Raw genomic sequence first — 144,179 nt, 5'->3', positions numbered from 1 at the left:
AGCTGCCCCAAGGTTAGAGCCATGCGCGCCCGCGTTGAGGCCAAAGTCAACTATGCCTAACCACACTGTAGTTGATTATGATCTCAGCGCGCGACACTGGCTCTTGGGGAGCCTCCATATACACATATGGCCTTCACACATATTCTATACAAAACAGCCATTTCAACAATTACACACAATAACACAACACACTAAACCACACATATTGCACACTTTAATACATAGATTATCCCCACATCCCTTCCTAATTAACTCATTAATCCACTGCTTACACCCTCTACATACTCACTTAGATTACACAACTCTAGGCTATCATCCGCCCTACTTGCGGAACTTCATTTTTAAATTTATATTAAATTTTTACTTTATTTTAATTATAATATATTTAAATAGTTTTTCATAATTTTAATGTCATACTTTCTTTTTCTTTTACTTTTGTATAACAAAAAATTTCATGTTTTATGTCTACTTTTAATTTTTTACTCAAATTTTCATATTTTTATTTAACCATGGTCACGACGCTGGTGGTTGAGTGGAAGGGATTGTATCCAATAGCATGACCGACCCTCAACCAACACAACAGCGGCTATACCTCCTAGTTTTTGGAGTTTAAATTATCAAGCTCTGTGTGCATGAGCTTTTTGCACTCCGTTCTATCATAATTACGGTGCGGTTGGTGGCGGTTGAGAGGAAGAAATTGTATCAAATAGCATGACTGATACTCAGCCGCCCCAACCGAACCTACAATCACTAGCATAAGATATTAATGTGTAAGTCAATTAATTGTAATATATTTAAATAGTTTTTCATAATTTTAATGTCATACTTTTTTCTTTTACTTTTGTATTACAACAATTTTATGTTTTATGTCTACTTTTAATTTTTTACTCAAATTTTCATATTTTTATTTAACCATGGTCACGACGCTGGTGGTTGAGTGGAAGGGATTGTATCCAATAGCATGACCGACCCTCAACCAACACAACAGCGGCTATACCTCCCAGTTTTTGGAGTTTAAATTATCAAGCTCTGTGTGCATGAGCTTTTTGCACTCCGTTCTATCATAATTACGGTGCGGTTGGTGGCGGTTGAGAGGAAGAAATTGTATCAAATAGCATGACTGATACTCAGCCGCCCCAACCGAACCTACAATCACTAGCATAAGATATTAATGTGTAAGTCAATTAATTGTAATATATTTAAATAGTTTTTCATAATTTTAATGTCATACTTTTTTCTTTTACTTTTGTATTACAACAATTTTATGTTTTATGTCTACTTTTAATTTTTTACTCAAATTTTCATATTTTTATTTAACCATGGTCACGACGCTGGTGGTTGAGTGGAAGGGATTGTATCCAATAGCATGACCGACCCTCAACCAACACAACAGCGGCTATACCTCCTAGTTTTTGGAGTTTAAATTATCAAGCTCTGTTTGCATGAGCTTTTTGCACTCCGTTCTATCATAATTACGGTGCGGTTGGTGGCGGTTGAGAGGAAGAAATTGTATCAAATAGCATGACTGATACTCAGCCGCCCCAACCGAACCTACAATCACTAGCATAAGATATTAATGTGTAAGTCAAATTAATTGTAAGTCTATCTAATTAGTAATATTTGTATTTTGTAACCTTTTTTTTTTTCTAATTTGTAAATTTATGAATAACTTATTAACAAAAATGTAATTGTCTCGACGCGGACTCTAAGCAGGTGGCTCAGCGAAGGTCAATCGTATCAAATAGCGAAGCCGACCCTCAGCCACCTCACCTACCTTTATACATTTTTTTTTTTACAATAAAGATTACAACTGAAAAAATTATTTAATAGCTTAGCTTCCTCGGCCCCGGGGCGAGAGTCGCCGGGGAGGTAGGCCCACTATTAATTAGCACAAAAAAAAAAAAAAAAAAAAAAAAAAAAAAAAAAAACCTAACCTTTTTTTTTTTTTTTTTTTATAATGGAGGTTGAAATGCACAGATGCAGGCCCGCGCGCGTATGCAGTCGCTAACGCGGGGACTGTGGGGATGGTTAACTCTTATCCCTCTGCTAGTCAGAGGGGAGAAACCCGACCCACTAAAAACTCCTCCAGAACCCTCCATATCGCCTGCAGTGCCAGCCTCATCCATTCTGAATGAATGACGTCTGGCACCACATTAAATTCCCCGGGGGTCGCACTAGGCATTCAACCCAGGGAATTTAGGCAAATATGTCTGCATACGGGCTCAGCGACGACGCAGCGGGACGCTGTTGGGCAGACGGCTTCCGCGTCTAGCCCCCGCGCCCCCGCCCCGCCGCCGCCGAGCACAACCCCTCCGGCCATCGCCACGCACCTCCCGCTGACGCTCGGCAGCCTCCTTCTGCAGCAGAACGCGCTCGCAGAAGAAAGCCACCGCACGCCATGCCTCTTGGCTACCTAGCATCGCTGCAACAACGCTCGGTAGCGAGAGGTCCGTCCCGATGACCGACACCAGGTCATGGCGTTGCCTCGACCAGGTGGCACATTCAGCCAGGGTGTGCTCCGCCGTGTCCTCTGGGGCGCCACAGTGGTGGCAGATAGGATAGATTTCCCGCCCTGCCACCCTGTGCAGAAACCGTCCAAAGCATCCATGCCCGGACAGAATCTGCGCCATCCGAAAGGACACAGCTCCACTCGGGCGATTCACCCATTCCCGTAAGCATGGGCGAATCGCCTCCACAGTGCGTACTCCCGCCCTCGGCGTGGCCAGATCATGGGCCCACCTATCAAGGATGACCTCCCTGGCCTGCCTCCTCGCCGGTCCGACCAGTTCGGCCCATCGGCCATCCGCCCTCGTCTCGCACTTGAGGCGATACAGGGACCCTAGGGCCACCGCCTCTAACTCCCAGGGAGGAGTCGCCGCCAACAGGCATGCCGCCTCGAACGAGACGGTCCGGTAGCAACGAGCCACCCGAACCGCCATCACTCGCTGCGGCCTCCTGAGAAGGGTGCGGTTCCTCGACCCCAACCGATCATCCCATATTGGGGCCCCATACAAGGCCATACTGCGTATAATTCCGCAGTAGAGCCTGCGCACACTCTGCTTTGGGCCCCCAATGTTCGGCAGGAGTTTTGCAAGCGCCCCCGCTGCCCCTACCAGCTTCCCCCCAAGAGCCTCAAAGTGGGCCTCAAAGTTCCAGCGCCCATCCAAGATGAGACCGAGATACTTCATCTTGGCCGCCACCGGTACCCTCACTCCTTCCACCATCAGGACCGCCCCAGGAGGTGGACCATTCCTAGGGCCATGGAACAATAGGGCGTCCGTCTTATCGAGAGACACCCTAAGGCCCAGGGCCCTTATCCGTCTCACAACAAGGGAGGTGCCGACCGTTGCGAGTCGAGCCACCTCTCCAAAACTGGCCCCACTGGCCACCACGAGGGTGTCGTCTGCATAGCAGAAGACGCGCAATCCCGGAAGAAGCGCGCCCCGCAACACCCAATCGTAGGCCATGTCCCACAAAAGCGGCCCAAGTACTGAGCCCTGAGGAACTCCACACCGCACAGGGTGGTAGGAGACCGTGCCCTCCATATTGGAGTACACGATCCGTCTTTCCATAAAATAGTCCCCCACTATTTGGCGCAGATACAGAGGGACCTCGAAAAAAGCAAGGGCCTCTCTGATCACACCAAAGGGAAGACTATTGAAAGCATTTGCAATATCTAACGATACTGCCAATGCTCTCCCTCCCCCGTCTACCACTCCAGCGGTGTGAGACCTCAGGTCCCGAAGTGCGTCGAGCGTCGACCTTCCCGCTCGGAAGCCGTACTGTGCCTCGTTTAGATCCGGCCCCTCAACAGAGAGGTGCCGGCACAATCGAGAGGCCACTACCCACTCCAGCGCCTTGCCCGCTTCATCCAGGAGGACAATAGGGCGGTAAGCCGCCGAACTGTCCACCGGGCGCCCCTCCTTGCGCACGAGACACAGTCGTCCCGTCTTCCATGCCACCGGAAACCGTCCACCACGCAGACACGCAGTGTACAGCTCCCGGACGGAGACCTCCATATGAGGGAGGACCACTGCCAGTACACGTGCATGTACACCATCCGGGCCAGGAGCTTTCTTGCGGGCTTTGAGACGGGCTAGAATGGTCTCCATCTCTATATCAGAGACTTCCGGAGCCATCTCACCCTCCCCGTCAGCCACTTCTACCATAGACGCCGTCATACTTGGAGGGACAGTGTCGGGAGGCAAAGGAAACAGGTCCGCCACCACCCGCTCCAGGAAAGTCGGCTCCAGACTCTCCACGAGAGGCATCCCCGCACCCTTCAGTCTCTTACGAGCCGACCGATAGGGACGCCCCCATGGATCATCATCAAGTCCCCGAAGCACCTCCCGATGGGCCCTTTCCTTCGCCTCACAAATAGCCTGTCGGAGAGCCCTCTTGCGATCATTATAGATCAAGCGAAGACCCTCCGTAACATCGGGACTATCTCCCCTCCTCCGGCGACTCCTGTAGCAGGCCCTTCTCGCCTCGCTACATTCGCCCCGAAGATTTCCAATATGCGACGTCCACCAGTAGACAGCTCTTCTCCCCTTCGGCGGTCTCCATTTGGGCATCGCCGCATTCGACACCCTTCGGAGACTTTGACTCAGTCTACCGACCCCTTCGTCTACATCCCCAGCACCAGCAGGCGCACACCACCCCTCCACAATGGCCACCTCCTCCGCAACCTGACGGTCAAGTCGCCGAATCGCCCAACGGGGGAAGCTGTTCTGGGAAGTCTGCCCCCGCACTGCCCACCTCATCGAGGTAGAGACCCACATCCGGATATATCGATGATCCGATAGGGTCTCCACTTCGTCCAGCACGCTCCACGCCGTCGTCGCACGGGCCGCTGCCGCAGAAGCTAGGGTCACGTCCACCCTTGAACTGCCCTGCGGACGGACACAGGTGGGCTCGGTTCCCTCATTTAGGAAAACGAGGCCCAGCTCCGCCGCCCACTCCTCCAAAACCGGACCCCTCCGACACGACACCCTATCACCCCAAGTGGAAGACCGCGCATTAAGGTCTCCCATGAGGATAAGGGGGCGCGGAAGAGCCCTCTGCACGGCCAGCCCCATGGCGTCCAGGAAGTCCTCGAAGTGGCTCAGACGCTCATTGGGCGAAAAATACGCTCCAACAAGCGTCCAGTCCCCCCAATCAGCCAGGACAAAACCGGAACCCCTCTCTCTTAGAGAGAGAGGAGGTCCATGAGGCCGAGCAATGACAGCCGCATCACCTCGAAGGTCCCCCACCCACGAATTCTGCCGCGACACGTAATAGGGCTCTGTGACAACGGCCGCCATCACACCCCACTCCGCCATCGACTGCAAGAACAAGTCCTGAGCCGCAGCGGAGCGCCTTAGGTTCCCCTGGAGGAGGCTAGTGAGGTTGTCAGACATTTTATTTGTTTGACACCTCCACACCAACCTCCATGGGAACGTTCTCCACCACGGTGCCGGACGCTTTAGGGGCATGCGGGGCCCTCCCTTGCCTTGGAGGGTTGCAGGCCCTTCCCGCCATCTTGTGGTTCGCTGCCTTCCCGGCCGCCGCACAGACCAAACAATGCAGCTCTTTCGAGCTGCATTCATTAGCCTTATGGCCCGCAACCCCACATCGGTGGCAAGCCTCCGCCAGGTCCACCGCTGAGTCGCATGTTGCGCGCACATGTCCCAGCTGTTGACACTTAAAGCACCTCAAAGGGCGGTGCTCCTGGATTTCCACTCGACAAGAACTCCACCCAATGAGGAGCCTCCCACTCTTGATCTTATTGGCGGAGGCAACCGGACATAGGAGGAACATCTCCCCCAAACCCCGGCCCCCATGCCTCATTATTTTCCCTGGTTTAATTGCCGCCACTGGGCACTCCCCCATGGCAGCCACCGCCTCCACAACATTCCCCTCGGTGATACTGTCATCAAGGTCCCGGATGCGGAGGTCCGCGCACTTGACGGGCCTCCCCACCGAGGCCTCTTCCGACAGAACCACCCTCAGTTTTTCAGCTAGGCGGTTAGCCTTCTCCTCCCTACCTTCTCCGGGCACCTCCAGCATCCGAGCTCCGGTAGCCGTTACTCGGATGCTTATACGCTCGATCCCCAAGTCAGGCAGACTGATGGCCTGCCTTGCCTTGGACAGAGCAGAAGCGTAGGTAACCCCCCGCTCCACCGCTCCCTGCAGCAGTGTTAAAACCACTGCAGCAGTTGTCGGCGGAGCAAGGGAAGACCGCACCCCAACAGGCTTCTCCATAGCCGCCGGCTGCCTTGCCGGGAGACCTACCCCACCCTTGGTAGGAAGAGCCGGTGCAGCTGGAAGACTGTCCGACTTCTTCTTGCCCTTACTCTTCTTCTTCTTCTTCTTGCCGGTCACTGTCGCCCAGCTGGGACCCGCTGGAGGCATCTCTGAAGAGACCCCTCCATTTCCCGGGACATTTTCTTCTGAGCTCTGGACCCCAACTCCTGCGGGACCACTGTGGGCTCTCTTGCCCTGTGGCCCCGGACAATTTGAGGCCACCTGGGCCTCACCCCCTAAGGAGCCCTTGGAGGCCCCATGGGGGCCTCGGTCTAATGCCATCAGCGGGGGGCGTAACACAGGCTCAGGGAGCAGCCTGTCCCCAATCCCCGCCAACTTCGCATCAAGCATGCCCCCCACAGCCCTCATCAACTCCCCCATCAGGCTCTCCTTGATCCCGTCTAAGAGACCCTCCATCATTTGACGGAGAGCATCCGGCGTGATGGGACTATCCACCGAGACGGGATCCCTGTTGTCCCCCTTTGATTGTGCAAATAGCGCAGTGCGCTCGTTGAACTCGCGTCTGAGGGCGGCAAGCTCCAGGCCCAGCTCCTTGACCTGGGCCCTCAGACGATTATTGTCTCTTTGTAGACGTCTGCCCTCTTCCCCCCCCAGACACCTATCAGCGAGATCCTCCACGATCTCTCCAATTTCCTTGGCCGCAACCTTCAGGTCGCGGACGTACGTCCCTTTTAGGTTTCCCGATTTCGCCGCAATCTCTAGGATTTTGCGGACTCGGGAAACCGACCTCTCCTTTATTTCAGGCACCCCCAGGAGGACCACATCGTCCTCGTAGTCCTCCCACGATGACGGGGGCCCGTCCGGGGCCCGACCTGTACTTGTCGAGGCCCCGTCTGGCTGGTGGCCTCCAGCACCACTATCTTCACCTCCATGAAGAGAGCGAGCCTCGAGAGCACGCAACTCTTCCTCCGCCTCCTTAAATCCTTCCTTATGGGCAGCCGCTTTCTTTGGCGGCTTACCTTTAGGAGGAGGAGACACATCCTCGTCCCCATCCCTAGTAGGGTTTTTAAAGAAGGACCGCTTCCTCCGCTCTTTTGAGCCAGCCCTGGACATTTCTTCTTCCTCGCTGTCCGAGGCCTGCGGCTTAACCCGCCTCTTTCGCATTTTGCGAGATATAAAAAAAGTACTCCCACAAAATATATAAATAAATAATAAATATATTTATGAACAGAGATAATACTATAGTACAGTCCTAATTCTAACTTAAATCTAAACTTAAATTAAATTATATACAAAAATTAAAACTAAGAACAATATTGTCTCTATCCACTTCGGAAAACTTGAAACGCCCGCTCGATAAATCGTATGACGTCAGACCGCCGCCAGACGACCGGCGCCACACAATGCCGCCCTTTGCACCTTGTCAATAACAAGATGGCGTCTTATTTTATGTAGCTAAAAAGATGCTAAGGTCAATAAGTCCTTCCACTTTCTCCCAATCTCAACTATGAGGTATTCAATCGAACCGCCTGATCACGGCGGAGACGATGGTAGTCCTCAATTTGTGATTAAACCTCCCGCCAAAATGTTGTGGTTAAAAAACCGCCTCCACTTTTTGAAAAATATTTCCGGCCAACTCTGTGAGCCGATTTTTAATTTAAAAGTACTCACATATGCAGGACAATCCACACAACACAAACACAATGAAAAATTAATATGTCGTCGCGACAAAAACAACATAAAAACACAAAAAACACCGGGTCAATTTCCCACACTTCTTTTCTATTATATATTAAAAAGTATTTAATATATAAATATCACATATATGTCAAAACACGCAGCACACTTGTGCGGTTGTTTTGATGCACCTCACAGTATTCTCCGACACCGGAAAGACCCTCAAAAGATTTTCAGGACGCGGAGCGCAAACAGTCACTGTTGTCGCTATGAAGGCTCAACGCGTACTAAAAAGAATGTTGAATTACTTGACCACTTGTAATTACCACTCTCGGCCTAGAACGTATTGCTACGTTCTAAACCTACACAGTTTCCTTTCCATAGTTGCCCACTGCATACTATAGAAATTCAACCGTGCCCACCATGTACGGTTTAAGCACTCGCCCGGTACCGTACAACCCTACCAAAGGCCGAGGATAAATTGAAAACTTATCCTCGAACCGGGAATCGAACCCAGTACCCCTCACCACAGCGGCCACATACAAAGACCGCTAGGCTATGAGGCCCTTTAAAAAGAATGTTGAATTACTTGACCACTTGTAATTACCACTCTCGGCCTAGAACGTATTGCTACGTTCTAAACCTACACAGTCTCCTTTCCATAGTTGCCCACTGCATACTATAGAAATTCAACCGTGCCCACCATGTACGGTTTAAGCACTCGCCCGGTACCGTACAACCCTACCAAAGGCCGAGGATAAATTGAAAACTTATCCTCGAACCGGGAATCGAACCCAGTACCCCTCACCACAGCGGCCACATACAAAGACCGCTAGGCTATGAGGCCCTTAAAAAGGAATGTTGAATTACTGACCACTGTAATTACCATCCTCGGCCTAGAACGTATTGCTACGTTCTAAACCTACACAGTCTCCTTTCCATAGTTGCCCACTGCATACTATAGAAATTCAACCGTGCCCACCATGTACGGTTTAAGCACTCGCCCGGTACCGTACAACCCTACCAAAGGCCGAGAATAAATTGAAAACTTATCCTCGAACCGGGAATCGAACCCAGTACCCCTCACCATAGCGGCCACATACAAAGACCGCTAGGCTATGAGGCCCTTAAAAAGAATGTTGAATTACTTGACCACTTGTAATTACCACTCTCGGCCTAGAACGTATTGCTACGTTCTAAACCTACACAGTTTCCTTTCCATAGTTGCCCACTGCATACTATAGAAATTCAACCGTGCCCACCATGTACGGTTTAAGCACTCGCCCGGTACCGTACAACCCTACCAAAGGCCGAGGATAAATTGAAAACTTATCCTCGAACCGGGAATCGAACCCAGTACCCCTCACCACAGCGGCCACATACAAAGACCGCTAGGCTATGAGGCCCTTAAAAGAATGTTGAATTACTAGACCACTTGTAATTACCACTCTCGGCCTAGAACGTATTGCTACGTTCTAAACCTACACAGTTTCCTTTCCATAGTTGCCCACTGCATACTATAGAAATTCAACCGTGCCCACCATGTACGGTTTAAGCACTCGCCCGGTACCGTACAACCCTACCAAAGGCCGAGGATAAATTGAAAACTTATCCTCGAACCGGGAATCGAACCCAGTACCCCTCACCACAGCGGCCACATACAAAGACCGCCAGGCTATGAGGCCCTTTTTTTAAAGAATGTTGAATTACTTGACCACTTGTAATTACCACTCTCGGCCTAGAACGTATTGCTACGTTCTAAACCTACACAGTTTCCTTTCCATAGTTGCCCACTGCATACTATAGAAATTCAACCGTGCCCACCATGTACGGTTTAAGCACTCGCCCGGTACCGTACAACCCTACCAAAGGCCGAGGATAAATTGAAAACTTATCCTCGAACCGGGAATCGAACCCAGTACCCCTCACCACAGCGGCCACATACAAAGACCGCTAGGCTATGAGGCCCTTTAAAAGGAATGTTGAATTACTGACCACTGTAATTACCATCCTCGGCCTAGAACGTATTGCTACGTTCTAAACCTACACAGTCTCCTTTCCATAGTTGCCCACTGCATACTATAGAAATTCAACCGTGCCCACCATGTACGGTTTAAGCACTCGCCCGGTACCGTACAACCCTACCAAAGGCCGAGGATAAATTGAAAACTTATCCTCGAACCGGGAATCGAACCCAGTACCCCTCACCACAGCAGCCACATACAAAGACCGCTAGGCTATGAGGCCCTTAACCTAACCTAACCTAACCTAACCTAACCTAACCTAACCTAACCTAACCTAACCTAACCTAACCTAACCTAACCTAACCTAACCTAACCTAACCTAACCTAACCGGGGTCATCCCCGTTTATACGCGAAGGAGACCGGATTGAGCGTGCCGTACCTGCTATAGAACAACCCCATCCTGCGGAAAGACCAGATATAAGCTTCGCCATCACAACTGACCCTGGCCAAATACAAAATGAAAACATAACGGCCATATACACAGACGGGAGCAAAACAGAGAAGGGAGTCGGAGCGGCTTGGACGAAATGGGAGGGAGGCAGAGAACGAAAATGGAAGAAGATAAAGATGGCCCCTTACTGCACCGTGTATCAAGCAGAGCTAGCGGCTCTCGTCGGTGCAGTTAGGGAGGCGACGGCAGCGGGTACTGACGTGAACATCTGCAGCGACTCGAGGTCCTCGCTCGAGGCCATCGCGGGCGGACGCTCTCGGAACCCCCGAGTAGTCGAGATCCGCAGCCACCTGGTGGAGAGCCGAAAAAAGGGCCAAAACATAAGACTCCACTGGGTGAAAGCGCACGTCGGCACGGAGGGGAACGAGAGGGCGGACGAACTCGCGAGGGCCGCTGCGGAGACCTCTAAGGTCAAAGCAGTCCACGTAGAGTACCCGCTGTCGTACATAAGGAGAGAAGTAAGACGGAAAACGATAGAAGAATGGGACAAACGATACAGAGAAGGGACTACGGGCGGAATAACAAAGATTTTTCTGAAAAATGTTGCGAGCGCTCATAAACAACTGAAAGAAGCGAGATTTAGCCCTGAAATGGCACAGATACTCACAGGCCACGGGCCTTTTGCCGAGTACCTGTGCCGCTTCAAATTAAAAGAAACACCAGAATGCGAGTGCGACAGCGGGGTGGAACAAACCATCCCGCATTTACTTATAGAGTGCCCCATTTTTGCCTCCTCCAGATGCGACCTGGAACAGATGACAGGCATGGTGGTCAGTCTTGAAGGACTGCCCGGCATGCTAGCCTGTTACAGATCGCAACTGGAGGAATTTTGCCTAAAAATAATAAAAAGAACCGCCAAATTTAATGGAAGTAAGGGAGGGGCGGGGACCGCGAGGCGGCCGGCGCCCACTTGCTAATGGGTATCATAAGGATACTCACGGATAAGTGAAAGCTGCCCGCCTCGCGGGCCACGTCTCAGGATAGATATGGAAAGAAAATTAGATAAGTTGGAATATTGTAAAGGAATATTTTTAAGAAAGTTGTAATTGAAATTATTTGTACAAAACCTAATAAAAATTAAAGCTGTGTTTTCAATTATTTAGAGGATGAATGTGAGAAAGGACGGATGGGTAGCTTAGACAACGCCCCCGGCGATAAAGTAGCCGGGGAAGGTAGGCCTATTAGGTGCATAAAAAAAAAAAAAAAAAAAAAAAAAAAAAAAAAAAAAAAAAAAAACCTAACCTAACCTAACCTAACCTAACCTAACCTAACCTAACCTAACCTAACCTAACCTAACCTAACCTAACCTAACCTAACCTAACCTAACCTAACCTAACCTAACCTAACCTAACCTAACCTAACCTAACCTAACCTTTTTTTTTTTTTTTTTTTTTTTTTTTTTTTTTACCTGGGGAAACCCGATTACGGGCGCCCGCGCCTGGGCAAGTTGTTTAGTGGCGCGGGGAGTGTGGGGGTCAAGGCCGTAAAATACGATGACCCCATACCCACTAAAACCACCAGGGCCCACTGTTCGCTATTAGACGAGGGCGGGTAACAGCTAGGCCTTTTCACCGCGCCCCGTCTAGCGACTGCCGCTTTCGCGACTCTCTGTTACTCTCTCGACACCACACTAGTAATAAGCCCTTTTTTTTTTGTTTTGTTTTTTTTTTTTTTAATTTTTTTTTTTTTTTTTTCCCTCTCCCTTTTTCTCCCTTATGTATTATTTTTTTTTTTTGTTAATATATATTTTTTTTTTTTTTTTTTTTTTTTTTTTAACATTCTCGGGCTCTCTCCGCTTCCTCCTTCAGCCGCATCACCACGCCACAGAATCTTGTTAGGACGGTCCACTTGTCAAGGTCGTCCACCGCCTTCTTAATAACTTCAGGCAAGCCCAGGTCCGTCCCGAAGGCCGCAACCAGGTGGCGCCTCTCCTCCGCCCACGCCGGACAAGCCGCTAGAGTGTGCGCGGCATCATCGTTATCCCCTTGGCAGTGGTGGCACGCAGGGGTCGGTTCCCGTCTGATGCGGTGGAGGTATTTGCCAAAACAGCCATGGCCTGTTATGACCTGCACCAGACGAAAGGATAACGGGCCGCGCTTCTTCTCCAGCCACTTGGTTAGGACGGGCAATATGGCACTTATTGTATATCCGCCCATCTCTGCCCTGTCTAAGTTGGTTCTCCAGTCTTGTATCACGCGCTGGCAGGCATCCAGGCGCCAGGAGCGTATGGTCTCTGTGTCCGGTTCTCTCCCTGCTTCACGCGTATCAGCCCTGCGCCAATAGACGTCTGCCAGAGCGGTAGCCTCGAGGTGCCAGGGCGCGGAACCTGCGATCAAACACACGGCATCGTATGACACCGTGCGGTACGCTCGCGCAACCTTAATCGTCATTAGTTTTTGATAACGCCTCAGAAGCTGCTTGTTCTTGCGGGACAGCTTATCAGCCCATATTGGGCACCCGTACATAGCTTGCGACTTGACGACGCCGGAGTAGAGTCGACGACACCCCTCGCTCGGCCCGCCTAGATTTGGCATAATCCGGCTAAGAGCCATTGCAGTGGCGGTGAGCTTCGGGGCAAGTGCGGCAAAATGTGCTCTAAACGTCCACCGGGAATCTAGTACTAGGCCCAGATATTTCAGGGATTTTCCTACCTCGATGGACACTCCCGCAACGACGATGTGCGCACCCGCTGGAGGCGCTCGCCCCGGGCCGTGAAAACAGATCGCTTCGGACTTCTGCAGCGCGACACGCAGCCCGAGGTGTCTTATCTGCGCTACGACTTGAGCTACCCCAGCAGTTACGCGACGGCTCGCCTCGACGTAGGAACTGCCAGATGCCACAACCAAGGTATCGTCGGCGTAACAAATGACCCTAACACCTATAGACAGAGATGTCTTAATGATGCAATTGTAGCCTATATTCCAAAGCAGGGGCCCCAGAACGGACCCTTGAGGTACACCACATGTGACTCGGTAGCTTCTCCAAGAATCCCTACCCGGGAACACAATTTTACGATCGCACAGGTACGATTCTACTAGCCTCTGGAGATATAACGGTATCCCATGATGTACTAAGCCTCGCAGAACAGCCTCGTGAGGAATGGTGTTGAAGGCGTTGGCGATGTCAAGGGACACCGCCAGTACAACTCCACCCTGCTCCGTGGTCTCCTCGCTGATTTCTCGCACCTCTGCGATTGCGTCCACAGTAGACCGCGACCGCCGGAAGCCAAACTGAGCACTGTGCAGATCTGGTCCGATGGTTTCTAGATGTCTATTTATTCTTTTAGCCATGATCCGCTCCAAGATTTTGCCACCCTCATCCAACAATACGATTGGGCGGTAAGCAGAAGGGTATGTTTCGATTTTTCCGGGCTTCTTTAGCAGCACTAATTTCCCAGTCTTCCAGGCGGAGGGAAACTCTCCCTTCTGCATGATTTGCGTCAACAAACTGCAGAACCTCCACGCCAATTCTTCGTCCTTAAGGGCGAGAGCCCACACCTTGCCATGAATGCCATCAGGGCCTGGAGCTGTGTTTTTTGCGGCGACCTTTGCCAATGCTGCTTCTAATTCTTCAGGCGTCACGCGTATTGACTCTTCGCTTGGAATCGAGTACGGATGCGCTGGGGTAGGTGTACGCCCATTCCCACGTGGAAACAGGGTGGATACCACCGAGTCAAGAAGCGAAGGTTGCATGGTGGACGTCAGTGGCGGCGCCCGGGGTCGCAATTTGCTCATTACAAGTCGAAAGGGGCGACCCCAGGGATCTTGTTGCAACGTGTTAAGAAACTCATTCCAAGCATTTTCTTTGGACCTTGCTATTGCTACCCTTAGATCCTTTTTTGCAGCTTGATAGTCTACGTATAGCCGTTCCTCTTCATCTTGACTGCGACGTGCTAGCGGTCGGCGCCTGTACCGCGTAAACATCCTCCGCGATCTCACACAGATTGATCGAAGACCAGCTAGTTCGTCAGACCACCAGTAAACTTTATCCCTCGGCCTCAAAATTCGTACGCGTCTCATTGACGCCTCTGATAGGTCTGCTAACGCTTTTGCATGCCACCGAACTTCACTTTCTATATCAGCATTAGTGCGGCTGGAACACCAGGACTTAACTATTGTCGCCTCTTCGAACACGACTCTATCCAACGACCTCAGCGACCATTTAGGGCCGATTTCAGACGGAATGAGACTCTGCTCAGCCGATCTAGCAGACGACAATGGAGGGATACGGAATTGGATGTATCTATGGTCCGACAGTGTTTCTACCTTTGTCATAACCTCCCAATCTTCAACGCGACGAGCAAGACAGGAACTCGCAAAAGTGACATCAACGATAGAGCCTCCCGCTCTGCGTACGCACGTGTGCTCGGAGCCTTTATTTAATACTGTCAAATTGTACATTGCGGCCCATCGTAACAAGGCCTGTCCTCGTCCACGGTCATCCAGCGTCCCCCACGCAGTCGACTTTGCGTTGAAGTCACCGGCGACAATTACCTCGTGGGGTCGGGCCCAATCTACCAGTGAGCCTATCTCGACTAAAAACCGCTCGAACTCGGCGAGTGTCTTGTTGGGTGAAAAGTAGGCGCTTATTACTACCAGATTCTCCGAGACTCGGACGGCGACACACCCGCGACCCTTTAGGTGCGGTCCCGCAAGTGCCATCTGGTCCCCGTCGAGTATAACGGCTGCGAGGCCTTCCGTATCCACAATCCAATTTGAAGCGGTCCTCAGCTCTGAGATATATGGTTCTGACACCATTGCAACATTAATGGACCACTGTGCCATGCTTTGTGTCAGAAGATCCTGGGCATTGGCACAGTGGTTGAGGTTACATTGGAGGAACCGTACCGTGCTAGGCATTTACGATTTTATCTGTAAGCATTGCTGCCCCGTCCGGTGGGGCGGACCCGGTCGGAACCATGTTGTGCCGCGGCGTCTCTCTTCTAGCAACTTTGGCGCTAGGGGCCGGACATTTAGCGCTCCCTAGCCGATGGTCTGCCTTTCGGCCCGCTTCCGTGCAAAGGACGCACACGGGTTTGCCCTCGCAAGTCGCGGCCCGGTGGCCTGGTTGTGCGCAGCGGTAGCAGAGATTGCTACGATCAGCGCCAAACGTGCACCGGCTGGCTACGTGCCCACTTTGAAGGCACCGGTAGCACCTAATTTCCTTGCGTTCCAGTAAGGTTACCCTTGCTGCGACCCAGCCTATGAGTAGTCGTCCCTCGGTGATTTTCTTGGCCGCAAGAATTGGACACCGAACCCAGGCTCCAAACAATCCAGTTCTGTCTGGCCGAACCTCACTCACTATTACTTGTTCGCGGTTGCAGCCCCCAATCTCCGCTATCGCCTTTTTGATATCGTCCGACGTTACAGAGTCATCGAGGCCGGCCACTCGTACCTCGGCACACTTCTCCGGCCTCGACACGCTCACCCCGCTAGCATAGATTTCTTTCAGTTTACTAGCAAGGGCATCGGCCTTGTCTCCACTGCGTGATCCGGGTAGCTCTAGTATCACCGCTCCCGTCGCCGCCCGCTTAAATTTGACGGCTTCTATGCCCAAATCACTTAGTTTAATTTTTTCCTTTGCCTCCCGTAATACAGAGGCGTAGGTCTGTTCTTTTTCGGTGATTGTAAGCACAACGGCCGTGGATTTCGGGGCTCTCAGCTTTGCTCGTGGCCGTTGAGTAGTCGTAGCCGCGGGCTTTACGATGGCAGCGGTTGGGGTATTCTTGGCCTGTTTACGCTTACTTTGCACTGTTATCCACTCTTGCTCGCAGTTTGCCTCTGGGTTGCTCTGGGTTGGTGGGATCTGCGCACTTACTGCATCGGGTGCATTGTTAGCATCAGGTGCCCGCAGCTTCTTTCCTTTCCTAGATTTTCTCTTCTCCCCTATGGAGTGTTCTTCTATGCTCTTTGTCGTAGAGTCCTCAATTGGAATCGGATCCGCGGCTAATGGTGGCCGAATTTTCGGTTCCGCATTTAATCGAGGCTCCAGGTTTGCGAGTCTCGCGCTAAGACATTCGCCCATTTGCCTCATTAAACGACCTTCCAGCTCGGCTAAGAGTTGTGGTAGCTGCGAAGATGGTGAAGAAGTCCGTAATGGCTCTTTATGCACCGGTTTCCTTGAGCACTCTTGTATCAGGGTTCTCAACTCAGCCATTTCTTTTTGAAGTGCTTCCACCTGTCCACGAAGTCTCTCATTTTCGTTCCGGAGCGCCCTCGTTTCCTCGCTGACTGTACGGTCAGCTAGCTCTTCGGCGTCTCTACGGATCGAGGTTACCGCCTGTTTTAGCGCTGAGACAAAAGTGCCCTTCAGGTTACTCGAGTGTCGGGCGACTTTTTCCACTGCAGCGAGACTGGCCTCAATCCTCACCTTTGGATCAGCGTGACGTTCGGTTTGCGCTGTGCTTCCAGTTTTTGTTGGGGGACTGGGGGTCGCCTCTAGTAGTTCTGCTTCAACCCTCTTCTCCCGTTCTACTCGTTGGAGTTTACTTAATGCAGCCCGCGACTTTCTCGTCGAGTGAGGGGTTCCAGCGTCGCTAGAGCTGCATTCTTCCTTCCTTCTTTTCCGACGAAAAAATCGCGCCGGTCGCCCTTGTACATGTGGTGAGTTGATGGAGGTAAAAAAAAAAAAAAAAAAAAAAAAAAAAAAACCTAACCTAACCTAACCTAACCTAACTTATTTAGTTTACTTATTTACCGGGATTTTTCATATTCCACCGCGTATAACAAGTTGAAAGTTTGTGTTCGTGCGATCTATCTACCGCTAAAATCCGTGTTTTGTGAGTCTACCTGTGCGTGTCCTCAAACCTACGGATCTGCTGCTGCTGCATCCACCAGCAACCTCTCGGCCAGCCGTCAATAAATAAGTCAGTAGTTGTAGTTATTTTTCATTTTTCATTGTTTAAATTTCGAATACTTCTTTGTTTTAACGTGTTTTGTCTCGCGCCAATTTTATTTCATTTCAGTTATTATCTAAAATCTTTCTAAATTTTACTTTATACATTTTACATAGGGTCTCTAGGGTATATAGGGTCGGGTCTCCTTTGCCACCCGTCTACCACCGAGTTTTCGACGAATTCGCGAAGCGCATTAAATTTTATTGAGCAATTTAAGTAAAATAGTTTTTGAAAATTTAACTAGGTGGCAACACTATATATGAAGATTGTTGTAACTAAGTGTTCTTGCTGTCATTCATCTTATTACCAAATAAAAGTTATATTTGTGCTAATTACTATCGTTTCTTTGATAAACGACCCATAATCCTTCAGATTATGGGCCCAGTAGATTCTGCAATTGAAAGTTTTAAGAAAAATAGCAAAGAAAAAGTTACAATCGTATTGTGAAGAAATTGACAAAATAACCTCAAAATGGATTCAATGCGGTCAATAAACTTAGAAAAATTTGATGGAAATAACTTTAGGCAATGGAAATTCCAGATAAAGTGTGCCCTAAAAGCAAAAGGGATTGATATTTCAGTGCCTAAACCGGCTGGAAATAATGTTGAATGGACAAAGAATGATGGCATGGCCATGTTTATTATAACATCTTCGATGGACTTCAAACAAATAACTTTAATAGAAAATTGTGAAACTGCTAAGGAAATAATGACAAAACTTGAATCAATATACGAACAGAAGAGTGAATTATGTAAAATGTTGATCCATGAAAAGTTTTACCAGTATAAAATGTCTACAAATGACAGTGTAGCTCAACACATTTCTAAAGTGGAATCATTGGCCAAGCAGTTAAAAAAAAGTGGTGAAAGTATTAGTGAAATGGCTGTGATAACAAAAATACTTGGAACACTGCCTCATAAGTATAGATCACTCCGTCAAGCGTAGATGTCTTTGGATCCAGAGCAACTGACTCTTGTCAATCTCACTGCTCGTTTGTTAGATGAAGAAGCTAGTTTACAGTGTGAAGAAGAACAAGAAACCGCTCTTCTTGTGGCTAAGAAAGGATGGAAAAATAGCCCACAACAAAGTGAGCTGAATAGAAATGCTAGTAATTCAAATCAAAATAAAAACAGTAAACACAGATTTGAATGTTATAATTGTGGGAAACGAGGACATTTTTCTCGAGAATGTCGTGCTCCAAAGAAATCCAAGTATAGAAAACCTCAACAGGAAGGTGCAGACTGTTAGTGTTTAATGTAGAAACCAAATTCCATGAAGCTGAAGACAATGTGTGGATTTTAGACAGTGGTGCCTCTGCACATGCGACCTATAGAAAGGAGTTCTTTGTAGAACTATTGGAATGTAACCAGAAATCATTGACATTAGGAAACAAACAATCAGTGGAAGTGGCTGGCATTGGCAAGGTGTTAATAAAGAGATGTGTTAATGGACAGTGGGAGAACAGTGAACTACATGATGTATTGTATGTTCCGAATTTGCGACGAAATCTGTTCTCAGAAGGTGTGATAATGCGTAAATCCTATATCATTATCAAGAAAGACTCTGGTGCATTCATTTACAAAGGCAATGACTTGGTAATGTGTGCAACAATAACAGAAAATAATTTATATGAATTGAAAATTAAAGCTGTGGTCTCAGATACCTGTAACTTAGTTCAAAGTGATCAAAATAACATTAAAATGTGGCATGAAAGACTGGGACATGTTAACCTAAAACAAATCAAGAGTATGAGTGCTGATAATGTGGTAGAAGGCTTGAAACTGAAACTGAATAACAGTGATAAAACTGATTTTGTTTGTGAAGCATGTGCATATGGAAAGCAGTGCAGATTTCCATTTCACAAATCTATACGAGGAGAACTACAGCCAGGTGACCTAGTATATAGTGATGTCTGTGGACCTATGAGTCATACATATCCAAGGTATGAGATACTTTATATTATTTAAGGATGCTGCTACAAGTTACAGGCATGTATATTTTGTCAAACATAAAAGTGATGAGATGGACATATTCATGAAATACAATGCTATGATCAAAAATAAGTACATGCATAGTGTCAGAATATTGCATACTGATAATGGAAGAGAGTATGTGAATAAAACCTTCAATGACTATCTCAGCAAAGAAGGTATAATTCATGAGTGTACTGCGCCATATACACCAGAACAAAATGGGCGTGCTGAAAGAGAGAACCGTACCATTGTGGAGAGTGCACATTCAATGTTGTACGCGAGGGATGTGTCACTGGAATTATGGGCTGAGGCTGTGAATTGTGCAGTATATTTTTTTTTTTTTTTTTTTTTTTTTTTTAAGAGCGCATCGTGCAATCAGTCTTCTGACTATGAGCAGATGAGTTGTAGGAAGACTGGCGGGTGGAGACATTCCTCAATAGGAATATCTACCATAATAATATTAGCTCAGACAATGTTGCCGAGCTCAAGGGTTCTTCGTCTTTTGAGACGGCTTATACACTCGGGTAGGGTGAGTTGAACAGCTAGGTGGTTAGGATGATTTTCCAGCCTAGTCTTGTACTTCTGGGCGTACAATTTTATTTCCGCTTTAACTGTAGGTATGCCCAGGTGTTCATGTACTTCAGCGTTTTTAATAAACCACGGCGAGTTGCTTATTTGTTTAAGGATGTAATTTTGTGTTCTTTGAATTTTAGTTTTGTTAGAGTCGCATGTTGCTCCCCACAATTGTATTCCGTAGGTCCACACGGGTTTTATAACAGAATTGTAAATAAGGAGTTTGTTGTCGATGGCCAATTTCGAGTTTCTACCCAATAACCAGTGCAGCCTCTTGTATTTCAAGTTTATTTCAAGCCGTTTTGCCTCGATATGCCTTTGCCATGTCAACCTACGGTCCAGGTGCAGTCCAAGATATTTGACTGTATCACTTTGAGGCAGCTCCCTACCTCCTAGGTTGACAGGCGGGCATGTCCTTCTTCCCAGAGCGAATGTCACCTGCACTGACTTGCCCGTGTTTACCCCGATTCTCCATTTATCGAACCAGTTGCTTATTTCATTTAGGCTTCGCTGGAGCTTTAACGTGGCTTCTTCCGGTTGTTTACTCGAAGCCAGGATTGCGGTATCGTCTGCATAGGTTGCAATATTGACGCCAGGGGTACATGGTAGATCTGAGGTATATATGGTGTACAGCACTGGACCAAGTACAGAGCCCTGAGGTACCCCTGCAAGTATATCATGAAAGCCTGATGTACAATCCATCTCTTTCACTTGGAATATTCTATCGGTGATATAAGACTCTAGGATTCCATAGTAACTATGAGGCAGAAGTGACTTGATCTTGCATAAGAGCCCCTTGTGCCATACCCGATCGAATGCCTGATGAACGTCCAGAAAAGCTGAGGAGCAGTACTCTTTTAGCTCGAGGCTATTGCTTATGAATTTACACACCCTGTGAGTTTGTTCTATGGTGCCATGTTGTGCTCTAAACCCGAATTGGTGATCTGGAGTTACAGAATTTTTATTCATAGCTTGCAAGAGTCGTCGTAGTAATACCTTTTCTAGTACTTTAGAGACAATCGGGAGAAGACTTATAGGTCGGTAAGATGAGACTTCATGTGGCGATTTCCCGGGCTTATGGACCATAATCACTTGAGAAACCTTCCATAGCGCTGGAAAGTATCCAACACTTATAATCCGGTTGAAAAGGGTTGTCAAGTAGGTTATAGCCTTACGAGGCAATTCGGAAAGAACCTTTTTGTCAATGAGGTCGAAACCTGGTGCCTTTCTATTCTCCATTTGTTGTATAGTTCTTTGTACCTCCCTTGGTGTTACAGTCTTCAAGGGCAAATCCAATTGGAAATCCTGATGGAGAATATCATCTATTTCTGCTTCATCCGACCCTGGAGTGGCTTCGTTTGGTACAAATACTTTAGCTAGATGGTCAGCAAAAGCATTTGCTTTTTCTAGTTTAGATCTAGCCCACTTGCTTCTATCTAGACGTATAGGTGGTTTAGGGTTTGTTGGTTGATTTAGATTTTTGCATGCCTTCCAGAGAGAGTAGTCGGTGTCTTTTGTAGCTGTTAACGACTTCAGGTTTTCCTCAATAGTAGCATCTAGATTATCTTTTATAGCCTGTTTAAGGTGTTTAGCGTAGATGTTTAGTGCTGTTTTGTCAGCGGGATGACGACTATTGTGCCACACTCTACGTAATCTTCTCTTCTCTAGGATCATGCCCTGAATTTCGTGGGGTACAGAGAGCTGTCTGGTGTTTTTCCGCCCCACTTCCTCAGAACTCCTCCAGCATGCATCCTGCACCACCCTCGTAAATGCCAAGACTGCCTCATCTATTTCCTCCTCATTCTTTAATGAAATCCGCAGAAGTAGGGCGTCCTCAACGAGTTCACGAAACATTTGCCAATTTGTTCTATTGTTATACAGTACTAGTTTCCGTTGGCACTCCAGGACGTTGGTACTAATAGTTAATATCACTGGGATGTGGGCTGAAGAACCATCGAGAAAGCCATCAATGTGATGAAAGAGTCGTGAGAGACCCTTCATTAGAAAGAAGTCCAGGACATCAGGCAATCTTCCAGGGTCGCTTGGCCAGTGGGTAGGCTCGGGGGTGGAGATTGTTGTTAAGTGGTTTTTATCAACGCATTTTTTAAGCTCTCTACCTCGCGTGGTAATCAATCTCGACCCCCAATGCAGATGCTTTGAATTCCAATCTCCACCTGCTATGAACCTTGGACCGAGACTGTTTATATATGTGGTGAAGTGTTTCTCAGTTATAGCGTGCTTTGGAGGACAATAAGCCGAGGAGATACAGAAATTCCCATTTTCATCCTGTATATTTATTGAGGTGGCTTGAATGAATTCAGATCGAAATTGTGGGAGTTCATAATGTTCTATGGATGATCTAATTATAATAGCAGTGCCTCCATGTGCAGTGCCATCGGGATGATTTGTTGAATACACGTTATAGTTTTGTATATGAATTTGGCTGTTCGATGTAAGGTGCGCCTCAGAAATAAGCAAGACATCCAGATTATGCATTTTTAGTAGGATTTCAGCTTCACTTTTCTTAGGCGATAGGCCATCTATGTTCCAGGTAGCAATTTTGAGTTTATTTATTTTTGTGATAAGTTGGTAACTAGGGTAGTCAAGAGCCCCAGAATGGTGCTCATTTGTTGAAGGATTGTATCAATTTTTTGTGATTGCTTTATAAATATTTCCTCAATTCTGTTATTCAGTGATTGATGATCCAGTACAGACTGTTGGTTTGTGCATCGATCTAAAGGATTACTTTTAGCCACTTCATTATACCTCTTAAGTGTATTACTTGTTGGTGGGTTCGAGGGTTGGTTTGTAGGTTGTGAGTTTGGGCTTATAACATTATTGGGAGAGCGTGACGTAGCAGCTTTTCTCGTGCTTACAGACAAACGCTGTGTTTTTCTGGCTAGGATTTCTTTATATACCTCGCAACCTTTATAATTCGCAGGGTGAGGGCCGAGACATAGAGCACATTTCGCAGGGGTACTGCGGTCCACTTTAGGACAATCTTTAGTTAAGTGTGATTCTGCACACTTGAGGCATCGACCTGGTCTCATACAGTAGTTTTTGGTGTGACCATACTGCTGGCATCTTTGACACTGAACTATAGTGGTCCTCTTTTTTGGGTCTTCTATAGTAACAATTTGGTGGAAAATATGTCTAATTTCCTTGGCTGCTTTATTATGCTGACTAGGCTGCAGGTTAACAAAGAAAGTTGAGGTAGGTTTTTTATCAGGCCCAAATCTGGCATTGATAATCTCTCCAACTACTATGTTTCCCGTTTTCTCAAATTCAGTTTTTATAACATCAAGTGGAGTAGTGTGGTGCAAGTTTCTTACTACTAGTCTGTAATTTCTATCTTCTTTTCGGTTGAATGTATGGCCAATGAGACCCTTCTCTCTTACAGCTGTAATAAGTTTTTTGTAAACATCTATATCTTCACTAATAATTCTAATTTGTGTTTTGTTTACTATCTTAAACTTGAATGTGGATCTTTCAGTTGCAGATTCAAGAAATTCCGTTAGTTTATTGACATCTTGGACTCCATATAATATGATTGGAGGCGGATTGCTGGGCTTCTTTCCTTTAGTTTGAATAGGATCTTCAACTAGAGGTAGTCCGTCGAACATATTCGAAGTAGCTACACTTTCGGGGGACTGATTTGAGAGTTTCCTTTTTTTATTCGGCTTTCTATTCACTGGAGCCGTTTGCCACTCAGGTAAGTTGGTATCGCACGCCACTTCTTGAGAGTTCTGTGGTGCCTTCTCCTCATTTCTGGTAGGCAGTAAATTCCCAACCGATACACTTCTCTGTCTTATAAACAGGCTTGGATGGAAGGCTTGTTGTACATATTTCTTACTTTGACCAGTTGCATTCACTGTCACGGGCGCCTGAGTACCCACCCTCGTGTTGTCTTCCAGCCCGGGTGGAAGGCACCGGGGGTTAGCCGGATCGCAAGACAGATCACATTCGCTTTCATTATACATTTGGTGTGGCAAAATTTTTGCCTCCCCAGAATACGAGGGATAGCCTGGGGATTGTTTTGAGATGTCGATTTTCGAAGATTTAGGTGGTGTTCTTTGCATGATGTTCCCACGAGTAGGGTCGAATAAACTGGTCGCTTCTAGGGTGACGCCCTTTTTCCCAGAAGAAGGCACATTACGACAACGTTTGCCAGGTTCGTTGAAGTTGGACGCTAGAGACTGAATTATCCCATCAGCCATATACACCCCATGTAGGGGCATACACATCCCTTGGCACGTTTCCCACCGTAGGATAGGGGTAATTTATTATAGAGGTTTTCTTCCTCGCGGCCCAGATGATGAAGTCCAGACTCCCGTTCCCGTAGGTTTACGGTTTGAGGTGACTCTTTCGAGACACACTTGATGCTTGATCGGTTTTGAGGCGCCGATGACTCGCCTTCGCCCGTCACAGTCAGCAGTACAGACCCCGAGGAGGATGTTTTGTGTGAAACCCGTTAACAGATCTGTACAGTACCCAGGGGAGGCGACGAGGACGCCCGTGAATCGGGCTTTCGGGTGCGCGCAATATAGCCAAGCTACACACTCGCAAGGCGTACGCTAGCAAACACAGCATTTTTTAAGCATGCATCCAGCATCGATGCACACCACCGTGTACTTGATACCCTTTCCCCCCCAAATGCAGTATATTTATTAAACCGGACTTCCTCCAGCCAAACTCCTAAGAAAACACCATTTGAATTATGGAACGGCATCAAACCTCATATAGGCCATGTGAAGGTGTTTGGAAGTATTGGATATGTCCATATTCCTAATCAGCTAAGAACTAAACTTGACAAAAAAAGTGAGAAAATGATACTAATTGGGTATGATAATAACAATTACAGGATGTTCAATCCAGAAACCAAAAAGATTAAAATATCAAGAAATTTAATTTTTGAAGAACATAATGTTCCAGAGATAAGGAAGAATATTACACAAATATACATTGACGATGAAGTGAAGACATTAGGACAACAAAATCAAATGCAAGAAACAAATGTAGAGGATACTCTTGTGGAAACTTCATCATCAGAGAATGAAGATAGCATGTTGAGTTGTAATAGTAATGACTCTACATATGAACCTTCTCAAGAATTAGATGATGATTTAATTCAAAGCAACATAAATTTGAGACCAAGGATTAATAGACGTTTTGAAGCAAACCTAATTGAACTGTCACTGCCACAAACGTATGCTGAAGCGATGAAAAGTCCACAAAGAAACGACTGGTTGAAAGCTATTGATGAAGAATTGCTTGCACATGAAGAGAATAATACTTGGACTCCAGTAGAGAGGTCTGGTCAACGTACGCTTACTACAAAGTGGGTTTTTGCTTTTGAAGGATGAAAATGATCAGGTAAAACGGTTTAAAGCTCGTTTATGTGCACGCGGATTTAATCAAATAAAAGATATTGACTATCAAGAAATATTCTCTCCAACAACGAGATATGACTCTATAAGAATTATCCTTTCTATTGCAGCTAAATATAATTTAGAAATTCAACAGTTTGATGTAAAGACTGCTTTTTTGAACGGGTATTTGGAAGCGAATATTTTTATAGAAGTACTAGAAGGAATTTCGTTTAAAAATGATTGTATCCTAAAACTTAATAAATCACTGTATGGACTTAAACAGGCGTCTCGTTGTTGGAATAGAAGATTCACTGAGTTTTTAATAAAATATGTTGTTGTGTGTTGTTGTGTTTATGTAGGTATTTTCAATGGGGTGAAAGTATTCATAATAATTTATGTTGATGATGCACTTGTAGTCTCTTCCAGTTCCTCAATGATTAAAAGAGTTATAGAATATTTGAAACAAACATTTAAAATAAAAGAATTAAAATTGAAATATTTTGTGGGAATGGAAATAGAGAGAGTAAATAATTGTATCTGTATTTATCAAAGAGATTACATTGAAAAATTAATAGAGAAGTTTTGTATGAGTGATTCAAATCCTGCCAGTACCCCTGCAGATGTAAATGTTGTTATTTCAAAGAAAATGGATGAAAATATTATTAATTTTCCATACAGAGAAGCTATAGGGTCCTTGTTCTTTTTGAGCTCTGTTTCAAGGCCTGACATTTCTTTTGCTGTAAATGTTTTGAGTAGATATGTAAACGATCCAAGTCAACAACATGTAAATGCCATTAAACGTGTTATTAGATACCTAATAAATACTAAAGGATTTATGTATATGTTATGGAGAAAGTAGTGATCTCACTGGCTATTCGGATTCAGATTTTGCAGGTGATGTAGATACGCGTAAGTCTACTACAGGTTATATTTTTAATATGAATGGGGGACCTATAACATGGTGTAGCCAGAAACAGAAGACTACTGCTCTCTCAACAACTGAAGCAGAATTTGTAGCTGCTTGTGAAGCTGCAAAAGAGATATTATGGTTACAGCAATTATTATTAGATTTAGGTGAAAATATTACATCTGTTCAATTGTATGTTGATAATCAGAGTGCAATTAAGTTTAATTAGCAATCCTGTTTATCATAAGAAAACCAAACACATAGATGTAAAATTTAATTTTATAAGGGAAAAGGTTGAGTTGGGTGTAATTAAACTAAATTATATTCCTAGTAACAGTCAATTAGCAGATATGTTAACTAAAGCGTTACCAACTCAAGCTTTTATCTATTTAAGAGATCACATTTTGTTTTTCTTTTCACAACTCTAATTTCAGTAGGAGTTTATTTTTTTTTATATTTGTACCTAGTTTAAATTTTAGTGGGAGTATTGAAATACTTCCAGAGCGTCGGTCGCCTTTTGTTCTTGCACGTGCGCTAGCAAGCGATTATTAGGGTCGGGCCTTATCTGTCTTCTGTCCGCTGCCGAGTTTTCGCCGAATTCGTGAAGCGCATTAAATTTCATTTTTTTTTTTCACTAGTTTTAAATACCTTAAAAAACTCAATTTCCTTAACAGGATTAAAACAATAAAAACAATAATAATATAAATACAGTTACAACTTTAAACTAAAATTCCATTTTTATAAATAATCCTCTCAGGTAATAGAACGCAAAACAATAAATACTTCCAGAGCGTCGGTCGCCTTTTTTTAACAGGATTTTAACAACAAAAATATTTTATAAAATAGTTACAATTACAAATTTAAGTTAGAAACTACATTTCAATATTAAATAAATAATCCTCTCGGGTAATAGAACCTAAAACAATAAATACTTCGCATTAAATTTCATTTTTTTTTTCACTAGTTTTAAATACCTTAAAAAACTCAATTTCCTTAACAGGATTAAAACAATAAAAACAAAAATAATATAAATACAATCGTAAAGTAAATTCCATCTGAATAGTCCTCCGTAATAAGCTAAATATGTTCCGCTCACCACCCAAAACCATGAGACAAACCCCCTCGCCTGCTGCGGTTAGCGCGCAGTCAGAAGCGCTTCTGCCGTCATTTGCCCGCTCTCCCACTAGGCTGGTCATCAGCGATCACTCAAACCCTATTGACGAAGCCTGCGAATGGCTTACCAAAGCCAAAGAGGCGCTCGGGGCCTCAAGAAACATAAAAACGGAAATAAAAAATAGCATTCACGCCTCCCTCGAAAATGCCACGCTTATTATCAAGACCAGGCTCACGCGTCTCCCATCCTGCCCAACACCAACACCTACTTTAATTGAGCAACCGCAAGGTCCTCCTAACAAAACGAGCCCGGTTTCTTTTGCGCCTCAACAGGACGAATTCCTGCACAAACTAAAAGAGCACACGGCACTTCTTGAACTAAATAACAAAAAAATGACCAAACTCATGGACAAAATTAACAATATTAACTCGGCCACTAAAACCACCAACGCCCCATCTGGGCTCAGTAAATCATATGCTAGCATCGCAGCTACCTCTAAAAAGGAGTCGGGGCCGTCCATAGTGGTCAGCGGAGAACCCAGCTCAACCCCCCAACAACTAGTCGATAAAGTCAGGAAATCGATTAATTTCCGAGAGGGCGGCTACGCACCGTTAAAAATATCTCCCCTGTCAAAGGGCAAATTAAAGATCACTTTTATTAATAACGAAAACCGGCAACACGCGCTCACGCATCTAAAAAAGACGGGCTCGCTCAATGCGGAAGAGGAGCGCCGTCTCGATCCCATGATACATATTAAAGGTATCAGCAAAAACACTCCCCCTGAGGACCTAATCAACATAATAAAAGACCAGAATCCATCTCTGAAAGAGGAAAAATTCGACGTTAAATTCAAAAGAAATAACAGGAACGAAAACCTGTACAACGCGGTTATAAACACTTCGCCGACAGCCTGGCGCAAGTTCCTGGAGCTCGAAAGGGTCGCTATCACTTACCAGAGGGTCCATTGTGAGAATTTCTCACCGTTTCTTCAGTGCAGAAACTGCCAAGGTTTTGGGCACACCAAAAACCGTTGTCCAGCCACCGTCCCCACCTGCGCTAAGTGCGCAAAGACACACTCAACGGGTGAATGTAGCAAGGCGGCCTCAGAGAAGCCTTGCTGCATTAACTGCACCGAACACAACCACCAGTTTAAGACCCAGACCGATGTCGGTCATCGCGCTGACGGCGAAAACTGCCCCAAAGTGAAGTCCATGCGTGCCCGCGTCGAGGCCAAAATCAATTACAATTAAACATGCACGCTCATCTTAATATCTTACAGGCGAACCTCGATAGGTCTCGCAATGCATTTCACGAACTCAAATTACACTTTGATAACAATCACACTGACATAGCAGTCATCTCCGAGCCATATCTAGGTAATAACACTCACTCACCGCACATACCAGGCCTACGCACATTCCAAACCAATCGGGGAGGAAATACGAAAGCCTGTATAGTTACACGTCCGCACATCAACGCTATGCTACTCACACAACACTCTACCGGCAACCTGGTAATCATCTCCATACCCACCCATACCTCCACACTATACGTGGCTTCTGTATACATAGAGCCAGAAATAGACAATAATGACACTCTCAACACACTAGAACACTTCATCACTCAACACCCTCACGCGTCTATCGTAGTCTGCGGTGACTTCAACGCATGGCATTCACTCTGGGGCGGAGGTCGCTACCCCCGTAGCAATAGACGGGGTCACGATCTGGTCGACCTCATGAGCTCCTCGGACTTGCACCTGTGCAATGTGGGAAATACACCCACCTTCGAAACAATCACACACGGCCGCCCTCGCTCTTCCATTATCGACCTAACCTTTAGCACCACACCGCTCATCAACAAAATAAGACACTGGGAAGTCAGCTCTCACCTATTCCCATCCACTCAACACAACGTAATCACATTCCAAATTAGTCTGCAAAATCCGCCAACCGCGACACCCAACGAGTAAAGTTTTTTTTAATGGTAATTAACCACTAAGATTAAGTAAGCAGCTTTATATAGAATATTTCTTTAATTGGAATTATTATTCAATAATATCATTAACAGTGATATACCTCTTTTTGGTTTCAACTAATAATTTTAAATAAGGAGTATTTTACTCTATCTTTTAAGTTGAAATTAAATGCATGGGAATTGCTTCTTATTTAAGAAAAATTAATTTATAATATTTTTTGAATGCAAATCAAATGTTTTTTTTTAAACGATTTTCCTAATATGTTCAATTTCAAAATCAAATAAATATATTTGTTATGTAAAAAGATGGGATAATTGGGAAAATTAAAGTAATTTCAACATCAAAAATTAAAAAAATTACAGTTATTAAAAAGAAAATGGAATTCGGGGCAAACAGTTTGGGTCAAATCCACATTCGAATGTCGAACATTTTTCTCGATCTAGGTTTGTTTTTTTTTATAAAATTGATGAAATTATTATATTATAATTTTTATTATTTATATTAAAAATTTTAAACTTATTGTTTGGAAGTCAATTCGAAGTAATTTATATAATACTAAATATATTATATAAATAAATTAATTACCTCATCAGTAAATAGAAATAAATAAAAATAATCATACTACATCTACAAAGTGTCAATATCATGCTGCCGCCTCAAATCCTAAATGGTATGAACTTGAAAAGTGCTTATTTGCTAGTCGAATAAAACATGTAAGAATAAAAATTGTTCCAATAATTACGTGTTATCCGTGGAATCCTGTTATAAAAAATGTTGATCCATATACTCTATCAGAAATAGAAAATGGAGCTTCGTAATATTCGTATATTTGAAGTAGAGAAAAAGAAAACCCTAAAGTAATAGTAATAATTAAACTTTGGTGAGTTTGAGAAAAATCGTCATGTTTTTTATGAAAATTTATTATTACAAAACTTCATAATGAATTTAAAATTTTACTTAACTTAATAAAGGATCAACTTTAATTTTTATTTCTTTTATTTCATTTAATAATTTTTTAGGACTTTTTCCTTATATTTTTATAAGAATTAGACATCTAACTATCTCCTTAACCTTATCTTTATCTTTATGATTAACATTTATATTATTTGGATGAATTAATACCTCAAAACATATATTTATTCATATAATCCCACAAGGAACACCTAGAATTTTAATACCATTTATAGTATTATAATATGAAACAATTAGAAATATTATTCGACCTGGAACTTTAGCGATTCGTTTAACAGCTAATATAATTGCTGGTCATTTATTATTAACTTTATTAAGAAGAACAGGAAATTCAATAAGAAATTATTTGTTCTATAAGAGGGGAAGCTCCATTTTGTAAATTAAAGTTTGATCAAGTTGCCAATTCTAAAAAAAGGAAAACCTTTATAAATGGGGTTTAAATCCATTACATAATATGTATATAATATTATTAGCCATATTAGAAGTTACTTATAATTGGTGATTCATTATAAGAATGTTCTGCTGGCGAAAGATTTCGGTATATTTCTTTAATTGTTGCAATTAAAGAAATATAAGATCCTAACGATGATACAATATTTCAAGATAAATAATTATCTGGGTAATCTGAGTATCGTCGAGGTATTCCGGCTAACAATAAGAAATGTTGAGGGAAAAAAGTTAAGTTAACACCAATAAATATTACAATAAATTGAATTTTTAAATAATAATTATTTAATCTTAATCCAGTAAAAAGTTGATATCAATGAATAAATCCTCCTACTAGCAAATACTGCCTTTTTTAACTTAAAATTTGATGATTTAGTATAGGGAGCAAGAGGCTCACATGATGTTACTTGATACCCATGAAAAGTCAATACCAGATTGTTCGTGAATGCGTTGCCGGCCTTTTTAAGAATTGGTATCTTTCCTTCTTTCTGTGTACGATTTATATCGAATTCCTACAATTTTCTGTTATTTTTACTCATATACATTATACGATCGATAGACCACGATTGTACAGAAAATGTACGATTTTTCTGTACCTAGCAAACTTTTAAATTTTTTGAATATTCAAGTAATGAACAATCCTGACACACACTGAAATACATCCTGAACTTCGTCGTCAGATTTTTTTTCGATAAAACGGAAGTTTGAAGCGTATAAAAAATGTTACAAAATACGACCGGAAAAATATGTAAATGTCTAATGAATACTTTTATTTTTTTATAAATTGAGACGAATTTTTTTTCACTTTAAAATTTCCCGGCAATATGATTTTTTTGTATAGGCAGCGGCACGTAAGTCTAGCGCTGGTCGATACGTGGGGGGGATTGCTGCGCATGTGTACTGTGTTGCGGGGGACGAAATGCGACTGGAGAGATTTTTTTTTCATCTAGCAGCCCTGCTTAGCTTAAACAACGTACAACTCATGAGAGACAGTTAAAAGTTTCGTAAAAGTTAAATAAATAAATTTATTATCTTTACAAATATTCGGCTGCTGGGCCGGATTTCGGCAAGTGATTGGCCGGTTGACGGTGGATGTTGGTTGGATAAATTTAATATTTTACTAAATATATTGTGTATTTTCGTAATGTGAATTGTAAATTATAATGTCATATTATTCTTATTGTTGAATAAGATAATGTTAGTGTTATACCTTTATTAGATTCTGACATTTATTTATGTAATAGAGGATTATTTAGTTTCTATGTTAATAAAGATCCAATTTTTATTTTTATTCCTGTTAGGTTACTTAAATTCCCATGAATTTCCCTTCAGAAACATGAAAGAGAAAATCAAGTCTGGTGAGTAAAGGGTTTTTTGTAACGTTTAATTGATATGATTATTCTGTTTTGTAATAAGGAAATATATGATTAATAATTAATTTTTGGTTTTCATTTTCCTCCGGTAATTACACACAGTTATTTTTACGAATTAGAAAACAACAAATGGTCTTGCATGTAAAAATTAATTAAATTAAATTGTAAATTCTGACGTCGAACCTCATTTAGTTCGTTGTGAAAGATAAAGATATTTTTATTAGTTTGTTTGTTAGTTTGTTGGTTTGTGCCTAGTATTATCTAATTAAGTCAGCCTAGCTCCTTTCAGATGCTCGAAAGTCTCCTAACTGTTCCTAGGCGTTCTATGCGTTTGGAAGCCCCAGCATGTATTCATGGGGCATGCACTATAATACTATATATTATTATAATAATAAAGTTCATAAATTAAAAAATTATCTGTATAATTACTTGGCTACTTGATGCACTCTAGTACTGCTCGGATGGACCCACGGAAAGGTCGCTAGTAGCCCTCATCCACGTGTTTTCGATACTGGTGTCAAGAACACGTATCAGCTCGTATAAGTTCGTCAACAACTAATTTGGGCACGGACCTTAAAAACAATTAGACGCGCGCGCATTTCTGTGTCATTTGTATTTTGTATTAAGGAGTATTTAATCTAGAATTTTAGAAGCGTTATTGATAGGATTCTGAAAGATTTCTCAATTATTTATTCACAATGTAAATGTGCGGCGGGTCGGCATGGTGGGCGGTAAAGTCGCGAAGTATCACCTAATCGGCTGATTGAACAGTACTGTACAGAACTGATCGGACCTTTTTGAACAGGGAATCTGTAACCAGCGGTCGTGGTCGATGAGTCGGTCCGTTTTGGCATTTCCGCTATCGGACCTAGGCTGGCATAATCGCAAAGTCGCGGCAAAAAGGAGAGGTGGGAAGTATCAGCCGGGGTGCATATCTGAGTATCGGTAAGAAAAAGAGCAAATCGTTAAAGTGGCAACGCCATCCACATTTTAGATATATTTTATTTAGGTATTTGGTAAAGTCCTCAGGTTTGGTTGCCTTCGGTAAACCCCAAGTTTTAAACCTATTACAAATTTTGTATCAGTAAAGATAATATATATATATATGTATATAATATTACTAATACGTATAGAACAGATATCAGAGAATATATAATTAATATTTGAAAACTCCTTCAAATCACTTTTTAAAATATAGTAATATAATCATAACAATCAAATATGCAGTAAATGACAAATGATGTTATGTGTTAACTCTCTTTCACTCCACCTTAAATATTTATCATCTTTAACTACAGGTAACCCTCACTTGCGGCCAGATTTCACTAGGCAATCTTTAAGATAATTAATAAAAAAAATAGCTTCAATTTGATATATGATTAATAAATGTACGTTATTAACGTAAAAATTTATCGTGATCCTATATCGTGATGATGTAGCCTGTTTACACCTGGCTGCGAAGAAAAGAGACCATAGGATCAACGGCACCCGTGATTTTTAAAATCTTTTTGTAAATTGCCGTCATGTAGACGATGTTTTATTTTAATAACAAGTGAACGAAATGCTTTCCCAGAAGTCAATTCAAAATAATGTCACTATAAATACTAGCAGCCAAATTTTTAAAGGCAACTTTTTAGATATACATTCTCCTAATTATAAATATACAAATTTTTTTTAGCAAATAACGGATCTCGTACTTATAGGCTCTCTTTGAGTCTCTTCTTTTCCATTTTATGGAATTTTAAACTTTCGTTATTTTAGTATTTGCCAAAGATTCATATAAAATTTATAAATTAAAATTAATCATTAAAATATACTCCTTTTAAAGAAAAGTTTAATACATTTACATATAAATAGATAGTGAAAAAAGTCTAATTTACATATGATAATTACGTTATTAACGTTGTTTTTAAGGTTTCACTCCTACCACGTGTGAATTACATACATGTTTTTTTTTTTTATTTTTGTTCCAATAACAAACCTTTTATTTGTATTTGAGCTCTAATTTTACATACATAAGAGTTATTTTCTATCATGCAAACGGGACTGCAAACTTGTTTGTTGGAGATTGGCTTCATTAGATCAAACATAATAATAGGGATGGCCAAACTCGATTCGAAACGAACATTATTAAATCGAATCATTATCGATTCTTTAAAAATCTTTTCTCAAAAGAACTTAGTCTTAAGTTATTTTTGATTTCAATTTCCAATAGGTAATTGAAATCAAAAAGAGTAAAAACTAATCCAATTTTTTCCTTGGAGAAACTGATTGTGGTCGGTAACGCAGAAGCCACGAATCGAATTGGAATCAGAAATAATATTGATTCACAAAAATATTATAAAGAATCGAAGTATTCTTAATTGATTCATCGAATAATCGATCCTATCGCCATCCCTATATAAGACTAATAAATACATTATAACTCACAGTGCGAGTTCGGCCAGTGAGAGGGACGCGCATCTATTTATAATTAGAGGATTAATTGTCTCAGGTATGCAATTATAAGATTTGTCACTTAGCACACGTTGTAAGATAATTTTGTAATATTTGCCTCTGCTCTATATTAAATTATAATAACAATATAAACGATTTGCCACTAAGAAAAATCTACTGTATACAGACGTAATGCTCTGTAGGGAAAATTTTCTCTAAAACTACTGAACTGATTTTGATTGTGTTTTTCGAATATTTTTTAATTGTAATGATACTCAATAGAGCGATGTTTCAAAACTCTAATGTTGCTAATAAAATGACATAAGACCAAACTTGGTTGTTGGTTCAGAGATAAATTGTATTCAGAAACTATAAATATATATCATTTGAAAGCTGACCTTGAATTATCTTATATATAAATGATATAGTATATGTTTTAATTTATTGTCTGAGATTTATGGAATTATATACGACATTTTAAACCTAATTATTATTTCTAAAATTGTCTTTCTCTCTCTTTTTATTAAAACAATCAAATATAATAAATTTTGTATTTTTAATGAATGTTGTATAATTACAACATTCATTAAAAATACAAAATTTTTAAACAGTTTGGTCCTCATGCGTATTAAAACTTTCCTCGCTCTAGGTAGCAAGTTAATTATGTGATATATTTCTCGTTTATAATATAACAGATGCATTTTGTTCATGATTTAGTTGTTTTATTGATACCTATTAATAAGCAGTGATCTGTCTTCTGTTTGACACGCTTCGATTTATGGTCAACTAGTGACCCGCCCCAGCTTCGCACGGGTGCAACGCTGATGAAAAGCAGGTTTTTATTATGTATGGTTATTTCCGTCGCTAGAAAGCTCCGATAATATACGCGTTCGATCGCTGCTAAATAAGCTGTAATGGGCTGTATAGATCTATATTAAATGAACAATGTATTCAAAGTATTTAATTGGTTAAGGATTAATGCTGTATTGGTTAAAATCGCTTCGAAAATGTGCCATTACTTGTCGTAAAAAGTAAATGACAAAAAAAAGTTAGTGTGGGTTATCCATAAGAGATAGACATATACCATCATGGATTTTTCTGTAGACCTTTTCAATGTGTACAATACTTAGTACATTATTTTGATAAAACTCGTAGGGTTCAGCCTGCGTTTGCAATATAAGCGGAAAAAGTGTAATTATTTACAACATCACATTAGAAACCTCAAAAATAACAGTACTTCTCCACTATTTAATGGATGTTATTATACGTATAAACCTTCCTCTTGAATCACTCTATCTATTAAAAAAACCGCATCAAAATCCGTTGCGTAGTTTCAAAGATTTAAGCATACAAAGGTACATAGGGACAGAGGATTATATTGGATACGCCATACTGCATAAATTACACCTATGGAAGTCTATGGAGGTAAGACGGTATACATCTGATTCTGATACCAGCGCAGGAGCTGGTGTTATGGCACATAAAATCCATTAATATTTAATGGGTTTAAACAAACAGTAATTTCAGTTTTATAGTATTGTTTATTAAGAATGTAGTTTTTTTCCAATTAGAACTCAAGATCTAAATGGAAAAATACTGATTAGTTCTAAATTATCGCGTAATTTATGCATATAGATCAAAGTACAGAAATAAAAAATAATTAATATTTGAGATTGAAAAATAGTTTGCGTTTGGTGTTCCACACATGTTTTTTGGCACAATTTTCTCAAATATTATTTTATTATTAGTATCTAGTAAATGTTTGCATAGTAAATTCGGGCGAGTTCATCGTACTAAATATTTTACGTTATTTTTGTATTAAATTTATGAAATGTACAGATGTGGTTATTTTATAAAATTCAGATATTTATTTGCGTAAGTAAAGTTCAATCAAACGAATGATGAATGATGAAATTGATAACTTGTGTCGCTATCTGCTTATTATCAATGTACATAAGCTTCGCGAGTCACCCCTAAGGTCGCGAGTTTGAGCCCCGGCTGGGCGCCAAAGTATTTATAAATAAGTGCGCGAAAGGCTATTTGATCGTATCAAACGTGTTATTGAGTAATGTTCAAAATTGTTTTGAGTACAATGACTTGTCAATTATTATCAAACATTTCATAATTAAAAACGTAAACGAATAATTTAATTTGCAACAGACAAATGTACTTATTTACAATATTCTTCAACGACATATTAATAATAATGATTAAAAATCGATAAATAATTTTTATTTAATTATTGTATACATCATCTTAAATAGAAATAAGTTGGTGTGGTGGAAACAAAAACTGGTCAGAGGTTTTCAGTCCACCAGGCTGTGGAACATATTTCAATAATTAACTTATATACATACTAAGGCCAGTGACATAATATTATATACAATATAACATTTTTACCATTAAACCATCAAAATTGCACGAACATCGTAATAAACCAATTGAAACATTATCAGTTATAAGATAGCCGATGCAAGAAACCTGTTCTAAACGAGAATTCTCATTCGAATACAGGATGTTCCAATATTGGAATATGAATTAAATGACGATGACGCCTGATTTTTGTTTTGTTTAATTTATAATTGTTTGATTTATGTAATATTTTTTTTTATTTAAATTAAATATTGTTTCTCGTTATATTAGTAAGAAGTGTAGCTGGTAGAAAGTTAATTAATTTTGGAATAATATAGTCTGTGGTTTTTTTCCCCATTTAAATTAATTTATTTGAGTAATAGAAATTTCGTTATCGTTTTTTTAATTTTCTACGTATTGAAAAGTGATAATGAGTTTTAATTATTTTAAGGTAATTTCCTATAAAGACCTCATTCCTGTAAGATCCTGTGACTGGATCGGATATGCATGAACTTTGTTTTCCCAGATTGTAGCTTTGTTCCTGCTTCTTGAATGTTATACCCAGCGGCTACTAGGCATGTAAATTGTAATATCTGGCGATACTTTATTATTATTATAAACTTACCAAAAAACAATCTTATACCCAGGCTTCTAGCCACATTGGACTTGTTTGATTTTCACAAAAACACACACACGCAATAATTAGTGAAGTTGGACAATTTAAGGCATTTTAAAATCGTTGTTTAGACAGGCGCATGCTAGTATTTTTTTTCATTAAATAAAGGTTACATTGGCTGACTTGCTGTTGGGTAAATTTTATAATGGGAAATTCAAATAAAAACTTTTGCAGGTCGTTCCGTTATCAATCATGGCAGAAGATTCAAAAGCGAAGGTGGAACGTAAGTACTTTCTTATTTTTTAATGGGGGTTGCAAATGGGCAGAAGGCGTGTTGCTAGAGGGCTCACCAGTGCGTTGCCAGCCAAGCATTTCCCCGTCTCCGATCTCCTATCCAAATATCATCGCTGAATTAAACATTGTTTATTATTAAATTCAAACCTTAAATTACATGATATTCAATTTAAAGACTAACAAATGCACTTGGAAAGTTGTTTGGATATATTTTCAGATCGACACCAACTGTAGTACGATTACAGATATTATCAGATCGCCTTTCGTCAGGTTCGCAGTGCGTCCAGTGAGAGGCAAAATAATTTCTACGTTTTTCTCATAAAGAATATTACAACATTCTCTTCCATAAGAAAATTTACAAACACAGTTTATTACAATAGTAAAAGAAGTATAACAGGAGGCAAGAATTTATTAAATAAAAATATAGCAATTCGATTTTTTTAACAGTTTAGTATCAATAAAAAATATAATGATTATATAATACAAAGAAACAATAATGAATAATTATAGATATGATTTAACAAATAACTCACAAACTTTACCATAGCTCACTCTTGGAACTTTTTTGTTCTATAAAAACAGAATAAAAATGTTCAGGGTTATTCCCATTAAATAAAATAGGTAGACAGTTTGATAGTATATTCCACCTTAAATCAAGCAACAAGGATAACATTTAGTATTGTCTTTTATTAACATAACTTTTACACATTTAAAGAAAAACACTTTTTAACGGATTATAGTTATGTATTTAATAATTTCGTAGTCACCGTGACCACGCACGCTGTAAACCACGCGAAACGTCGGTTTAAATTTAAAATTATGTACAAATAATTATAAGTTTAAATACAATAATACATAACTATAATCCGTTAAAAAGTGTTTTTCTTTAAAGGATAACATTACTGTTGTAAGTTTATTGTGTTTATCGACAACCATTATCTTGCACTGTCATGAAATTGTCTTGGGTGCGGTATCAGCTATCTACCTCTTAATTGCTTGACATTCTTATTTACTTACAATGTCCTCGTACTACTTTAGCCCTATGGAACTAAAACTTCCAAAACGAGGCCCTATAATACTATAGATATTGGATATTACGCGCGCATATAATACTATCGTGTGGTGAACAAAATATAATAAGGAAACAGATATGTCACATATCGGATCATCTTGCCTTTGCCATGAACAATGACAGAATCTTCAATTAATGTTGATTAAGTTTGCTCACGGTGCACAAAGAGCAAATCTTGCGGCAGACCGCGTAGGTATCCCACAAACTCTACTTAGAAACAAAAACAGTGCGGGCATACAAAGTACACATGTCAGAAGTAGTTTTACTTGGAAAATTCATTATTACTTAGGTAAAAGCCCAACAGATGAACATGTACCAGTATAATATGATCACTCCGTGTATTTGTATACCTATATTCACAATAAAATTTATTTATATAGTACCTAATGTTAATATAAATAAATAAAATATCTGCGTTAACTGCACAAGACGTTAAGCGACAGAATTTCCATCTAAAGTTCTAATATGTAACTACTTAGCGAATAAATCAACCAATAGCATGTATTTTTTCTCGATCTCCCATAATAATAATAATAATAATAGCCTTTATTTCCAAAAAACTTTACAATTTAGGGATGATAAAACGTCATTCAGTTAAGTTTTGGTTTGTCCACCATTGGACATAGGCCTCCTCCTTCCGGTTCCACTCGCGTCTGTCGCGGGCCAGGCGCGGCATATTCATTTATCATATCTCTTATTTTTTCAGTTATAATTTAGTTATTTCACTTTACCCCTGGTATTGTTGGTAACTTTTCGACACTGGTTTTAATTCGATGTATAATATTATTATATTGTTCTTGGATATTCTTAGATTTTTCAGTGTGTTGAACCGAAAAAAAAAATTTCTTAAGTGTTTCTTGTTCTAGTGGGTTCAGTTCAGTGTGTTCAGTGTAGTAAAGTGACTTTTAAAAGTGTCTTGTGCAAATCAAGTACTTTAATCTAACATCCTAAGCACTGTTTAAAATAAATCACAATATCATATGTGTTATATACGATTTATTTACGAGCTAAGTAATTAGTCGATTGGCACTTGCGACGAGTCGTCGGGAACATCGTGCACATTAAGGCTTCCGGATCGAATCCTGTCGCTTTCATAACTACAAAGCGAAGTTTACTTTTATTTTATTTTATTTTTTTACCACTAAACAACAATGGAAGACCAATTTCAAATGTTGTTTGAGAAAATGAGAATTGAAATGAAGGAACAGAATATAAAATTGGAAGAATCGTTAACTAATAAAATAATAAATAGAATTGATGAGAAATTAAAATCTGTCTTAGCAGAAAATGAAAACCTAAAATTAAAAGTCGCAACCTTAGAAAACGAAGTCGAACATTTAAGAAGAGAAAAAAAGGAAAACAATTTAGTCATTTTTAACTTGAAAGAGGAGGAATGTAGTAGTACCGAGTTATTGCAGAATGTCCAAAGGCAATGTCTGGCGGATTTAAATATAACACTCGAAAAAACAGAGGTAAACAAAATATACCGTATCGGAAAACCGACAAAACAGGAAGGAAAACCAAGGCCGATTTTAATATCCTTCGTTAATAGTTGGAAGAAACAGGAAATCTTAAAAAATAAGAGAAAGTTCAAGCAATTGTTTATTTCTGAAGACTTTTCCAAAGAAGTGTTAGAAAAAAGAAAATTATTGAAATTAAAATTAATAGAAGAACTAAAGAATGGTAAGATTGCATATTTAAAATACGACCAACTTATAGTCAAGGAAAATGTTTCTAACACAGACAAAAGGAAGAGAGAATTATCAGCTTCTCCACAAGCTGAACATATGGCTCAACCAAAAAAACAACAGGCACTTCATTCGTCTAAAACTAATCGAATAAGTGCTTTTGACATGATGAGGGCCAGATCGAACTCTCTTTCTAAACCTACTTCCTCTGATAAAAGATCATAGCAACCATGTGTTGGTACCCAGAAAACAAATAACATAATAAGAACAATCTCCCCCAATACGGCTGGTCCCCGTGGGGGCAGTAGACCACCACCCTCCACCGAAAAATAGAAAAACACTCTCGCCATATTCAAGGCACACGAATTTGTACAATGAATGTAAGGTCGCTCGCAGGCAACGGCCGTCAAGAGGAATTAGAACATGCTCTGCAAAACACAAAGTGGGATATTCTTGGCCTCTCTGATATTAGAAAAGAGGGAACACACATTATTGAATACGAAGACTACATCTTTTTATACACCGGAAAGAAAAGTGGAAGAAATGGTGTAGGATTTGTGGTTAAAAAGGAGTTGAAATCAAATATTGTAGATTTAGAGGTTCTATCAGACAGAGTAGCAAAACTTTAAATGTCCTTTAATGATTATAAGATTAACATAATTCAAGTCTATGCCCCCACAGCGAAGTCAAGCCAAGAAAACATAGATATTTTTATGATAGCTTAAATAATGTACTAGTAAATTCTCTGCCATACACATTTGTGCTTGGAGATTTTAACGCATAAATAGGCCGAGCCACTCCAGATGAAAAGTTGGTTATGGGTTTATGGGGAGACGGTAAGAGAAGCGAGCGAGGCAAACGACTTACTGACTTTTGTTTAGAAAAACAACTGTTTATTGTGAACTCTTATTTCAAGAAAAACACCAAAAATAAATGGACATGGTTATCACCAGATACTCGAATCGCTAATGAAATAGACTTTTTTATTATTAAAAGACCCTATCATCATACCGTCGAAAATATAGACATAATTAATACCACCCACCCAACAGACCACCGTATGGTTCGGGGAACCGTGAAAATTTCAGCAAAAGTAGAAAACAATTTAAAGGCAGACAATCAGGACTGAACCCACTAGAACAAGAAACACTTAAGAAATTTTTTTTTCGGTTCAACGATCTCCCATACTCTCTCTCAACCTTTCACTATAGCTCTAGTGCGACGTTCGCTCTATCTTACTCTCTCTCTCCTTCTCCTATCTTTCACTTGCTTGCCTCTCTACTCCCGCTCCATGGCTATTTGCTTCATGCTACGCTCACCCTTTCACACTCTCTCTCAAACGGCCTTAAACGCTCTATTTTTTAAAATTAACAGCACTGGGGACACTCTTTACACTGGCCGCAAGTATTTCTCGGGCAGATGTCGATGAGCACCGGAACAAACTTGTGTCTACTACGTGGAGTCTCTCACTGGGGCAGACTAAACCTAGTCCAATTTAACCCCAAAAAAACACAAGTTTGCGCGTTTTCCGCTTAAAAAGCACCCTATGTCGCTACTCCTCTTTTCGGAGGTTCTTTTGGAGGTTTTGGTGTTTGAAGGGAAGGGAACAAAACATTTTTTCGAGATTTGGAGGTTTTTGACTTATCGAGGTTTTACTTAACGAGGTTTCATTCAATTATCCTCCGATCCTCCGATCCTTGGCCTTTTTTTACGAATTGCATCTTCATTGAGTATTTATATTTGTAGGCTACAAAATTTACACCAATATAATGTATACAATAAATAAAATTTAATTCACATAACTGTATCGAAACGTTATCAAATTCTAAATTACAAATAAGAAAAGCAATCAAGTCCCTTGTTAATTTAATACTATTGAAGCAATAAATATATTACATAATGGTAATAGTTATCTAAAGGTCGGCTATCAACATACTTGTTTTACCACAAAAATACGCGAATGTAAATTTATGACATTGGCCAAACCTCCGTAGCCTTGTTTACTATCGCCATGTTCAAGGTCGGGAAACATCATAATACGGTATATCCTGCGTATAACGGATACATACTTCATAGATATTATACGTTATGACATATTATCTACCTCGGATGTCTTTAATGATAAATTAGCTTTATAAACTAATAACTAGTTATTTTATATTATTACTAGCGGATCCGACAGACGTTGTCCTGTCTACACGTCTTTAATTTCAAAATTTCAATTTTTAATAAGCCATTTTGATGAAAATTATTATTCAAATGTTATGACAATATCTAACGATCCAGCACATGATCACACACGATATAACACAATGATAACAAAACTTTTTTTAAATTTCGGGACAGACTAAAATTAAAATTCGAATATTATTTAAAATTTGACACTGCGATGGTAGCGCCGTCTGTCGGATCCAAAACATTCCAAAATCAACAGCAACTAATAAATTGAAAATTAATTAAAAAAACATTGTCCAGCGGACAAAATTGTGAATCTAAACCATTCCCAGATCCCCTTGAACACACTCAAAAAATTTCGTCTAAATCGGTCCAGTCGTTTAGGAGGAGTTCAGTCACATACACACGCAGACAAGAAATATATATATAGTTATTTTATATTATTATAATATAACTGGTTTACAGATTCGAGAAACCGATTTGCACTTTAACATTGAAAACACAAGTAAGGGTACAAAATTACAATTAATAAACACCTTTAGAGCAGTAGTGTTAAAATAATTTGTATGAAAATAATAATATTAAAATTTATTTCAACTTGTATTTGACATACAAGAGTCGTGCTCAGCGCTCTCAACTGTGACGCTAAGTTTGACTTCACGCCTACAAAATAACATCAATATCACGTCGATTCAATACTGAGAGTTTCTTTAGGCAATTATTGCAGCGCACGACGACTATGTACAACCCTTAAGTATTTCCGAACCAATTCGACTTAGGTTCATTGTGCGGGGGATCACTTAACATCAGGTGGGCGTTTCGCCCGGCTCCTCCTGTCATATTGCCTGCTCGTTTTTGCAATTTTTTCGAATACATAATTACTTTATATCATTCATTTACAGATAATCCAAAGATCCTATCTGGGCCTGTACTGATTAACTCACCCAATGCAGCCCTTTCAAAGAGTTTGCTGAGTCGTTATCAGAACATTGAGTTGTTTAGTAAAGATGATACTAGGCTCATTGCGACCTATGTGTGGATCGACGGGACTGGAGAACACATTCGGTGCAAGGACAGGACACTGAGCTTTTATCCTCGGGCTCCATCAGGTTAGTTTTGCTTGTGCAAGAGAGATGGGACTAGTGAGAATGTGCACTTTAACTATACACCCATTTTATTATAAAAATTTCTATCAGTCGATGTCTCTATAATCCTATGCGAGGAAGTTGCATGGATCTAGGTAACGCTGCGCCTTCTTAAATTCTCATGTCATTTCGAGTATCTGATAGTCTTCATTATAACATGTGATGTTTAAAAGCCAAAATAAAATAAATAAAAATCTACTGCCCGTCGTTCCCGTTGGTGAACATGATTAATTGTTCGCCAGCTCGTGTAGCCTTCTACGCTGTTCTGAATCAATACATGGATGTCGTGTTTCTGTACAAGAAAATACATTATAATATTTATAAATAATTTATTGCTAAAATGTCGATCCACTGCAGATCGATCTTTTAGCAAGCAATTCTAATAAATTTTTAACGACTTTTGCTTATCGCGTAACAGAATGTGTCGGGTTTACAATTAGCCTCAGATGAAAAATGACTCGGTGGACATTTTCAGCAACTCCACTCGAGACTTTTCTATTATTATTGCTTTCTGTTGCTTTGTAATTTCTGCCTAATTGCTATTTATGTATTTACATAGTATATTCGCGGATGCTTGGCGGACCAATGCGACTTCTACGACACAGAAAATCCTTATTGGGGGCTACTGATTGTAAGGAAATGGCATAGATCTGGTTAGCGCTGCGCCTTCTTAAGGATAATACTGAAATCAAAACATACTTTCATAAGTATTTGATTGTCTATATTTTGGCTTGTGATATTTGAGGACATAAATGAAAAAAAAAAGTATTATATCCCACTCACAGTTACTTCACATATTAGCATATTAAATTAATTTTTCACTGAAACCCTCCTAATTCGGTGTTTTTGAGTTAATCGCCGGATTCAAAATTTTACACTGTTTACTGAATACCGTTATTTCTGTATGATAAAATACACCGAGTGTGTAGATTATTGCGTGAATATTTTTTGTAATAGGAGGAAAAGGGCAGGAGGCTCACCTAATGATAAGTTATACCGCCGCGGCCGCCCATGGGCACTAGCCAGAAGGCACGCAAAGGCTCCTGCCCTTGACGTCCGATAATGAAACTCAGCTGCAGGTATTAGAACAACTCCTCTGAACACTCTCTTAATACTTTAACATTATTTTTTTTTAGATTACTCGGTAATCATTTGAATCAGCATATCATTTTCTGTACCCGAATTAATGCAATCGCGGAAGTGATTAATGACTATCCATTAATGAATTAGGCTCGTGTTTCGTGAGTATCATCAAATAAATTAGCCTCTAGAGGTGCGGCTTCACAAGTGATTTCATACATATGGTTTCATCTTTCATTACAGGACCATTGACTAGTTAACACTAGTATATAACTATCGTATGGGCTTCCTCGGCGTACGGACTATTCGAAACAAATATTTTTCTAGTACATCCTGAGCGTTTCAGATACGAGACATGAGAAATCCGGGATTCAAACGCGTCTATCAATTATTTATATCAAATCAAAATCAAAAATCATTTATTTATGTAGGTAAAACAATGCGCACTTATGAACGTCAAAGAAAAAATATACATTGAATGCTTCTATTTTTACGTTTACTGCCATTTCCAAATCAAGGGCGTAGAACGGAAGAGGAAAACTGGCATTAAACTCTCTCCTCTCCTATCGGCTTAGAGAGCAATTTCTGGTGGATATAATATTTATTAAACAACAAACTAAGATTGTAGCAACTATTAACATTTAAATCACAAACATACACAAAAAAACAACACTAAACAATACAACTAAATATAAGACTAACTCCTTCTTGCAGTATAGGAACTGACGTGAAGGAAACCTTTTGTCATTTCACTCTATGGACAATTAGTATGTAAATCTAATATAATGATTCAAATGTCCTGTTTTATTCTCTATTTTTCTTTTGCGCTTATTCTATCGCGCGATATGTTCAAGTATTTCTAATGTAGTTTCCCAAAACAAAAAAAGTCCACTTCTTGCTCACCTCATTGAATTTGACTTTGACATTGCGTCTTTATGCGTATTCTGTAATGTGTACTATGCAGAAAGTTTATGTTTTATGTTTGGATTGACCACCCCTGCATCATTTCATCACCGTAATAATTTAAATTTCAGCAGCAGCACCGTGAGCGGTCAAAGACTGACTGCTTCACGAGACACTTTCTTTTGCGAACTAGCGAATCGAAGAATCCACTCCCGGTGGAGCAATTCACTGCGAGATGCGACCTCCAATTGTTTAAAGAAAAAGGGCACCTCAAAGACCCCATTCAAATGGGTGTCCATAGGCTGCGATGACTACCCTTTTTGGGCGTCCCGTAGGATAGTTTGTCCCCCTATCCAATTAAAAAAAACTGTAAAACTACTGATATTTGCAAAGAGTTGTCGATAAAATTAAAGTGTTATATATAAATAAAAAATTTGACTGTTATATCTTCAGAATTACCAGTATGGAATTTCGATGGAAGCTCCACTGGACAAGCTGATAGAAAAAATGCAGATACTCACTTGGTGCCTCGAACCATTTACAAGGATCCCTTTAGGCGAGGACCGCACATTTTGGTCATGTGTGACACATATAAATACAATATGGCGCCTACAGGTAATTATTTGAATGTAAACCTTTTGATTATTATGTCACGAAGTGCCCATCCGGTTAGACGTACACGTATTTTTATACCAAATTTTATATTTTTTACCCTTATCAACGCCTATTTTTTAATATTGATATTAATAATAATTAAAAGCGCAAACCAAATGTTACCAATCATCGTACCTTTGCGACCAATAAATTGTAAAACGTCAGTTTAATAATTAATTAATATACATACACTTATAAAATGTAATATAATACTTTCGTTTCCGGTAATGTCCAAAAGGTCGACTACACTTATATTCTTTATAGGTAACAGAAGTGTCACCGAACTCAACTGGCGTCAGCATTATTTTATTCATACACATTACTTTACAATAATTTAAAAATGTAATATTATTAAACAGTAACAAATCATCGAGTAAACTGCCAAGCTGCCTATGATAAATGCACAACAGAGGAACCGTGGTTCGGGATTGAACAAGAGTACATTCTCCTGGACGCAGAACTGCGGCCCTTCGGTTGGCCTCCTGGCGACTGCCCTCCCCCTCAGGGGCCTTACTACTGCGGCGTCGGGGCCAACAAAGTCTTCGCAAGGGATCTCGTTCAAGCGCATTACTTGTAAATATTCAAAACATGGATTAACATTCGACACCTATTTTCACTTTATATATCCATTTAACACGTAAAACGTTGCTTAGGCAACTGCTATGCACGTCTAAAAGTTACCCGGCCTTAAATCCTCTATAAGTTTAAGCTTCCTGCATTTGTTTTATTGTTTAATGGCGAAACTGTCGTTAATTATTGGTGGTAATCTTTTTTAACTTTCTTATTTAAATAAAAACGCCACATGTAAGGTCCATTGCACAACCAGAACTTAAATCTAGAATTGAAAATCGCGAGCTTACGGTAAAAGTGTTATTTTTAAATAAAAGTGTAATATTCTATACCAGGATGCTGGGGTGTGTGATGCAGGACAGTCGTGAGAGTCATGATTGTCCTGGGTGGGGGAACTAGGCACGTGGTGCCTTGTCTGGGATAGAGGCTCTTCTAACCGTGTGTGGGCTTGTAATAAGCTATATAGAATGTGAAGCTACATAAACCTCTAGGTGTTGCCTTTATGCCGGTATCCCGCTCGCGGGTACCAACGCGGAAGCGATGCCTTCTCAATGGGAGTTCCAAGTGGGACCAGCGGTTGGTGTGAAAGCAGCGGACGACCTCTGGATGGCGCGTTTCATTCTTCATCGCTTGGCTGAAGAGTTCGGGATTATTGTGTCTTTTGATCCTAAACCTGTTGAGAACTGGAACGGATCCGGAGCGCACGTGAACTTTTCAACAAAGGCTATGCGAGCTAAAAACGGTATTGTGTAAGTATTTAAATGGGCAATGAGGGATCCTGGACAAAAGAAAATTGTTCGAGCTTATTGAGGTTCTCTTTAAACAGTCCTATTTTTTATATTGTTAAGTTGTGCAGTTACTGAAAATCTATTTTTCTTTTAATCGGAACGCTACCTATAAGTTTATTTTATCTCTCACAAGTCTCACAAGGACGTTTATTGGAGGTCAATGTATTATTTGATATTTGTATTTATTTAGTGGAATTCATAAATAAATAAAAGGTGTCTGTTTTGTTTATTAATAACGCTAATTTATATTGGAACTACTGACTGGTAATAAAATAGTGCACGAGATTACAACTATGCAACACTCTGCATCATGACAATAGAAGTACCGAAGGTCAATTAACACCAATTAGCAAGTACCTCTCGATATATGAGCAGTGTTGGCCTAATGGCTAGCGTGCGACTCTCATACCTGAGGTCGTAGGTTCGATCCCCGGCTGTGCACCAATAGCTTCATTCTATATGCGCATTTATCATTTGCTCGAACGGTGAAGGAAAACATCGTAAGGAAACCGACATGCAAAAAGTGACGACGTGTGTCAGCCACTGAAGGCTACTTGCTTATTAGATTTAAAATGATCATGAAACAGATTCAGAAATCTGAGGCCAAGACCTAAAGAGGTTGTAGCGCCACTGATTTTTTTTTATATCGTGTGTTTTGAGATACGAACAGTCGAGCAATGGGTTTTTTGCTTAGAAATCGGAGCCTGATTTGAGAAACGAGAAACTACAGTTTCTTCCAACTCAGTCTAGACCTTAGTCTGTTTGCTTGTTTTCCGTGTTTGAAGCATTTTTGATAAATTGGGTTCCTGTTTTATTGCTTTTTGTACAATTACAAAGCATTATCTCATTTATTTTTATAAAATGTGATATCATTTTCTTATTCAAAAACACTAAGAAAAAGTACTGAGCATGTGTTTTAGGTGCTGAAACGGATAAATGGCATTTCAGTTTATTGTAATGACTGAAATTACTTTGAACTTTGTCTGTTTAAGTATCAAATTAACGTAGTATAAGTGTTAATTCTCTGTGCCCAATAAAATTAAGTTGGTATAATTATAGATGTCTAGATTTAGTTTTCAGTTACGTGAAAATGTTAAACGACTTCTTGGTGCCAACTTCAAAATTTTCCTGGCTGAAACCAAAGAACATGTTTCCAACAGGACGGAGCAACGTCACACATGTCCAATACGTCTCTGCCCAATCCCTAGGAGAGGTGACAGAAATTACCCCCCACGCAGTCCTGATTTAACCTCTATGGATTTTTTCTTATAGGGTTAAAATAAATCTTAAGTCTACGACAATAATAAGCCGACCTCTCTGGCGCGTTAGTTCAGCTTAGCCAGGTTAAAAAGGCGAAAATTAAATTTCAGAGAAATCGAGAAGGCGATAGAAAAACTGTCTAAGGTGCACATGAAGCACATTCAAGTGTACGACCCTCGCGGAGGCAAAGACAACGAGCGCCGTCTCACTGGTCTGCATGAGACCGCCAGTATTAACAATTTTACTTCGGGTAAATTAATCAATAATTGGCCAATTGCTTATACATGTTGATGTTCTTTAAGTATCTGTAGCCCTGTCGCTTATCCCTTACCTATAAACGTACCTATCATTAAAAAGCGTTGTAAATAAATGAACGTGACAAAATACAGTTAACACTGGGTCGGGTCGCAAAACCGTTCCTTTGAACAATTCAAAAATAGGACCACGAATTTATACGTCTCAAAGTTATTGAGTTTAATGTAATATAAAACCGTTTCAATACAATTTAAACAGATAGAAAGGTATGCAAAAATAATTATGGACTTCACAAATCATAATAAATTACACAAAGGGGTAATACCGCGTTATATGGGGGACGAAAATCGCATTATAGGCGTTCCACGACGGAAGTCATACTTAGACCTGGCTGGTCTTGAACTTGGTTACGAAAGATTACCATAACTTTCGAACCAACCCTTAATACCTATTTCTGTAAATACAATAAAAATAAAGCCCGTTTATTTCCAATCTTATCAAATCTTAGATTTATTATATTTTTTTCTTGTGGGTCATTACCCACAAGAAAAAGAAAGAAAAAATCTAGAAGAAGCCATTGCTTCTTCTAGATTTTTCCAAATATCTCCAAGTTTTTTTCTTCCACGCCTCCCGCCAACGCTTCTATATCTTCTATCCACTTTTTTTAGGGCACCCTTCTCTCCTCCGACCTTTGTAACAATCCATATACATATTTTTTTATTTTTTTGTTTTTATCTGTAATTTTCACCTTTTATCTGTAAATATCTTGTTATAAGCTCCGCCCATTGCCACTTCTGTTTTAGGTTCTAATGCTATTTATAACTTCCTCAGGTGTTGCTAACAGGAGTTGTAGCATCAGGATACCCAGGAAGTGTGCTGAAGAATCGTGCGGCTACCTTGAAGACCGGCGACCCGCTTCCAATTGCGACCCTTACGCAGTCATAGATGCATTATTACGTACTTGTATTCTCAACGAGTCAGAGTAAAAAAAATCGACACTTGTCTAATTGCTATTTAAATACCAATTTAAAAGTATATGAGTAAAAAATACCTTGCTTTTGATCTGATTAAATGTCTTAAGTAACTCTTACTAAGCTACTCTAATGCCGAGATCTATAGAGCGCGCTTTGACTTAGCTCAAACTTTTTGTATTAGCTTAGTGTACACTTAGCATAAACTATGATTTGGTATTTATAGACATTTTAACGGTAAGATTAAGCTAAGCACAAGCTAAGACAGAAAATGACAAAATACAAAGTGATGTTTCATTTCACGGAATACCTTCTTTATTATTCTTTAAAAAAGTATAACAATAACAAATATTTAAACGTCTAAAACGGTACACATTTATTGATATCTATTTATTTTATTATTGCAATAACTAGAATTTTACAAGTTTACCTTTAGAAAAATTATTTAAAAGTTAAATGACATAATTACAGAGATGACAATAATTTTTTGTTATGTAGAATGGATCGCATTGTTATGACAACTTGTATTTACAATTAAAAATTTTCAATCGCTTTTTCACTTTTGCTGTTTCTGTTTGTGTGAGCTGTTACAAATGTTTAATTATACTTTAAAACAACGACTGGCTTTGACTTGGACCTGGACCTAGCTTTATCGAAAGTGACATAATGGAGAATATAGAGAGAGAGTTCTATCTTTAATAGAAAACATTGAAAGGGTAGGAACTGCAGCCGATATGAATCCCCGAATACCAAAAGTATATGTTCGGAACGAACACAACCAAAATGAAGCTAGGGCTACGGTCAAAATTGACAAATACCAGTAATATAAATATTGCTTATGCTGTACAGCATAATATATGTATAGAGAGATGGGATGCTTATGACGATGGCGATCTTGCTGATCAGACACCAGAAGTTGAAGAACACAAAAACAATGAAATATATCCTACCGGTCTAGCATTCCGGCAATCCGTGATTGCCCAATTAAACTACATTTTTGGTAATAAAGAAAATCAAACAAAACATATTGTATTTTAATCATTTATTTTCCGATTCTTTTTTTAACTGTAAAGCTTCTAATGATAATTTATTTTTTTGTTGAAGAATCTATTTCTAACTGATTTTTTAATTTTAAATGTTCCATTTCTATCTCATATTTTCTTTTGTTGTTGTCCAACTCTTGCCACAGCAATTTTTATTTAATGTCTTCAAATGAAGGTTTTTTTCTGCTTGCAGAATCACTTTAAGTGGTGACCTCAACACTGGTTTCCGTCAACCCAGCTTCTTCAGTCCAGTTGCGGCTTGTTCCCGGCTGATTTACATATTTAAATGTGGCATCTATAGTGGACGCTCTTGCCCTCTTTGGTCTCCAGCTTTCACTATTATTGTCATGATCAGTACCAGCTAAAAAAGTAAACAGTCTAATAAGTAAACATTTAGGAATGTCTTTTATTGGCTAAGATAACCATTAAATTTTTGCCGCGGGCTTATACCTAATTAGTGAATGAAGTGTATGAAGATCTTTGTATTTATCTTACAGCATATTGATATTTATAGATAGTGTAGATACTTACAGTATGTGACACGGTAGAGAAGATTAAATATCTAAGATATTAATATTTTTAGGCAAACGAAAATAACAGATTTGAAGCGAGAGTTGAAGTTAGTTTGAATTTTGTTGTCAACATATGTCACTGCTATGGGGCTGATACGACAAAATAAAAAGTCAAGTAAAAGATATGATGGCAAAGTAAATTTTGGGCCATTATTTTTGTTAGGCTTATAGTCAAAGTTTTTGGTAAGTCGTCGATTTCGTGGACTTGAGATAAAGCTAAGCCAACACTCCGAGAGATTCGTAGTTTGCTCTATAAATACCAAATATGACTTAACTCGATAGTTTAGTCTGAGCAAAGTGTAAGTGCGCTCTATAGATCTCGGCATAAGTGTGGCTTTAAATATGTTTTATATAGTGCATGTGGTTTTAAGTAGTAAGTAAATGTTTAAGAATACCGAGGCTTCTTAACACAAAAACAATACATGAAATCGAATTGTACTAGTAGAATATTATTAATTTCAAATATACCCAGTATTTGAAATGAATAAGATTCGACCTGCCAAAATGGCGTCGACGACTGACATATTATGTCAGATATAATGTCAATGGACTTGACAACACTATGGTAAACTTGTGTGCCATCAGCCATGGCCTCCTTCCTTTTAGTTGTAAGTTAATCTCTTAATTATTTTTTATCAATGTAACCAATAATCATAATAACCAATAAATAATTACAATTGAAAATAAAATCTTTATCATATACTTTACTATAATCTTTTACCGCCACGTGAGAGGGTTGATCCCTCTTTGTCCTCACAGACGTACGAAAATTAAACGACATTTTGGAGAATTAAAATCATTTATTCATTCAGGTAACACAATGTTCACTTATGAATGTCTAAAACGTTTTGAGTTCTAGTCTGAATGCTACAACAAATAAACAAATTAAACACAGTCTGAATTATATTTAACCTCAGTGGGAATCTTTATTTATTACTTAAAGAAAGGTAAAGACCAGACCCATACTGTACACAATTTGAAGAAGAAGACAGACAGATAAACACGCATAACATTTATTACAAACAAAACACACACACATAACCACACAAAATAACAATAATCAAAGAAAATAAATAAAAAGAGAAAGAAAATACACTATAAATACTTTAAAGATAAAATATTGATCGCTAGAATAATTTAGAGAATGAGTTGAGAATGTTTTAAATCTTTAAAATTTTCTTAAAAATTGAAACAACTTATAAACCTTCTAATGTTTTGTAATCCATGTGAATAGCTATTAAATCTACAATTAATCCGCAAGGTGGAAACTTGTGGAAGGGTCCCGTAGCGGATGCCTGATGTACTGAAATCTTCATGCTTGTGAGTTAGAAACAGGTCAAATCTCAATTTTTTTATAAAAAAATTAGAATTCCAATTTAAGGTATTATATTATTATAACCTCATAAATTTTTTATAAATGCTATCGTGTTTAATCGCCATCTAGCGGATAATGATGTCCCTATGTAGGGTGCTAGAGTGAAATATACACACAACATATATTATTTTTAATTATATTCAAAATTAACATTCGTATGAAACCCTAATATAAATGTTTAATATTATTTGTTTTATTTAATTATTTATTATGTTTATTATTTTTATATTTGATTTAATATATTTTATAGGTTGATAAATTTAAATATATTATAGATAAAAAAAAAGAAAATTTAAATATAATATTTTTTTAAACAACGACATCTATTAATAAAAGCCAAAAATACGTCTTATTTCTACAAAAAGCTGCTAGACATCATTTAAAAAGAAAGACATAGATGGCAACATTTTTTTTTCAAACTGTTGGAATGACTAATATTGTATTTTTAATAAATGTAGAAAATAACCCTTTTTTTCAAACTTATTTAACAACATTTAAATTTATTGCCGGCTAAAGAGCATTTTATGCGTATAAACAGTATATCCCATTGTAAAAATAATCACAGATGGCGACACAACCCTGCAATTAAATTGTAGTAACCTAAAATCTATCTAATTTTTGAAATAGAAATAGAAAAACATGTTTAGTTTGTTTATTGTGAGGGAGTGCTAGGGTGATAGCCATACATAAAGCACGGTTCCACCATTTTTAATAGAATTGGGAAATAATATTATGTTTATCCAGTAAATAGGGAATTAAACGGAAGGTCGTTGCGTTTGATTCCAGCGGAAACAAGTAGATTTTTTATATTACACCACTATGAGGAACCAGCTGCCCACTTCTTATTTTCGCTTATTTCCGAACCAATTCGACTTAGGGTCCTTCAAGAAAAGAGCGTACCAATTCTTTAAAGGTCGGCAACGCACTCCCGAGCCCTCTGGCATTGAGAGTGTCCATGCGCGGCGGTATCACTTAACATCATGTCATAACTTAACATCATCAGCCTCCTGCCCGTTTGCGTCTGTTCTATAAAAAATATAAAAAAATGAAGTAATCATATTGGGCAAATTAGCACCAATATTGCTTATTGCGTAAATTATTCAGTAATAGAAATCGGACTCGAAGACGAAGGCTTGTACTAGTTTTAGCCTATATATTTGACAGAGAAAGTATTTGTGTGTATTTTCGTCCATCGTCCGTACTTGGTAGGGCACAAAAAGAAATTTCCATCCGTGCCGATCCAGATGCCATATTCTGTAACGATAAAGATATCGGAGTTTTACCATCTACTACTTAGGTCTTCATTTGGTTTAAAAATAGATACCTATTCGCGTTTTGATAATAAAATTTTGTCAAATACATAATGAAGCATAGTCGATACTACTGTCGGTTTTGTATCACCGAAGAAGTACCCAAAAGTGAAGTTACGAATCAAGTAAATGAACTTTGTTTATCATATGCATTACTGGTATTGACGAGAGTATTGCGTTACCAAAGCCAACTGCGTATGAACAAAGCGACTTAATAAATTACCCATTCAAACCTAATTTTGAGGAGTTATAAGTAATATGAGATCACTCGTCATCCTGTTTGGGAGATCATATTTCGCTGCGGATCGTTTGTTGCCAGGCGGTTTTCATTTTATTAACTAGCTGATACCAGTGACTGCGGCCGGAATCACAATCAGCCCATGTTGTCCAGTGTCCACCAACTGTTACGCTCAAACCCAATAACGTATCCGAATCCATTTTTGACCATCTGAGATAGACTTTTTAATACTAATATTGATAAAAGTGTGCCAATAAACAATCGACGGAGTGTAATAGCTATCTCTCGATACAAGCTATCCATTGTAGGTCGGATCGGTGTATGTGGTTAGACCTTTGTACGAAAACGACACTTCAACTGTGCCTACGACTGTACAATCCTATCGTAAGATTTTAACTGAAAAAGGATTTTAAAATAATTAAAAGCTATTTAATATATTTATTGTTTTTGTACGGTTTCATTTACTTTATTTGGTTTATATTGATTTTCAAATATAGTTAGTTTAGTGTAAACAGCAAAGAGATTGCATTCTATCTATCTATCTGTTTTGTGTTTGAATATTTTCTAATGAATTATTCTAAACAAGCCGGCATGTTGACAGTAATGTTTAATATTGCAGTGTTGGTTCTGCGCCACCATTTTCCCAACAAAATTATATAATAACCCGTGTAATGGCAAAAATAGCTCACTATGCACATATATACATGAGAAACGGAATGCATAATGCACTAACACAGTAACCATTCTAGAACTATTTAAATGCGATTACAATGTTTTATAATAGCGCTCCTTTCCAGCTACAGAATGTATAGATCCCAGGTTGAGTCAAACATTATTAGGATAAAGATGCTGTTAATTCAATCAAGCTTGGCATCAAAAGAGAAATATATGTTTTTTAAATTTCAATGCACAGTCAAGCAAATTCCTCCCTCTTATTAGAAGTTTTTATAAGATTTCTGCTGCTTAAAAAGGCGCTTCAATTACGTTTTTTGTGAGGGCATCTTAAGGTTAAAGGGAAGCCAAAGCAACGTACAACCTCCAGATTATAATTGTTACCATCTACTTCAGTTAATTGGAACGTGAACTTTGTATGTCCGATTTTTCGGTTTTGACTATAAGTTACAATACTAAAGTATTAATATAAGTAGTATTATTTTAATTTTATTACATTACAGACTACTCCATGCATACAAATGTTTACATTTAAATCACATACAAAACAATGCATAGACAAAGAAAAAAACAAAACAACATTAAACAGAAAAATAAAATATTTAAACAAAGACTAAGTTTAAGACTAAGTCTTACAGAATAGGAACTGACGTGAAGCAGACCATTAGTTTACTATTAAACAATTAAGAACGTCTGTTAATCTATACAGTAATTATTTTCATACATTGTGTCGTGAGTGCTAATAATTAATAATAAATATGGAGCTGGCGAGCGTTTAAGTATGTTTTGCTAATTTGACGTTATGCGACAATATTTCCATCTAAAGTTCTAATATGTGACTACTAAACGAATACATCAACCAAAAGCGTGCATTTTATAATATATTTTTATGTGACTCTCTCTCGCTTTTCTTTGACAAAAACGCTGCGAATCGTCGTGACGCTCCGTAAAAAATTTACCCTCATTGCGCCTAAAGAAGTTTCACTTCAAAAATCTATAAGCCAGACCTTCAGGTCTCTGTATTTAATCATTAGATTTAAAAATGTATATGAAGCTCAAAGCTGTGATATGTGCCTAGAACCCCCTAAATACCAAAGAATATTCGAAGACATTTTACTAAAGTCAGTACTTTAACCATTACAGTTAATTGAAGTGATTGAGGAGGATGGCGAATGCCATTCGTAACCTGTTAACTTGCGATACTATATTCGCAGGTTTAAAATGTGAGTTCCGATACGAAATGCTACATCAAAAAGTAAAAAAAAAAACAATCCAAAACCTTCAAATGGTGCCTCCAGAATATCAGTGGGCTGGGTGTCTGCCTCATTTGTTTTTTTAATATAAACATGAGCCAAAGCAAAGACACTTTTTTTGAACACTTTCAAGGCGAACGATGGAAGCAGACTTTTCTGCGATTGTTCGCAACGTTTTTAAACGAACGCTGGATGTTGCCTCCTAACGCTACACACTCCCTAAGACCAAGGCACTGAAACTTCTAGATTTTTTTTAAATGGCTCCTGCGTCCTCCATACAATACCCATAGGATACAAAATATTTAGAGTCTATATGTTTTCTTACAGGCCAGTAATAAAATCTAAAAATAAAAACCTTATTCGAAACGAAAAATGAAATTTGAATCCGTTCGAACTCGCGTGTCATTCAGTTAAAAAACAACCGGGCATCGATACACATCATCTCCCTATCCGATTCTGTCTCCATCATGACTGAACAGCTGAAGAACGTGTCTGCTATGAACAAGCTGTACATCGGTAATCTGCCGATGGAGGCGGACGAGGCCGCGGTTCGGCAGCTGTTCGCCGAACACAATCTAACCGTTGCCGACATATCCGTAAAACGAGGAGGCTATGCTTTCGTGGACTTCCCTGACCAGTCGGCAGCTGATCGAGCTATTGACAAATTGCATGGTGAGTTAATTCTGTTAAAAGAATTGTTAACTTGTTGAGTTTCTTAGGTCGGTCATGGTCGGCAGGGGCCCTGCCGCAGGGCAGCAAGCTGTCTTCAGATACCTGTATCAGTTTCTGGTGCGTCTTTCTTTCTGCAGTGTAGTAAGAATTGCTTTTAAGGACGTTTTTCACTTGATCGATCCATCTGGTTGGTGAACGGATGTGCAATTCTTTGCCTTGTGTTGATGTGCCTGAATCTGAAATCTGAACCTCAAAATGACGTGTCGTTGACATATCACCTTAACTGTCTAGTTATTCAAGCAAAATACGATTTTTCACTCCAGTCAAAATATACGAAGATATAGGTATATAACCAACATTTAATGGCCAAACGCTTGTAAAGTAAATATATGGACAACATACTATTTTGTTTTATATATAATTCTAAAATGGTAATTGGCTCCAAAGATAGTTGTTTGATGGAAATTACGTGCCATTCTGAGCCCTGAGATCGAACCCCAGCAAACATATTTGCTTTCTAAAGATTTTTAGGTAATTAAGGCTGTTAGTTCGATTCCCTGCGAAACATTACTAATGTTTATTTTTTATAATAAATGTTGGTATTTCTATGAAGGCATTCCCATTAGGGAACTGTAAAGTAACTTTCCTCAGAGCAGCTTTGTGAAGTTTCATTTTATTATCAGGTGTCAAACACTTTTCTGCTCCGTTATATTCATGAAAGGGAGGACGTGGGATGAAGAAATATTCATATTCCTTTTAACATAGTATTATTATTTTTAAGAATGCCCTAACCCTTCGCTACCCCTTCCATAAGATGACCTGCTTAGTCATATAAAGAGAAAGCAATGAAAGTTGTCTGTTTAAAAGTATGTTTATGTGTATGTTCAACAGGTTACTCGTACTGCGGCCTTCCCCTCATCGTAGAACCATCTGTGGCTAACAAGAAGATGTAAGTTGCCTCACAAATGTTTATTATAGATTAAAACCAGTGGCGCTGCAATACTTAACCTTATTTCTGTGTCGTGATCATTTTGAAGAAGCTGGAATCTCGTTAAAGCCGAATAATTTCCCAGAAATTATTCTTCAAATTCTACATGCAACCGCACCGAAACGACTGATTTTGGCCTGCTGTGAAGCTGTCCCAATATTTCTGTTTATGGATCACGGGAAAACCGGGAGAATTCCTTCGGTGGAGGAGTCATCTCAATGCCAGAAGCGTTGCTGGCCTTTTAAGAACTGGTTCGCTGATTTCATGGTCCTAGGTCGAATTGGTTCAGAACTGAACGAAGCAAAAACTGCCTTAAGTAACGCTCTGTTATGGAATGACGGACGTAGAGATAATACGGGTAGAATTTCGTATTATGCCTCCCGTCCGATGATAAAAACTCAACTGTAGGTAGTAGTCCGAACAACTCATCTCAACACTCTCCATGGTAAACGAGGTAAAAGATTTGTTGAATACGGTGAAGTGGAAGGAGCTGGTACTGGGATCTCTCGTCCAACATGAGAACAGTACTCCATGTGGGTAGGCCCCAGTATTTACGCTTTGTTCCTTTGCAAGCAATAGCCCGAATTGAAGTATTGCCTTGCCCAAAACACAAGGTCTTTCAAACGACCACAAAACAACATCGTTTGATATGTCAATGGCCAGTATTCTGATACTGACTGTGGTTTCAAAGAGAAGTAGCGATACTAAAGTTAAACTGGACTAGATTTACCACGTAGCAGAGTTTCGACTTCCGACACAAGCTTGCTCCGGTACAGATCGGCAAGTACCTAGGGTAGAATTTCCCATCTGAACGACCGCCACGAAAGCTTCTAGATACTTCTGGAGCTGACTGTTGATATGACCTTTAGCTATCGCAGCTTTAGTCGAATTGAGTAAGAATAGGAGCAAATTTAAGAATTTTATAATTTCGGGATAGAATTTTTATATTTTTAATTTCATCCATAGGCCTCTATTATAACAATAAAGTGTAAGTCTATGTATAGTAAAATGGTTCAAAATAGATTTAAGCGGGTGGGTGGTTTAATTTGCATTACATTGCATTGCAGTGTCACGTGGGAAAACGCGTGGATTTTCATTCACGACCCACACCACCCACCCCCACCCTGGAGTATACCTATAATTGCGTGTACTAGGCTAGGGGCGTTTCCGTTGAATTTATCAATGACTAGGCTAAAGCTAATCGCAGTAGGTTTGTATGTGGCCTAGATGCAGTGCCTAAGGGGAAAATCGATTTGTTCCCGTAGAATAGGTTTATGGCTGTAAATTAGCAATTTTTATACCTCGGGATATATGTAACAACGGAAACTGGAACGAAAATCCTGAGTATATACTTTAACTATACATTTCACTGTGGGCAAGTATTATTGGCTTACACCGTAAAGGAAAACGTATGGAAAGCACCTGCGTTTGCAAGGCAGACAAAAGAATCGACCTATTAAGAAAAATTATCTCATCAGATATTTGACGCCGCGCTTTTAACCCTCACATTTCAGTCTAGACTTAGCGCGGTGTATTTTGATTCGATAATATAAATTGGAACGAATTAAATATAAAATAAAAATATTAATGATTTCTTTAGTTTTCAAGGGGTCGTTAATAATCGTTTTACAAATATTTTTTAACTAGAGCTTCGTAATAAGCTTAGACAATCCTGAATGTTATTGACAAAAATTCGCAGAAGGACGTGTCTATACCTGCGGCCGAATAGCCTATTGTCGAGAAACAATACCGCTCGCCGAATATTCCAGAAAATTTACGAAAACGTGTTATATTCGTAAATTTTATTTAAAGTACCACAATGTATTCATTATATAAAATAGAAACCTTTTTATTTGGTTGCTCAGGCACCACTGATATGAAGTATTCTTTTTTAGATCGTCCTTTTAGAGGCCTAGGCAATATTGCGATTACGAACTGTAAGGAACAAATACGATCAACGTTATTTAAGAACTATTTTGAGGAAAAAAAGCAACCTTGTAATATTCCGAATTATATATTTCTATTCATATAGAATGTTAACAAACAAAGTTGGAATGGTTTTTTTTTTAGTTTTACATCTATTCCACTTTCGAATCAAGTGATCCAAATATTATCATGTGGTACTTTCGCAGCCATTCGATGTCTTCAATAGAAAAGGAAAAATAAATTCTTTAATTTAACAATATTTCTTTATCGCAAAAGTTCCAACGATGACACTATAATGTAAGCTGTAGAAACTACAGTATAAAGAGTATATGTTTTGCACCTTAAGAAGACTGCTGAAATGCTGGGCCATTTTGTGTCAAGGATTGTTTACTTCAGTTATGCCCTCGTACGTGATAAATAAAGGAAAATTTCCAGAAACTGTATTTTGAAATGCGAGCTGTATTTTTTCCGTTACTTTATTGCGTTGTCTTTGGTTTTATTACTAAGCGTAGCTGCTGAGATTTTCATATTCACCTATTAATATATGTATTTACAAATTTTTTACACCTTTTTTTAACTTTTTCTTTTACGGAATTTTCTTGTTTAATACTTTTAATGCATTTTGGAGTTATTTTAAATATATATAAACAATAGTGCAAATGCCTCTGTTAACATGTTTTCAGTGTCAATGCGCCGAATCTTCAGAGCGTCAGTGCTACTCAGCTGAAGGAGACCAGCACCGACTCTTCAACGGTCGGTGGTACTGGAGGTGGTTGGAGGTAAGTCGTAAGCAGTAGACAATCTGCGCCAGTAATTCCTTCTAAAACCATACCGATTCCGACGTTTTTAAATGTATTTTGATCTTAGGTACAAAGATAGGTAAATATCTTTGGAAATAGGTGACTGTATCATCTTATGGGTACTAAGAAAATCGATCCTTTGGCTGTGACTCGTGTAGAGAACGTAGAAGGTTCATCACACAAATAAATTTAGGTAAAGTTATATATGGTTGAATACATACTTATCTAGAAAAAAAATAAAACATGCATTTCTAGACGAATATTTAGTAAGAATGAGCAGCATTGAGTACCTACTGAGCTGGTTGGTCTGATAGATGTCGTTCTAGAAAATTCTATCGATCTGTGGCACTCCCACAGTGCATAGACTATTTAAGTCTAGTGATGACGGGCAGTTATACGATTACTTTGATATCAAATTGATTTTGAAGTCTTACAACGTAAAAGCGAATAGCTCAAAGAATATAATTGCTCGGAAAAAGTATAACCGTCTTGTACCGTTGTGTGAAAAATATATGCAGTTGCGAACCAGTAAGTACATTTGAGTGAATTTGGAATATTTTGTACGTATACATACAGTTTTTGGAATAAATGCTTAGGCCTTTATGATGGTTTAAACTTGACTATTATTAGCCATATTCGTTTATTATACCAAAAGCCTGCAATGTCTTTAATGTTACTTAAATCTGCTGACTTACGATATTATGGGTAATCTCTTGGCGCTGAGAATTCTTGCTATTTTAGCCTATGTCCCGCGAATTACCAATCATACTTTACAAGTAAACAAAACTAGATGGCGGTTCATGTTTATGACGACGCAAAACTGTTCTATCAATAAATAGCCCTGGGCAACTCAAAAAAATTTATAAAAATGTAATCGGCATTCCGGCGTGGGTCGTCTTTTAATTAAATACTTTCGTAAAATAATTATTTAGGATAATTCATTGTAAATTTGTTTACGAAAACAAAAAGCTTATTTTAAAGAAGCTAAGTAGTTTTTAACGAACGCCCGAAGCGTATATATAATCTACTTAATCTTTTAAATCCCTTATCTAAGAAATAAATAAAACTTGTTCTCGTAAACAAATTTTTAATTATATTGATATTTAATATATATTATGTGCCTCGGAAAACATCAAGTCGGCGACATGTCCATTGTTGTTTGAGAGTAATGGCGTGACGAATCCTTAATACTTGAGAATACGCTATGAATCCCGTGGCTTAGGACCAACAAAGACCATTGAAGAGATTCGGGGAGTGCTGGCAGTACATTTGATGCTTTAGAAACGAATACATCCTAAGGACCTGTTACCATAGGAATCATGACCAAGGGGGGTCGGGGAGTAACATACCCATGACCTCGTTCTGAACACCCATGAACCAATAAGAGATCGAGAGTGGTTTGTATATGATGATATTGACCAAATCTAATTCCATGTGGTCTCTATTCCTGGTACATAAAAATTGGTACTGAGATACGCTCGCAGGTTGCTTTATTACGTAATAGCCCTATCCACGTTTACCCCTCGGCTTGATACCCTCTTCCCGCACGCACCCCCCCCCCCACATATTCCTCAAGATTACGTAATCTGACCCTAGGAAGGGTCTCTATCCCCACTCGGCCAAGTTTAATATTTCGATCGCATTATTACGTCTCATAACTGGAAAAAAAATGGTAGCAGTCAAACATCATACATACTTGATAGGCTTCTAGATTAATAAATGTGCGGCTTTAAAATTTAAGTAAAATTAAAGCTACCATCGGTAAGAAGTATTTCAATTAAAGGTCGATTAGTGATCGTCAGAGTGAATAATATAAGTGTGCATTATCACTCCATACAAAGTTATTCACCAAATATCCACATTTAAAAAAAAATGTCACACGTTCAAAATCCAAAGAGTCATCGTCCGAACTATGCTACTTTTCTAACTATCGTAACTGTTTATATTTCTACAATAACACATAATGTTTTCATTTACGTTCATAATACGAGTACATAGAGTCGAGACGTCGTTGAATGGACAAGTGTGACTGACAATGTAAACTAGAGTATACATTAATTTGTATTAATTATCGCATCTTTTCTCCAGTGGCATTTCGAAACAGCTGAACATACGAAACCAAGCAAACCAACCTTAAACGGCCGGCAACGCACTCGCGAGCCCTCTGGCATTGAGTGTCCATGGGCGGCTGTATCACTTAACATCAGGTGAGCCTCCTGCCCGTTAGCCCCGTTCTATAAAAAAAACCAGGCTAGAGCAAGCTAAGATGAGATGTCGTTTACATTAACATATTTAAGAATCGCGTTGATTGCCCAATGCTTTTAACCAAATTTAAATTTCGTAATTCGTATACCCTCTCGATACCCCAGGCATTCCATCGTCCCAAGGCCAAATGCCTTGTCCTTCTGACTTCACCTGTCAGAAGGACACGTTTTGACCAAAACTCTGATAACTAGATGTTGATACACACTTTCCATTTGTATAGATTTTGAATCGATGGAAAAAAATAGATTAATATGATGGATGAGAGTGATGGAAAAAAATAAAATAAATTTATATTTATTAAAAAAATTAGTTTGCCTATTTTATTTTTCAATTTAGAAAGTGTGCTGAGCCTTGGCAAGGTTTTGTAAATAAATATATATAATATTTTTGGCGAGTGGCATCTGCGGATTGCATCAACGTCAATTAGTGACAAAACAAACATTTGGTTTGGTGATTAAATTCCTAAGTAGAAATATAATCACTAAATATAGTACTACTATTTTATTCGTTTCTACACTTTTTATCCTTCCTCTAGCCTAAATTATCTTTGAATGTTCGGGCGAAACCTTTTTATAAATCTCCAAACTAGCGTCTAGAGTCTAGACTGACCCTATAGTTTCTAATTTGTAAGCGCAACTGTCAAATCTGTCCAAAGACCCTCGCGTGACCTTGTCTAACGGACGAGGCTTTGTTATCAATCGTGAAAAGGAATTAGGGATGAGCACGTGTGCCAGATAACCGATAGGTTTTATGCTCAGTGAAATTAGACGGTACAAAATTAAATCAGTTCACATTTTTCATATGGACATATGCGAATACAGAATATATTAAATATAAATAATTGTAACTTTTAATATATTAAAATATATATTAGCTCATACAGGTCACATAACTGATAGAATCTATTAAATATCTAAGTATTGCCCCCATACATGATCCCAGTATGGGATCTCTCCACGTATTTGTATATGTATTTTATTTGTATCTATATTCCATTGTTTACGCACTGTATACGTGCTAATGCTAATATAAATAGGTAAAAAATCTATGCGACAGAATTTCTATCTAAAGTTCTAATATTTATCGATTTAACGAATACATCAACCAATAGAGTGTATGTTTTCTCGATCTCCCTTTCTCACTCTCTCTCTTAGCGGTTTCAATCGCTCTCTCCCTCTTTCTTCAACAAGAACACTGAACATATTCGTGACGTTCCGTAAAAAAATTACCCTCATGCGCCGTTTCACTTCAAAAATCTAAAAGACAGCCTCCAGGTTTCTGCATTTAATCATTGGATATAAAAATGTATACGAAGCTTGAAGCTGTGATATATGCCTAGAACCCTCTGAATACCAAATAATTTTACTAAAGTCAGTACTTTAACAATTACAGTTAATTGAAGTGATTGAGGAGGATGGCGAATGCCATTCGTAACCTGTTAACCTGCGATACTATATTCGCAGGTTTAAAGTGTGAGTTCCGATACGAAATGCTACAACAAAAAGTAAAAAAATAGTATATTTCATTACAAGTGCGGAAAGCCTGTCATTGCAAAGAGTTTCGGCTAATGTCTACCCGAGCCGAGGCGCAACCGAAGGTGAGGGTTGACATTCGGAACAAGTTGCAATGACGGTACCGCACGTGTACTGAACAACTATTTTTAATACAGTTGCGAAAAAATTAAGCAATTTTATTAAACTATTTGCTTTTTTTCTCTTCTGTCTACGGAATAAATTCGTTGCACGTAGATATGTAGCGACTTTTACGTTTCCGGTAAAATGTTCTCCGAAGCATTTAGTGCACTTATACTGAGTTCGGGTGGTGTTAATTCAAATAAAATATCATGGGAACTACTCATTTTGTGCATCAAAGGATTCAACTCGCGAAGAACATTTTTTTGGAAAACGGCGCCAATCGTAAAAGAATATGAGCATAGATTTTTTTTTCTTTCCTTCACCTATTCTGGGTAGGCAAAGGGAACTACGCCCATACAGCCAAGTCTTCAGTAGAATATTTTTATTGATATGAAATGAAAAGAAACCAAACCTAACTCATTGAATCCAATCAGTAAATCTGATGTTGAAACAAATTAGTAGCTTCTTCTTAAAATATTTGCGTGAATGATAAAAACATCTGTGATTTTTTTTAGTAAAACCTTCGTGGTTGGTTTTTTCTTTTTAATAGACATTGTTTTGACAGTTGGGAATGAGAACGCACTAGTGCGGGAATGGTAAAGAAGAAGCACGAGTGTGTAATAGCCCACTTTCCAAACGCTATACGTCCCTGCAATATGCCACTTTTTGAGCAACTGTATTAAAAAAAACATTCCAAAACCTTCAAATGGTGCCTCCAGAATATCAGTGGGCTGGGTGTCTGCCTCGTTTGTTTTTTTAATATAAACATGAGCCATAGCAAAGACAAGCAAAGTGACATGGCACACTTTTTTTGTCGACACTTTAAAAGCGGTCGTCATAGAAAACCAGCTATGTATTATGGTAGGAGACTTTTCTGAAGTTGTTTGCGGTGTTTTAACACTAACGCTGTGCAGGTGCAACCATGAACAATTATATATTTCTTTAAAAAAAGCTTTAAAATTCATAATTTGAAAACTCAGAGCTTAGAGCCTGCCTTTAGTTTTTTTTATTTTGACAAGATTTATAAACATCAGTCTTTAAGATGAACACGAACGAATGATATATATAAAGTGTAGTAAATCATTTAGTTAGATTTTTATTTATTTGGCGCTTTACCAAGGAGCAGAGGCAGAACGAGTGAGCTGCTTCTTTGCTCACTCTCCTGTCCGACGTTGCCGGGTTCAAATGTGTTCGTTTGTAGGTTTTAGACATACGGGAGTTCTATCGATGGTATCGAATACACAACGTCCACTGCATTGAGCAACATGTTCTCTTGAATACATAAATTTCTGATCATCTCGTGGTATTTTTAACTATACAGAAAGTAAAGAAGCATATCATTTAAAGCAACAAAAAAACTCACTAAGATAAAAGGCCATAATATAAGAAAATACTAAATCAAATCAAATCAAAAATAATTTATTCATGTAGGTAACATAATATACACTTAAAGAATTAATATACATTAAATGCTTCTTATTTTACATTTACTGCCAGTTCTCAATTCAAGGGCGTAGAACGAAAGAAAGGAACTGGCAATAAACTCTCCGCCACTCTTTTTAATCGCCAAGTTTTTTCTATAACACAACGTTTGTAAGGAGCTGCAACCATTATACCATGATCCATATGACATCTCGAGTAATAAAGAATAATTTAAAAAAAACAAAGATTTGTCCTCTATCAGCAGGAGGCAGTGTGAAATAGGAGCACGCACTTACATACTCGTGTGAACAACACGCAAAGACGTAGTATAAACAACTAATATCACCGCATACACGAATTCAAGTACGAGCAGTCACAAGTAGCACCCGTTCACGAGTATGACCAGCCATCGGCCACCTCGCCATATTTTAGGGAGAGAGACAACCCGACGCATGGACGCCGCCACAAGCAATGACATTTGAGCACGACGATCCTTGCGTCCGTGCACATTGCACTTGGCTACACAAGAAAATAATAATAATACTAATTTTACTGGAATAATTTGATACCACATGAATCAGGGTTTTTTACATTTAAAAAAGTCGTAGATGTCGACGATCGCCCCATAGTCTGAAAATGCAGCCGAGATTCAGTCGCGTTACCTCTTTATGCAATTGCCTTGAAAAGAACTACTCGTTTTATGCAGCCTTGGGGTTGTTGCGAAAATTTTGTCTTTATTCTTTATTATTTTTTCACATTAAATTAGCGGTTAATGTGAATTTCATGTTTAACCGTCAAACCCTCTGCAGACGACGAATATTGTTTGTGCTTAGTTATGTTTTTTTTATAGAACAGGGGGCAAACGGGCAGGAGGCTCACCTGATGTTAAGTGATACCGCCGCCCATGGACACTCTTAATGCCAGAGGTCTCGCGAGTGCGTTGCCGGCCTTTTAAGAATTGGTACGCTCTTTTATTGAAGGACCCTAAGTTGAATTGGTTCGGTAATACTTCTATTAATTTAAATTTTTCTATCCACATATACCTATTCGACTTACCATGGATAGGTTGTATCGGCAGATAGCTATTACAAACCGTTAATTGGTTATTGGCACACTTTTATCAATACTTGGATTTAAATTTGAGACTAGATGGTCAACAATGGATTGAGATTGGTTATTTGGTTTCGGCGTAATTCCAAACGCCTTCCGTCGCGACTTGCAGGTGAAGAGCACAGAAGTATCCTCATTATCGATGAAAAAAAATTCACGATCAAAGAACACTACAATACAATAAACAAAAGCATATAGTAATAAGTGTATGCTCACAGTTCTAAAGAAGCTGCTCTAGTGGTCGTGGGGCGTGAAGCTTATCTAGGAGTTACAAAACTACATTTTTGTGAAAAAGAAGTCAAAACTTGTTTACTTTCTAAAAATATTCCTTATACCCTACTTTCCAACAAGATTCTGCACATGATCACAAGGCACAAACTACCCGTAACTAGCCTGGCTTGAAATCAACGTTCTTAACTTTATAAGAGCTGAATAGTAGCCTTCATCTAGCCCACACTTTCAAGCCTTTAAACTTCAAATAACGATCAGTGATAGGGGTCTTTGGAGGAAGCAGTGGCGAATATATCTATGTACCGATACCTGTAACAACATAAAACAAAAACTAAATTAGCATAACTTTATAATGACAAACTTTTAAAAATGTTGGCTACGCCCATAGTGTCTAAATAAAGTTAATAACTACTTATTTCACAAATTTTAGCTTAACTAGTAGCTAAAAATGTTTCAGGAAATTCAACAAAGCCCATCACGTCCCTCCTCCGTTCCCTGAGTTTAATCACAATCAAAAACTTTTATAATAATAAGGCGATGTCAAAAACTACGGACAAATTTCAATTATTTCTGTTATCTCTAAGTTCTCTAAAAAACTAACGCCTTCGTTAGAAAAGGCCTTCGACTGTTTCTTCACTCGTACATAATCGTCATTACCAATCGGTGTAAGACAACTTAATTTCCCATAAATTTATTTTGTGACGAACGCAAACCGAACACAGAGTGAAAATAGTGGAATTTATTAATAATTAAGATAAAATTAAGTATGTATGGTGTTCCGCAAGCAAGCATATAGAATACACCATTATTTTAAATACAAAAATTGATCTCTGCAAATATTTTCCTATGCAGAGGATGCAGGTGTTATTTTGACTGGTACTGGGCAGAAGCAAAACATTAACTGATATTAACCTGTTGTCTCTTAAAAATATAAAAGCAACTACATACTACATCGAATTTGAAATCGACCTCAACCACCCAATATGCAAGCATACTACATCTATAAAAAAATAAATAGAGCTTAATATCCCGTTCATCATCCACAATTTAAAAACGTTTTAAGTCAACATCCCTTACTAAGAGTTGGAGATGCTTCTCACTAGCAGCCACACACTCACTTGTTACGCAAAGTAATGCTTTGTTTTAAAAAGAATTTGTTTAAAAGCGTTCCCAAATCTTATACAACAATAAATAATTTATTGTACATATTCATTTACGCAGAACAGACCGAGTACGAACCGAGTCCTCCAACCTCCAATGTATGGTATGATACATATACTTTTAATGTTTTAGAAATATTACATAACTATACGAATACTCGAAAGGCATACTTGGCTATAAAGACACTTTTCTTTATAGGCAAGTATTGTATGTATTACGAAAAATTCGTGCAGTGCGTAAACACAGCTTTTGGTGGTTTCCCAAAGTTTTTTGCCAGGGACATCGTGAAAATGACATTGCGACATGTTTTTGTACGAAAGGCGTCATTTAAGCAAACGTGAGTTAAACAAATTGGTCCCTCCTGCGCAAATTAAAACAAAGATCTTTAGAAAATAACAAAAAGTCACGTTTTTATTGTCCAAGAGGCGAGGTTGGTTAGGCTTCAGGATTCAGATGAGCGTAACCGACAAAACCTAACAGCTATTTCCGTACTTTATAACTGAACTAATTAATAATTTCATTTTTTCCGTGACGCACAGTAGAAAACCCAAAGTAAGGTCACAAACTTTAAAGGGCATATTTGAAACAAAGCGCTTTGTATTCTGAGAAGTATTTTTATATTTCTAAGACGTAAAAGCTGAAATCTGAAATCTAAATTCCAAAATGTCGGAACGTAATTGAATTCATAAATAATAAAATAAATTTTCGTTACCTAGCTGATACAACAACTTATGTAGTACGTAGAAAGAAACACATAGTGATTATAGAGTGGTTGGTAGGGGTAGGTAGTTATCATGGGGATTAAGTTGCGGTGGGGTGAGGCCTAGACTAGTTGCTAGGGTAGCTATAGCGCCCCTTTGAATCTGTTTCTAGGTAACTACGCCCACCGGGCAGATGTACCAGATGGTTGCTATTCATTAAAAGGGTTTATATTTTTTTAAAATGGATTGCCTCTCATAGTTGGATTAGTTTTATATAGTTGCGATCTCTGTAAAATATTCGCGTAATATTTTACTGAGAGGCACATAATATATTTAACGCTATTATTACTTATAATCAGGAATGATATAAAAAGATAGCAAATCGAGTATATGTAATTTATATTTATTAGTTTTATACAAAGTGAGCCCATTTATAACAGCGTATAGTTTTGTGTCACTAGATCAGTCCATCTGGTTGGTTACGTGATCTTTGCCTTCTGTATTACCAACTACGATCAGTTTCTCATCGCCTGTGCTCATTGTATTGGGTTATTTATACTAACATTGTGTATGAAGTATTTAACACTTAAAAATTTTTTTTTATTTTATTTTTATTTTTAAAAAGGAATTTGTTACATGGAAAGACGAAACTTATGGCCATGTTTTTAAATTACGTCAACAATTCTTAGTTTTATTCGACACTTTACGACACCAAAATCGACCATATTGAAATGTAATCAATATTTGTAATATGTATGCTGAATGTATGCACAGGTATTTATCGACAAAGATGCGGCGTTGTTAGCAATTTATAATACGTAGGATTCCATAGAAGTGTTTTATATGTTAAGTGTTGGTTCTTCAATACTGTCAAGTTTATATTTTAGATGGGATTTTTGTATGCGTTTGCGGCGTAATAGTAAATAGCAAAAACAAATATTCTGTTAGTAAATAGGACTCCTCTATTCTTCTATTATTTAGTGTTAATTGATCTTGTCGCGAGCTAAAAGCGTTTCTTTATGAATGATCTTGGATTATCTCCGACGGCTGCCAATTCGATGTTTATACGCTCGCGTGCGTGATTTTTGGGCGACTTCCGCCCGCCCAGCATTAGTGTTTATTTTATGTATAAATTAAGGATAAGTGTGGTTTCATATAATATATTACTGCAGATATAACAACTATAATTTCTCTAAAGATATTCCTTAAATTTGTCCGTAAATGCATATGGTGTAAAAAAACGAATATATTATATGTATATACAGTAGTAACCAAAATGTTTTATAATGAAGTGCTAATGAATTTGGTCACCTTTGTGTGTGTTGCTGACCAGCTAGGGAATGGGCTCTCTTTTCTTAAAGGCCCCTAAGTCTTATTGGTGCGGCAATAACTCTTGTATACTTGATGCTGTACCAATATTGAAAGTAACCAATTTTTTAAAATAATTGAGCCATAGAAGGAAGACAAGAATAGGCAGCGAGAATAAGAGAATTATAAGCACAGATACTAAAATGTGAGGGCCAGAACCAAGAGCGGTTTGTAGGCCCCTGTTTTCAATTATGGAGTAGCAAATGGAAGACTGTGTGCCACTAGCTAAATGCCACATAATTAAATCATACCTTTTGGAAATGGGGCTATTTTTGGAAGGAGACTTAAAAATCAAAGAAAATAAAGATCTGTCTCACAAGATAATATACTTATTTCGAGGGGTGGTGGGGGGTGTTTGGGCGGACTATTGTCTTTTTTCTAAATAGAAAAACTTATCTCCCGGACTTAAGCCTGGGAAGTTCGGAAAAAAAATCCAGCTAGGTTTCACTGTTAAGACGTCCAGCCCGTCTTAACAGTGAAACCTAGCGTGATCGAATTAACTGAATTTCATCAAGTATTGTCACCAAATAGAGGGGGTGGAACTTTAGTCCCAAAAATAATTATTTTAATAATATTTCTTTATTCGCATTCGCGCGTGCGTCTCGTGCGTTTTTGGGTAGCTTTATTGCAGGTTTGTGTTAAAGAATAGTTAAAGATTTAAATTGAATATCCTATCATCCTATGTTTTGTCTTTGCTTACTAAAAAATACAAAGCACAAAAGATCGCATGCTTTAAAACATGAAACTAATCAATTGTGTCCATGACTCGGTCGCAGTTAATGTAGCCGTAGCTTCTACATAACATAATTCTATTAACATAAATAATATATTATCTTATTAAAGGATAAGTGATGTACGCTAAAATTAAATAATCGACGCAAGTTTTGTGATTACAAGTAAATGTTTAATCACCTACCAAACATTCTAGTGGATATACGAACTTGTCAACAAAAGTAAGCTGTTGCTTAGGATCTCCTAGACATAATTAGTCTCTCCTCCAGAGCTCGCCGAACAGCCCATGTGGAGCTCTAAAGGCCTTACTAGCCAACAGCAAGATTCCTAAAAGTAGATCTCTTCGACCGAATATTCCGCATGCCTTTTCATGCACATATTATCCCAGATTACCTAGAAAATCTTGCGACCTTTATAGCAAGGGGATTCGTAAAATATCTCCTTTGTGACCTGTCTGTTTTGCTATGTCACCTAAGCAATATTGTGAAAGTTGTGTACTAAGTACACTTGTACTAAGTACACAACTTGAATTGTATCTGAAATTGCCATTATATTGATTTCTGTGATTGCTGGTGTTTACTTCTATATATTTTATTTAGCATTCTTATTAAATTTTTGCTAGTTAATGTAATCCTGTCTGAACGAATACTCATTGTTATATTAATAGCAATTGGTATTTTATTAAAGTACTAAAGTTTATGGCTAGGTTTAATTTTCCTTAATACCAAAACCCTGTGTTAACTTAATCAATAACATTTATGCAAATGAAAAATTTACGTCTAATTTTTTATTGATCAATATTAGCTAGTTACAATCATTAACGTATGTTCAACGTACATAGATATACAATGATATCTAGCTCTTATCAATAATAAACTTCTTGTCTGTCCCAGATTGACAATCTCTAACCAATAGATCGAGGCGAGTTTTGAACATAACCGGCTGCTGATTGCTGCTGAAGTACATTTTGGAGACATCAGGAAATTTTTTGTGCGTCCCCAGCAAAATGTAGCGGCTATATGAGAATTGTGGAGTCGTAGTATGGCGGCAGTGAGGTGCGGGGGAGGCGTAGGCCACGTGCGGCGGTTGCCAAGCGACGCGGGCGGGGGCCGCGTTCCCACGCCTCTACCCTCCCCACCTCACCTCAGTACCGCTCGGCACTCGAGAGCCCGGAAAGTAGAACTCCGACCGACAGTCAGTCCTAGTGATCGCTCTCGGAAGGAGTGCTTGTGTCTTATCCATCTAGCCGCTCCCCGTACACGGTCGGCGCGCGCTTTTTGCGGTCATTAATCTACGAGTGACCCTAACCAGCAAACATGGATGGCGAGACGTCCCAAAGAGATTCTGGAGAAGTGTCCCCTACTTATGAGGACAGGTAAGTCCTAAATTCCGATCGCGTATCCTCACGAAACGGAAAAATTACGTCATAGGGACGCTATCGCAGTGCAAGCGTAACGTTATCGTATCGGTTTGCCTTTGAAATGGGCCTAGTATACCTTGACAGAATTTTAATAGTCGGTGTAAGAATATATAAATCCTAGATATTAGTTATGTTGCGGAAATATGCGTATAATAGTGTGTATAGGTGCACCGAGGCGTCTGTGGGTAAGAAACGTTTGTTGTATAAATTGTTGATGAGTCACGTAAATTTCTGTAATGTCTTGATCCTATTTCCCTGGCTTCGCTCGCATGTAAGTTCTGCGAGTTGTACTGGCAGTTCAATAAATTTTCTTTAATGTATCTTTTACGTCATAAAATGCACAATTTGATGGCTCTACGTTCTGAAGTCAAAATATAGGGGTGGTTGCATTGGTGAATTTTTTAATCCTTATCTACCATACTAAAGATGGCTCCCCGATGTGGTTTGCTTTTTTAAGTTCAGTTATATCTATTAAATATATGAAGAAACAAATAATTTAACATGGAACTTTATGTTCAATAACCCAAATGATGACATAACATTATAAAAATAAGTAAAGGTAATGAAAGAAGCTAAAATAGACTTTAGAAGCTAAAATAGAGTTTACTAACAGTAGTAGGTACCAAGCTAACATTAGTATTTTAGACGAACCGATAGTAATAGATACCTACATCCGTTCCATCACGTTCTTAGAATAAATACATGTGGTAAACCCTTGCAATGACTACCAATATTGATTTTTTAAATATATAACTACCTACTGCTTAGCTAATTTGATAACGATATTATGGTTTGTTTTTTTTCTACCATTTAGGCTTGGTTTGACGGCCATTGAATGTAAATGTAAATGAAATACCTACAATGCATCCCAATAACCAGACCCTACGAAGACAATCCATTTTTGGCGAGGGATAGAATGCAATCTCTTCGCTCTTATTTAATATTTGATAAACCAAATAAAGTAAATAAAATCGTACAAATAATATTAAAATATACTTATCTATGTTAAAACCATATCAAATAGCCTTTTAATAACTGGTGTAAGTTAAAATCTTAGGATAGGATATTGGCACAGTTGAACTGTCATTTTCATAAAAGTCTATCCGCATACACTGATCCAACCTACCATGGATAGCTTGTATCTTGTATCGACAGATGGCTACATATTACAATCCATTATTGGCACACTTTTCTCAATATTTGTATGAGATGTGTATCTTAGTTGGTCAAAAATGGATTGAGATAATTTATTCGGTTTGGACGTTAATGGCTGATAATATGTTGCGTCAACTGACAAATCGTTTTATCTTAAAAAGTATGTTTTCATACCATCGCCCTCGATTATCCAGAGCTTAGAAAAAAATAGTCTGGAAATAAGGCTATTTTCTGATTTGAGGTTACCTCGCAAGCAAAATTTCTAGATCTGAATGTAATTTTGTAACTAATAGCTGAGAGTTGGAAGTTGGCAGGATCTAGAATTACTTTGCTAGCACCCATTTGCAGTCTGCAAATATCATTCAATTTAAGGGTCGTTGGCGATGTTACTAGATAATTAAATTTGTCGGTTCATGTTGCATAGACCAGTAGTAGACGTTAAAGCGGGGTTAGCCGCAGCCGTGTGCTTTCTTCAGTACTGGATCTCACATATTTATACTTTTTTCACTATAGCAATTTTTATGGTCAAAAACTAAACTAAATCCAGTAGAAATTAACCCCGAAAATAGATAATAAGTTCTGTTGACTTGTATACGAGTACCTGAACCATGAGTTTTATGGAAATATGTTTGTGTTGAAAGGTATTTTAGGCTAGGTTTCAGACAAATTTTGTATACAATTTTAAATTGATAATAATATAGATGTATGTATGTCTGCGGTTCCACAACTAAAAAGTTTTTCAAGGCAGTTTTTTTCCACTGAAGTTTTTCCGAACCAATCCGACTTAGGGTCCTTCGAGAAAAGAGGGTACCAATTCTTAAAAGGCCGGCAACGCACTCGCGAACCCTCTGGCATTGAGACTGTCCACGGGCTTAACATCAGATGAGCCTCCTGCCCATTTGCCACCTGTTTTATAAAAAAAATGTTTAATGCTACACCCATGTTAAAGCTACACCCATGTTAAAGCTACACCCATGTTAAAGCTACAAGTGTTCATTAGTGACTGAGGAAGTAGTACTCTAGTAAACTGATTCGAAGTTGCTTTGTTTCGCCTTGATGGCTCGTGTTCACACTGTTTAGTCTAGAAATATCATTTTAACAATTTCCCATAATAATTAATTTCATACATGAAATCATGAATCTATGGAAACGATTCATTTATTAAAAAAAAATTGCCTTAGCATGTATCATACGTGGATATGGTATTTAGTTCCTATTGCTACATAAAGCGTGCTTTTATTGTAATGGAGACATCTAGTAACTGGCAATAGGGGAAAATATATTATGTTACATACTTATACAACATTTTACAAGGATAACAAAAATCGCCATTGTCAATTAAGTTATTAGTAGACAGTACTTACAATTTTTTTTCATAACCTACATAGTAATAACAAAAATTAATAAAAAAAATTACAAGAAATTTAAACAATTTGCTCCTCCCTATGGTTGGTGTACCTTAAACGCTGGCAGCATTTCCTCCTTCCTTATTCGTTGAGAGAGGAAAGAACCAGCTCTGGGACCACTACAATTGTCAAATTAATAAATCTATTATTTTAATATTGTTGTTATTTTAATATGTAGTAGCGTAAATGCACAGGCTCCTAGGCGGGACTTAAGGTGAGATACGGACAAAGGCCCTGGGTTTGAGAAAACAGAAATCCCGACTAGCTGGACGTGTATGTGTAATGAAAGGGGTGGTAGCCAGGTGTAAACGTTTACGGTATAGTAGTGTAGGAGCAAACGCGTGTCCATACAAGCCGGCCGTGTGCCTTTGTGCGAACTTTCTTCCGCGGCTTTCTCTTGAGATGTGCACCCTTTATTTGTGATTTATTGCAGAGGCTTTGTGCATCACCCTTTATGAAGCACGCGCTGCAGGTTAATATGTACGTGACTGCGTACTTGGTTTAATTTCCTATGCATTTAATGTGAGATCACATACATATTTGTTATGAATTTATACTTAGTTGGGCTTAGAATATACAATATACTTTGAATGTCCCCTCTATAAACAGTTTTAGTCCTGCAGTTTGTTCATGTTTGCAATAAATATATTAATTAAATCACAGTTATGACTGAAATCATAAGATGTTAAATTTCCTGAACAAACTGTTCTAGAATGGTCCGATTCCTTTTGAGAAGATTGGTGCGTGTAAATTGAATTTGCAACAATAGTTCAGCATAACTTGCGACCTATTTACATAAAGTTGGATAAGATGCTCACTTCTAAAAACACGTTGGCGTCATAGCTGTTCCATTTCCTGACAAACAAAGGAGTGGTTGCGCAAAATTGTAATATTGAACTTTGAGTGCGACTTAGAATCTCAATATTATTTATATCTACCGGGCATTGGTTTTTGATTGTTTTTTAAATAGGCAAATATCCTTCCATGCTCGTTTGGGACTTAAACGTGCTAGTAGATTGTTGCACATACATAGAAAACTGCATTGCTGCATGCTCACTATCACTGCTTCTGGTTTTCTTAGCTGAAAAGAAATAAGATTGATGATTTACAATCATGACTAGTAACCAATTTGAGATATCCCACAGTATGTTATATCCTTTTTTTATATTATGTAGGATTATTATTAACTTTACTGTACTGCAATAAAAATATAAAACAATTTAATTGTATTTAGAATTAGCGTTAAACAATTATATTATTATTATTTAATATAAGTCATTATTTACTTAGGCGTTAGTTTTATACTTATTTCTCTACTGTAAGTAACTGATGCTTCCATATACTTTTCAATGTTACAAGTTTAAGAACTAAATTGTTCATGTAGTTTAGTTTTGTCCATCGTAATGTTAGTTCACTGTTAGTCTAACTGGACTGGCAAACCCCCGTGCCACGCAGCATTGAGATGGGTTAATATTCCCACTACCATCTTTGATAAACATCAAATATGGCTGGGGGGGGACATGAAAAATGTATTGAGAGATGGAAGGGTCGAAAATGTCGGAAGGACTCACTGGGGTCCAAAGATAAGCATAAGTAAAAGCAACGCAGCTGTGTTTGTGATTGAACACGTGACTTTCAGTGCGCGCACGCATTGGAGTCAACGAACGCGGAGGAAATGATCGTCTAGACCGCGCCACTTGCCACAATTAGCCTGGAAGAATCGCGCCTGCGCCGTGTGCGTTAGCGAGCATTTTTACAAGCGGATTTTTAATAGAATGCATTTATACGCAAAATATGAATACTATTTCATATACATATAACAAATATATATATTTCACTGTGACATTGGCGAAAAAGCGCTAAATCTTATATAATCATACCTGAGCGATAGAATTCAAAAGGTAAATTTAAATGGAGCTATATCACAGGGATCGTCTGTTACTATGGGCGTACCGCAAGGCCCCATCCCTTCTTATGCCTCGTCTATATAAATGACCTACCATTTCTTGTAAAGGAGCTTCACGAGATAGTACTGTTTGCTGTTGACACTTTGCTTTTATTTAAAGTGAAACGACGAAATCCATCACTTGAGAATGTAAACAGTGCCATCTCCAGTGTGGTTCACTGGTTTAGTACTAATAATCTTAAGTTGAACGAAAAGAAGACAATGTATTAAATTAGAAGCTAAATGTAAAAAGTAGTCATTCTCAAATAATAATTAAAGACGAGGAAATAGACTTTGTTGATAATGCGGTGTGAACATGGTTTTCTGCCAGTAATTGCCAGTTCTTCTCTTCCGTTCTACGCCCTTTGATTTGAGAACTGGCAGTAAATGTAAAATTAGAATCATTTTATGTTTATTTTCTATTTCTGACGTTCATAAGTGTACATTATGTTACCTATATGAATAAATTATTTTTGACTTTGACTATATATATCTATATATATTGTCAAAGATGAAAAATCTATAAAATCTTTTTTGATATACTAAGTAGTCTTTTGAAGGAGCTTCAAATTTGTACCTCGATACGCGATTGTTGAACTTTTGGGTCATTTTTATGTCGGACTGATTGAATTTTTATGTAGGTCGCCAGCACCATGCACTGAAATGTTTGCGTGCTGCGATATTTGTAAAATCATTTGATAATTTCTTTCACTACGCATAGTTTACAGCTAGTGACCTAAGATTTATTAAGCCGACTTCAAAATACTAGTGGTTGTACAAAAGTCGACAAGGTGGGCACTTGGGTGGCCAATTTCTGATGAGTGCCGACTATTGAATCGAGCGAACATTGGTAACACGAGCCGGGTCGCATCACGAGTAAACCTATTATGATACACTAATAAATGTAATGTCGCCTTGACACTTACCTCTGTGTAGTGGATGGAATTTAACACGGCCTAGCATATTAATGCCAGAATTGACGCTACTTTTTCAAGTGTTATTGTCAGAAATTTGTATAACATATGGCTTTTTAAAGCGATTGGAGTTATAAATAATTTATAATATATGTAATCGGTAATGGAATCATTGATTGTATATGTAATACGAGTCACACGAAATGGGGCACTGACTAGTCGGGCCGCAGATGACCTAGCAATTAGCAGGCGGCAAAATTATCTTTTCCTGACTTATACTAATACTGTCCTGAGATGTGTATTTACGTTAATTAGGGAACTGGTACGACGTCTTCTTGCCTAGGGGAAAAAAATAAAATCAAAGTGACTGAAAAATAATAATAAAAAAAACAGAGTGGCGCAATAAAACGTACTTAATAAGTATAGGCTAAAAAAATAAATACTAAATACAGTTTAAATAAAATATAGAATAATTATGTAATTAAATGTAGTTATTTTTTTAAAAACATCATCTCGCCCCTCTCAAAGACTCGAAACGCGAACGCAGAATTGTGAAACTCTTAAAAGAAACTATTAAAATGAAAAACTAAAATTAGTTTATGAATGGAATGAAAACAAAAGAATATTTTCTTTTTAATAATTAATTACGAAAGTCGCGATCGAGCGGGGGGGATAGTATATGAGTAGGAAGTGTATGTAAGACATTATTTTGCAGTTATATTTGAATTTCCAAAGCTAATAAAGCGTAGCAGAAATGGAATTTAAAAATGTATTCTAGTCGCCAATAAAAAAATCTTTATTAAATGAACAAAATATTAAAAATAATATTAAGTTTTCTGATTCTTGAGACTGAATGATTGATTGATTGGTTGTATACGTATTGTCTAAAAGACACTACATACTTTTAAAAAATGTGGAATATTTTTTAATAGATGGCAACAGTAGTTGAAAATAAACGTTGCAAGTCGTTGAATGGATAAAGCAGCTTCTAAACAGCTGAAGCGTTTGTTTGCTTTTTGGTTGGACGCCCTAATCTCCGGAACTACTGGTTTGAGATTCTTTTGTATGGCCATTTATTGAGACTGTATAAAAATCTACCGAATTCGCGAGTAGTAAGGGTTGCCACGATTCACTGTTAATACTTCATATTACATATATATTTTATATACATATACTTTGAAAATTTAAATGTAAAATCAGGAAAAATCTCTTTAATGTGATTTTACTTAGCCTACCATCATCACTCAACTCATTTCGCTGTGCTACCCTAGGGACTGTTCTGTTTTCCGCATTAATAAGTTTTTAATAAACATATTAAAAAAACATGATCGTAGAGGGGTGAAGGGGTTGTATGTATATTTGTTCGCTGTAGTATAAAAATAAAAACAAAAATTTCGTCAAAGGTGTGGGACCATCTTAACATTTAGGGGGATGAAAGTAGATGTTGTCCTGAGAATCAGTATATACCTACGTTATAAAATTAATTTATTTTAATAATAATAAAAATTGTTTAAAGAGGCGGGCGAGCCCCTAGTTGCTATCAAGCCATGTTGCCCAGGCATAGAAAAGATCAATAGATAGAAATACGGGGATTATTAAGACGAAAGGAAAGTGCACGAGGTTCGTAACTTAGTTAACAAATTGTAATCTAAAATTAAATAAGGCAAATGTTCATGAACACAATTATGAATATTAGGTTAGATTAACGAATAATAAAATACATTCAAAAATTCAAAATGGCCGAATAAAAAATAGTCGCCATACAAGTGCAACTTTGACACGCGATCCAGCTGTAAATTGAATTGTATATTACACCTGTATATGAAATTAGTGTGGGTGGGGAAACATTGGAGCGCATTTAATAATTTTTCACAGAACGCCCACTTCTATCTATCCGAGCGATATGAAATGATGCGCAGTCTACAGAAAAGTAAATTTTACCTATTTGCAGAGAAAAACATTACTACGGTAGCATGATGTCCGAGAGAGATGAAAATCTTTTATACATTTTCTATATGGCAAATGTTGGTTTTCAAGTAGAATCTGTTTTTTTTTATAGTACCAAGCGGTAGCCCAAGCGGGGATTTCGGGATTTACTAAAGCGCGGCAGATTAATATACAGAGGGATACCTTGTACCCGGTTAAGTATCTCCACCAAACAAGAGGCCCATATATAAGGCCGCCCGTGAAGGATACAAGATCAGATTAGTAAAAAAAAATTGATCATCAGAAATTCTCGGTCGCGTCAGATTAAGGTAGTGTGAGTTAATTACATCCTAAAAAGTGTATATTCCACTAATCTGACAATTTGAGAGTGACGTAAAGAAAGGGGAGGGCAGCAAACTTGTAAAAAAATCGTCGTCTTGACATTCTCGAGCGTAGCTAATTTTTTTTTATTTTGAATGAAATAACTCAAGAATATTGAAAAATATATAATCTGAAGATTTCCGCAAGCCTGTGATAGGAATCTAAATCCAAATATTGTTATAAGTGTGCCAATAACCAATCAACGGATTGTTATTTGGCATCTGTCGATACAAGCTATCACATACACACATACAATACTTAGTAGATTATTTTGATAAAACTCGTAGGGTTCAGCCTGCGTTTGCAATGTAAGCGGAAAAAATGTAATTATTTACGACATCACATTAGAAACCTCAAAAATAACAGTACTTCTCCACTATTTAATGGATGTTGTTATACATATAAACCTTCCTCTTGAATCACTCTATCTATTATAAAACCGCATCAAAATCCGTTACGTAGTTTCAAAGATTTAAGCATACAAAGGGACATAGGGACAGAGAAAGCGACTTTGTTTTATACTATGTAGTGATTCCTTAGTGTCTCTTTATGATGAACTCATACGTAATGTGACTTCAACTTCATAAACCGCCATCTCGCGGGCCGCGCGCGACCTAGGGAAACACGACAGCTGGGATAGGTATTTGACACACATGCAATACGATAGTTTAAAGTATTTCTCAATACGATAGTTGCCATACAATTTGTATAATTAAGTTTTAGTTATTTGTTAACTTGGTTGTTGTAAAAAAAATGTTGTTTTTTGTTCAGCTCTATTATTACCTGGAACTTGATAAAAAGTTACATCACAAAGGGTCGTTCACTTACTCGTCCAGGTAACTTTATATTATAATAGCTGAACCTTGTTGGCAATCTATTGTAAGCTAACGTGTTTTAAGAATTGCTATGAAAATTTACAGCGCCTCTGGTGGTTACTCACAAAACTAGGAAATTTCATGCAGATATATTGATAACTCGGGAGCACACACTTTTAAACGCACCTGTTGTTACGTACAGCATACAATATATTAACATCCTTGTAGGTAGAGTACACTGAGTACGCACCGTTTGGTTTGCCTAATTGGATAAGGGGTGACTTCTCACATGAGCCTAGGATGGGGTGAAAGGTGATAGCACGTGTCTAGGTGCCCTAGAAACGGGTCGCGGGTGGGACACGCCCCTTGATTGGTCGAATGCAACCTGGCGCGCGCATTGCATCCATGCACTCCGCCCAAATCACCTCACCCCCGTGAGCTAAGCATCCGAGTTTAACGACGTCTTTAGACAGGATCAGGCTTCTAGATTTTTAGCTCAAGTCACGTAACGATTACAGTATCGTTATCAAGTTGATGGGGGGTGGTTGAATACGTGAATTAATTATTGTAATATTAGCTGTGATATTTAGTGTAGATTATATTCGTTGGGTGGTTCCCCGGTTTTGAATGGCTGAACGTTTGTTGAGGTGAGATATGTGTCAAAACGTAGCCTTTTAGATGTCTCATTAAAATTGGTGCATTTTGGTACATTGTGATGATGAATTAGCATGTGTAGAGTAGAGCCCTATCTCCCAGGTCGTTATATTATCTGCATCTAAGTGTACCCTACTTTCTATATTTTCTTTAGAGCCATTATTATGAAGTTTCACTGTATTTCAGCATTTAATTGTTGGGGATATTTAAAGATTGTATATAACTTATATGGATATAATTAAGCTTATTTTTAAAGCTAATAATGCTCTAACGGCCGCGCGTAACGTAATAACGCTAACATCACGTCCTTCACTTGCCCCACTGAACTGAAACATGTTTTCGATTATAAAGAAATAAATTTGGATAAGATCTAAGTTGCGTTTAATGGATTTGCTTGTTGCATGTGTGAGCACGTGGCAACGGATAAGATATTTTTACCGCTCGCATCCTTACAGCCTTGATAGCCGGTCCTATTCAGTTGGGCGAAGCAGCTCTGAAGCGCTTTTAATGGGGTTGTAACGGTGCTGTTATTATTACATCCGTAACGTCATTAGAATACTATTTGTAAAGCTCAATGCGCGGGAATCGAAAGGTTCACGCTTGTTTGCCCACCGCACAGCGATTTTTTTATTATTGTTATAAACAAAAAGCGAACCCCCGGACCCTCGTGCATTTATCACAGATGGATGTACTTTTTTTGGTAGTGACAAGTTTGAGGCCGTGTTAAATTTTTACAGTGAGCGATTGAATCATGAGAAAAATCAATAGCTTTCTAAAATAAGTGTACTTGCTGGGCCTGCCTAATTAGGGTTAAAATTGTATGGATACTTTAATGAGTGCATATCACAATTTATTCTTTTCACATACAATAATATGGTTAAATATTTTCAGAGGTACGACTATAATAACTATATTATTATCTTTATATATTTATATATCTGAAATTTATATATATATTTTTATATTATCTGAAAACACATTATACTTAACTTATGTTTAGATCTAGGCTTTTAACCAGACTGTTCTGGTTCAACAGTCATTTTTCTTTATAAAACATGTGCAACGTACAAAAAACATTATTGTAACGATTTCATTTGTAGACCCCAGGCTCGATATAAAACTGAAATTGCCAAAGTAAACTCACTAAAGACTCTAGTGAGTTTTTACTTTAGTCTTGGAATGTGGGAGTCCTCCGAACTTGCACTATTATAATAGTGTAGAACTCCTACTAAATATTAAATCATGGAGTTTTCATGCATTTCTTGGTCACGTTTGATTTAAATTAACGTGAGCTAATGAAAATCACGATGGGGAATGCTCAAAAACAAAATAGCATAGCATGAAGGGTGCTTAACAAAACACTAAAGAGCACTAAGAGGCAGTTTTGCGGGCTCGCTCGCCTGTATCATAATCCTAACGAAAGGTCAAGTTCAAGGTCGAAATACAACTTAATCTTAGTTACCTAATTTTGTGTACTAGGTCCTTGGATGTTAAGCTACTCTTGCCCTTGTCAGCTCAGGCTCCTAACTTTGGCGTATGTACCTATTTGTAAATGTGTTGTGTGTTTGGGTAGAAACTAGAAGTTATTCGTACCAAATTTGCTATTTTTTTATAACAACTTTGGTACGAAAAATCTAAGAATTTTTTTTTCTAACAAACAAAAAAATACATTTAATTTTTTTTACAACAAAACTATGGAATATAAAAGTTCCACTATATCACAAAATAATTAAAGATGCAACGAGTTAGGTTTGATTCTTAAGTTTATTATATATTTTGTTAACGTACGTAATATATATAATATACGTACGTATTGTTTTGTCTTAAAATTGCTTTTACATTTCATAATATTGAATGAAACAATGTTAGGAACACTACACTGCAGCATACCAGACGCAGCGCCCGCGACTCGAATCATTCATTCGCCAGCTTTCGCTCGGCGCGAACGGTGACCAGACCTAATTTAAAGACGGCCAACTGACACCCAGACTATAGCCACCAGCTAAACTAATAAAATATTGATGAGAATTTGGTTAGATCTACCGCTTAGACCCGCCACATACAAGGACCTTTGAAGGGCGCACGGAAAAGCTTTCGATCTAAGAGTACACGAGGTCGTTCTTGTTGGAAAACGGCGCGGGACACAAAGTGGGTGACGCCTGTACCGGACGAAGTAGGCGGCGTCGGGCGACCGCCCTCCACGGGCTCCGGACGATCACCGTGGAAGACGAGGGCGCGGGGCGCCGGCATACGGATTCAATATTATACTTTACGAAACTATGTAGGGATTGTATGTAGTGCCGAAGTTATCGATACAATTATAGGTATCAATAAGCAAAAGCAGTCTCCGTTGTCATATTCAGTATAGAACACGCTTGTGAAGTCAATTGAAATGAGGTTACCGTACCTGTACCGCCGTAGAGACAAAATATTTGGCAGTGACCACATAGACAATTGTATTATCTGAACATCGTCTTAATTATGTCTTAAGTCAATTTAGACTTCGTAAGTATTTCTATAGTATTTCTTAAACTAAAAGAACGTAACTGTTATAATAGAGCCAATTTTTGTTAGGAAAATTAGTTTCTCCAAATATCGATTAAGGTTATCGACACGGGCACGTCACTAAGGCGCGTTTGCGCTCCCCGCGGGCCCCTCGTCAGACACGCCCAACGTGCGCATTCTCGACTAAATGTACACGAAATTGATGAAAGGAGAATCGTCGCAAGTTGGGTTGGCTTCGCTCGACTCGATTACGACGTTACGCACGGCACGTCACTCAGTCGGTTACAGCTCTCGATAGCTAGCGAACCGTACGCGCGGCGCACACGTGCCCGTATCTAAACCACGCCGCTCTCGGTGCTTTTGCCCGCTTCACATTATTATGTAATACAAAAATAAACCACGACATTTAACGAGCACGTGTGCGCACCGGTCGTCGTACGTCCCCATCCAACAATCAAGCATTTCCGACTCTACATTAACACACCAATTTTCGTGTAAACCCACGTTTCGGACAAAGTGAACTGTTTATCCAGTATTCCTGTGTTTGTGGTTGTGAAATCAAATGAAATGTCTAACTCTGTGGAGCAACAGTTTGGCGAGCTCAGCCTTTCCCAGGACGAGCAGGATCAAATGTACGATCAAGATGATCAGCAAGACAGGTGCGTATTTAAGAAATTAAATATAGATTTACTCGTATTTAATAATTTCATACTCCGCAGTGTTGTTACAGTACCATTTTTCGTGTATAAAATAGACTATCACCAAAGACACCTACGCCACTCGAGTCTCGACGCCGCGCCGCGCCGTGACGCCGGCCACATTTATGATGGCGGCTAGGGTTGTCGTTAAAAAATCCATGTACCTACGCATTTAAAACTTGCTCTCATATTACGGAAATTTCGTAGAATAAGTTAACATATTATAGATAAATAATTCTGTTTCAAGACGGAATCATCAAAACGAGTCTGATGACGCTCAATCGATACTGAACGATACATGCAAATTAAATAAATTATTGACATATAATTCGTTCACTTTATATATAGGTAGTTTTCAAAAAAGTGGAAAATAAAGTTATTCTCTAACGATATTTCTATATATTAAAAACCAATATGGTAGATTTGAATTGTATGGCAACCCTAAAAGGTTCGATTGATGGCTCCCCGATCTTGGCGTCTATCTCGCTTTCCCGCGCTGCGTTTAGAAAAGGACAGAGTTCCATTATTTAAGACATCCGGCCCAAATCTTTGAAAAAATTTGCCGCCACCAAATTTACGAGAATGAACTGGTGTTTGGTAATGAAAGAATTCAGGATTTGAAAGCGAAAAGACCACATGGTCCCCAACAAATTAGTAAGGCTTAATCTTATACCCACGACGTAATTATTACGAAGCTGATTATGAAGTTGAGAACTTATTATGTGTATACATACCTACATAGCGGAGCGTTATTTATAGTTCAATAACCATTATCTCAAGTTATTTTTGTTATTTCGGTTTTAGTTAATTTGCTTTCAAACATTTTTATCCTCAACTTGGTTTATACAATATTCTTATAATGTTTTCCTGTTCATGAGTTTAGATGCGACTGACGCATTCTAACAATTACATTACTTATCTATATAACTAATAGTAAAACTAACTGTCACAAACATGTAAATACCGTTATCATCATCGTATAACAGACGATAATTTAATATTAATCGTTACGAGGAATTTTAAAATTATTTTAATAGCTTTTCTAATTTATTCACAATTCCAAGTACTTAATCATAACGATTTCTTAAATACTGTTATGCTATCTTCATGTACTACAGTTTAGGAAAAAGGTTTTTGGTTATACTCTGCGCACAATAACAAGCCAGTTTAAAAATCTCGACCGGCTAAACGGCATTCCGCATTATATAATAATGGGTAGGTAGGTAGCCTGCATTCTAAACTCCCTATCCCCTCGGATTCCCAGAATAGGGGAGGTTTTGTTACTCTTAATCCTTTCTTTGTCTGCCGAAAGAAGGTTTGTCATTCAAAGAACTTTTGTCTTAGCAGTTAAAGGTTGCTGTATGACGGGAATTCGAATTTGGCTTAAACTGCTAATGCTGGCCTCGAGTAGCTAGCCTGACGAAACGCGATCGAATAAACTTGTGGCATTATAGAATGGCGTCCGCCTATCATTCCATCTTACATTCAAAATCTTTCTTTTACTCTACATTACTAGAAGTTATATAAACGTAATTAAAAGGTCATATTTTATGCATACAGATACTAAATTATATTATTAAATATAGCCAGTTTTACTAGGGAATGGTTCAGGGCTGGTCTGCGTTTGGAGAGTGCTTGCGACGTCAAAATACAAGTCAGCGTCGTTGCAAAGTAGAGTTGCCTTTGCGTAAGCAAGAAAAGAAAACTGAATTTGCACATATTGTGCTTATGCAAGCTATTTACGTCCGTGACTAGTGAAGTCGCGGAGCTAGTCGGCCAAGTTCAATATCATACTAATCTCTGAATTGAAACCAAGTCAAGGTCATTAGATGACTCCCAAACACGAAAAATTTGTTGGTAGGTCATGCCTAAGTCATCGCCAGGTGATAACTTTGCCATACTGGGGATGATTTAAAAATTTTAAAAATTTTAGAAATTTTCTTGAAGGTGAAAAAATAAAAAAAATTACATTTTTGCATATTGCATTAAGTTTCGGATCGCGTATGAGGTTACAAATTTGTAAATGCATCAGAATAGGTATTTTCGAAGTTTGCAACCAATGTTCCGTACACTTAAATTGGGTTGCAAATTTAACACGTGATTTTTGCAGAACATTTGGATTTTTTTTCACGACCATACAGCAAAAATTAATTTAATTGCAATTTTAACAATGTTCCGGACTGCGAGCAAGGTTGCAAAATGAGATTTATTGTCGTCCCAATGTACCATTCACTTGACCGTAGTTTGAAAACTTTTGGAATTACATATAATGAATTAATTGTCATGACTGACTGGACTAATGTTTTTGCAAAGGTGAACATAATAACTACTAACCATATTTGTTGATATAAATAACAACATCGATAAGACCTAAGGGAAAATAAAATAGGTTACTTTAACCGGAAAAGTAACCTATTTTATTTTCCCCCTATCATTTTTTTTAATGAAAACCAAACAAACAAATTAATAAGGCTTTCTAAAGAGATTAAGAACGATTTTTTTAAAACGTATTAGTGCTCTTTTTATTTAAGAGGCAATGGAAAAATGCAAAATTCCGCCGAGGCCAGTGACATTTTCCACGTTGTGGAAAATTGAACGCATTATTGGGCTCGTTATTATTAGAATTTAGCTTGATCACGACCGCGTACACTTCCTTGCTTCAAGTAGCAAGGGGTTGGCTATTTTTATTTTGGTCTGGCGCACTCCGTTCATAATTCTTTATATTTCTTGCCAGAAAGAAATAATTGATAGATAATGTTTATTTATAATACTATCTGGGTAAATGTAGCGTCACATAGATTATACACAGAAACCCATATAGATTTTTTGTATAGTGACACCAGTTGAAGCATTTAAAACCAATACGCGTGTTTCATGATTTTAAATAGCTTCTTCAAAGATAATAGAGGCACAGTAGAATAAGATAACCTTCTTATCGTAAGTTGGCGTTTTTAATTATCTCTACAAGTAAGTACTTTGAACTGTTGGCAATGATTCATTACAAAAATAACTGTTATATTCAACGAAGGTACCTTCTAGAAAGGGGCAGCTAGATATCTAAATGCGGAGGTAACGAGATAGCAATAATGTAAACATTTAACTATAGGTAGATTGTTAACAGCTAGTACTATAAAGTACGTAAATCATGAAAAATTATACCTTCCTCAAAAAATAAATTATACCTCCTCCTTGTTTCTTTGTCGCCAAAAGACCGTTAGACGCGAGGAAGACTAGTTCTTATATACTTACAATAAACACTCAATAATTTGAATTTTTTTCGGTCCCTTGAACTCGATAAATTGAATAAAATCTATCTTAATGGTGCCCTCGGTACAATCCCGACTTCAAGATCCATCTCGTGACGATTTAAAACTATTTGAACTCTTATAATTGAAAATTATCTGGTTTTGGTCTCAAATTTTGTGTCGTGTTAAAGTCTAGACTGTAATATAAGTAAATCCGTTTTCATGTCCTACAGATTTTCTTCGACTTACATTGCAGATTCGATCAAGTCTTTCGGGTTAATATAATATGACACATAAACGTGGCTTTTTTTACCTCAACTGATGGATTATGTACCTATGTGTGTATATAGATGTGACTTGACTATACTTAATTAGGGCTATATAAGGTATTGGCAGAGGGCAACGCGTAAATAAATCCTAAGAAAGTTTAAAGTAAACAGTTCAATTAATATGTATAGATGATTGATTTGTTTATGGTAGTTGTTTTGTCAAATTATAGAATGTGTATGGTTGTGTTAATATTCATACCGGTAACATGTTTGTATAATATACATATTATATTACATAGATGTTGGAGCGCCGCGCACCTGTCGACAGGTGGAAACGTCGCACGTGCGCGGCTCGCCAGATTGCACAAATGCACACAGCTTTTTATACCCCTCATACTCTTAAAACGTTTTAAATCGATCGTTTTTATCACGAGATATATCGCGAGCCGATGTTACCTTTTTCCTGTCCAGCTTTCGACATGGAATTACCCAGTTAGTTGCGCTGCTTTTGAAACTTCGGCCAAGACATGCTGGAGTTGTATACGCTTGAAACTTCTCATTTTGTATATATAAAAAATTATTTATCTTAAAAATAGTTTTCTTTCAGCCAGCCATTCTTATGCAATATAAATCATATTTCCATTTCTTTCACTATTTCCACATCATTGCGTGATTTCAATGACATTAACGCTATGTATGACCTCTCTGGTGACTGATGAATAAAATTTTAAAGAATGAATAATTTAAAAGAATTGCCCGTAAGTCATTTGGCTACATACTAGAATCAATTTATTCTTATTATTAAACATGCTTTTCAAAAACAATTAAAGTTTAGTTCATGTTAAGATGCAGGTGTATTATTGCAGCTTTCTTTGCAAATTCCGACGCGTGCTATTTTACACTTCGGCTTTCAAATAGTAAAGGGTTTTCATCAGATTAGAAGTCGTTACAATCAATGTATACAAGACATAACAAAAAAAAAATTAAATATTTAATTAAAAATTCCATTTTTCACCATCTGAGATAGAGATCTTAATCCAAGTATTGATAAAAGTGTACCAATAACTAATCGACGGATTGATATAAGATAGGAGATAGATGGACTGTCACGGTCTGATCTCAGATTGTTTTCAATCTGACATGAAAAAACATGGCGTGAGTTATCCTTGCTTGCCAAATGTCGTTTGTCCATGAAATCATTTGCGTAATGTTAATACACTTGGTTAATACATGGTTAGGTACTAGAATACAATACAGATTACTTATTTTGTAACTTGGGGTTCACCACCCCTATTTCGAAGTGTCATTTATTACAAGTCAAATGGGTGCTAATTTACTTTCAAACGTAAAAATAACTCATTGGAAAATCTAGATTCTTAGTCGGTCTTTGTTGTGGCGTTTTTAACTGAGATTTAGTTTAATGGACTAATGGACCAATTAATGGTTTTGTGATTTTGACGAGCCAAACTTGTGTCATAAACATATTTTCCGTCACAACCTAGACAATGTAGTTAATTTATGCTATTATTTGACGCTTCAAACTAGTATTTTAATTGTGTGTTGCAAGTATGTAACAATAATGCGCTCGAGTACAACTTGCAGGAACCCTGCCTCGCGACCCGCGACCCGGTGACTATAACTCCCCTCCCCCCCCCCATCCCTCTCAACAGGACGCAATCGCACGCCCACGGGTCAGTGTTGCCATTTTACAAAATTTTCCCTTAATTATAAAAAGAGCGTTGGATGTATTTAGCAAAGAAAATAACTTGGTCTCTTTAAAATGGCTTCGCTAGATCGGCTTATAAATGAAATTTCAAGACGATGGTCCTTTGTTTAGAATGAGGTACCTAGGCAATTTATTTGATTAGTTAATAGCTTACTATATATTTTTTTATAAATTATTGCGAATAGCAATACGTATGGCTTAGATGTATGTATATATTTGTGACATAATATGTAAAAAAAATATTGGCTGAACTATAGAGCAAGGCTGATATTCATAATGTTTTTTAGACTTCTATCACGTAGTGTTAGGATTTTAGATAATATTATCTGGCTGCTTTTTCCGTATACTATCTGGAATTTAAAATTTAATATAGCGGTAACACTGCCGCCGGCTACAGGCGGTTCAAGCCCGACGGCCGACGCAGTCAACCGGAGTCACTTGTGGTGATACGCCGCTCTTCGGTCGTTGAAACCGTTTCAAAATTACATTAAGTTGCGTGTGTGATAAGTCCTGGCTTATAGTGTAACCAATTGCAATTGATAACATGGATAGAAGTAAATATCGCAGGTACGTCGTCCAATCGGTTTTTACTATTGTATTACCTTCGGACGTATAGCAAAGATATTTCTTGAATGCATTAGAAAAGTTTTGTTGTAGTTTATTGTTTCTTACACATAAGCACGTGGTTCGTAATTAAAATGGCGGCGCCGGCGCCGCAGTTTTCCACATTGAATTACTATGGATGTCGAGATCGACATGGGAAAGTTTTCAGTTTTTATGAAAAACTCGCTGATACGATTTCATTTTAAAGTGACAGAAAGTCGATATTATACATACTATATACAACAACAAACTCGGGTTGGGTTTACAATTCAATACCTTGAATTTTATTATACTGATTATGTACGAATCTAAGCGTCCAAAAAACGAATTATCTATTTCGGTTAGGTTAGTATATTAATATTTTATTTTAAATAACTGTCCAAAAAACGAATTATTATCTAGTTTGGTTAGGTTAGGTTTTGAATTGTAAACTTTAACCCTAACTAATAAAGTACAAACAGGAAAACAGAAAGTAAACCTAGAGCAGTGTGTAGAAAGCACACAAGCATTTCATGTGCATGAAATTACCTTATCTTCTTCAAAAGCCGCTAGATAATATAGCGACATACTCACGCAAGTGGCAGCACTGCGGCGACGGCGTGAATTTTTAAGCTTGGTGAGTCATTGCGCCAGCCGGCAACGGACAAGTCACTGATAAAATTTGTAACACTTATTGTGTGTGTATTCTGTATTTCACGTACTGGTGTTGGTTGAAAAACACACATAAGCTCGAATATACAAATGAGAAAAGCGTTCTACTTATTTCTTACTTTTCTTTATGCTAGCATAATGCGATTTAGCCTGGTAGTTTAAACTAGGCGTGGATTATTGCATTTCACTAACTTAAACGCAATATTATCCTGGTAGAGCACTGTCAAAGGAATAAATTGATTAAGCTAACGTTATATTAAATCATTATGGCGAAGGACAATATATATGAAGGATAGTGATAAGTTAAATAAACCGTTTACATTGGACGAATTGTATAACATGAAATATTATAGTGAATATATACCATGCAGGCCTGAGTCTCGTGAGGTGTCGTGGTGGTTGGCACCAATATAGTAAATGTGAAGGTGATTCGGACTAAATTCAAGCTCAGATTTATCCGACACTGACAAATTTTCTTACTGGTTCAGGGCGAGTATTACATTAATAGTGTTATTACATTAATATTCGTAGTAAATCTTTTAATTGAATAGTTAAATATAAATTGACTAAATGAAATCAATCAAATCTTTGTAAAATGACATGTGTGTTGTTTGTACTTACAACATTTTGACATAGTCGACGCTTAATTACAGATATAGTTAAGTATAATGATATTGCATTGCGAAAATTTAACAGCCACAAGTTGATTTTTGCGCTATTTTTCGAGTCGGGAACCGGTCGGATGGGGGCTCAGTAATTGTAACTTTCCAAACGAAAGCCAAAAAGTTCGAAAACTGGTCGCGGCTCGCGGCCGACAGCCAACCGCCATATTTGGTTTTATTTGTTTACTGAGACACGGCCTTAATGACTTGGGAAATGAAACTTTACTAAAAAAAATTTAGTTCTCGAAAACGAAACACGATCTCGAGCTACGAACCGGATAGCTGTTTTTGACCAAAACCTTGTTTTTACGCCGTACTGATATGAATTTTATTGTTAACAAAAAAATAAACAAGTATCTGCCATAAGCATTCTGGTTATCGCTAGAATTTAACGTTTAAAAAAACCTTTACTAACAAATCGCTCGATTTGTTAGTAAAGTTGCTCGAAGAATTAAAATTGGGAAGCTCCGATTAATTTCATGTCAACGACCTGGTTTGAAATAACACGTTTATAAAATCCTTATCGCTAAAATCATTGGGCAGTAAGTAGCATATTACCACTTTAAGTAAAAATTCTGAATTGTTGTAATTATTTCTTATGTCCCTTATTCTCATTCGCGCGCAATTAGTAGTACAGATTTAGTTAACAGGTATCACTATTCCACGTCATTAAATTTGCCACATTAGTCATCCCTACTCATCGGCAAAGACAGGGTGTAGGCTGAGAGAAAAAGGCGGCATAAAAACTCGGTAAAACGTAGGTACATGTTTAATATTATATAATGCATAGAGCAACTGGGTAAAGTGCATATTGGTGAATAGTTGGGGTGTAATGTTCCACCCTTCGCGAGGCCCTCTCGCAATTTACCTCGCTTGCATAGAGTATATGAAACCAGTTTATTTTGTATTCTAGTTATTTACCTGAGTATAGTCGGGCCACTATTAAATAAATGTAATTTATCATAATGTCTACACATTGCACAATATAATCGAGTTCTAAAAATACTATGTATTTTGATGCCGTACGTACATACTATCAGTAAATTTCATAGAATATATAGCTGAAATATATATATGTATGTGAAATTTACGATAGTTTTTGTTGCCGGCTTGCCGATCATTCTTGTCGTCGAAATGTATCGTTTGCGTGTCGCATATTGTAGATACTGGGTGCGGTGTCCGGCGAGCGATAATTGAATTAAGCGATGTATCATCTTGATAAACTTAACCGCATACGCTTTATAACTTATATCGTAGACTTTGTGAGCGAATGTAGGTAAACGAACTAAGTGGGGGTCATCACTACCTGGCGGGAGCGTAAATGCAAGCGGCCACTACGTTCGACTTGTGAATGGAGCGCGGGGTGCGGGAAGCGGCGGTCCGATGACGTCATGTCCGGCACCGCCATTTTGTGATTAGGGTCGCATATCGCTCACGACTGGCCGCTCGCCCCTCGACCGAAGTACAACACAATATGCCACAAGTATTGCGCTTTTCCGTCTGTTGTTTAACTAGGATAAAGTTAGCTACAATACGTACAATAGCGCCTAGCCTGGATTGACTTGAGGCCGTTCACCCTATACTGAGGCTATTTATTTTTTTTACTGTTTATTTTGTTTACTGTTACCAATGGGCCGTGTCGCTTGTCGCAGCCGATCCTCTAAAGTGCTGATCAGCGGGCTGCCACTGCACGTTCGCTTCGACAACATCGAGCCCCTTTTACTTCAATACGGCAACGTGCAGCATTGCGATAAGGCGAACGCGCGCGATGCCAACACCCAAGCGGTGTACATCACGTTCGAAACGCCTGAGCAGGCCCAGCAGTGAGTAAATGGCTTTTGAACCACTGCATGATATGTGTGTGCTTTCTTTTCGCAAGTTTTTTGGCGTGTTGCATGCTAGGATGTGGTTTAAATTCTTAATAATCAGACAACGTACATATCCATAATATTTATGGCGATGATTTAGTGCACTTTGATATTAAAGGTCATATAGAAAATGGTAAACGCCTTGGCTGCTATGTTTGTTGTCGGATATTAAGTAAATTCGTTCTTCCCAGAAAATAGTTTAAAAAAATCATTATTTCTTGTTAATTCTCGCTCACTATACTTTTCTTTTGTATCTCTTTCTATTAACTGTTTAGTGTTGTAAGATGAAAATCATGTTGATTGCACTGTTGTGTCGGAGTGTCACACTTAATCACACGGACAATCCGTGCTAACTGCAGCATTATTGCGTTGTAGTGGTGGTGGTGAAGCTAAAACTAAAAATAGCATGGTTTTTTAATTGTAGCATGCATGCAACTTTTACAGAAAATATCATACCACCTAATACTTCACTATTGAGAAGATTTTTATTATGGTCGTGGATTGCATAAGCCTAGACCGAGACCTAATTCTTTTTAATTTATTATATTATCTAAATAATTTGTAATACACCGAGAATAAAGAGTGCACCACAATGTATCCTTCTTACCTACTTATATTCAAATAATTGTTAACTTAAATTAGATGACAACTATGATAGTATCTACATTGGCATCTTTGATCTAATAATGTCTACAATGCTACACCCATCGTTAATTTGTAAATGTCTGGGTGGTGTTTTTCGTGGGTTGGGATGGAATGGTGCTTTGGTATTGGTATTTAATAACGTAGACTGTGGCGTTGTTTTACATGTGTAATGGTTGGGATTTAACAGGGCGATAAATTTGCTGAACGGGTTTGAGCTGGAAGGCAGCCGTATGAAGGTGGAACCGGCGGATGGTGGAGCACGTGGCGGCCGGCGTGGACGGCCGGGCGGTGGCCGTGGTGGCGGTGCCCCAGGTGCCGGGTCTAGGCCTACGGACTTTCCGCTGCGACTACTTGTCCAGAGCGACATGGTCGGTGCGATCATAGGTCGCCAGGGCAGCACCATTCGCCTAATCACCCAGCAGAGTCGTGCTAGAGTGGACGTGCATCGCAAGGATAATGTTGGCTCGTCGGAGAAGGCGATCACTATCTATGGTAACCCGGAGAATTGCACCAACGCTTGCAAGCGTATCCTGGAAGTGATGCAACAGGAGGCCAATAACACTAACAAGGGGTATGATTAGTTATTTAATTTAAAAACTTAGGTACTTCTAAAAACTAGGTCAAAGATAAGGTTTTACGTTTTGAAAGTGTCAAGTTTTGAAGTCTCATAATAAGCCGTCTCATAACCTTGCTTAACACAAATTAAACCCGATTCGAAAGATATTTCTACATTTTAATTTGACCTCTGAAGTATCAGAAAACGAAAATATGTCTATTTATTTATTTTCTACTACTCCGGACCTAATTGCTTACATCCGCTATTGAGTTTTCCTAAAGATAATTTCCTTGCAACGTTCCTTATTTCCAGAAGCAATTTCTAATAAAACTTACTTTTAGAAAATTAATTTATCAAGTTCGTCAAGTATATATATGACTTACTAATTTATAGAACTGATTTAGAAATTCTTATTTTCAGTGAGATTTGCTTGAAGATCCTCGCACACAACAATCTGATCGGCCGAATTATTGGTAAAGGTGGTAACACAATAAAACGCATCATGCAAGAGACTGACACAAAAATAACTGTCTCCTCTATCAATGACATCAACAGCTTTAACCTAGAACGCATCATCACGGTCAAGGGTTCCATCGAAAACATGGCGAAGGCCGAGTCACAAATATCTGCTAAGCTGCGGCAGAGTTACGAAAATGATTTGCAGGTGCGTATCTGTTCAAGTACAATACATTATGTTTACATTGTTTTATAATATATAAGTCATTATATATTAAATCTATAAATCCAAAAATACGTTTATTTTGGAACATGAGATAATCATGGTATCACTTACAATACAGCACTTGAACTTTGAAATCGTTTATTAATATTTCTTCCAAACACAAATATATCCTCTTAAAAGTATTTTGAAATAAGACTAAATCTATAACATACTGCTAATGTTTATGTTGTACGAACACATTTCTGCGTAAGCGCAACATAACATGTATTTTTAGACAGATTTCTCTGAAGTAGACTTGCTTCAGTTAAGGATTTAATTAGTTTGTTCAGCAAAGTTTACTATTTTAGAATATCCTTTTCTAGTGAATGTGTGTGTTCGGGCTGCTGCCGAACACTTTAATGACAACTAAATAAAAGATTGCTTTCACTTAAAAATTATTAATTAATATGAGAGAAAAAAAAATACTGATAAAGAAAAAAAATGAATGCTTATGCTACATAACAGTATCTTCGATTATCAAGAATGCCTTTCGCGCACTAACACTTTCACTTTCATTGTGAACAAGTGATTTTATTTATACTGTTATCCGACACCTCCTCCAGGCGACGACGAGCGCTGCGGACGCGCCCTGGAGTATTGTATGTCGTGGCTCGATAGCTCAGGCATTTCATCTATGTTGCTCTTCATGCTCTTTATTTGGGATTCTAAGCCTTGATAAAGTGCTGTTCAGTTTATCGATATCTGTATCGTCTTCTTTGAAGTAAGGCAATGTTATATTGATAATGTGGTTGATGTCTGGACATCTGGTGTAAGGATGTTCGGTGCCGTTTGTATAGTATTGAATTGTTGCCCGCTTGCCAGTAATGTGAAATCCTTGTCTTGGCACTTATCTTGCAGAGTTATTATTCCAGATTTCATTATATCGCGACTATGTACTGTATTGGCACATGATCCGCAAATTGTATGTATCGCAACATAAGTACAGTGCTTAGATGAAAATTGTTAGTTCGTTCGTTCAGTTGGCTTTGATAAACGTCAGTGATGGTGTCCAAGGGTATTTTGAATGCTTTTTTGATTCTGAATTAAGTTCATAGCCGACATTGCTGACATAATAAAATCCTCGACTTCCGACATGCTCTATATTTGCTTATTTAAAACGTTAGTTGCGATGCTGATCGAGAGAGTTACTACTAGAGACTACTTACGATGCTTCTGTTCTTTTTAGCAAGTTTAATTCTCTACTATAGAAATTTGGTATGCCATAGATTTACCATATGTTGTTGATTGTTTCTAATCAGTTCAATGTCCTCAAGAGTATTTATCTGCAAAATGCTGATCTAGCACACCAAACAATGTGTTCGCGAGGTAGTAGCCTACACCGTTGATAAGACCGCGACGCTGTCTGGAGTGCTCGGTAAAATGCTGTGTTAATAAAAGTTGATTGTTGAAGTGAAACTTCTTTAGAATCGTTGTGATTTCAAACCGGATGCAACGAAAAAGCGACAGTAAAAAGAGACAGAAACATTAATTCATATGATTTAACGTGGGAGAAAATGAGATAGATAAACTTCTTTCGAATCGTCGTGATTTCAAACCGGATGCAGCGGTAAAGAGAGACAGAAACATCAATTCATCATAATATGATTTAACGTGGGAGAAAATGAGATAGCAGGCATTATACAGCCTCTCTTTACTGCCGCTTTTTCATTTGATCGAATTTCAAACTTTCGATGTTTTAGTTCTTCCCAAATTAAAAATTTATATTAAACTTATAAATTAAAATTTATCATTAAAATATAATGTTTTAAAAGAACACACACATTTAGATAATGGAAAATGATTAATTTATATATGATTAATAATAAAAAAAATGTTTTTGACGGTTTCACTTTTACCATGTGTGAATTGCACATATGTTTTTTTTTGTATTGTAACTCTGAGTAGTCGTGATTAATTTGTAGTAAAATCATATGGCATTGTTGATTATGCTCTATGTTAGTACATAGTTTGTCCAAGTGATTTGATAATTGTTTGTATGCTTGTTCACCTTGCCAGTATTGGGCCATATGGTGGTACACAACTAAAGTCCATTTGTCTTTAATAAGTTGCATCTTTGTTATGGGGTCGAAGAAAGCATATCGTTATCCTGGTAAAAAGTTATATTGGTAATCAAGTACTCGAATTGTCTTTTTAGTTGCAACGGAATAGTAACTAAATTTTAAAAGCCTGCTAATATACGTAAATCTTATTTGTGTATATATTTTTCGGAGTATAATGATATTTATCTGACAATAGGATTAGCAACAAATATACATTTGGTATACTGTACCTATATGTTACTGCGTTGCTCTACATAAGAATTAATAGTAGTTATAAGATTCAGGAGTTTATTTGATATAAGGGACATAAATATTTTTATGCTTTTAAGTGCCATATGATTTACTGCTGATATTTTCAGGTGCTAGCTCCGCAAAGCATTATGTTCCCGGGACTGCACCCGATGGCCATGATGTCGACTCGCTACTGCGGCGCCCCACCACCCTTCCCACCGCCCATTTACGCGCCCCTCAGCGGCCAGGGCGGCGCTCAGCAGGGCGCTGGTGATTCGCAGGTAAACTCCGATACTATGGTGCCGAGGCATTCTTAATTGGAACCAGGAATTCCTCGACTTAATAGAGTAAACTGATTTGTGGAGTATTAGTTATGACTGACTGGTAATGACTACAAAATATTTAGCTTGAACTGAGTTGTTAAAGCAGTTGTCATAGTTGACAATAATAATTTGTTCCGCCCGGTTGTTAAATTTTCCATAGGGCCATGATTCATCGTTGGTACGTCGCATATAATAACATTACAACGAAACGATTAGCCGTTCGTGATGCATGTTGATAAAATGCGATTTTGATTTGGGTGGAGTGTTATCGTTTTTACGCGCACCGCTGCTATTTATAACTTTTTAAATATTTATTGGATACCGTAACGAGCCGAGGAAATATTTGCTTAGATAAATATCTGCTATTATTTAGTTATGGGCTCTAAATAAATAAATCGAAACAAATTTAATATCATTTCAAGTTATCGAAATGTTTTAACAGGAGACTACCTACCTGTACATACCCAATAACGCCGTGGGAGCGATTATCGGCACCAAGGGCTCGCACATCCGCAACATTATTCGCTTCAGCAACGCTTCGGTCAAAATTGCTCCGCTCGAGCAGGACAAGGGAGAAGGAAACGCCGGAGCCGGAGCCGCCGCTGCGGCCGCCGCTCAGCAAGAGAGGAAGGTGACCATCGTCGGCAGCCCCGAAGCTCAGTGGAAGGTGACTTGCAAAATTACTCTTGGTATCTTAGAATTGTATATTATCCGACCGCCAGAGAAAAATCTCCGCCGAGACGTTACTAAAGTCTGTATATTAAAATTACAGGCGCAGTATCTGATTTTTGAGAAGATGCGCGAGGAGGGCTTCATGTCTGGCTCTGACGATGTGCGGCTCACCGTCGAAATAGTCGTGGCTTCGTCCCAAGTCGGACGTATCATAGGAAAGGGTGGCCAAAATGTCCGCGAACTGCAACGCGTCACCGGGTCGGTGATCAAGCTTCCCGAACAAGCTCAGCCGGCGGCTGCGATCGCTCAGGACCATGAGACTACTGTCCACATCGTCGGGCCGTTCTACAGTGTGCAGGTATGTCATATATATGCTATGCGCAGATGGAATCCATCGGGTAGAATGTCTAAATGCGTTTTTGTTTGCAAATGAAAAGAAAAGATCGGACTATAGAGAATTTTTATTCATAGTTCTCGTAGTATTGTATTTTGCTTACGTGTAATGTGGTGGATGACGACTTGATGTCTGAGATGCTTTGCATCAGCTTTCGAAATTAGTAGGACAAAATAGCAAATATTTGGCTGCTATGTTCTCGGTTGCCTACCAATGAATAAATGTAATTTTATTTGGATGCTTATTATGTCGTATTATCGGTGACCTTCACGAAAACTATTATTATACTAGAATATAAGTTTGAAGTTATAACATTGCAACATACATTAGTGTTATAATAATACGTTTTTAATGAAGTAATGGCACTCGTGTCGAAAGTTTTAAATACAAAAAATATATATACCGGCACTTTTGACGTTGAGCTATCGGAGTGTATATTATATTGTATTATAAGTATTAAAAGGCAACAGTTATATACTATTTAAATCAAAATAGCAGCCAATATTTGGTATATTGTAATCTTTTATGGTCGGTTATTGATGTAACATTATATATAAAACACAAACACTACACACTAAAACATGTTTATTTATTACATTAGCTACACGTAATTAAAAATCGGGCTCGCGTTTAAGGTATTTGAATGAATGAATGTGAAAGTTCCAAGTTCGAAGCGAGAGGAGAGGTGGAAGATAAGTATTGACGGGTTTTGCTGGCACTGCGAAATTTTTTCGTAACGGCAACTCTGTCATAATAATTTTGTACGTTTTGTAGCGAACACCCGACCCCGGCTGAACAACGGTTTCTCCTCACTACACTCGAATATAGGTGAGTGCCTGTTCCATAATTTATTGACTCGGCGAATGTTTTACATGTCATTGGCGATTGACACGGACTTCGTACTTGGGACGTGAGTGGACGGATGTGTGCGAGCTTCAAATTTATACACTACACATAGTACGTCATACAAACGTATATATTATAGTATTTGTAACTCTTAGTTAGTGTAATGTAGTTTAAGGCTTGCGACTGGGCGAGTTGAAGAAAAGATTGTGTATTATGATTTACATATATATATTTATGTTTAAATAAGTAGATATGTTTATAGTTGAATTTTAAATGCTGTCTTTTCTTTAGATCGCAATGAAACGTTTGAAGAACTGACGTGTTGCTCGGCGTCTAGAAGTCGTATTAGTTGTAGGTGTCGGATGCTTATAAGTTTTGCCGGCTTTATTTATATAATTGCTATTTTCATGAACTTTGTGCATTGCAATGTTATAACTTAAAAAACTTTCTCGATATTCCCAAACATCTGAAGTCATTATTTATTGCCATTATCAGTCAACCGTAGCATTCGGGTAGATACTGTGGTAGTTAATAATATAGATTGTGTACTTGAGAATTAGCACCACATGCAAATTAGTGGTTCTTCATACACATAATATAAATTGCTCACAACAATGGTAAATAGGTATTTAAGTTGAGGTATTGAATACACAAAGTAATGTGAATAGCATAAGTTATAGGAGCTAGACTAGTGTCTGCTGAGCGATGTGTGATATGCGATGCGATGCGATGTTAGTAACCAAGTGTTATGTTGTGCAGTCTGCTCAGCGGCGCATCCGCGCCATGGTGGCTCAGGCGAGTGCGCCGGGTCGGCACCGCCGTGCTGCGCAGCCGCCGCCGCCGCCTCCCCAGCAGCAGTAGACCGGACACGTTACCCCCACCGCGCCGACACACCGCCCCCCCCCCCTAACCCCCCGATACCCACTCGCCCCTCCGATGCACTTGCCTCTTTGCGTTTCGCGTCCTCCCCCTCAGTGCCAGTAGAGCTAGCGTATTCCACCACAATATGATCGGCCTTATACGCTACTGTTACTTTAATATCGTAAAGCTATGTCCGCACCCGGCCCCGGCCGCCGCCGCGGACACACCTTTACACTAGCTGTCTATATATTTACATGATTGTCTGTTTATTGATACAAATGTTATAGCGATATTATAAAGATGGGAGAGTTTGTAAATAGCAAAGAGTCGTTGTTCAAACATAAAATTTGTAAGTTCCGCGAGTGATTTGTCAAATGTATTTTACACATATGTAGATATACACATATTTTTTTCATATATTCATGAAGTATATAATTGTTAGATTGTTTACCGTTATATATATATCCGACGGATGAAATGCAATAGTGGTCCACGTTAGGTTCTTATACAAGTGTTAAGTAGACGAATCGATTATACAGACGCGTATTATGTTTTGTTATTGAGATATAGATTAATATGTTACGGTGTGTGGGTCGTACTGACTTTCGCTTTACTGAGGCTTTCCTGAAACGATTGCAGGCGATTGATGAATACTGTTGACGTCTCTACGCGGACTGACGCGCCCCTCGCGCACCGAATGATACGTTCCAAGAGATTTGTACCTCACGGTGATTATTGGACGTCGAGGACTTGTGTACGATTAATTTATAAGTGACATTTGTTGATCGTTTTCTTTGTAATTTTGTTAGCTTTATAACGGTTTTTGTGTCGTCGCGTTTTCGGGGCCGAGCCGGTTCCGCCGTCGACCAACGTTGGAAACGCGCCGTCGGCCCGCCGCCGGCCGGCCCCTAGACTAGGTAGAGAACGCGTCGTCGCTTTTGATGCGAGTGTAGTATTTGTGTTATAATTGTGCCAAGGGAGATATATTGTGAGATTAAGAATTAAGTGAATGATATCAAAATTGGGAAGCTTAGATGATTATATTTATGAATGTGATAATAATATATGGAAGTTGTGAGACTATGTTTCGCGGTTTAGTTTCGATCTTGTCAACGTAAGTAAGTTAGTCTATGTTAGTTAGGTGGCAGCGAGCTCCCGGACACCGAACCGGCTATCCGTTTGAAGATTTGGCCGCACCGCTAAACCTACGCGACCTTGCCCCCGTGTTGTTTTACTTCCACATATTATTAAATAATCTCGCAATTGGCATAAATATCAACAATTACCGTTCCTCTGCTCCCGACTAGATATTCTATCAAATAAATGACTTGAATATTGTAGTAGTAGTAGGAGAGTGACGTACCAGATTCGATCGTTACCCGTCGTGCCAGCGCTGCCAAAGGCCGGCAGCGCTGAAGAGAAACCGGTGGCTTTCCGCCGCATACGGCGGCCTAACTCTGTAAATCCATCAATCAATGTAGCAGTATTGTTCAGAGTGTAAAAATTGTCCTAACGTACCTGGTACGTGGGCATCGGACTAACAATATAGACGGAAGAACGAATATACGTTGTACGAAGGGAGTGCTCGTGAGTCGATACCACGCGCGTATTCCCTTCTTTGGCATTGATTTCGCTGGCTTCGAGGAAACGTCGACGACCCTTCCGCGGAGCCGGCGATTTCCGGCATTGTTGTTTCTTAGACGACACATATTCGTTTTTCCCCGAGCAGTACAAAAAGCGTACTTAACCGATAGCCGAGTGAGCCGAGAGCGGGTCAGCGTGTCAGGCACTATATGAACACGCGTCGTCGACTCCTCCACACGAGTGCCCGAACATTTCCGCGGGCCATTTCCGGTTTTTCAGTTGACCACCGATTGCTTCTGGCGAGGTGTTATTATTTTTTAAGTGATTTGGTATTTTTTTTTGTCGATAGCGGCGACCGCGCCTACCGAGTATGTCGCTCATGTGTGTATTCGGTAGTGCGGCCTTTGTGTTTTGCCGTACGAGAGACAGAAGCGATAGGGACGGACAGTGTACATATAGGCGTGTTGTTATTCCTTCCAGGTAAAGCAGGAATCGTAATGTTAGCCTCATTATCATTATGTTCGTGTTTAGCAAGCTGAAATAGATTTTAGTTTATTGTATCGTTGTGAAGTAGTGTTTAAGTTGTGGCGCGCGTGGGCGGGCGGCCCGAGACTGAACTACACCCGCCGCCCTACCCGCGTCGCGCCTCCCCCATATCCCTATACTATGACCGTATGACATTTATCCCATCCAGACTACATTTTGTTTGACAGTAATCATACAATATGATCAATCAATATTTTTTGTAACACATTTTTAACACAAATGTTCAAAGTTAACAACATCCGACTAATTTTGAAATGAAACTGATTCGTTTACATATTTTGATTCAACCATATTAATTCCCATCAAATATATAAGTCGAATTGTATTCTTCTTTGGTTATGTGGTTATATTCATTAATGTATAACGTTTATATAGTGCGAATCCATTTACGTGTATGGTTGATTGATGGATCGTTTATTGATGTTTAAGAATGCTATGTACGGTGAAATGTTGGCCAAGGCGGGCCAACTCCGCGCTATCGTTGCTTCTCATCACGCTAAGGCCCAATACATTATGATTAGTTTTGAACGAAGCAGCCAAGCATACCTTTTACACATAGTTATGTACCAATTCAAGTTTTCTTTGTTATTTTTAGAGCCATTTTTGTAATTGGTATAAGTTCAGAAACTAATAACTACCTCACTTTACTAAATGAATGAAGATTTTTATGTATGAGCATTTTTTGGAACTTCTGAAATTTCAATAAGTTTAATTAATAAGAAATATGAATGCTATTTTCAAACAGTAATGGATATTGTCAAAATTAAGGTTTCTTAATGTAATAAAATATGAAAATATATTGTATTTTTATTTTAATTTAGCAACAATTTATGATAGGAATGCTTACGTTCACACACTTTGTTACTAAGTAACTAAAGCACGACTGAAGTTGCTTCAAGTTTAATCACCTAATTTGCCATATGCCTTATTAGCCCACATACGATAATTATGGCGCGCTGTTAGCTACGCGTCATTATGTATATCATTGTGGCTGTCAGTTCATTTATCTCGACCATCAGCGCCGACGATGCGCGTGTGGTCGGCGTGACACTAAAACCAGCCTAAGTAATATTTAATAGTCAAGTTCGAGTAGGTAGTCTGAATCCTAAGTCAAAAACTAGTTTAACTGGTAAAATGAATATCTTTACGAAGAAAAAATACCTTTTTGCCGAGTTGGAGCAATATTAAAAAATAACAATAAATTATTAATTTCAGATTATACAGAAATATTAATAATCCACGTATGGGGAACGGAAATCAAGATAGGGCTACCATATTATAGGGGGACTACTGTACTCGTATTAGAATAAGTGATTAAATGAATGTTCGACACAATGGACTATCTGGATGATAGAAGCAAAACGCGTTATTTTCTGGTAAGGGAATAGGATATCTTTTGCTGGTAGCTTGATGGATCCTGTAGGTCCCTTTGACATTCTCAAATCTAGTGTATGGTTCTGTTTTAGCAGTGAAAAGCGGTGCTATTTCGACCTTAAATTTAGAATTAGTCTTGTCCTTCATTTCGTTCATGATCTCGGATGCCACCTGTTCGACGACGGGGTCTCTACTCGTAGGTTTCTTTTGGTTGGTCAATTTTAATTTGACGGCTACAAAAAAAATAGAATTAAAACATTGATATACTGCTCCCAGACGCGAGACTATTTGAAATGAGTGCACAATTTAGAATGTTGCGCTCATTTTTTGAGGACGTTTTTTAGACGTTGAGTGTGCATCTTGGGTTTTTTGTATATCAATGATGAATTAAAAGCATATATTTGAGTTGCTTTTACCATTGCAGTAAATAATTAGCTCTTAAACGGTCGGGCTGTCCTAATATCAGACTGCTCTGTACTTCCAATAGCAACCACGAACATAATAATGAGGTACCGCGCGTTAGCTATGTTATGTAGAGACATCAGCGTTGCGGATATTGAGAGAACGACATCGTACTTGCATACAAAAACGTGCGTTTTACAAAGTGCGCAGGGGCCGTAGTCAAGATGCCTTATCTGTAGTGTATGTAGGAAAACGAATGTCATTTTCATACAAACTAAGTCACTGACTTTCTACATACACTACTGTTAAGGCATCTTGACTACGGCCTCTGTTCTGTGGTTCAATATATGTTCTACTTATCTAGCTGTTTCGATGACGTGGCGTGTACGTATAGGCCAGACCCAGGGGGTAATGACTGATACTCAAATAACAATAAGTAAGTTAAGATAAAAATATCATGTTTCATCAAACATGGTTTTGTTTTGTAAGACAATATGATTTACGGAAATTTAAGTTCTAGTAAATTTAGTGTTTTGATTTCAATTGAGTGCAGATACCGGGAAACTTCTTGAGCATTAAACAAGGGAGTAGGGGAAAGTTTGCGCATCGTATCTCAGAGCGGGGCACAAACGTCAACTGATTTAGCAATCACGCGATCGACACGTGTCACGTGTCCCAGTGAAACCTAAAAATCGCTTCTGCGCAGGCAACATTTACTCAAGATGTTTGCCGGTATTTGAACTATTGTTTTATAAGTAGTACGGGTCAATAATTAATAATACAATACGTAAAGTATTAAAGTGTTTTTATAAATCATTGGTAATCTATAAGTATATCGGTTCCTTAGTAATTGGTTTACGTTTACCAAGAGTATATTAAGATTTAAAGTTATAAAATATATGTTTTCACAACATTCTACATTTTCAATATATGTTTTGCGCGTTAAAAGGGTCGGTTTTTCAACTTAACGTATTGTACCTTAGGAATTTATGCTTAATGTAAATCATGTCATCCACTCATGTACCTCGTCAGATTTACCTTTATGGCCTTCTATTTTTGCTTTTATGGTCTGCTCATAATCTATAGAAGAACGTGTTGAGAGATGTGTAACTTCTGAGGCTGTCAAAATCGTGCTTTCTGCTAAAGGTGGTGGTGGTATGGATGTTGCTAAGTTTGATGTTGGCCTACCAATTGACGTTGGTTGAGCTTGAGATGTGGGTTCTTTGTGTTTTTCACCAGGATGCGGCCCAAACATGTCGTCGTATTCCAGCCGCCTGCTCTCTGAAAAGAATAACATACATTAGATACTTTAAACTAAGTATTCTTAACAAACATATATACAGTATTTACATTTTTCTTAAGCTACATAAGAAAAATAATTAAAAATTAATAAAAAGAAAATAAAAACAAACTTAAAAGCTTTGGTCCCTGTCGCTGTATAAGTTTAACGTTTGCGGCATCTCCTCGCTGTGTTGCGATACTTATTTGTTGAGCGAGACAAGCACCGGCTCTTAGGTCTCCAGTATTATTTACCAGACGACGACCTAAACCTTTAATCTAAATTAATCCAAAGGGAACAAAATCAAAGTTGGAGGAAAGACTCTTATATTTAGCCGAACCAGCAACATTCAATACTTAACCCTTTAAAATTTTATAAATTACGGACATGTTAATAAAATAGAGTCCTTACTAAGACGTAAACGTTTCCACGCATTATTTGCGGAGCCCGGGGTCAAATTGTTTAAGAGAAGTCGTCGGGAAGGGACTGCAAGACTTCCTCCGTCCAACGGGAATGCTGTAAGATGATACATATTTACTTATGCCTTAGAGTCCGACAAATGAGTGGACCAGTAACCATGATAGCACTTAGTGTAGCGACATCTACAATATACGCTATCAAAGCTTTTTGTCATGCCAAAAAAGTGCTGGCCGCTTCTCAAGACATGCCTCACTCAACGATAGCATACGCCGGTTCCTTGCAACCGTCAACGTGCCGACCGGAGTTGCAAGAGACGATGGCAAGAGACCGGACGGTATGAGTTTGATTCCATGGAAGATGGGCCGGGTGCTGGTATGCGATGCAACCTGTTCAGACAAACTGGCCCCTGCACATCAAGTGTTTCTGATCCTATATATCTAGACCATCACCACCCATCATTGGTACAGCACGTCTTTCCTCCAGTGCAGTGAATTTCGTGTATTCTGTGTCAATCGTATGGCGACTAAGCCGGGACATATAATGTAATTGAAAACATGCTGTATGTGATAAAAAGAATTATGACGATTAAAATTATTCAACTCGGAGTTGAGAGATGGAGTAGAAAATATTTGTAGACAAAAAGGTCATGTACTATGTAATACAAATGCTTGATGTACTTACAATGATCATTATTCGCAGGGTGTTTTGTAGTTGGGCAAGTCGGCTGTTCAGGTGTACTTACAGCCACTCCAGTTCTCAAAAAGGAATTTTGTTTGTTCATTCTTGCATATTCTGAATGTAAGGAAATTCCCAAAATTCGAAGGAGGTTGCAGAGTTTTCTCTTAATATTAAAAACAAGTCTTGACGTAAATATATAAAATTACGTACAATAAAGATAAATAGAAACGAACCTAGCTACGTAATTCTACCTACGTGATTCTCAAACTAATCCATAAATATATTTGCGATAGTTATTAAATTAAAATGCTTTATTTTTGAATGAATCTAGCGTTATTTTATGTGAAGTTTCGTACCTGATTTAAGAAGATCAACTAACACAAAAGCCTGTTGTAAAGCCTCCGATTCACTGGAAATGAATGTTGCAGGGGCCGCGCAGAAAACACACAATGTTATCACACAATACCATTTCATATTACTTTTACTGCAGATTTCTTATTGCGCATATAAATACGATTAAATTCGCGTTTTATAGTGATTTTAAGTTTAGCCTAAGCGGAATAAGTTTAAAAAACCTTCAGTATAGACGTGAGGGAACTTTTGCAATGTTGGGCAACTCATTAATTTACCCCATGTTGGCATAAGGTATAAGGCAGATTGCTTTTTTCACTGCAACCCTCCTCAGACATGGCTAATGATGTTCGGGATCTTTTTATATCCTATTTTAAACATGATTAATAATAATATTTAATGTAATTGCTAAAGCGTGCCGTGTGATTCGACAACCATACTTGATTCTGTGTTTGTAATGTTTGAAGTCTAAGCTCTAATTCGACAAATACGACTTTGTCTCCATAGTATAGTGTTAAGAATGTACCTCAATGAATACATTTTTATTTTATTTATTTATATTTTAAAAAACCGGCAAAGAACGGCAGATATATGTACGTATGTATGTATATAGTCTATGGGTGCCTTTATCACCTAACATCATTTGCCTCCTGCTATATGAATAATATATGGAGGAAGAAAGGGTAATATAAACATAACATAGGCTTATCAGAGTATATATGCGAAGATCTCATTTACTGATGATTTCGGAAGTTTTAGCCTCAGATTTTTCGTGATCGTTTTCTCTTAATTTTCTCTTCACCTGACACACAGCATCGATTTTTGGGTCTTAGGCATGCGTCGCGATGGCTTTCTTCACCGAACTCATCTCAGCTCATCACAGCAAGTGTTGGATGAGCACAGAGAAACTTATCATTACTTCTAAGTGATGCGAACGGTCTTCCAAAGTATAATCTCAAAAAGAAAACATATACATTACAGGAATCTCCAGTCCACGCGATTCTTCTTTCAGTTCCAAGCATAATCAAACAGCCTTCATTCCATCCATTCTCTGGCTGTCCCTAGACACTAAACTGCGAGATACTTTTAGGCAGTTACATTCTAATATGCACCTTATTTCAATTGTGTTGAGGTTCTATTTCAAGGGTCTCTTTTCGATAGATAACGGAAATACGCAAATATACGTCATTCTGTTCGTCAGGCTCACTCGACCACGAAGGCGACCACATTCTATATTCCATCCCTCATACAACGATGGGTTACCCGACACAATAGCTGCCTGAGGACAGGCACAGGTCCGATGAGCTTTACTTCATTCTAGACACTAATAGTAAGCCTTTGTGGGCATTTTAACCTAACCACTAGAATAGCAAGCCAATTTTTCACAAATCAATCATGTAGGTAGGTGGTGCCAGACGTCTAGTCTAATCATTCATATTTTTTAATAACTGATCCGTTTGTCAAAGAAAGTGCATAGTTAATAATTGATATAATACTAATTGCAATAATTATATACATGACGAAGGAAGAAATTAGTGAAAAAAAAACAAAACAAGTAATCAATAACTGAAATTCAAATTCCAAATAATTTTAATAAATTTTCGATTAGCAGCTCATCCCCCCCCCCCCCCCACAATGAAACTGCTCCCTTGTGGAGCGGGGGCACCACGTTGGGAACACTCGCGTAGAGAGAAAACTCTATTCATGCACAGCCGGCTTAAACGACCCAAAGGTTGATAATTGCGTATTTTAATTACAAATTCCGTCCTAGAGTCCCCGCTTATTTCTATAAAAACTTGTTTCTTAATCTCTCCCTTATTGTATGAGTATTAGAGCTTCTTTTCTGAATCTAATTGCTCCATTTTTACCAATTTATTCTCTTTCTGGCAAATTAAGTAGACGCTGTGATGAAAAAGGACGTTTAGATAAAATGGTGTATGGAAAACTGATCTACTTATTTTAAACAGTAGTTTATTTTTAATGTGTTACGTAAAATGTCAAATGGAGCCTAGCTGCCCACGACACGGAATCCTAGTCCCTCGGGGCTGTTTAATTAAAAAAAAAATAAAACCTGAGTTAAATGTTAACTTATTAGGCGTACCTTTCATGCGACTAAAGTCAACATAGAGTATAGACTGAAACTGTTCACTTGCATCGTTTGTATAATTTGGTTTCGGCATTCGCTATTTTGCTTAAGCCGTGTCAGTTGAAGTGTTTGCGTCTTACAACGCGATTGTGTTACTTGAAGGTGAGTGATTTAACATTACGATGCGAGATATAACAAAATTATTCGACATCTGTATATATTATATGGTAATATTTTTTAAATTAAATGTACTTAATGTGATATTACGTTATATACAAATCGTACGTTAACGGAAATTGGTAAATTATATTTAAAACACTTTCTAGTAATCAATTGCTGACAAATGAATTTTATATTTTCCGTTAATTATTTTTAAATGAGTAGGATATAAGCGAGTAAAGACTACATAATATATCGTTTACTTACTGTTGTTTCTTAATGATTTATGAAGGAAATTAATTTGACGGACTATCGTGTACGCCAAAGCCATGAAAATTCATCGAAATACACATACTATTGAAAATTCCTCAACATTGTACGCGACTAGCTTAGTAGCTTATGCGAATTTGTTATGGTATACGTATATATTTATATGTTAATCGTGAATATACACGAGACCCAATTTCTAGACTAATCTTATATACGTATTTGTGTGTTTTAAAAACACGTGTACTTACTGAGACATCATAAAACTTTACGATCTAGCCTTATTTATGACTAATAAGTAATTAAAGCCTAACCTAATATACGAATAAAGATGTTTGCCATATGAAAGTGAAATAACACTACTTAAAGTCTTTATTACGGGGAAGTCACTCTGTTTTAGTGTTCTTTTTATTTATCTATGTATTGCAGAAAATAAAATAAAATATATAAAAATCTTCATACTTGCTAGCGCTACAATTGTCTACGTTTTTTAAGTTTATTAGTGGATCAGCAATAGTGGTTTGATGGCTTTACCGTGTATCGTTTCGATTCAACCTCAAGGTCATGTTTTCGAATTCGGCATGCCCAGATTTTTATTATAAGTTCACAATTCATACTTCCTTGGCCAGAAATGTAAGCTATGTTAGATGAATTAAAATATACGGCTTTCCGAAATATCTTTTCTAATTATAAAAATTATAATATGTATCGGAAAATGTATTTTTACGTATCATTAAATGTATTATTTTTTAAACTACATATTTTACATATCTACTTTACACATGAAAACCACTTTTAATTATGAATTTATGTAAAGAATAATAAAGTCATTTTTCTTGATGAGTATTTTATTAAATGGACAATGCGAACAAATGAGTGTAATTTTCTACGTTTATTTCGTATCCTCTTATATTAAATCGGTAAAAAACGACCTCGGTCGCGGTAAATCAATGCAGTTTCGTGGGTTTCAAATGTCCTTCCTTCATATTGGTCTTTTGACTTTTCCACCTCTCAGTCACCTTATGAAAAGTATTATAGGATATCGAATGTGTACCCTACACAAGAATTTCCTTAGAACCTTATATACGACAGTACAACTACTTTCCATACCTTTACCTTACGAAATTCTTGATAATCGCTTATCAAATTTAAATTTAAAAAAAATCTAATTTCGTTTGATGACATACTTGCTGGGCGAGTATGAGACTGTATGAGTATTATCACCGCTGCCGGAAACATAACCTTTTTGCTGTTTATTCGATTCATGTCACCAAGCTCCCATTCCCCGCTTACCTACTCTTGCAGGTCTAGTTTTCCTTTTTGGGAAGCGTACGGGGGTATATACTGTGATTTAAAAATGTATTTAACTGAAATTATCTGTGTTCATGTGCACTTATTCTTTTTTATTATTGTCCTGTTCATTGTTTATATATATTTTGCTATGTTTTGTTTCATTCGTTCTAAATATAATATGTATTATATCTTTTTGCACTTCTTACATATGAAATAAAATTTTCGTCTCACAATGGTTGTCTGAAAGAGATCGCTCGAAAGCGATAAGGCCGCCAGTTGCCCTTCTTTTTATTTATATCAATTGTATTATATTTCTGTATATACAACGAAGTTATGGATAAAATACAAGAAATAATTGTATAATCGTTATGACGATATTTTATAAATTTCGCCATACATAAGCTGTTAATAAAAAATATGTAGAAGTTGAAAAAGAAAAAAAAATTCTTAAAGGCGGAAGTAAGGATATAAGCCGCTAAGTAAGGGTGAAATAGAGAAACGAGACTTATCTTATCCGGGATAATAACTTTGAAGACTAGTTGAGTATGTATATATACACTACGATGAAAATATTTAAATCAGCGATATTAAAAACATGTATTTTCTGGGTCACGGGTTTATTGTAACAATTGCAACACCTTTATGGTGATGTATTTAAATGGATTGATATCTTCATATGAAACGATTTTGATATTATTATCTTTCTATGATTGTGTGTAAAGCCTTCGTATTGAAATCATATCTTGTGAAACTACGAACAATTTAGCATTTCATATTATTAGCATAAAAATCAGAGCCGCTGGATTTTTTAGAAATGGGCCTCACATTTCTCTGTTACGTGATCCTGGTGATGAAATACCAGAGTCGTACGCTCCATCTAGACCAACTTTTCGTTTGTTATACATATTTGAATATGTTTGTTATACTGTTATACTAAACCAATCCACTTGGTTCTACTATAAATTATTTATTAAAAAACTCGAATGAAAAAACCTGTTCATTTTGGGGCCTCTTTTGTTGTTGTTTGTCTGAGAGCCCCAGACCTGTAAATCCGGCCCTGGGTATGCCTATAGTCAAGTAATTAAGCAACGGCAATTTTAATTAAAAATATGTATTTAACATAAATCAATACGATTCTGTTGTTCCGCAAATATACATCAGTCTTGACCCAACTCCGCCTATGGACTTGCCTGTCTTAAGTGAGGAACTGTTCGTGATTAGACAGAATAATCAGAATAAGAAAAAGAAAAAGAATCGCGTGACCATTCACCAACTAGATGGACCGATTATGTCCTATACTTCCCACACTCTACAACATAAAAGAGAGGCGCTGGGCAGGACATCGCGATGTTCATACATGTGCTACCTACCAAAGAGAAATACTACATTCAAGTACACAAGAATACGTTGCTTCCTGTTGTAATAATACGATATAAATAAGTCCATTATTTCCACCAGAACGAAGTACATATAAAAATATACATAAATGCATTAAAGATTGAATCCCACAACTATAATGGCACTTTGATTGCCAAATAATTATATAAATAGTTTACTTTTAAAACGTCTGAATATTACGTTAAAATTTTAGCATAAGTACAGCAAACCTGCAATCTACACTAATAAAGAGGAAAACTTTGTTTGTTTGATTGTAATGAATAGGCTCATAAACTACTGGACCGATTTTAAAAATTCTTTCACCATTCGAAAGCTACATTATCCACGAGTAATATAGTATAGGCTATATTTAATTTTGAACAAAAATAGAGTTCCGTAAGATATTAGGATTTTTCGGACACAAGGTGTAAAAATCAACCAAAAAAGTTTCTTTTTTTGCGTACCCAGCCTAAACTATTAAAGATAGAACCATAAAATGTTCTAAGTAATTGTAGATCTTATAAATATCTACAAAAAAGTCCACGACACACTATACCTATCTATGTCGAGTGAGGCACAATAACCATTAATTATATGTGCAAGCGAGAACATGGCGGCGAATCACGTGTTGGGTGCAAGAAATTGCAACCCTACAGTAAAGACTTCTAAGGTGATCTCAATGTAATGGAAGATGGTTGCTGTAGCAGCCAGTCACGGGGTCTCTTGGTAGAATGCTTACGCGACCCCAAGTTATCCCAACAGTGACGTGATTGGTAGGAGGGGTTTAGTAGGTAGGGCTTTTAGAGCGAGTTCCACACTCTGTGCGGAAATGCATTCCCCTCAATAAAAAAGGGGGTAGCATAGCAAAATGTTCCATGTTGGCATGTACTAAAAAGGTAGGCTAGGCATTAAGGAGAAACGAAGTTCGCGGAAGCTGCTAGTAAACAATATAGGAAGTAATGGGAATTTGAATATTGGCTAATTAACTTAACTTAAATAGCGTCAGTATATCAACTCACAGACGAGGAAACTGCCAGAATAGTAAATTTTAGTTACTTTCACAGCGTAATTTCGTATGGAATTCTTTTATGGGGCAAAGCAGCAGATATACAATCTATTTTTATCTTGCAAAAACGTGCTATTAGGTCAATCTATTGCTTGAAACCAGGCACTTCACTTAGAAACTTATTCAAGGAAATCAGTATTTTGACGGTACCGTCACAATATATCTACAACTGTATCGTTTTTGTGCGTAGTAATATTAGTTATCTTTTAAAGAACAGTGACATTCACAATAGGAATACAAGAAATAAGGGAAATCTTTTCCAGCCATCTTACAGATTGCAGAAAATAAATACTTCATTTATAGGCCTAAGTGTACGCTGCTATAACATGATTCCTAGTGAAATATTGGAACTGCCTCTCAACAGATTCAAAACACATATAAAAAAACCTTAATGTGTAAAGGTAACACATAACACAGTTAATGACCTAGAAGATAAACACGCTTGACAATAATTACAGTTATATTGTTATAATTTGCTTTGTTCTCTTGGATGGGTTGTGAATGTAATGTAATGGTGAATGTGGTAAATCACAGAATAGATTTTTAATTTATTTTTACTTATGTAACTTAAATGTCGTTGTGGTAACGGGAGGATAAAACTTGCTGAGTTTCTTGCCCGTTCTTCTCAGAAAAAGACCTCCTGGTAGTCTTGCGAACAGATGGTGTAGTTTTGCTCTTTCGCGAATTTTGTAAACGTTTTTAACATTCATAAGCAGGCCTTTAGTCGCATCTAAATTGAATAAATAAATTTTGATTTGATTGAATTACTTCACTTGGTGAAAACGCGTAATTAGTACTTTGACTTCATATGACAAAATGAATGAATTAATGAATGAGGTAGGTAAAATGATGATGAGCCATAAGGTAATTAAGAAACAAAATCATTTTGAATGTCTATTCGCTAATTACCATTTAAATAATTGAATACGGGTTTCACTTGTCGATATAGAATTAATTTAAGCAGCATTGTATAATGGAACGAAATACATATAAACCTCTAATTATCCCTTATGCTCGATGACAAAAGTTTGTTACGAAAATTTTGATTTTCACAATAACTTGCAAAATTATTCTAAAACGCAGGCCTTTAAAATATAAATTTATTATAAATCTAAAAAATTGTATCATCCATAATATTGAAAAAGTCTTTTAAAGCCACTGTGTGTTCGGACTAATACCTGCTGTTGAGTTTCATGATCGGACGCCAAGCAGAATACAAAATACATACTTACCATCCGTATCACCTCAAATCGCATCACATCCATCGATCCACAACTGGATGTTTCAGGCACTACGTGGACCTATTCCACTGAAGTATTCCCTAATAAATTCGACTTTAGGGTCGTTCAAGTAAAAAGCGTACCAATTCTTAAAAGGCAAAGAACTTGTCAGCCTTCTCGCATTGTGAGTGTACGTGGGCTTCACTTAACGTCAGGATATTTCTCCTTTCCTCCTACCGGTTTGCCTCCTATTACACAAAAAAGGCGTTTTTCTTCTTATTTGTGTGCAATGTATAATTTTAGATCGTGATTTTAGTCAATTTAACCTTGGGTATGTGTGGAGATTTTTTATTTATTTATTTACACTTCGTTGCTAGAAAGAAACACAAATAACACAATATATATAAATTACAAGGGATGCAACGGGCGGCCTTATCGCTAACAAGTGAGCTCTTCCAGGCAACCCTAGATTTTAGATTTCTAGAGATAATAGATTTTATTTGGTTACGTTGCCTTTTAATGTTTTGCCCCAAACCGATTCCCATAATATTTCCATCTCAACTTGCAAATGCGACTGCTAGAACGTTGAGTAGTCTAATGCATTATTTCGAGATCTATTAGACGATTAGGGCAAGGGATGACCATGAAATTGTTCAAGACATGATATGTTCGAGAGCCATTTTAACGATACTATTTTTATAGTTTCATAATCCGCCTGTCGCAGGTTTAAACCAGTTTGGAATCAGAAATTATCTTATCAATATTACCAAGGAATTATTTATTTAGGTTTATCAAGATATGGCTCGGGATAAACATTCGAGTGCATTCATGTTTTATTAGAACATAATTCTATGTCTGCTACTAAAACAATATTACACTCAATACCTTTGTATTGTTACATTATTACTAATTCGACTTAAGGGTCCTTTAAGAAAAGAGCGTGCTATTTCTTAAAAAGCCGGCATCGCACTTGCTAGCCCTCTGGCATTGAGTGTCCGTGGGCGGTATGCCCGGTATGTCAGGTGCATGGTTCTATAAAAAGAAACAGGACGTATGTCAGCTTTACTAAATGAAACCAACGCGCAACCATTGTTGTTTCGGCATGAACCTGAAATTCAGGTTAAGCCTGTAACCATTGGACGGTAGATTTGTATTTATCATCTGACTATACTATCTAGTAATACTTTTCGGGGTCTAAACTTTCCACAATGGTACGCGCTATTGAGTGACTCTTTAAATAGATTCATCATAGACCCAAAAGGAAGGTAAACAATCCTTTAGTTGCCCTATATCAGTCGTTAATTAATCGGGCATTAAATAAGCAGCACAATTATATTTTAATTAGTTGATTAATCATTAATAATTATCGATGTGAGTATGTTTCTTACATGTACTTAATAAATATTGTTTTAATTGAGAGTTTAATTGTTTCATAATTTAGATAGATTTCATTATCATTATAATATTGTATTAAAATTAAGCTTTGAAATCGTAATCAATAACAATAATTAAAATTAACGAATAACAGACGTATCTGGGAGAATGAATTATCTGTGCTACATACAGCTGGATTTTAAGGCAGTTTCTACTGCGCACCACCACTGTACGGAACCAGCTGTATGAAGTATTTCCGAACCAATACGACTAAAAATGCCGGCAACACACTCGCGATCCCTCTGGTATTGAGATTGTCCATGGGCGACGGTATCAGCTAACATCAGATGAGCCTCTTGCTCGTTTGCCCCCTGTGCATAAGCCTATGGGGTTATTCAGACGAATTTAGTTAATAAAATGTCGTCACAGTTACACTTTAATAGAATCCCACATAATGTAATAAAATCATACAATCGTCGTTTGTTTCTTCTGACTCGACCTCCGTTTGGAGAAGGTGAACGACTTGAATGTGTCTTGTATTCGTTCAGTTATCGTTTTTATATTACTGATTCTCGCTTCTTCTGGCTTGATATCTGTCTGTAAGCAATTCTTACATAAGTATAAAAGTTGTAATTAATACGTTGGGTTAGAAGGAAGAGCAGCGGGGGCTTCTCGGCATCTCATTTTTAATGTGCTTATATGAAGGTATATCGTTAGGAAATCGGCATGCCTTAAAATATATTATAATATTGAGTAGGCCAACTTCTCTATTAAAAAGAAACAAAATCACATGCAACCACAGACCCAGAGCTTAATAAAGATTATTAGAGAAGTAGGTGATCAGCCCCTGTGCCACACGCCGTCGACTTTTTAGTTCAAAGGCAAGCCTAAACCTAGTTTTCCTTCACCGTTCGAGCGAATGTTAAATGCGCACATAGAAAGAAAGTGCATTGGTCCACGGCCGGTAATAGAACCTACGACCTCAGTCATGAGAGTCGCATGCTGGAGCAACTAAGATAACACTGCTCATTTTTCCTTTTAATTATTAAATCTGTCTGGACTAAGACATTTAATATGATTTTGTTACAAAGGAGAATGAATGGTGTATATCAATTTATTGATCACCATGTTATTTATTAGAATTTATCACTTTTTATAGACTATCTATCAATCTATAACATAATATATATAGTAGCTATAGAGAGGATTGAGGAAAGAAACCCGCTTTAGGATTGTTAATGTGGGACATTGGTCTGGGTTTAAGAAGTGCCTTCTAAATTTCATCAGTACCTTGGATGTGTCTTCCTCTGTAACATCGATAGATCGGAGCTCCATACCGAAGTTCTTATCTTCAAAAATCTCGCTGCTTTCTTCTGAAGATGACGAGAACACCTTGTAAAATTTAATATTTGTCGTAAGGGAATTTTAACGTTACCTAACATCTCGTCTCGCAGAAGTATTAAAGCTAAAACTGCACGAGACTTACATTATATCAAGTAAAGAGCACTCTCCTTCACGAGCTAGTCTTCCTTCCTTAAATTCCTTTACAAAAATTTAACCAACTCCAAAACTGTTTTAAACAATTTAGTAATATACGCGGTGTCCTTATATGGCTATTATAGACTATTTTTAGTAAGTATTTTGTTCAGTTTTTTGACTACGAAAAAAGACCTACAGGAATAATAGACGTCCTCTTCAAAGTCGGGATTTCTGGTGGAGTGTTATTTTGTGGAATTAGAACTGGGTCTATGCAGAGTCGGTTGTCTTCGTTCGCGTTGAATATGAAGAATGAATCTGCGAGTGGAGGCAAACACCGTTGGATTATATGGCCAAGTGCCAACAGTGCACATGACATGGCAGCAAGGACCGCAATAACTGGTGCATAGCTGAGTCTCTCAATGGGAAGAGAACACGTAGATTTGCGTTCGTCGAACCTGTGAAATGCAACTTATAAGATGTCATAATTCGGAGTTTAGTTTAGTTTTGGACATATAACAGGTCGTTTACCTCACGATAGTATGGCCATACGAGCGTTGGTGCAGAGCCGGGGTCTAAATCCACGACCAGCATAGGCTATTTGAGAGTATGAAAATGAGTAAGAAGAACTCATTAGTAAGAAGACATTTAGTTATAAAGCTTTATTAATAGACATATAGACATAATAGAGACAAAAAGAATTTTCATCATATAATCCTCCAATTTCAGGCAAAAAACGGTCACAGATCATTCGAATCAACGACGGCGTAGCATGTTTTCTCATCACCTGGTCATTACCAGCCTCTTGTTTGGTCCATTTCTGACCGCAGGCTTGTCATCTTCCTCTAGTACGCCCTTTACCGTCCTCTGTAAATTCACTGGAAACCTTCACCAATGTGATTTAGTTGAATTTAGTTGGACACTGATTTTGATAGAAATATACGTGTAATTGTATAATAATAAGAAATCAAAATTGAATTGTTAAGGCAGGCATGGAACATCAAAGCCAAGCCTTGCCAGCCATCATGGTACCATCTTGCCTAGAGAAGTATTTTTGCGTCTTCTTGAAATTAAGAATGTTTGACTTTCTTCTTGTTTGGTGCATCTCGGCCCTCAATCTCGTGTAGCATGTCTTGTCCTTTCATTTCATTTTACCCTAGATTTTAGCCATTTTAATTATTTGAGGGAGGTGTTAGCGGTCATGGCGCCACGCGTAGCTCAGGTACTCAACTTGATAGAGTTTTACAGTTATAAAAATAAGTTTTTTTTATCTTGTCATGTGTGTTACGTAAATTATGATTCGATCATTCAATAAAAACATTCCACGCGTCCTTTCCACTGAGGCATTACGAAACGTCCAGTCGACCGCGTAAACACATAATGGTGCTGGCCCTGAGTTCTTCGTTCAATGATTGAATAATAGTGGTTGTTGGCATACCATTGGAACAAATGTAGTAAAACGATAAAAGCTATTTAAGTGAATATGGCGGGAGGTGGCTGTGTGTACATTGGCTGTAGGAAGAATCTTAAGGGTTGGAAGAGATTTATTATATTTGCGTAGGAAAACTGAATTACTGTGAACCTTTAATAAAGTTACTGCAAAGATTTCTTTACGGCGTTGCCACATTAATTCTATTATATTATGGTTAAATATAATTTATTGATAAAGTTCTTTAACGGGTCAGTATTTAGAGAAAATTGCTTTCAAACTAATATTGCAATATTTATTTAAAACAGCAGTAAAAGTCCAAACTTTTTAAATTTATTTCTATTTATCGATTGGTATTATAATAACTATGTAGATTATATTGTAATAACTTTATATTTATGTGTTGAATATAATTTCGTTACATTGCTTTCTGAGAGATGATCATCAAAAAAAAAATCTAAATGTTTTATTTGTTTAGCAATATGTACAATAGTATTCAGATTGAGACCTCCCTAGTAAGTCAGAGACATGTGACATGGAAGCTTCGCTCTTCTTTAAATTTACAAAGTTTCAACAAATTGTAATCAAAACAATTGTTAAAATAAAAAAAACGGGATACTATAAAAATAATAAATATATGAATATATTATGATGAATGTGTACTTGTGTAATTGTGTGGGAGATGAAAACGAAAAAAAAAAGAAATCTAAGCGATAGTGTGCATGAAAAGATGGATATATATAAATATGGAAAAATGTACCTAAAAGGATTTAACAATGCTTCTGTTTTGAATTAATTGAGGCATATAATAAACTAAACAATCGCTCAGATTGTTTAATTTATTACATGCAAAAATAGTCTTGCAAAGTGCGTAGCTATTATAATATTATGTTGGCCTTTTTTTTGGTGTGTCTGGACTATGTGGAGAAGTTGCGTGCCTCCTATGGACACAACTAAACAGAGAATGTAGAGCTGGCGTATCGTCGTTAATAGTTTGCAAGACTTGTACAACTCTTCAGTTGGGAAACTTTTTTTTTATCATTATTTTTATAACTGCTCTTTGAGCTCTTTCTAGTGCTAATAACTTTAGTTTTGGCAGAACCACCCCACACTGAGTTACATTAGGTGATAACAGATTGAACTAATGTTTTGCACACGATATATATTATGATGTTTGGTACCGCTACATGACGTAAATTGCAAAAAATCCAGCATAATCTACGAATCCTTTTTATAATTGAATATTAAAGCCATTGAATGGCAACCTTGCGAATGTGTCTATAAGAAATATCTATTAGGCTAAACTAATCTTAACTAATTGGCTAATGCTAATGTAAATATTATATTAATGTATGAACCCTGATCAATGCACAACAAAAAAAATTCATTTTCTCATACCCGAATGTAAAGAGTAATTTATAAAAACTTTTCCGGTAATTTTCTATTTAAGACTAGCGGTTTGTTTGATTTTTTTTTTATATTTTGGAGATAAGTACAATTTACTCAGATATAAGTAAACAGTAGGTGGTAGGTAGGTAAACGGTATCATTTAACATCAGATGAGCCTCCTGCCCGTTTGTGTTGCTTTATGAAAAAAAAACATAACATTGAATAATGAAAATCATCTAGTGCTAAGCAGACAACGCTTTGAATATAATTATAATTCGTCATCTATAATATTGAGCACATAACAGATCGTTGCACAAATTACAAGTATATAATTACGACGCGTGTAGTAATTAGGCCATTATTCGCGGCATCGTTGCTTTATTAAATATCGCATAATGAATTAATCATTCAAGTGTGTAATCGTGTTGAACTGAATTAATATCTAGACTTGGCTTCGTGGCTTAAACCCGTTAAAACCAATGGATTTTTCTTTTATTTTGTTGGCATATAGGGTGGACCCCTCCCATGCGTAGAAAAGCAATACATTTTCAACATACGGGAGTGATACTAAGCCTGGACTCTGAGTCCTTAAGCCCACCAACTGACGAAGTACAGGCACAAACGGCTGACATTATTTTATCAAATGAACAATATTGTATATATTGATCTGAGGCTGAGTCCTCAAAGGAATCCTAGGTTATTAAAATTATCATGAGATATGTGTTGGATAGTCCAGGTACATGTCGTCTATATCACCAAGAACCGAATGAAAACTAGCCCCATCAAATAAAACAATATCAAATTACCAGTCATCAACACCACAGTTTTTGATGCCGTCACAGACTACCCCGCTGGTGAAACAGAAGTGATCCTCTCCGACGGTGCAACTCGTCTCATTCTTTAACGTGCATCCTCTGCGTGGCTTCTTCCGTGCTGAGGTCACCGTTACTTGGTACAAGTGGGCCTGAATATATTTGTGGACTATTATCACAGAAAAAGAGAATATAGTGAGTGCCACGAGGAACACTTCACTCTTTACTACTGGAAGGATTATTCCATAATCTATTTTGTGATAGTATTTACTAAAAATTTATTTATTTAAATAAAATCTTTTTGAATAATTTTAATATTTATCGTTAATCACTACTGCAGTTTCGTTATTTTTTTTCCATACGCCAAAGAAGTACAACTTCTAACATCTCTACATGAGTACACACACTCTTTTTTATATTTTTTTGGGGCAATTTGGTTCTTATGGGGAGCCCTCCTTGTGGCGTGGGCCCTCCGTTGGGAAACACTGGTTGCACATATTGTGCTATATGTGAAATGAGTTAATTTGTTTCCAAAAATGTGGAACTAGAAATCAAATAAGTTTATTTTTCTTGACACCCCTAAGTGTACTTTGCCAGTATGTACTTACATTAAGATCTGCATTGATGCTGCTATTGCTGACAAACTTGAACCGCAGCCGCTCCTTGACATGAAACGTGAAGTAGTGGGTTGGAAGGCTTTCATAATTCATTACGTCACAGAACCTGATACACCGATGTTTCTTCATCAGTATGAAAGCATCTCGATTTATCTCGCAGTTTATATTGACAAGATTAGGATACCGGACTACTACCAATAGCTGTACTGCCGGCTCCACCACCACCTCCACGGTACATGCGTAGTCTATTTCAGTGAGGGTTCGGAGTACCTGAGAAGACATGGCTTTTGATATATATGTCGAAGGGAATTGAGAAATGATTGGCGGAAGAAAGTGGTCCTCAAGTCAAAATATGCGGATATAATAATAAGATTAAGATTGCCACACGGCGTCTAATATATATTAGGAGTAGGCAAAACGCTGATTTGTACGTGTGCATTTTTTCTCGATGCTGTACTTCCATAACATTTATTACTAACAAAACAACATACAGAAACAAACTAAATAATAATAATAAAATAACAAAAAAAATGGAAAGAAAAAAGGAATTATATATATGGGTACATTATAAGTGTTTAATGTGTGTGTATTGATATTGAAATGCTGGCCCTGGTTCATCATTATACTGTGAAGAAGATATGGATCTCTGATATAATGACAACATAAACATCACAGATTTTATTTTTATTAATTGATGTTGATTAAAAAACTTAACGAGATGAATATTTATTATATTAAGTATAAACACCTAATAAGGAACAATTATACTACATTAAAAACGATTAGTTGTATGATATTAACTGCATAACGGAAACATTTGGCGCATTCAAAACATAATACTTTGGCAACACGCAAGCAATTTCTCAACTTATATTAACGGCAAATCGGCACTTCGTAGAACTAACGTTCTTTCTATGAAAACCTAATTCGTATTTCTCTTTAATATTCGGTTGTGGGCTGATTTTAAACAAAATATTTTTAAGTGCCATTCTCATAAATACGCTTTTTTGCTAGTAAATTTATGTTTAACACAAAGCAAAATCGGAAGTGTATTATTATATGATTTTTGTAACATTTAAGTTTACCATATAATTGTCATGTATTTTAGAAAAGATAACTTGTATGTTACTGTAGATTTATTAAATATGATGAGCTGAGCTTTAATAAATAAATAAATAATGAAACAGCTACTTTCTAGTAGCTGTTTCGCTGACAATGGCAAAACGAATTTGTGCACTGTAAAATATGCCTTAACATGTATGCCAACACATAGGCATAAAGACGTCTCTAATTTAGGAAATTTGCATATATCAGTGTTACATTCTCTAAATTGGTTAAAACAAGCGTTGAATGCTTCATATTGTCCTATTATGTGTGTTACCACACCGCCACCACTTATTTTTCTTACAGCGTTACAGCACACAGCGTCCAGAAACAAAAACTAAGGTAACACACTAAAGTGGAAATGGGCGGGGCACACGGCAAGAGAAAAAACAGAGAAGTGGAGCAAAAAACTATTAAACTGCTGGCTAAGGTACAGCAAACGAAAAAGATGGAGACTACTTAGAAAGTGGAAAGACCAAAAAAAACCAGCTGGTGGTAGAGAGTGTGCAGAGAGGAATGGCGGGATTTGGAGGAGGCCTTTGTCAAAAAAGGGCACACACTAAAAGAGGATTAAAATGGAAATTCGTTAAAATGTGAATATATCTGGATAAAGGCTTATTATGATTGTCTTACCAAAGTAATTGTGTCTGACATCCCCATCCCAAAGGATATATCAAATCTGAGGTGTTCTGAGAAAACGCAAGCATCACTTATATCCTTCGGTCGATAAAGGAGTAACAGACCTGGAGCTTCCACGTAATATGTTGTAATGAGAAAAATATATAAGCAGTATGAATATAACATGATTCTAGATGGTCGTGGCCTCAAGACACAATTGTCTGGGCAAACCTGTTATACATATATATATATGTATATGTATAGCAAGCGACTAATGATTTTTATAATCACCTGCCTGGCCGTTTCTACTTTCATTTATTAATTTATATTCAAAACTGCGGATTTCTCATTGACCCGTATGGGATGTCATTTGTGTATTACACTAAAGAAAGAAGAAAGAAGTAGGTATACACTCCATATATCTATGGGAAAAGGGAGTGTAGGTTAGAATTAAAAGGCTCAAAGTTGTGTTGCCGGCCATAACCAGGCGTTATTAATATCACGTATTCACGAATTTGGGTAGCCAAATCTGTGTTTTGGAAACAGACTCAGTAACAAGACTTAGGGCTAAATGTATGTTAAAAAAGTAACACCGAGCGTTTCGTTAGGCATATCTCGAATATGGAAATTTTACACAACGTAATACAGATAGTGTATTCGTTGCGTAATGCGTGTAATTTTGTGTCAGCCGACATATGCTCAAAGTCTGCTTAGTCACAGAACATCCTCGCGTGTGTTTAAGTGCAATACAGTAACTTTAACACACGCTAGGCAATCGTAGACATTATAGTCAATTGTAATTAACACACTTAAGAATTGTAGAACTTTTTATTCAATATCTAAACGTACATCAAAAGTAATTTCACATCGTAAATACGAAGACTGACGCGAATACTTTAGATAGATCATAATAACACAGACTCAGAAACAACACAACGCTAAAATAGGTTTTGTTTATTCGTACTAAAGTGCATTTTACAATGGCTACGCAATACTGTAACAAAAGACAGAATATGAAATGAAATATAAATTTTAAAGCTTCGAGAGGTCTTGAAGTTCTTAGTCATTTTTATAGAACAGGGGGCAAACGCACTGTGATACCGCCGCCCGGCACTCTCAAAGCCCTTTAATAGTTGGTACAGTCTATTCTTACTTCAGCTGGCTCCACATTGTGGTGGTTCGCGCCAAAAACTGCATTAAATAGCGGACGGACGAAGGTCGAGGCGATAGAGTAGGAATTTCCTATTCTGGTAATGAAGAGTTTAACCAAATTCATTAATTTTAGTAATTTGCAAAATATTAGCGCAACAATTAATGAACAGAAAAAGGGGCTACAGCCCCTTTTTCTGTTACATTTTGACACAAGGGTAAATACAGGTAAATACATTTTGACACAAGGGGTATGTCAAAATACGTTATGACTTATGAAGACACATTGTGAATTTCCATGTGTATCATTTAACATAAGGCGAACCTCTTGCCCGATTGCCGAGTACTATAAATAGGGATTTCTTTGATCTTATTCCAATTTAATACAGCATTAGTTTTACTTAAGCCTTTGTCCTTCATTTGTCACTCAAAACGTGCGTACCATTTACTTATGTCAAATTGCAATTGTATACATTACATTATAATTATACGTAATTTACCTGTCTCTATTAGTTTGTGTCGCTTTGAAACGTTCTATCTAAAATACAACAGACTAATAAATAATATTAGTAGTCTACTCTTTTATCTCTGCCTTTCAATACATTTAAGAAATGTATTAAAGAAAAGCTGTGTAAAAAGGCTTACTATAAAGTTAGCGATTATCTAGTTGATAAAACGGCTAGTGCTGGGCAGGCTACTTCTAATTAATTTGTTATATTTGTTTGTTTTAAATATTGTAGTATTTAAAGAAAAACATTTCTTAACGGATCATAGTTATGTATTATTTTGTATTGTATTTAAACTTATAATTATTTAGACATAATTTTAAATTTAACCGACGTTTAGCGTGCTTCACAGCGTGCGTGGTCACGGTGACTGAAGACAAAGGTGTTAAATGTCACTAAGTATCACAGCTGTAGAAAAGGTTAGAATATAATATAATGTTGTATTATCTGTATTTATTTCCCCGGATTTGGTATCGACTAAAAGTGTTTTTCTTTAAATGTGTAAAAGTTATGTTAATAATGGGGCTTCTAAACGGGCCATGTTTTTCTGCAATTGATGGCTGCACTATTGGCAATTAATTGTCCGGCCATCACAAAAATGTTTTAATGCAGATGATGGCCGAGCAATCTATGGCCGGGCCATGTGTTGCAATATGTCAGCAATAGTATGGCCCATGATGCAGACTCCTAAACGGGCCACACATACCGGCAACAATGGCTGATGAAATCACACTTGTCGCAGCAGCTTATATTAATTTTAAAAGAACAGAAAAAGAAGAGATTAAGGATTCGACCTTATTTAAATAGGCGTGAAATTGTAGACAATTTGAGTCTAGCAGTAATAAGCCTTGATAATAAATTATTCAATAACTTGGCTAGAATTTCAAAAGGCGACTTTGACTTTCTCTTAAACAAAATTGGACCAAAAATAAAAAGAAATGATACAAACATGAGAACAGCAATACCTGTTTCATCGCCATCACGAGATTTGCGATAACTCTACGGTTTTTGGCAACAGGAGATTCATTTAAAAGTTTTATGTACCTGTTCCGAGTGTTAGATTTCAACTTTTATACAAGAGGTGTCTACAGCTATTATAGAAGGATTAAAATAATACATCAAGGTAAGTTAACATAGGTTTATTAAATATGTTACGCATAGGTAGTAACTATTATGTACTTTTTAAATTTAATAATAATAGGTATCTAGTAGCAGCATATTCGTTTTTATTTTCTAATAAAATATAAATCTAATAATTTGAGCCTTTTAGTACGTGGTTTTGGAGTAGTATCGACGGCTTCCAAAGTGTCGGTTGTTTCTGATTCTACGACTTCACGTGGGTCAGCACTGATGTCAGTATGTAGTTTCAGTCGCCTGTGAATGCATAAAATTTTTAGTATATCTTTAAGCCTTTCAGATGCCGTCAGGAGTAACAGAATGGAAACAAGTTGCAAAAGATTTCGAGGGAAGAAGTTCAATTTATCAATCGATATATAACATACGTAATACAGAGATATGTACATTTATAATGACTAAAATATTTTATTAAAGATACTTACGTTAGAAGTTTTCATTTTCACTATGTAATCCTATATTCGTGGTATTTTGAGTAAAGAGAAACGATATCGCATCTTAAGCAAACCACTTTCCTTCTTTTTCTCCTCATTATTTGCGTAAGTTCTTAGGCTACTGAATTTTTTGTAAGCCTCGTTACTTGTTATGCCAAACTTTTCAGCGATTTCATTCCATGCATCTTTTTTAGAATTTCTATCTTTTTATGAGCCGGTTTTTATATCCCACAACTCGGGGTGCAAATGTATTTCTTCAATAAAATCAGTAATTGTCTTGTTAGACCAGTAACCATTTTTACGTAGTTGTCAAAATCCAGCTGATCGCAAAACACAGAATATAGCAACAGGCACACTTCACTCATAGCAAACTTCATGTCGCGTAGAAAAGGATACACTATGCCATAACAAAGAGAGTGACTGAAACAACAATTGAACTGGCTGTGCAATATTGCAGTTGAATTCGATAGCCTAGCGATCGTTCGGCAACCCATCGGGGCCATATCGGCCATAAGTGGCTACACAAAACATGTTTGGCTATATGGCCGGGACATTACTGCAACATTGCATAGTGTGGCTGACATTGTTTGCAATGTTGCCGGGCCATGTGTTGCAGCCATCAATTGCAGCAAAAGATGGCCCGTTTAGAAGCGCCATAAAAGACAATACTATTGTTGTTTTGTTCGATGATTTGCTATTTTTTTAAAAGAGTACCGAGAGTTTTTTACGCCGGCTTTTTCTCTCGGTGAGTAGGAATGGTTCAAATTTAATGACGTGGAATAAGTGATACCTTGATGATCTTATATTCCAAAATAAACGTATTTTATTTTATTTTTGAAGTGAAACTTCTTTAGAATCGTTGTGATTTCAAACCGGATGCAACGAAAAAGCGACAGTAAAAAGAGACAGAAACATTAATTCATATGATTTAACGTGGGAGAAAATGAGATAGATAAACTTCTTTCGAATCGTCGTGATTTCAAACCGGATGCAGCGGTAAAGAGAGACAGAAACATCAATTCATCATATTATGATTTAACGTGGGAGAAAATGAGATAGCAGGCATTATACAGCCTCTCTTTACTGCCGCTTTTTCATTTGATCGAATTTCAAACTTTCGATGTTTTAGTTTTTCCCAAATTAAAAATTTATATTAAACTTATAAATTAAAATTTATCATTAAAATATACTGTTTTAAAAGAACACACACATTTAGATAATGGAAAATGATTAATTTATATATGATTAATAATAAAAAAATGTTTTTGAAGGTTTCACTTCTACCATGTGTGAATTGCACATATGTTTTTTTTATTTTATATAACGATAAAAAAGGAAAAAGATCAAGGGCATTATTCCAAAAGTGACTACAATCACACAGATTTTAAAGAGAGTCTAGTATTAGACCGAGCAGTATTAGCCTTGGAATTTGCTTGCAACACTCATACTTCCACATACCAGAGATCCGAAACCAGGCTGTGAGCCAATGCACATCTTTATTTACGTATTCAATACTCGCTTACGATAAAGGAAAATATCGAGAGGAAATCAGCTTTTCATATACTCATGAAGGCGACAACGTGTCAGGCACAGAATCACGCACAATTAGAAAATGCAAATGATCACGTTACAGTTGTGATTTTGTGAAAGCTTCTGGAGCCACTGGTTTTTAAAAGCTAAGTTTAAAGGGATAAACCAAACAAAAGTTGTAAACATGATTCACTTTAATGTTTTTTTTTGCTTTCCTGGGTTATTTTTGTACAATAAACTTAATTCTTCGTTAAGTATTTACAGTTGAAATAGAATAGTAAAATAGATTTTCTAAAGAGCATCGATTAGCAATCAGTAGACGTAGACTAGAGGTGGACTAATACTATACATTAAATTATTTCACACACGTTAAATTATCACACCCTTACAATGCTTTGGTTTAATTTTGTCTGTTACTTAAGTTTAGTCATAGTATGTAGTCATCTCATTGTATATCTTCTATCCGAAAAGGAAGGCTAGTCGCAGCTAGGCAAATTTTTTTTTATTATTATAAGTATATTACGTAAAATTGAGCGGTTAAGGAGTTGAAGCTAACAAATAAATTTCGTTTTAAATCACAATTATTAAACAAATATGCAGGTATTTATAATTATCTTAACCTATGGCAGTGTACCTTTAACGCTGGCAGTATTTCCTCCAGTGCAAATTGCAATCTGTCAGGTGCCAACTTAAATCTTTGATTAGCACCTGTGCACTTGAACCTCACGGCTCAATATCAGTCTCATCTTCTCCAAAGGGAACAAACTCGAAGTTGGAGGACAGGCTCTTATATTTGAGCCGTTTATTATTTTCCGCTTACACTGCGGCCGCCCCAGCTTTTTTGCTAGTCAATGAGAGGTGAAACGGAGCAAGGAAAAAAAATAAACAAGCAATCACATAATATAAAATATATAATAATAACTAAAACTAAATAGAAACATAATCCTCAATAAGAAAACTCAAATTTGAACTGACATATGACACTTGATATGTACATGGTATATTGCTTTAACGATAGTTATTGTGTCTGCTGATTAACATCGTTTGTATTTTCAGTGTTAAAATATTAACACACTGAAGACGTGTCTTGGCATTTGTCAATTTTCATTTAGCGTCTAAAAAAATTTGGATTTTAATAGAAAAGAAATAATTTCAAGGCGCGTTCTACGTGAACATGAATTCTCAAAAGTAATAGCATAACAGGAATATAACATAAAAAACATTAAATCATTAAAAGTCACCCAAACCTTGCTGGATTCTCAGCGCTTAAATGTTGACCTTGAGTACTTCTTGTTATTATATTCCGCCTACAGTGTTTAAGTCCGTGACATACTTTTGAACTGTAAATTTTCTTTAACTATTTATATCTGAATTAAATGAATGGGACATGAAAACATAGTATACTAACGGACCCGACAGACGTTGTCCTGTCTACACGTGAATTTGAAAATTTCAAACTTTTTTTAATAAGCTAAAACATTCTGGACCATTTTGATGAAAATTATTATTCAAATGTTATGACAATATCTAACGATCCAGCACATGGTCTACAATAACACAATGATAACAAAACTTTTTTTTAATTTGATCGCAGCGCTAACTGTCGGGACAGACTAAAATTAAAATTCGAATATTATTTAAAATTTGACACTGCGATGGTAGCGCCGTCTGTCGGATCCAATGTAAAACATTCCAAAATCAACAACTACTAATAAATTAAAAATTAATTAAAAAAAACATTGTCCAGCGGACAAAATTGTGAATCTAAACCATTCCCAGATCCCCTTGAACACACACAAAAAAATTCGTCAAAATCGGTCCAGTCGTTTGAGAGGAGTTCAGACACACACTCACAGAAGAATTATATATAAGAATCTAATCTCTGTATATTTGCTGTGAAGTTGTTAGTTATTTTTTTTATATATTATAGGCGTCCATAAAAGGCAGTCATCGCAGCCCAATTTTAGTGGGTGCGTTGTCGGCCTATGAGGGAAGAGTACACTCTAACTTTGAATAGTTGGAAGTCTATGTGGGTCATTCTATACTTTGAACAGGCAAGTAAGGTTGTTCGTTTTGCTCCAACTGTTCTGATACTCAATCAGGGATATTTATCCGAACGAAGTAGGGTCGTGGAACTGAGAGACACTTATAAATAATCGTAGCGTAGAGATTAGTTTACGGGAAAAAGACCTTCAAAAGAAGCAACTCAATTTGGCGCCTTGATTTTCTTATATTATGTGTTACAGGTTACAACAATGTTAAGACCATATTGTCAGCTAGCTATAAAACAAATGAGCATCACGCGCCTTACAAACTCTTTTGTTTCAACAACATTCTTATTACATGAAACTTAGTATAATATACCAACATTTTTATATATATTTACATTAAATGATTTTATCTTTTTGGCAGCGTTATTTTGTTTTTCTTTAAAATGCTAGATTTGGAGGCCTCAATTATTACTGACTGTTGCAGATGGTGGAAAAGGATCAGATTATGGAGAACCATTACGGATATCGTAAGGACTTCCGGACTGCGCTTCCGCAATTACTTGCTGTCAGTGTCAAGAACTTGCTACTACTAGGTGAGGCTTTATGCGGAAAGAGTATATTTCGCGTTATTATATTTATATAGAGATCTAGAAAATTTACAGTTACAAGAATTTGGGAACTGAGTCCCACTCCGCGAAAGAAAATCGATAAGAGGTGAGGAGGAGGACTTGCGTACAGGTAGTAAATGTTAATTTACATTCAATTTAACATTTTTTCAGTTGTCGGTCATAAGTGTACTTGGTAACCTAAATGAATAAAGTTATATTGAGTTGTAAGTTTGAGTTATTAAGGTTATCTCATTTTATTACTTTCTGTACATGTATGCGCCTTATATGAATTTATATAGCCATTTAATAGTTTCAATAAAAACAACGTTAACATATTGACCCGCAAATACCTTGAACCGAGGCATGGCGTTCACTTCCCTTCTCCTTAGTTCTCTATAGACTTATATAGTACGAACTAATGCCGATTGAAATCGCAAAAGATTATCGTACCCTTTTGGTTTAAATAAAAACATACACACTTATGTTATTGATACATTTGGCCAATAACGTCAACAACGTTATAAAAAATATGATTCAAAATTATTGTTAAATTTGAGGACACATTCCATCATAAGAATTTCAAGTAAATTCAGGTATATTTAAAACAAACATTTGGAACAAAATAAGTAAGTACAACTAGATTAATAAGTGTAGTAGAAATATTCTGAGAGACTGGATTTAAGCAATTCTTAGACAACAACACGGGAATGTTTAACTAAATAGGTCCAGCCAGTCTGGTGCCTTCCATTGTACTGGTCATCAAAAGTTTTCAAGTTAGTAGGACGCCTGCGCGCTATATGACCAAAGAAGCTCAGGCTCCTTTGCTAACACATAGATAAAAGTCCCACTCTCAGTGTCACTGTCATTGTCATTGTCGGTGTCAGTGTCTTTCGGATGTTCGCACAGTCCAAACAAACCAAAACTAAACATTTTTTAGATTTACCAATACATCGTACTAAGAGCACATTAAGAAACCACTTCTGTGGATTATTATCCAACCACAGTTTTTGGAGCTACATAGTAGTTCATATCAAAAAATAAAGTAAGTTATGTAATAGCGAATAGTGTAATATCGTGTAAGAAAATTTTAAACAATAATTATTTCTGCAAATTAAACTGTTCAAACCTATTAAGCACGCTCACATTTTAAACACTAACAATGAAAATGAATAAGTTCTTATACATATATCCTTATGGTCTATCATTACTCATAATATGTTGAAAATACGTACAATAATTTATTTAAAACCTACTAACTACAAGTATTTAAGGTAAATCTCTTGGCACGTTTACATTCAAATTGACTCGAATCCGACGAAACTTTTTTTTTTTTTTAATATTAAGTTTATAAAAATATTTTTAATTTACTTGGGGCAAGAAACATTAGCTATTTCATCTTGTTTATTTTCTGAGAATACATTATGTATTAATGAATTCAGAGACCGAGTATTTCCAGTTCCATTGATAACACAATCTTGATTATTTTCGTCCATTAGTTTCTATTGCATTGCAGCACGCCTGCCGTATTCTAGTCCAGGGCCCCAGCTTCACAAACACCTATTTTGCTGGGATCAATTTTTAAGATGCTATTGGAGGAAACGCGTCTTGTGTTGCGCATCTCTGAAACCTTCTGATCTGTATTAGGCTGAAACTGTTTGCATGGAAATATTGTATTTCTCTAGGATATTTTTATTTACAATTGCTCCTGCTCTTGGCTGTTAGAAACAACGGGTTAGAGGCTTGCGGAGAAAATGTATAAGTTAAGACGGTGAAATTGAGAGACTAATCTTTTTCTAAGTTAAATGCTAACTTGTGAATGAATTCATTTTCTAATTCAAGATATTATGTATATTAACATCATTATAGTCGCATTTAATACTCATATAATAAGGATGAGATTAAGTTCAAGTCTTATAATAGGTGCGTTTTTGTAGTGTTAAAATAAATTTGGACACTAGAACAACTGCTTAGTGCAGCCAGAATATCTGTATCATATGCATAATACATTATATTATTTGCACTTTATTAGAACATTATTCCGTCTCTAATTACTTTATATGCTTTAAAGGATGAAAATTTTGTTTAAACGCACAAGTCCACAGAGTACATAGGAGCGTTCCCCCCTACCGTTGAGTATCTAAAGGGGGCGTCCCCCACGGGTAATACGATACCCACAGTACTTAGGTCACAGCTAACCCTAGGTTTTGTTATAATGACTAGGGGCGGAGCTTCATCCCCTCTTTCTTGACAATGACTATTCATAATCGCTGATATGTAGAAAATTCACTTGACAAAATTTAACAAACATTAAAACAGATACAAGAAAATGTCTGTTTTACTTTCCGTTGGGATTTCATTCTGGATTTATTCATATTTATAATTATTTTAAATTAAGGTATGTAATGTATGAAATATTTTGTCTAGGTTATGGAATGACTCTGGGTTTCCCCACCATCCTAATTCCAGCCGTGCAGAACCCTGTTGAGGGGGAGGTACTGCGGCTGCACAGCTCCGAAGTTTCTTGGATAAGTAAGTGTTAATATAATGGCCCCATTATAGACAATAGAACCTTCAATTTTTACCTAACCGATAATAAAATTATTCTAAGGGCCTGTTTAACAATGTACGGATAAAGTACCCAATAGCTATGCAACACATAAATTATTCGAAAGATACATGTTAAAAATAAGATACTTCGCGTTTCATGACAAATAGCGCTATCTGACAGTCGTGAAACGCAAAAATACTTTTTATCCTACCAAAAAGTAATAAATAGTTTATTTGGAACTTATCCGGACATTGTGAAACAGAGCCTTAGTGTAGGGATTGTTTTATTATGTTTCGTCTCAATTATAGATTAAAAAAAGTTCCAATTTTAAACGGACCGTTTAAAATTGCACCTAACGTTCATTGCATAAAGTTGAATTTCGTTCAACTTTCAAGCTGTTCTATTAATTTCAGGTTCAATAAATTTAATAGTAGTGCCATTGGGGTGCGCTCTCTCTGGCGTAGTAACAGCACCCCTTGGAAGACGACGGGCTATGCAGATGGTTAACATCCCATTCTTCATAGCCTGGTTGATCTTCTATTTCTCGAAGAACACTTCGCATCTTTACATGGCTCTCATTCTAACTGGTCTGGCGGGAGGACTTCTCGAAGCACCGGTAAAGTACCTACTGCAAAAGAATCGACGCTGCTTAAATTAAAAGCGAGTGACTCAAAGATGTCAAAATACATTTTTATGTTAATACACCATCTGCAACAGAAAAATCACATTTCCAGGAGGCTGGAGGAATATGTGCCATATAATTTTATTTTATTCGACTACATCATAATGGATTGAGGGTCTATATAATTTAATTATATTCTAATTTCTGTTATAATAAGTTAACTAGGGGTGGAAAAAAGACAAATTAGTAATTGGGCAAGTCTTACGAGTTTCTACCACTGGATATTTTAGTAATAAATGGCAGAAAATATCTTAAAGCGGCCGTGGTATCCCATCAAAGAAAAAATGTATTCCATACATCGAGGTGATGCGGAGATATGCCTCGTAATAATAAATTACGTGATTGTATATAGATTATTATAAGATTACGATAATTTTTATTCCATTTAAAAAAAATGGTTATTATTTCACTTGGTACTCCTAAAGACCAGTAGGCCTATTTCTAACACTGGCAAATTTATTTCCAAGATTTCTAGTTAGCAATTGAAACAGATCTATTAATACCTATTTATTTAAAGTTTCATGCAGATCACTTTCTAAGCAACACATTCTATAGCGTATAAAATGCGAGCGTGTTCTAGACACACTTAAATAGTAGGTTCTTGTTAATGTGCCAAGTGCCATTTAAATAGATATTACTTAAATGACAAGTTCCGAATTCCTATAAAGGTAGTCAAGATTATAAAAGCCCTTCAATGCACAGAAAGACCTTTCCGCGCGATGAGCATCTGACTTGTGCATTCTCAACATTGACTCAATAACCTCGATATTTCTAAGAGAATTAGGTCGAGCAAAATCTCTTTAAGCTATTTACACTTTAGTGTTAAAACGCGAAATCATAAAGTACATAAAAATACATTTGTTTATTATGAAAAAAATTAAGGTAGAAAAAAAAAGAAAATTACCAATCATGTAAATTTATTTTTTCTGCAACGTTAGATGACGTTTTAGCCTTTTATATTCAACTGTAAATCGAAAATTCCTAGGTTATATGGCGTGCGTTGTCCGGTAAGATTCAAATTACCGATTTAAAAACCTTAGAAGAGGATCTCAATTCAAGGTGCAGATTGTTTTATATTTAAAGCAACCAAACTTTGGATAAATTTGATTGCAGCGTCCTCTGTGGATCAACGCTTGTGCGAATTACAAAATACTTTTTCTACTGTCCTGATGCTCAATAATTATTATAGAGAGCGCTTAACGCAAGATATCCTTTTATATTATTATAATTTATTCTAATATCTTTTTATTGTAAAATAAACAAAGAATATCCTAAATATTACATGTATTCGTTATTTGTTAGATAAGTATAAAAAACTTTATGTGATAGTACTATCTGTCTCCGCCATAAAGTATTCACAGATATAAGTAGCAACGTTAAATAAATATAAACTGTAGTTCGACTTTTTGTCTTTGTTTGACTTGCAAATTGTCTTTGAGAACACTAACCAAAATAAACATTCAGAAAAACATCTAAAGAAAGTAATACTCGGCTTAAGGTCGATACCAGGCCATAGAATGTGTAAAAAAACATAAACAAAACCACTGTCAGTCAGTTTCCTAAAATAGTGACTAATTGTGAATTTCACTTTTATCCCTTGTCATTTACCTTATAAAACAAACCGATGTAAAAATGACTAAAATGTTAAATGAATACGAAGCTGGTATGTATTTCTTAATAGTGGCGTATATACCTAATTTAATAGTACTTAATAGTCATTTCAGAACAAAAAAAGTTAATACAAATTTAATAGATACCCTAGTTTGTGATGGTAGCAGTTTAAAATAATTTATATAGAGAACTGATTGTTTATTTATAAGATTATAAAATATTTATTCTTTATTACAAATACAGCTTCCTGAATTTTGATGATATGTTCCAATTCCAGGTGCTAACATATGTAGCAGAGATTACTCAGCCACACTTGCGTGGAGCTCTTACAGCTACCAGTTCTATGTGCATCATCATAGGTGTCTTTACACAGTTTCTCTTTGGTTTATTTCTCTATTGGCGGCATGTGGCATTACTAAATATAATATTCACGGTAAGAAAATTGAAATTTTATTACTAAACTAGCGGATCCGACAGACGTTGTCCTGTCTACACGTCTTTAATTTCAAAATTTCAATTTTTAATAAGCCATTTTGATGAAAATTATTATTCAAATGTTATGACAATATCTAACGATCCAGCACATGGTCACACACGATATAACACAATGATAACAAAACTTTTTTTAAATTTCGGGACAGACTAAAATTAAAATTCGAATATTATTTAAAATTTGACAGTGCGATGGTAGCGCCGTCTGTCGGATTCAATGTAAAACATTCCAAACACAACAGCAACTAATAAATTGAAAATTAATTAAAAAAACATTGTCCAGCGGACAAAATTGTGAATCTAAACCATTCCCAGATCCCCTTGAACACACACAAAAAATTTCGCCTAAATTGGTCCAGTCATATAGGAGGAGTTCAGTCACATACACATGCACACAAGAAATATATATATTAAGATATAGTGCTATGAATTTTGATAGCCATGTCCTAGGTGACTTATTAAATTCAAAAAATTAAGTTATATGAGGCATTAGGAAAGTTGTTGTGTTATTAAGCTATGCTATACCAAGTACAGAATGGAGAAACATAGCCATATTACTTTATTATTAAATTAGGACTATTTGTTTCTGATTTGAAATTCTAGGCCATCCCCTTCTGAAGAATAACCTTAAGTTAGTATGCATATGGTATACCATTGTATTTCTTATTCTTGTCTGTTATCATTGTCAACAAGTCAAAGTAAAGTATAGATACTTTAAAAACTTTAAACAGAAAACTAATATTTTCTCAAATATCTTATATAATGTTTTAAAATTGAGTTTTGATTTTTATAATTATATATATAATTTGATATTTTTGTAAATTAATAGTATGTCAAACTTTTAGGTCCTTGCTGTAATAGCACTTTGCTTCGTCCCAGAATCTCCACACTGGCTTGTCTCACGAGGAAGATATAATGATGCCAGAAAGGTTTGACTTAAACATATAAATAATATTATTGCTTTTTAACCAACAATATTTTAGGTAGAATCAAGCTATTGTGAATAAAATATAAAATATTCTTATATTATGTTATATATGTCTAAAATAAACATGTACATTAAAATAGCTAAATACCTTAAATTAAATAAATATATAATTATAATTTCAGAGCTTACAATGGCTTCGGGGATGGACAACCACACAGAGAGTGGATGCTGAATTGCGTGATATAGAAGCACTTTATAATAAAAAACAAGGTATTTATAGTTACAAGATAGTAACAAGATTAAAAACATTGTAATTTTATAATTGGGAACTTTTATATTTCAGAAGCAGAAGGTGAAGCGGAGACAGTATATGAGAGATTATTGCACTATACTGAGAGAAGTTTCTTAATTCCTTTCTTTCTCGTTAGTTATGCCTTTTTCGTTGGACACTTCAGTGGAATGACGACTTTACAGGTAAGAAAAGCATTTATGCATATTATTATTAGCAATGTTTAAGGCCCTAAGTGGACCATGACTTTAAACAAAGATTAACTCTTGAGTTCATAATTAATCTGTGCCAATTTCATTCTTTTTACTGAAGTATTCTTTCATTTATTCTTAACAAATTGTCTTTATTCAATTCATTGTGTATTATACAATAGACAACTAAATTTAACATCTAAACAGAGAGCTAATTTCTTTAGTGAAATAAATGTTCTATTATACTTATAGTTAACTAACCTAATTTAGTATATGTTAATTATAATGATTTTACTTGTACAATCCAGCTAATTATTTGTACTTTATTATATGTAAATATTTTTATGTAATGGTCAAAATAGTTGTTTATATGTTTAATATTATAAGCAATAAAACTTCTTAATAAATGGAATAAAATATATACATTATCTTTATAAAAAGAATATATTTCATAATGTTATTCCAGACATATGCAGTATCAATTTTCCAAATGCTGGAGGCTCCGATAGACAAGTACTATGCCACTTTAATTCTTGGAGTGCTGCAAATTGTTGGATCCGGAGGTTGTGTTCTGATGGTCCACTATACAGGGAAAAGACCACTCACATTCTTCTCGACAGCTGGAGCCGCAGTCTGCTGTCTGCTGGTTGCTGGGTATGATGCCTATATACAAAAGGTATGTAATTTTATTAAAAAATTGATAAAATTAATTGCTTCATTCTTGTGTTTCAATTTTATTCCATGTTAAGAAATCAACTATCGTAAATCATTAAAAAGATTTTCTGGGCTTTTCAAAATTATTTCAAGAACAACCTGTCTCTGTTACTTCTTAAACTAATAATTTTGATTGAAAAATTTGATCAAGTATGGCTTGAAGTTTACACTGACTCATATTGAACGATTTGTAGTCACCATTACAAATATACTTATAGTATAATAATAAAAAGTGTTTTTATTTTAGAATATATTACCGCGCGCGGACAATTCTTCACTGGGAACCGAAGTAACCATGGTAAGGTATAATATATTATTTATTTATATCAGAAATACACACTGAATCTTTAGAGCCTATGCCAATACGACAATGTGGAGAAACATTTAATGAAATATAATAATGTGCATAAAAAAATATAGACATAACGATCGAGTATTATTAAAAAACAGTGGCATTCCTCTTTGGCAGTGTGACGTCGCTGTCTCTCACCATCGGGTGATGCCCGTCCGGTTATTATAAATTAATTAATTTCAACAACGTTTATCGTGACATATTTTTTCAGAATAACCCAAATTCGTGGATTCCAACAACACTTTTAATGTTATTGGCTTTGATTACCCATACGGGAATTCGGCTGTTACCCTGGTTACTTATTGGAGAGGTAAGTAACGTCAATGATATAATCGAGTGTACTCTCGTACATGAAAAATGCATTGTATTTTGACATATTATGTGATGGTCATATGTCAGTGGGTTTCAATGAGTAAATCGAGGCGACTTCAATTGATATTCTTGAATTAATAGTAAAACGTAAAGTTTATTTTGGAGTATAGGGCATATTTTGAAATCACATATACATCGTATAATAAAATACATAATAATTAATAAAATTTTCAATATTGTTCACAAAGGCTAACGTGCTTATGTCTATTTGTGGTGGGAACATTAATTAACAACAATATTAGGTTTTCGGTGCCCAAACTCGATCCGGAGGCGCAGGGTTGACGAGTGCCGTCGGCTACATCTTCGGCTTCCTGACAAATAAACTGTACATCGGGATGGTCGATTCTTTGTCCATTTGGGGCACATATGGATTCTATGGAATTATCAGGTACATATTACTTAGTTAACATGTTAATTGTGACATTTTGGCTTCAATTATGCGATCATTTGTAACATTTGGTTTACGCTTCTGTATTGACTAAAATAAATATGTAATTTAACTAATGTTAGGTTACACAACTCGAGTAAAGTAGTTATTAGCAAAAACTTGTTAATAAAAAGACAAAAACTATTAATTCCCGGGCAAAAGCCATAATGCTTTTAAAATATTATTTATTTGTTTGTAGACCCAAGCTTTAAGTACTCCTAATTATTTAAAACAGGTTTTAATATATTATATTTGTCTATCAATATTGTTTCAGCCTAACGGGATGTTTCGTATTTTATTTCATTTTACCGGAGACCGAGGGGAAAAAATTGAATGATATAGAAAAACACTTTGCAGGTGTCAAAAGGCTTACAAATACAGTGTACCGTTCGTTGGTGAGTAGTGTTTCCTTATTGTCAAACCTAAAGTCGTGCCTTCGAGTCCCGGGAATAAAATATCATCAGGATCTCTGCCTATAAACGGAATAGTTATAATAAATAGATTGTAAAACCGGCAACGCACTTGCGAGCCCTTCGACAATGTAAGTGTCTATGGGCGGCGGTATCGTTTAACACCAGACTACTTCCGTTATATAAAAAAATGAATTGTTATAGTTGCACTTTTCGTTGCACTCAAGTCTCTTTATAAACATCGGAACGAAATCGAATCCACGACTTCTGATGTTACTGTCCGACTGATGATTTTAATGCAAAAGGGTTGTTGTTAACAATTAGAATTGTGCTTGTGGTCTTGTGCTAGTCTAAAAAGCTTCTCAGAGGTTCACTCCCGTCCCGGCCAGTCTCTTGCCTTCAATTGCCCATCGTTAGAGGCTGTAACAGATCGTGTAACTTTCGTTCGTCCCGATATTATTTATAATATTATAATATGTATTACTTCTTCATTTTTTGTTTTAGAAAAGAAATGATATATCGAAGCTTCAAGATCTAAAAGGTGCAACGAATCCATCGTTCGAGGCGGACACAACCTATATTTAGATAAACCTGACATTTCGTGTTTTTGTACAATTGCCATAATTTTAAATTTAAAAACTTTTCATGATTGTATTTTGAGCTAGTTCTTAGATTAAAGTCTCACGATGAGATCATGATCGCAACTATTTTTGACATGTCTATGTAAAATATATAAAAAACATTTTTCCTATAAACACACAAAACGATGCGCATATTTGTGCTTTATTAAATAATTGTAAGTCGGTAACGAACAAAAATATGTTTCATAATATAAAAGTAATGGTTATTAGAAACACAATTTTTTCCCTTCTCAAAAATTAGTTTTATATTAGTACAACGGACTGTTTAAAAAAGCGACACGTTAACAATCTAAACTATTCAAAGTAATAAAAAAAATATTTTCTCTTGACAGACAGAGAATTTTTTTTTCGCACAATTTGGATTATTAAAGTACAAATGAGTTTGAACATTAAGGTTAAGGAACGCTTGCCGCGACCGGAATTTTGATGGGTAATTAAATGTACTGTAATCATTTTCACCAAAAGATGAAAATGCTCTTATTTGTCTAAATATGCATTTATAGTTTGGTGAAATGTAGTGAACGCAAACTGTGATACTTTTGTTATCGATAAAATGAATTTATGGAAAAACATTCGAAGAAAATCATTACGACTGGTAGTTTGAATATAGAAACCGGGCATTTATTTAGATTACGGTAAATATATTCTTTGTTTAGTTGACCAACCGTTTTCCATGAGATACATTATAAAATATTTGAAATAAATTTGAAAGCAATTAAAATTATTATTATTTATGTAACAGAATATAAATATCTAATTGAAAATATATATTTTAGTGCCTGGAATAGAATTGTTTTCAATTTAAATGACATAACGAAAAGGCTGGCCAGGCTGAGCTTCTTATAAAAATGTTATTGTGCCAATGTTATTAATAAAAAGATATAGTTTGGATATTTGGTAGTTTTATTGATACCCTATTAATCCGAAATCCGTAAAATAATTTCTAAGTTTAATTACATCACTAATGCGGTAGAAAAAGGTAAATTTAATATATTTTAACGATAATTTACTTAAATAATAACGAAATTATGTACATTGCAAATGCTGTATGTTCTGGCTGTTTAGAGTCAATATAATACAATTGTCTCAGTCGAAGCCAATAGAAGCTAATAGAAGCAAATACACAAACAACTACGCTAAGCAATTATTTAAAAACAAGTCGCCGTTACAAGTGAAGGTACGGCACGAATTAAACTCGTATGTCAAAGTTGCACCGAATTAATAAAACATTTGCGAAGTGGAATACCTATTATATGAAATGAACAGTCGTTCTCAGAATGGCAACTTATATGCCATGTAAGTCAACCGTGGCAAGTCTTTCGGTGACTACTGAATCAGACACCTCTTAAAATTCGCCTTTACCAGTTAATCTATCATTGGAGATAATTCTTTCGGCTCTGGTGCAGTTTCTACCGTGTCATAGTGTTTGCTAAGAGCGTAGCCAACAAAGTAAAAAACTTTAATATGGTCTTAGCTATACAACAAATAAAAATAAACATATAACCAAGAAAATTACTTATTTATTATTAAAATAGGTGTTTACGATTCGTGGATCTCGGTTTGTTGACATGCGATATCTCTCAGCAGAAATACTTTGAATTAACGATAAAGATAGGTTTAAAACAGATTGTGTGAACCCACTAACCGATTAATGTGTAAAATAGTACGCCGAGTATCTATAATTAAATTTTAAAATATATTATTTTTTCAGCCTAGTGGTGCATATTAAAAGGCCCAAATCAATAATAATAAAAACTAAGTTAGTCCAAGTATATAGTATTACACAATAGCAAAATTAGTATGGAATAAAAGTGGAGTGAATAAATAAAAATTTCCGAGCCTAGCTAATATTTGGTGTGTTAACAAATGAAAAATTTGTACTGATTTAGTTATTTGGAGGTAGTTACAAAAAACTCGTTATTCAGCGAACAAACGCCACACAACATAAATTGTAGTCCTTTGAAGTGTGCACAGTCTTTCATTATGCCATGTGTGCTAATTTCTGGCGGATTTAAAAAATATCACTTATTTGTGTACGTTGCGAATTATTTGTAATCATCAATGAAGAGAAAAGACTGTTCAACAATTATATAGACGGGGACATCTGCGAATTTTCATGCTGCACCACGTGCAATTTCTTCTTTTCGCCTCGCCGTAAGTAATACGCAATCATTTTTTTATTTATCTTCCGAATTCATAAGCTTTAGCCAGTGGCCAAATATAGAAATCGGTAAAACGACGCCATATCAAAGTAATTGCTGAAAATTACAAATATTTAAAAAAAAGTACTATAAAACAATTTCAAATCTAAAGTTTTGGGAGCAGCTAGACTAAAGTAAATACAATTGTATAAATAGTGTCGATT

General features: G+C 37.2%; 6 protein-coding genes across 12 annotated transcripts; 4 read left to right on the top strand and 2 right to left on the bottom strand.

Annotated features, from left to right (window-relative positions):
- Positions 1-34,431: 34,431 nt before the first annotated feature.
- On the top strand, positions 34,432-50,388 carry LOC123689097 (glutamine synthetase 2 cytoplasmic-like). The gene is made up of 8 exons (XM_045634207.1): positions 34,432-34,494; positions 37,639-37,687; positions 43,536-43,742; positions 46,215-46,376; positions 46,775-46,988; positions 47,477-47,734; positions 49,144-49,283; positions 50,120-50,388. The coding sequence occupies exons 2-8, from the start codon at positions 37,657-37,659 to the stop codon at positions 50,272-50,274; spliced, it is 1,167 nt and encodes a 388-aa protein (XP_045490163.1). The 5' UTR covers positions 34,432-34,494; positions 37,639-37,656; the 3' UTR covers positions 50,275-50,388.
- A 6,762-nt stretch (positions 50,389-57,150) lies between these two features.
- Positions 57,151-61,091, top strand: LOC123690589 (insulin-like growth factor 2 mRNA-binding protein 3). The gene is made up of 3 exons (XM_045634269.1): positions 57,151-57,394; positions 58,286-58,343; positions 60,992-61,091. The coding sequence occupies exons 1-3, from the start codon at positions 57,190-57,192 to the stop codon at positions 61,089-61,091; spliced, it is 363 nt and encodes a 120-aa protein (XP_045490225.1). The 5' UTR covers positions 57,151-57,189.
- Positions 61,092-72,920: 11,829 nt separating this feature from the next.
- LOC110995486 (insulin-like growth factor 2 mRNA-binding protein 1) lies at positions 72,921-104,813 on the top strand. 5 transcript variants are annotated; one of them, XM_045634266.1, is made up of 9 exons: positions 85,084-85,512; positions 94,360-94,530; positions 95,408-95,791; positions 96,197-96,440; positions 98,917-99,069; positions 99,554-99,778; positions 99,884-100,141; positions 100,952-101,005; positions 101,783-104,813. In XM_045634266.1, exons 1-8 carry the CDS (start codon positions 85,421-85,423, stop codon positions 100,970-100,972), a joined length of 1,548 nt encoding a protein of 515 aa, XP_045490222.1. In that variant the 5' UTR covers positions 85,084-85,420; the 3' UTR covers positions 100,973-101,005; positions 101,783-104,813. The 5 variants fall into 5 exon arrangements, with proteins under 5 accessions (XP_022118385.1, XP_045490222.1, XP_022118402.1 ...); XM_022262693.2 differs by lacking the exons at positions 85,084-85,512; positions 100,952-101,005 and adding an exon at positions 72,921-73,107; XM_022262684.2 differs by lacking the exon at positions 100,952-101,005 and having other exon boundaries at positions 85,085-85,512.
- Positions 104,806-108,852, bottom strand: LOC123690588. 2 transcript variants are annotated; one of them, XM_045634267.1, is made up of 5 exons: positions 108,524-108,852; positions 108,171-108,281; positions 107,481-107,585; positions 106,829-107,071; positions 104,806-105,621 (listed from the first exon to the last, which is right to left on the bottom strand). In XM_045634267.1, the coding sequence occupies exons 1-5, from the start codon at positions 108,639-108,641 to the stop codon at positions 105,329-105,331; spliced, it is 870 nt and encodes a 289-aa protein (XP_045490223.1). In that variant the 5' UTR covers positions 108,642-108,852; the 3' UTR covers positions 104,806-105,328. The 2 variants fall into 2 exon arrangements, with proteins under 2 accessions (XP_045490223.1, XP_045490224.1); XM_045634268.1 differs by lacking the exon at positions 108,524-108,852 and having other exon boundaries at positions 108,171-108,382.
- Positions 108,853-110,681: 1,829 nt separating this feature from the next.
- LOC110995682 (facilitated trehalose transporter Tret1) lies at positions 110,682-142,707 on the top strand. 2 transcript variants are annotated; one of them, XM_022262971.2, is made up of 14 exons: positions 110,682-110,766; positions 132,034-132,142; positions 134,582-134,686; positions 135,119-135,321; positions 137,276-137,431; positions 138,336-138,419; positions 138,601-138,688; positions 138,762-138,892; positions 139,365-139,574; positions 139,860-139,910; positions 140,176-140,274; positions 140,579-140,724; positions 141,038-141,158; positions 141,678-142,707. In XM_022262971.2, exons 2-14 carry the CDS (start codon positions 132,034-132,036, stop codon positions 141,756-141,758), a joined length of 1,584 nt encoding a protein of 527 aa, XP_022118663.2. In that variant the 5' UTR covers positions 110,682-110,766; the 3' UTR covers positions 141,759-142,707. The 2 variants fall into 2 exon arrangements, with proteins under 2 accessions (XP_022118663.2, XP_022118654.2); XM_022262962.2 differs by lacking the exon at positions 110,682-110,766 and adding an exon at positions 131,489-131,612.
- On the bottom strand, positions 117,820-124,991 carry LOC110995294. Its single transcript, XM_022262382.2, has 6 exons — positions 124,821-124,991; positions 123,075-123,353; positions 122,461-122,618; positions 119,036-119,294; positions 118,651-118,752; positions 117,820-117,957 (listed from the first exon to the last, which is right to left on the bottom strand). The coding sequence occupies exons 1-6, from the start codon at positions 124,989-124,991 to the stop codon at positions 117,826-117,828; spliced, it is 1,101 nt and encodes a 366-aa protein (XP_022118074.2). The 3' UTR covers positions 117,820-117,825.
- Positions 142,708-144,179: the final 1,472 nt, after the last annotated feature.

Source organism: Pieris rapae, chromosome Z (assembly GCF_905147795.1).
Source record: "Pieris rapae chromosome Z, ilPieRapa1.1, whole genome shotgun sequence".
NCBI lineage: Eukaryota > Metazoa > Arthropoda > Insecta > Lepidoptera > Pieridae > Pieris > Pieris rapae.
The sequence above is the reverse complement of the archived record's forward strand: the minus strand, read 5'-3'. Positions and strand labels throughout refer to the sequence as shown.

Bases quoted from the DNA above. Each gene is read 5' to 3' on its own strand.
- LOC123689097 (XM_045634207.1), top strand. From the start codon at position 37,657: ATGGCAGAAGATTCAAAAGCGAAGGTGGAAC. The intron at 43,743-46,214 runs GTTAGTTTTGCT...TTATATCTTCAG, and splicing joins TTATCCTCGGGCTCCATCAG to AATTACCAGTATGGAATTTC. The intron at 47,735-49,143 runs GTAAGTATTTAA...ATTAAATTTCAG, and splicing joins CGAGCTAAAAACGGTATTGT to AGAAATCGAGAAGGCGATAG.
- LOC123690589 (XM_045634269.1), top strand. From the start codon at position 57,190: ATGACTGAACAGCTGAAGAACGTGTCTGCTATGAACAAGCTGTACATC. The intron at 57,395-58,285 runs GTGAGTTAATTC...TATGTTCAACAG, and splicing joins AGCTATTGACAAATTGCATG to GTTACTCGTACTGCGGCCTT. The intron at 58,344-60,991 runs GTAAGTTGCCTC...ACATGTTTTCAG, and splicing joins TCTGTGGCTAACAAGAAGAT to TGTCAATGCGCCGAATCTTC.
- LOC110995486 (XM_022262684.2), top strand. From the start codon at position 85,421: ATGTCTAACTCTGTGGAGCAACAGTTTGGCGAGCTCAGCCTTTCCCAG. The intron at 85,513-94,359 runs GTGCGTATTTAA...CGCTTGTCGCAG, and splicing joins CAAGATGATCAGCAAGACAG to CCGATCCTCTAAAGTGCTGA. The intron at 99,070-99,553 runs GTAAACTCCGAT...ATGTTTTAACAG, and splicing joins AGGGCGCTGGTGATTCGCAG to GAGACTACCTACCTGTACAT.
- LOC123690588 (XM_045634267.1), bottom strand. From the start codon at position 108,641: ATGAAATGGTATTGTGTGATAACATTGTGTGTTTTCTGCGCGGCCCCT. The intron at 108,282-108,523 runs GTACGAAACTTC...CCTTACATTCAG, and splicing joins AGTTGATCTTCTTAAATCAG to AATATGCAAGAATGAACAAA. The intron at 107,072-107,480 runs GTAAGGACTCTA...TATTCTTTTCAG, and splicing joins GTGGAAACGTTTACGTCTTA to AGAGCAGGCGGCTGGAATAC.
- LOC110995294 (XM_022262382.2), bottom strand. From the start codon at position 124,991: ATGTTATATTCATACTGCTTATATATTTTTCTCATTACAACATATTAC. The intron at 123,354-124,820 runs GTAAGACAATCA...ATGTCTTCTCAG, and splicing joins TGTCAGACACAATTACTTTG to GTACTCCGAACCCTCACTGA. The intron at 119,295-122,460 runs GTAATTTGATAT...TGCATTTCACAG, and splicing joins AACTGTGGTGTTGATGACTG to GTTCGACGAACGCAAATCTA.
- LOC110995682 (XM_022262962.2), top strand. From the start codon at position 131,544: ATGAGGGAAGAGTACACTCTAACTTTGAATAGTTGGAAGTCTATGTGG. The intron at 137,432-138,335 runs GTAAGAAAATTG...TCAAACTTTTAG, and splicing joins TACTAAATATAATATTCACG to GTCCTTGCTGTAATAGCACT. The intron at 140,275-140,578 runs GTAAGTAACGTC...CAACAATATTAG, and splicing joins CCTGGTTACTTATTGGAGAG to GTTTTCGGTGCCCAAACTCG.